Here is a 144,179-nt window from a genome sequence, read left to right as displayed (position 1 = left end):
CACTCTCCATTGTCAGGCACTGTGTTAAGTTCTGGGGATGCAAAGAAAGACAAGAAAAAAAAATTGCTGCTCCCACAAATCTCATAGTCTAATGAGGGAGACAACATTAAAACAATTATATACAAACAAGACATATACAGAATAAATGGGAAATAATCAACCATGGAAGGCACTAGAATTAAGGAGAATAAGGAGAGGCTTTCTGTAGAGGGTAGAATTTTAGCTAGGACTTGAGGAAGCCAAGGAAGTCAGGGGGGTGGATAAAAGATGGATGTAGGGCAAGTAACTGAAGATGAATTCAAAAAAGTTTAGGATACTAGTGTAAGAATTCTGCCAGTAGGGGCAGCTAGATGGCACAGTGGATAGAGCACCAGCCCTGAAGTCAGGAGTACCTGAGTTCAAATCTGGTCTCAGACACTTAACACTTACTGGCTGTGTGACCCTGGGCAAGTCACTTAACCCCAATTGCCTCACAAAACAAACAAACAAACAACAACAAAAAAAAAGAATTCTGCCAGTAGTTCTAAAACAGAATAAGCTTAGACAGGCTGGTAATAAATGTTAAGTATTAAGGTAAATGAAAAAAAAATAGTGTTTTTGTTTTTTTTTTTTTTTACTTTTGAGTTGTGTTAGGCATATGAAGAGAATTGAAGGCTAGCACCACTACTCAAAGTGGAAGGGGTGATTGTAATTGTAATCAATTCAATGACTAAACTATTCATAGTACCCATCCCAAAACAAAAACAAAAACAAAAAGGGGCAGCTAGGTGACTCAGTGGATAAAGCACCGGCCCTGGATTCAGGAGTACCTGAGTTCAAATCCGGCCTCAGACACTTGACGCTTACTAGCTGTGTGACCCTGGGTAAGTCACGTAACCCCAATTGCCCCACCAAAAAAAAAAAACCCACAAAAAAACAAACCCAAAAACATAGTACCCCTCCCCATCAACTCAGTCTGGACTCATTCTGACTTGGTTATCAAACTCCCATCCATTTTTATTTTCTAGTATCAGTGATACCACATCCTTGTTTCCCTAACAGTAAACTTTTCCCCAATGTTACTGTTCACTCCTGAATAGCCACCTACCTCCCTCCTACCCCTCCAGTGTCCCATTACAATTTTGACTACTAGGGGGCAGCTAGGTGGCACAATGGATAAAGCACTGGCCCTGAATTCAGGAGGACCTGAGTTCAAATCCAGCCTCAGATACTTGACACTAGCTGTGTAAACTTGGGCAAGTCACTTAACCCTCATTGCCCCACCCCCCAAAAAAATGACAACTTCTTCTGGTGTGCTTTGTGGAGCTCTCACTCCACAAGTAATATATTTCCCTGTATTTTAGAACTCTTCTTCACATGCTTCTTCTGCCACTCACAAAGGTCTGGCTCTCTAGATGACACTGCATCTAGCCATGCTTTGCAGGACAGATTGAATCTTTTCTCTTAAAACATCTAGGTGGCACAGTGGAATATCTGGAGTCAGGAAGACCTGAACTAAATCCAACCTCGAATATTTCTTGCTTGTGAGACTCTGATCAAGTCACTTAATCTCTGTCTGCCTCAGTTTCCTCATCTATAAAATAGGGACAATGATAGCACCCACTTCCCAGGCTTGTTAGTCTAAATGAGATCTTTTTAAAGTTTTCGCAAACCTTAAAGCAGTACGTAAATGCTAGCTATTATATCCTACAACCTGCCGTTTCTGGAAGGGAAGTCAGATTACTCCTAGTCATTTATCACCACTTCTAGACTCTCTATCACCACCATTCAGCAATTTCTCCTTCTTAGAGGTTCATTCTATCCAACCAACCCAGATCCTTGTGGCTGTTATCTAGAGGCTCCAAAACACTTTCTCACTCATTTCTTAATGGGTTCAATTACTTTCCATCTCAACTCCTAACATACATATTACTGCTCTCTCAAATATCCTAACTTCCTAGATTAACTCCCATGACCTATTACTTCATTCCACTTTAGATACTCACTGGTCAAAGCCTTTATGTTATCATCACTCATAATTATTCTACTCAATGATGCCAAATTATGAAATTCCTTTATCTGATCATTATCTCCTATCAGTCTGTATCTACCTATTTTTAACCTATTCTTTATCATTCAGTCCCAGTAACCTCTAATCAATCCCTCTCTTCCTTAATGCTTTCCCAGGTCACCATATCTGCTATAAGTTATATTCTTGTCCTTTTCTAATCTTCATCCCTTAGTTAACCATTTTAATGCTATACCAAGTTCTATTCTCAAGTCCTTTGATCTGTTGACCTATCACCACTCATGACCTGACTACCACTATTCTATTGTTCCACTCCCCTTCATGTGCTGAAGAATGGAGCTGAATTAAGTCAGACACTTTGTCCTTACTGTGTTTACCACAAATTTATCTTATCTAATTTCAACTGAAACATCATTGCAACAAGGCAATCCTTTTACTCTTTCCTAACTGATTTCCTATCCTAATCACTACCTTCATTCCTCTTAAGTTCTCCAGAAGCCTTCCACAAAAAACTTTCCCTCTTCTCACCAATAAGGACCTTACCTCAGATCTTACTGAGAAAAGTTGAGGCCCCCATTTTACTCATCTCACAATCATTTGAAATCTCCTACTATCTTTGTCTTTACTCAAGTCTCTGATATTGTCCTTTCTTACTCAAGACTAACCCCTCTGCATGTACCTTTGATAACATCTTCTGCAACTTGTTCCTATAATTATTCCCCTTGCCTCCCTGGCTCTCAACTTACCAATGTCTCCCAATGGCCAAATCTAATGGCCTTTTTTCTCAGTTCTCACTCTTCTTGACTTCTCTACTGTATTTGCTACTTTTGACTTCCCTCTTCTGCTGTACACTTTAATTCTCTTCCCACCTACCAAATATTACTTATTAGTCTCCTCTACTGTCATGCCATACCCACTAATTATGGGTATAACACCAAGCCTTTGCTATGCCCCACCCTTTTCTCTTTTCTCTCTCATTTGATTGACTTTTCAGTTCTCATAGGTTCAGTTATGATTTCTATGCTGATGACTCTTAAGACTGTATATGTTCCCAGCTCGTTGTTGAGTTCTTGTAAAACCAAATACAAACTGGTTTCTCATAAGCATCTAAAATTCAACATGTCCATTATTGTAGTCATTATCTGTACTTCTTCCAACCCCCAAAACCTACATCTCCTCTTAACTTCCACATTTTTGTCAAAGACCTCACTTTCCTTTGCTTTCACATATATCACATTATCAGTTGTGATATTTGATCACTACTATTTCCAAAATTTTTCTCAAATACAACTCTCCACTCACACTGCTACAGCCCTAGTTTAGACCCTTATTACCACCAATATAGACTAATATTATAGCCTTTTAACTAGTTTCCCTTACTTGTCTCCCTCTTCTCTATTTTATCTTCTATATAACCATTAACATAATTTATCTGAAATGTTAGCAGTTGCCATATAACACTGTTCCATCATATTGAATTTTGAGTCTTCTAAATTCCTTCACCATGCCTTTTCCCACATACTCAGTAAATTCCAGTGTCTCTTTATTACCTCATTTCCTAAAGATTAAATATAAGCTACTCTGTTTAGTATTTAAATTTCAACCTACTCCCATACTACCTTTCCAACTTGCTTATACATTACTCTTAATCCCCCCAATTCTATGATTTAATCATAATTATTTCATTGGTTTCCTGCCCTTCCCATGCCTAGAACAGTCTTCTTCCCTCTTCCTGATTCTTGGAATTCCTAGTTTCTTTTTAGACTTAACTTCAGCACAACAAACATTCATTATGCATTGTAAGGGGCTATTCTAGCTAGTCTGTCTAAAATATCTAATGAGTGGTTGCCAATATATTATAAGCTTTAGCAAGAGTATAGACTTTTAAGCATTTATTAAGGAGAATAAGAATTTGGTGAAGAGAGAGAAAGAGGCCTAGATGCCTACATCTATCTATCAAAGGGAGCCTGCATTTTTGCTCCACTCTCCATGAGAGTCCTGACAAAAGAGAGAGAATCACACCTGCTTCATCCCACAAGCCTCCTGTGAAAACTGGAAACATCCCATCCACATGCACACACATCTCCAAGCTAGTTGGCTGATAGCCTTGATTGACAGTACCTGCAAGCAAATGTCACTTCCTGACGCCAAGGAAAGGCCACATGGCTTGCCCTCAGGTGCCTTCTCCTCATGGCAGAGCTTTCCTACAGTAACTCTCCAGTAGGTGGCATCACTCCAATTGTTACAGTCCCCCTGTGCTTCAAGTGAAGAAACCTGGTTTCCTCACATGAAGCAATAACATTACAGATGCTTATGACTAACCAAATAAAGGGAATGAAAAGAGAGAAAAAGAAATTGAGTGACGCATTGACAAAGGCTAAAGGCAGCACACTCCCCTATTAGCAGGGAGGCATCACAAGCAGAAAAACTAGAGGAGGCACTCCCCTTTAGTAAGTGGACATTATAAATAGCGTATACAATGTGGAAAAGAAAAACAGGGAAATGTCCATTTAAGTCTTTGGAAGTCTTTTCTCAGATGATTCTTGGGATGTCCTCTGGGTATAGTCATGGAATGGAAGTCTTTTCAGGGGTTGATGTGTAGATGCTTGTAATCAGCCAGGAAATTTTCCTACAAAATTGAGCTTAACACAACTTTAAAATAGCTTTGTCAATAATCAAATCAAACAAAGAGAGTTCTCAAAAACATGCCTAAGGGAATTCAGAATCTTAGTTGTTATACATGAAACATAATAAAACAAAAGTCGAAACATTCTCTAAAACTTATTACTATACTCCTCTAAAACTTAGCATTACTAAAGTCCCCCCTGTTGAGGTTAAATTGAGAAGACTATTGCGATATTAATTTAAAAAAATAATTTTTATCTTTGTTTCATCACTTTTTGCATCATCTGCCTAATTATCCTCATGCCATTATGAGAAATTAAAGAATCTCATATAATTAGTAACAGATGTCAAGGCCAAATCCAACACTGTATTTATCATGACACCTGAGATAATTATGGGGGTTACCATAAAAGAACAGAGAAATGATGGGATATGAGCATTCCCACACTTGAGCAATATATACTGCCCATGCAGTATGCCAGGCTTAAAATAGGTGGATGGCATATACGTCCATGCCACTGAACATATTGGAGGAAACTGAGTCAGACTTAATCAGATGCATGGGATTGAGATGTCCATTGAATCAGGCATATAGGAAGGGTGTATGGAAGCCAGGTATAGAATGAGATGGGTGGGATGAAAAGTTCCAGCCATCTGTACAATATTGTGGGGAAAAATTAAACCAAGAGAAACTAACCTCAACATTTGTCAAAAGCTGTTCCTTCGGTTGTACCTTGACTTAATGCATGTCTCCCCTCATGTGAGAGTTCAATGTCTGCTCTTGCATGTATTCCTCTTGTGATCAGATGGCATCCTAGTCAAATGGCATCTGATAATTCAGAATGAAGGCAATTAATGTCTTAAATGATAAATTCCCATAATCCAAGTCTCATATGGATTTAAAAATTGAGGATAATAATGATCGCAAAAAATGTGAATGTACCTTGACTCAGAATATAATATACAATTATGCAATAATTTCAAATAATACCTCTTTTTTTTAATAAGTATGCAATTACTTTTGTGAAAAATCAGAACATATTTAAATACAAGTTAAAACGCAACACAATCTTAAAAGAATAAAAATCTTTACAAAAATAAGCCCATACTACTGAGTTCAAAATGTAGTTGCAATAGCATTAAAAAAAAACCCTTATGTAACATTTAGACTGCCTTTTTTTTTAATTTAAAAAAAAATTTTAAATAATATCTAAAATACCCAAATAGCCTTGATTGACAGTACCCATCAGCAAACATCACTTTCTGACGCCAAGGAAAGGCTTGCTCTCAGATGCCTTCTCATGGCGGAGCTTTCCTACAGTAACTCTCCAGCAGGTGGCGTCATTCCAATTGTTACAGCATGTACTATGTGCTAGGAACCATACTAAGTGTTTGAGATACAAGGAAAGGAAAAAAAAAATACAAGGTCTGTGACCCTAAGGAGCTCACATTCTAATGGGAGAGGCAATTTATAACTATACACTTTGGTTGTTGTTATTGTTGTTTAGTCATATCTCAGTCATGTCCAATTCTTTGTGACCCTATTTGGAGTTTTCTTGGCAAAGGTACTTGAGCAGTTTGCTATTTCCTTCTCCAGCTTATTTTTAAAATGAGGAACTGAGGCAAACAGGGTTAAGTGGATTGTCCAGGGTCATGCAGCTGAAACTGAATTTGAACTCTGGAAGAGAGGTATTTCTTTTTTTTTTTTTTTTTTTTGCAGGGCAATGAGGATTAAGTGACTTGCCCAGGGTCACACAGCTAGTAAGTGTCAAGTGTCTGAGGCTGGCTTTGAAGTCAGGTTCTCCTGAATCCAAGGCCAGTGCTTTATCCACTGTGCCACCTAGCTGCCCCCAAGAGGCGTATTTCTTAATCCAGGTTCAGTGCTCTATCCACTAAACCACCTAGCTGCATATACCCAAGGGATATAAAGAATATGTAGTGTGGAAATTTATTTTGATTTGGGGACCCTACCTTTAGGCTGAGATTAGAAAGCCTTAGGCCCTCAGGGTCTCTTCTGTGTGGGAGGTGTTGGTGCTCTTCCCCCTCTGCTTCAGCTGAGCCAAAAAGCCCCATGGGCTATACAAGATGCCAGGTCAGACAGCTGGGGGGAGGGAGCACTAGCTCCCTCCACCCTGAACAGAGCTATCCAAGAGATCCTGGGCTCATCCAGGCCGGGCTCTGGCATAGCCTGTGCTGAGGCACGTGATGCTCGAGTGTCCCCCCAGCCCCAGCCACTGCTCTGGCTGGCAGATTAGCTTGGTTTGTGGGGAAGAGGAAGATATAAATAGACCTGGGAGTTAGAATAGGGGGGAAACTGACAAGATTAGGAGAAAAGGAAGCTGAAGGGCAAGATTAGGAGACAGGAGGCTAACAGGAGGACTGGAGGCTGGTTGACAAGATTAGTGGGGCAGACGAGAGACAGGCTACAAGGACACAAGAGAAGGCTAAAGGACTAGGACTGACAAGAGGAGGAGGCCGGCGGACAAAACTCAGAGGGGGGAAGAACAAGATAGAGAGACTGGGCAGACAAGATTAGAAGTTCCAGGTGCAGCAGGTGGGAAGGAGACACAGTGGAAAGAGACGCACCACAATGCAGTCAGGTTGTGCATTTTATTTCCCTGTATTCTTAATTTTAAATTGTATCTCATAAATAAACTCTGCTTTGATTATTTAGTTAAGAGGCTTCTTAATCCTTTGCTTATCAATTTGGGGAGTGGAGCAGTGTGGTGGAACATAGCCATAAACGGCCCATGCTAAACTGATAGACAGATAGCCAAATCGTCAAAAATCCCCAGATTAGTCATCCAGTCAGATTAGCCCCCCAAATTAGGCTAGTAAGTCAAAATATTTCTACAGTAGGAAGTATTCTTAGAGGGAAGGCAGGAAGGAGAACTTCTCCTAAAGAAGATAGGATTTTAAATGAATCTTGAAGGAAACCAGGGAAGTCAGGAGGCAGAGGTGGGGAAAGAATGAATTCCATACAGGAGGAATAAGCACTGAAGAGGTATAGAGTTGGGATATGGAGTATCATGCAAAGAACACCAAGCAGGCCAAGGTAAAAGGACCATAGAATTTCTGGAGGGGAATGAAGTATAAAAATATCAAAAATAAGGAAAGTAGAAAGAGGCAACTATGTGAGTGAAGAAAAAGAGACTTATATGAGAGATAATATATAGGTAAAAATGATGTAATTTGACAACAGGATGGAAATATGTGGTGAGTCTGAGTGAGGGCACTGAGGCTGTGAACCTGCATGACAATAATAAAGTTTGGATGAGGGGAGGGTTTGAGTAGAAAGATAATGACTTTGTTTTGGGGGATGTTGAGTTAGAGATGCCCATGAAACGTCCAATTCTAGATGTCAAAAAGACAGTTGGCAATGCTAGCTTGAAGTTCAGGAAGGCTTATAGATTTGAGAAAAATCTGTTTAAAGATTATAATTGAACCAAAGGGAGCTCATGACATCATCAAGTAAAATAGTATAAAGGGAAAAGAGAAGAGAGCAAATGACAGAATCTTAGGAGATACCCATAGTTAGTGGCCATATAAAGATTCGTTAAAGGAGACCAAGAAAGATGGGTAGAATATGTAGGAGGAAAACCAGGAAAGAACATTGTCATGAAAACTTTGAGAGGAGAGAATATCCAGGAAAAGACAATTGATAAAGCCAAGGACTAGAGAGAAGTCAAGAAGGATGAAGATTGAGAAAAAGGTCATTAGATCGGGCAGATAAGAAATCATTTACATCTTTAGAGAGAGCAGTTGAAGGATGAGTTCATAAACCAGATTGCAAAAGGGTTAGACTCAGTAAGAAGAGAGCAAATAGAGGCACCTAATATTTAGATGATTTTCCTAAGGAGTTTAGCAAAAAGCAAAGAAGATGATAGCTAGTGGGGATAGTTACATTACATGAGGGTTTGGGGTTTTTTTTAAGTATAAAGAAAATAAGGATAAATTTGTATTCAGCAAGGGAGGAGGCTGTAGGAGCATATGTCTAGTGACATACATACGAATACACACACACATACACACATACATACATGTGTATACATAGACACATACATACATACATACATACATGCATGCATGCATACAGAGAGTTTTGAGATGCTGATTAAGGGAGGAAAGGGAATCTCAAAATAACCTTTATTTTCTCTCTCAAGTAAGAAGCAACATTATTTGCTGAGAGTGAGGTTGACTTGGGAAGTTGAGGAATGACTAGAAATTTTAGACCATAAGAGAAACCAAAGGAATACAGCAGTAAAGGATCAGTTAAGATAAAATAAGAATTTGTATTGAAGTGATTCAGCATCATCCAACTCAATTCAAAAGGCATTTATTAAGTGACTTCCATGTCCCAATAAGACAGATAGGTGGCACAGCAGATAGTGTCAGCCCTGGACTGAGGAGGATCTATGTTCAAATCTGGCCTTAGACACTTAATAGCTGGGTGACCCTGAGCAAGTCACTTAACTACTCTTGTATCTGCCAAGAAAACCACAAATGGAGTCAAAAGAGTCAGACATGACTGAAATGACAACAACGAAATGACAATTCTTGTAACTATACTAGGTGTTATGGATAAAAAACAAAATGAAAAGTGTTTCTGCCTTGAAGGGGTTTACATTCTACTGTGGGGGAAACAAAATATACAGAGATTAATAAAGACAACCTAGTCACAAAATACAGGGTTTTTTTGGTTTTTTTTTTGTTTTTTAGTGAGGCAATTGGGGTTAAGTGACTTGCCCAGGGTCACACAGCTAGTAAATGTTAAGTCTCTGAGGCCGGATTTGAACTCAGGTACTCCTGAATCCAGGGCCGGTGCTCTATCCACTGCGCCACCTAGCTGCCCCCAATACAGTTATTTTTGTGTATGTCTGGAGGAGGGAAAGTGGGTTGGTTACTTTGTATAATGTCATTCAGAGTGTTTAGCATCTCTGGAGTAAAAGTGCAGAGAGTATATGTTGGATATCCCAGAATTGAAGACTGGAATATTTAGTACCTTTTTTTTTTTAGAATTCAGATTTTTTTCCTCCAAATTACATGTAATAACAATTTTTAATGTCATTTTAAAATTTTGTGTTCCAAATTCTCTTCCTCCCTCCCTCCCCACCCCCCTTAAGAACACAAGAAATTCAATATAAGTTATACATGTATAGTCATGCAAAATATTTCCACATTAGTCAGGTTGTGAAAGAAAAGAGGCAAAAAAACCCAACCCTTAAGAATCTGTATTCAGACACCATCAATTCTTTCTCTGGATATGGAATGTGTTTTTCATAAGTTCTTCAGAGTTGTCTTAGATCATTGTATTGCTGAAAATAGCTAAGTCATTCATAGTTTACAATATTATATCTTTATTTGGTATATATTTGAACTGATTTATGTATCAGTTGAGTTCACTGAATTTTAGAGAAAATCTATCTCAGCAGCTCAAGATCTGAAAAAAGGTCCTTATTACATCATATTCAATCACCTCAAACTATCCAAAGACTTCCAAAGAGGGAAAACCCTCTATATTCCCAGACAGCCTACTTGACATATGGTCATATGTAATTGTTATATTTGCCTTGGACAAAGCCTGAGTTTGACTTTTTGTAACTTCTGATTCCTCCTGGCTCTTCCCTTTGTGGCCAAGTAGTATAGATCTAATGTTTTTTCCACATGATAAACTTTCACATGAACACAGTTATCATTATCCCTCCAAGTCTTCTCTAGGCCAAACATACCCAGTTTCTTCAACCAGTTCTCTTGTACAAAATGGGCTAAAAGGTCTTTACCATCCAAAATGTACTCCTCTGGTTATTCTCTACCTAATTTGATTTTTTAATTTAGATGTAACAAAGATTTATTAAGCACCTACTATGTGCCAGACACATGCTAAGTGCTATACAAATATTATGTCATTTGATCCTTTCAGCCACCCTGGCCAGTAGGTGCTATTATTAGCCCCAATTTAGAGATGAGGAATTGAGGCAAACTTAGGTTAAGTAAGTTGCCCACTGTTCAGAACTAGTAATTGTCTGAGGTCCAGGCTCTTCTCCACTGTGCCACCTAGCAGTCTCAATGTCCTTCCTAAACTGTACTGAACATGTAACTGACATTCTGTTATAACTTGTGTTTCAAAAACTCAAATTCGCTCCAAAATGATTGGTATATTAGGCAACATTTTGAGCATAACACAAATTTCAAGGTTGCTTCTACTCAATTTCTTCCTTGAGAAAAAAGGATGCAGAAAACATCATCACTTCACAATAACTCCAAAGTTGCAATGTTCAGATGCTCCCTTTCACAAGCAAACTTTAGATCTTTGCTAAGCTAAAGCACCATATTTATTTTCTACTTTCTGTTGCAGTAGGAGCTGTAAGAGGAGAAGGGCTGATCCATACCACTCCCTTCCCTTTCCACCATGGCCAATGTTAATTGTAGTATTTATGCATTTTTTAATCATTTAATATGTATAAAACTGTGCAACCATTTTTAGTGGGTTCCTGTCTTCATTGTTATGTGTCACTGATGATGTTTTTGACTATTGTCCCTCAACCCTATTTTCCCCATAAGCTCTGTGGTTTTTATTGTATGATTCTGCGTAGTGCATTGAGAACAGGTTTGTCAGTTATAGCAGAACTAACCACATTCCAGACATAGTGAGTAGTTAGAATACCAGCTTCTTATTCCTGGAAACCATGACTCTCTTAAGGTAGGCCAAAATTACATTAGGTTTTTTTTTTTAACTGACATACCAAACTGGCTATTTCCTTTCTTTTTAAAAATTTATTTTATTTTTAATGTATGGAATAAAAAATAATTTCCATAACATAATATAATAAAAAGAGGATTGCTACTTTCATTGAGTTCACTGTTCACTAAAACCCCCAGACCTTTTTCTAACTGATCACCCCTCCCTCATTTCCTACTTGTGAATGATTAGATGAGCAAACAACAACAAAAATTATTAAACACCAGATGCTGAGCTCTATGCTAAGTGATAGAGATACAAAAATCAAAATGGACATACACACTTCTCAAAGTGGTTACATTCTTACAGGAAAGATAATACATATAGGCAATGGGGGACCACCGAGGGGTATTTTAGTTTGAAAAGTGACAGTAGTGGTTAAGAGGAATCATAGAAGAGTAGATTGACACACCCTTTCTAGTTACAATGACAGTATGAAGTTGATTATAATTCTAGACCTGAAAAGTGGTGGTGGGGGCCAAAGGTATGAGTGAAATGGTAAGACAGCTGGAGAGAAGATGGTAGGAGAGGAAAATGAAACACATCTGGAACAGTTATCTTAATGTAGTGGGCCAAATGAGTCATTTTCCAATTAGGACCCTGGGATCCCCAAGGAAGGAGATCCAGAGCTTAAAGGATTAATGCCTCCTCTAGTTCAGGAGACAAGATGTATAAAGACAAATATTCTGCTGTTCCTCCTTTTAAGTTGGTTCAGAATTTATCCTTCTTTAGTCCTCTTTCTGTTCATGTCTTTAGCAGCCTTTTTTAAATAAATATTTTCATTTAAAGTTTTGAGTTCCAAATTCTATCCCTCCTTCTCTTTCTCCCCTCCCCCTCCCTGAGGCAGTAAGCAATCAGATATAGGTTATACATGTGCAGTTATGTAAAACATTTCCATATTAGTCATTTTGTGTAAGAAGACTCCAATAAAAGAAAAAAATGAAAGAAAGAAATTGAAAAAGAGCATAATTCAGCCTGTGTTCAATCAATATCAGTTCTTTCTCTGGAGGTCGATAGTATACTTCTTCATTAGTCCTTTGGGATTGTCTTAGATCATTGTATTGCTGAGAATAGCTAAGTCATTCAAAGTTCTTCATTAAGCAATATTGCTGTCACTGTGCACAGTGTTCTCCTAGTTCTGCTCACTTCACTATACATCAGTTCATATAAGTCTTCCCAGGCCAGCTTGTCATTTCTTATAGCATAATAATATTTTATCACCATCATATACCACAGCTCTCTTAGCCATTCCCCAATTGATAAGCATTCCTTTAGGCAGATACATTCTTTAAAAATAAATAAATTAAAGCATTTTATTATTTTCCAGTTACATGTAGAGATAGTTTTCAACATTTGTTTATATAAGATTTCCAATTTCAAATTTTCCTCCCTCGCCTCCTCCCCTAGACAGCAGGTAATCTGATATAGGTTATATATATGTAATAACATCAAACATATTTCTGCATTAGTCATGTTATAAGAAAAGAATCAGAGCAAAAATGAAAACCTCAGAAAAGAAAAACAACAGCACCAAAAACAAAAGAAATAGAATGGTCCAATCAGCATCCATATTCCACAGTTCCTTTTTTTTTTTTTTCTGGATTTAGAGGGCCTTTTCCATCATGAGTCCTTTGGAACTTTCTTGTACTGTTGGATTGGTGAGAAGAATCTAGTCTATCACAGTTGATCAACAGACAATGTTGATAATGCTGTGTACAATGTTCTTCTGGTTCTGCTCATCTCACTCATCATCAGTTCATGCACATCCTTCCAGGTTTCTCTGAACTCCTCCTGCTCATTGTTTCTTACAGCACAATAGAATTCTATTACATTCATATGCCACAACTTGTTCAGCCATTCCCCAATTGATGGGCATCCCCTCAATTTCCAATTCCTTGCCACCACAAAAAGAGCAGCTCTAAATATTTTTGTTCATGTGGGTCCTTTTCCCTTGGCATCTTAGATACATTCTTTGTTTGTTTGTTTTTTAGTGAGGCAATTGGAGTTAAGTGACTTGCCTAGGGTCACACAGCTAGTAAGTATTAAGTGTCTGAGGCCGGGATTTGAACTCAGGTCCTCCTGACTCCAGAGCTGGTGCTCTATCCACTGTGCCACTTAGCTTCCCCCCATGCAGATACATTCTTAATGAATGACCTTTGTTAAATATTCTCCATCCCTAGCCAGATACCTGACATTCTTATGTTTTAAGTTTTGTGAGATTAAAATTGGATATTATATCATAAATCTCCCCTACTTAACCATTCCCTTAATTTATCTCCCAGACTAGTAAATGGAAGAAGCTTCTGGTTTTCTAGATAGAGCCTTTTTTGTATGGTAGTCACAAGGTGATGTTGATTAGAAGGACAGGAAAGTAGAAATACAATACAAATCGTCTTAAGTCTAGGCTTAGTCTATATTCTGTATAAAACTCACCAAAACCCAAGGCCACTTTTGGGGAGAGAGACCGAGTCAAGTGCGTGCTGTTAACCGAGAGCCGGGCCGAGTCAAACTCCAGTCCGCGTCTGTCTGTGCAGCGCAGCCAGGATACCAGCGGAGCAGGAAAAAGCTCCCACTTCCGTTCTCTCCTTGCCTTTTAAGCTCACACCCTGGAAGTCAGAAGTCGAGTGCTCAGCAGGCAATGCTGTTGGTCTCCTCCCCAAAAGGGTGGTCCTAAAAAAACCCAAAAACTGGCGTCTCTACCTTATCTAACTGACTGTTAAAACTTTTTACCACAGTTTTGATCCAGAAATAAATCTCATTCACAAACATCATCTGTCTTGAAAATTATTCACTTCCCAAATTCTCTTTTGCTTTCTCTTCTGTATTCTATGACTTGAATAGATATGCCAAGAAGATAACAGACTGACAAATAGCTGTCTCAGGGTCATTTTCCTTGGAAAATCATGTTTTCTTTCTGTCCTTTCACATCTCTTTTTGCTTCACTGAAGCCTTACTTTTTTTCTTCTTTTTCAAAATTTTATTTTATTTTTAATTTATAGAATAAAACAATCATTTCTATAATATACTATAATAAAAAAGATGATTGAACATGAAATTGCAAATCTACCATGTATAACTTGCTATTCCCTTCAAATATACAACAAAGTTATCATCTAAATTTCTTTTTCTCCTTTTTTCTTCTCTCCCTTTAGACCTATAGTACTTGTCCACAAAGGGGAAAAATAAATAACTTTATTTCAAAGTCCATAAAGCACACTTTTATTTTTATTTTTAAAGAACATTAATCCATCCCTGATAACGTGGAATGTCAAGAAGTGTTCCTTGCTACTAGGGAGGCGGAGAGACAAAATGCATATCCAAGCACATACACACATATAGCATAAATACATACCAAACACAAAATATTAAACCCAAAATAATTTGGGAGAAGGGCACTACCAGCTTGGGGGGAGGGGGGATCAAGAAAGGCTTCATGTAAAAGGTGATGCTTGGGTTAAGTCCTGAAGGAAACAATGGATTCTATGAGGCTAAAGTAAGGGAGAAGGGAAATCCAGGCACAGAGAACAGAAAATGAAAAGACATGGGAACAGGAGATGAAGTGCTATGCATATGGAACAGAGGACCAGTTTGGATAGATTAAGGATTAATGTCTAAAGAGGCTGGAAAGACAAGTTGGGCACTTTCTGAAAAGCTTGAAAAAACAGAGGAGTTTATATTTGAACCTAGAAATAGCAGGAAGCCAATGGAGTTTACTGAAAAGGGAATTACATGATACTACAACTTAGGAAAATAATTCTGGCAACTATCTAGAGGATGAATTGGAATAAATAGTAAGAGACCTGATCCATTAGGAGGCCATTATAATACTTGTTGTGAGAAGTGATGAGGGCTTGAACTAATATAGTTGTTGAGTGGTTGGTGAGAAAGTGATAGAAATATTGTGGAGGTTAAAATGGTAAAAAGTAGCAATTGAATAGATATATGGAATGAAAGAGACTCAGAAGTTCAGATTAATATTCAGGTTCAAAACTGGGGGAGCTGGAAAGTTGGTAGTTACTTTCCATAATGTATGTCAAATTACTTATGGTCATAACATATTATGTAAATATGATAAAGCTCATGCTGGTATGATCAAGAGTTTGGGAGACACTATAGTATGTGTCACTCTGCCTCTGGCCTAGGGTAAATCTGAGTAAAAGAAAACTCAAGTGAGAGAGGAAGGTCCTTCTTTTTGTTCTGTGCATGAAGGTGAGACTTGACTTGTTTCTTTGAATGAAAAGCAAGCCCCAGTATTCAAGTCACATGCTGTCTTTAGTTGTAGTCATTCTCACATCCAGGGACAGCTACATAGCTTAGAAATGACTTCTCTCTGTTTTAGTCATGAGGTAGTTTTTCCATTTTAAGTTTATTCCAAAGTCTATAAAACAAACCAATTCCTAGGGTTCTATTTATTTCTAATGTTCTGCCAATGAACATCCTGCTAAGAACAATCAGTATGAAATGAATTCTCATACTTTTCAGAGGGAATTAGTCTCTTACCAGACCTGGCTAAGGCAGGGGAAATTAAACCTAGACAGCCAACTTTTGATTGCACATGTTATAGTACAGATTATCCATTTAGAATATCCAGGCAGAACACAGATACACAAAATCACTGGATAATCTGAAACCTCACTGTAGTCCCTGATTTTGACCTTTTTTGGTAGTGGCTGAGCTGCAGCACAGTGTCCCTGAGATGAGAGCTACACTAAGTCCACTGTTGATTTCAACTTGGTAGACAGCTTCAGACATAGTCAAGTCTTACAGTCAATAATATATTGCCAAAGTTAGAAGGATAAAGAAGGGGGCAGCTAGGTGGCACAATGGATAAAGCACTGGCCCTGGATTCAGAAGGACCTGAGTTCAAATCTGGCTTCAGACACTTGACACTTACTAGCTGTGTAACCTTGGCAAGTCACTTAACCCTCATTGCCCTACCAAAAAAAAAAAAAAAAAGAAGAAGGATAAAGAAAAGTGACTACTTTTTTTTTTTTTAGTTTTTTAAAAGAAAATGAAAATGTTTATGTCCTGTGAAGGCTCAGATTGGGATAGCTGATATTTGCACAATGGAACCTCAGACACTTATAGTTGGGTTTGCTGTTGTTCTTCAGTTGTTTCAGTCATGTCTGACTCTTCATGACCCCTTCTGGGGTTTTCTTGGCAAAGATCCTGAAGTGATTTGCCATTTCCTTCTCCAGCTCATTTTACAGATAGGGAAACTGAGGCAAATAGGGTTAAGTGACTTGCCCAATGTCACACAATTAGTGAATGTATGAGGCCAGGTTTGAGCTAAGGTCTTCCTGACTCCAGTCCCAATGCTCTATTCACTGCCATACCTAGCTGCCCTCTCTGCCAGCTAGTTGCCCTAACACATGAATCTGAACTATGTTAATATATTGTTGTTCAGTCATTTCAGTCATTTCTGATTCTTTGTGACCCCATTTGGGGATTTCTTGGCAAAGATACTGGAGTGGTTCTCCATCTCATTCTCAAGATTATTTTACAAATGAGGAAACTAAGGCAAACAGGGTTAAATGACTTTCCCAGGGTCACACAGCTAATAAATGTCTGAGGCCAGATTTGAACTCAGGAAGATGAGTCTTCCTGATTCCAGGCCCAAAACTGTGACACCTACCTGCCCCATAAGAATTGGGAAGAAACTTAAAGGACATGAGTTCACTTTCCTTTCTAATGTAGGAATCGCATCTACAATATCTTTGACAGAAAGCCTTCCAGTTTCTGTTTGGACACTTTCAGTAATGAGGAGTTCATTACTTTACAATGTAGGCTATTCCATTGTTGCACACATCTAATTTTAAGGATGTCCATCTTAATACAGAACCAAAATCTTCCCTTTGACTTCTCCCAGCTAGTACAAAGTTCACTCTCTGAAGCATCCCAGAACAAGTCTACTCCTTCCACATGCCAACACTATAAATAGTTGGAGACATCAGGATTTCTCTTCTTCACCAAGATTAATAAACCTGCTTCTCTCAGTCCTTGCAACCATCTCTGGGTACCCCCTAGTCTGTCATTGTTCCTACTTAAAAGTGTAGAGCCAGAACTGAAACAACTACTCTAGAAGTGGTCTGCCCAGCAAAGAGTACAAAGGGACCGTTAGCCTTTCTTGTTATGGATGTTATACTCCTACTGAGGCAACCAAATAGCTCCAGATAGAATTACCAGATGGAGCCTTCAGCAGTATAATTCTAAAAAGTTGCTTTGATTTGGAGATTAGGCTGCAAATGATATGATTGTTTAGAGGGTCCATTTTGATTTCTGTGTATAGTCATAACGTGCTTTTTGAATTACAGAAACATACATTTTTGATAGTCATTCAATTTCTGTACATATTCTGAGTACTAAGTCATTATTAGTACCCAACCCCATGTTGCCTAAAGTTATACTTCTATAATTATGTAACCCTTCTATTATTTCATTAAAATCTCTCATAATACTGTTTATTGTTTTTTTTTAACTCAAGCATAACACATTTAATGATTAACACAGAACCACATCATATCTTGTGTAAGGACACTTTATCATGGCACATCAAATCTTTAGAGGATAGGTTAAGCTGATTTATATTTACTTGGATACAATAGGGAGCAAAAAAAAAAGATAAAAGAAACGGATACCAACAGAGACCATTTCCTAAGCAAGTTTAACTAATGGAACTCAAACATAACATGAAGATGACAAAAGTGGAAATCCCTGGAGGCAAGATATGGCTAGGCAGGACAATACCTATTTATAATTCAAATTCATTTGCAAAATATTATGGAGAAATATGATAGAAGATGATGCTCATTTTCACCCCATAAAACAATAAGAAGTAATGGAGGGAAAAAGAAAGCTTACAAAAAGCATGGTTAGAATTTAAGATCATTTGGAGTACAAGAGGTAATCTTATCTTTAAGCCCTATTAGATTCTTCTACTATGCCTTGGGTATCCCTGCTTCCTCCCAAATGTGGGGTAATTTCCCTGAGGTTCAGACCTATGCCTTATATTATATATAAGGGAATCTGACCCAAGAGAATGCTGAGCCGCATATTTTGAAAGAAGGCCTTCCGGCAGTCTGTTGGAATAATAGTTCCTGTAAGGGGAGAAAGAGGCAGGGGTATACTTTTGAATGGTTTTGGGGAGCCCCCAGAACTGCAGAATGGTGGGGGCCAACACTGATCATGTCCCTTAAATCCTACCTCTTGAGACTCTAGATTTGCTGAGAGCAGACTACACCTTAGTGAGATCATTCCCTTTCTCCATGGTTAAGCAGAGGTGTTTCATCTCCCTCAAAACGACTACTATTTTGTTTTCTTGAGTCTATTCTAATCTGAATATTCTAATCTAATTCTTGGGTCTATCTGAATTCTGTTGCTTTCTGTGATAAAGAGGTTTACTAGATATTTATAATGGTCTTTTATTTAACCAGTTTTTTATGGAAGGAACTATGCTGTAGAGTATGATCTAAGGGATCACTCTTCTGAGTGATCAAGGAAGTAGCTTTCATTCTAAAGCTAGACTGGGACCATTAGACTAGAGATATTTGAGGGATAGGAAATGGTTATAATTCTAGTCTAATGCCCTTCTTCAAAACTGGAAGAAAAAGCACCTATTCTGGTAGTCCTGGACCTTTCCTGTATTTTCTCACTGTTAGAGGCAGGCTAGTAGTGTCATCAAAAAACTCCTGGTATTCTCTGAAAGGCAGGCCGGAGCACAGATCATATCTAGTCACTCCATTCATGTCAAAATATACAGCTACCATCCACCTCTAATATTAAACTTATTTTCCCACATTTCTATATTATTTGATATGGCAAATAAATTATATGACCATTAACAGTGATTTTTGTATATGACTGCATTCACAGTTTGCGATTGAGAAGCTAGACCAAAGGGAGAAGAGATTTCCCCAGTTTAACTTCAGGGTGTGAGCAAGTCAAATGTAGAGAGAGTTTTACAATTAATAAGAATATTATAATACACAGCCATTGCTAGATGGCTTGGTGGATAGAGAACTGAGACTGGAGTCAGGAACACCTGAATTCAAATCCAGCCTCAGGCACTTACTTGCTGTGTGTCCCTGGGCAAATCACTTAACGCTGTTTACCTCGGTTTCCTCATCTGTAAAATAAGCTGGAGAAGAAAATGGCAAACCATTCCAATATCTTTACCAAAAAAAATAATAACAATCCATAGACAGTATGGTTCATGGGTCACAAAAAGTCAGACATGATTGAATAACCACAAGAATATACCTTAAACACATCTGAGAACCACTGTTCATACCCCATTAGCAGATAGAAAAGTATTTGTTAAGTGCTCACTATCTATTAGCCTTAAATACTCTACTAAGTACTGAGGATATAAAAAAAGACAAAAAACAATCCTTGCTCTCAAGGAACTTGGAGTCTAATGGGAGAGAAAATAGGCAAACAAATATAGACAAATGATTAAATTAATACATCTTAAACAAAAAATTAAAATAATAGCAAGATTTTTCATATGGTGCCTTAATGTTGGCAAAACACTTCACAAATATTATCTCATTTTGTTCTAGCAACAACTCAGGGCAGGAGATTTTATTATTATCCCCATTTTTCAAAAGAGAAAACTGAGGTAAACAGAAGTCCAATGACTTTGCTTAAGGTCAAGGAGCCAGTAAAGTATCTAAGGCTTGATTTGATCTCAGGTCTTCTTCTTGACTCCAGGTGCAGAACTTTATCCAGTGTGGATAAACAATAGAGGGAAGACTCTAGTATTGAAGAGGATTATGAATGGCTTCCTATAGGAGGTGAAATTTTACCTGGGACTTGAAGGAAGCCAAAGAAGGCAAGAGATAGAAGTGAAGAGGGAGAAAATTCCAGGCATGGGAGACACGAGCCATGAAATGGAATGTCTTGGGTGAGGAACAGTGAGGAGACCAGTGTCACTGAATTATCGAATATGTGGGGAGTCAGAGTGAATAGGAGTATAAGAAGACTTGAAAGGTAGAAAGGAGACATCTTATTAAAGATTTTGAATGACAAACAGAGGGTTTTATACTTAATCTTGAAGGCGAAAGGGAATCAATGGAGTTTACTGAAAACAGGCTGAAGTGGTATGACCTGTACTTTAGGATAATCAGCCTGACAGCTTAGCACATCATAGAAGTTGGGCAAAATTTGAGGCAGGAAAACAAAGCAGCAGGCTATTGCAATAGTTCAGTTGTGAGGTAATAAAGGCTTGGACAAAAGATGGTTGCAGTGTTAAAGAAGAGAAGCGGGTATATAGTAGAAATGTTACAAAGGTAAAATTGGGGGGCAGCTAGGTGGCACAGTGGATAAAGCACCAGCCCTGGATTCAGGAGTACCTGAGTTGAAATCCAGCCTCAGACACTTGACACTTACTAGCTTTGTGACCCTGGGCAAGTCACTTAACCCCCATTGCCCCACAAAAAAACAAAACAAAACAAAACAAACAAACAAAAACCCAAAGGTTAAATTGACAGGTAAAATTGACAACACATTGGAATTGGATATTGGGAGGTGAGAATGATGAGTTGAAGATGACACCTAGTTTATAAACCTCACTGCCTGGAGAATGATGGTGCCCTTGACAATAAGAGGAAAATTAGGAAGAGGGAGAAGTTGGGAGGAAAGATAATGTTCACTTTGGAACATGTTGCATGTAAGATACATACAGAACATCCAGGACAAGATATCCAATAGGCAATTGGAAATGGAAGACAGGAATTCAGCATAGAGGCACCACAACATGAGTTAGGCCCAATCATCCTCCTTCTTGTGACATGGATTAGTTTTTTCTAAAAGGTGACAAAATGGTCCTGGAATCAGATTGGCTCCCATTTCCCCAATGTAGCTTCCTTGTCACTTAAAGGTATAAAGGTCCCATTCATGTGCAGTTGAGGACCCTCTGATTGGGTGAATTTCTGAAGACCATTCAAGTCACCATGTTTTTCACCATATTCTGCCAAAGTGACCAGACTCTATTTCCATATACAGACAAAGGAGGTGAAGGAGGTAGAAGCTGCATCTAGAAAACTAAATGACACTGTATCCACTTTGCTTATCCTTGATTGGTTAAGGCAAATTAAATCTCTTTTTGTAAAGTATTCAATGATTTTCAAGAGCAGTATTTAATTCCAATAATGAAACTGAACTAAGAGAGTACTGGCATTAAAATTTCCTCCAACACTATTCAAAGTCAAGATCTCTAGAGGAAAGACCCTAGCATATTTCTTGAACTTTCATGAAATATTTATGGAAAGGAAAGGAAAAGGGATTTCAGAAGATGACAAGGCATGGATGGGTTGGGAAATCCACAATTATAAGGAGTACCTACTTGGATAAATTACAGCTCTATAAAAGCAATGAAGCAATTAAAGAGCTACCTTACCTAGCTTCAATTGCCCAGAAAACCCAGGATTTTAAAATCCTGTGAGACATGTACTGGCATTCAGGTGCAGAATATGTTGGAGGGGTGTTCATGGGAGATATCATTATAGGATGAGATGAGGAGAGCAGCAACCCAGAGTTTGCTTCTTACCAAGTGAAAAAACAGCAACAAAGTAAACAAAAAAGGAGCTTAGAGGCAGAGGCAACTTGTTATAAATGGCAATGAATTTTGTGTACAGTAAGTAGAAGGAAGAGGGAATGTGTTTGTAACACTATCTTGGCATCTCTGAAACCAAAAGTTTTGTCACCAACCTTCATAATTTCTGAAACTGGAGCTAATGACATGGTGGACTTGAGACACATTGGCAGATCTCCATACTAGGTATCAAGACCAAGCTGAGAATAAATGAGGAAATGATTTATTTATTCTTTACCTGGACTGCTCAAGCACACAATGAACAGTTTTCCTACACGTGAATTAGTATCCCTGAGAGTTTCACTTGCACCATATGCTTTGCAGGTTGGAATAGGAGTGGAGGGAGGATATAAAATACTAGGTAAATCTATAGAAATAAAAATGGGGCAGGCACCACATTTCCAGATTCCAAATGAAATGACTGATGAGGGGGATACTTAGAAATATAAAACCAAATTGTTCTTGCCTAATAAGAATTAAAGCCAGTGAGAGTAGGATGAACTGAGGATGACATAAAAGCCTATAGAGGGGAAGAGCTGAGATAGATGGGGGCTAGTCTTCAATGGGGAGAGGTGAGTATTAGCCAAAACCTTAATATGTTCAATGAAAGTAATTTTCAGGGAGATATCCTTGACTATCAAGAGAAGAACCCTTCAAATTCTGGAAAGGAAAAGCTACAAAACTGAAGCCAGAAGGGCAGCTCATAGGAAGACAGAGTACAGTGCTCACAGATAGCATTGAAGAACACTTCATCTTAGAGATAGAGAATTTTGACTTTGGAGACTCTCCAAATGTCTGAGGAATAGAAGGCTTACCTGAGGAATAAATCTATGCGTTTTCTTTGCATGTGGAGTGTACCTGTGGAGAAATGCAGAACAAATAAATTCACTGACTCCTGACCTTGTTGAGAGCAGGCTAAGAAAATTGCCCTTTTAGGGTTGGATGACCTCAAGAACCTAAGGAACATGTTAGCCAATGGCATCAGCAGAGTTCTACAGATTATAGTGGTAGAACAGAAGAAATTACAATGATCCCTATGCATTGGAATAGCTAATGTGGGTCAGTACATGATACTAAGAACTTGTGATGCCCTGGCTAGTCTTCAGGGCAGTTGGTATTTTTTTTTTTATGTATAGTGAACAAGAACAAAAACAAATATACAGTGAATTCTATCAAATCCTCAAGGTAGAGGAAAAGAAAAAGGCCCCCTTCAAATGTCAGTAGTGTTCTATTAATTTGAATATGTGCCCCCAAGGGATTTGGTTGGGGGTGTTCACATTTTAGATTAAAGACTACTAACTACTAAGGTGCTATTGTGTCTAAATGATCTCATCATATGTGTGAAGAGGCTGAAAGAGTATCTGAAGATATTCTTCTTGAAGATACTTGAAGAAAGAGTATTAGAAGAGCTATCAATTAGAAGAGCAATCAAACTACCAAAAAATCATTTTAGAGAGCTAGAAAAAATAATAACAAATTTCATCTGGAAGAAGCAAAGGCAAAGAATATCAAGAGAATCAATGAAAAAATGTGAAGGAAAGCAGCCTAAATATACCAGATTTTAAGCTATATTACAAAACAATAATCATCAAAACAGTCTGGTACTGGCTTAGAAATAAAGTGGTGGATTAGTGGAATCGATTAGGTACACATTGACACAGCAATAAATACAGTAATTTACTACTGTCTTGTATACCTAATTTAGTATTTCATAAACTCAAAGACTAGTTTTTGGTCTGCTGCTTTTTTTGCCTGCTCATCTTGCCGAACTATTTTTTGGCTTTTAACTCCTTCTTAATGTGTAGCACAGCTTCCAAGATGCACTGTCCCAAGCTACAGAGGGTCCCAGGGGTATGATTTAATGAGAGGCTTGTTCTCAGCCTGCCTGACCTGTAAGTAACCACGGGCCACTTACTCTTTAACCCAGAAGCAGAAATCTGATTGAAATCTGATTTTCTATGGTCAGAAACTTTGCGTGCCTATGCCCCTACCCCACTGGGCCACTGCCATTCCAGTCTGCTTACTGGTTCAGAATATGGCTGGTCTGCCTTAGCTCCAGCAGAGAACACAGCTATTTCCCCCCTGCCAACCACTGGACCCCTCACCAGTCTATGATCTGAGTTTCAGAAGTAGCGACTGATACTGATGTTCCTAGGCTCTGGAGGCATGGCCTCCCTGGGGCTGGATCTGCACCACATGCTGCACCCCTCTCTCAGGCTGGTTCCACAGACCTTCCCTGTCACCCTTTTAAGAAGTCTTTGGCTGGAAAATGGTTTCCCTCTGTTCTTTTGTGGGTTCTGCTGCTCCAAGAATTGTCTTATGGCATTATTTTGAAGGTATGTCGACAGTTCGTGTTGAGAGCACCAGAGGTAACAGCCTTTCCTCTGCCATCTTGGCTCCGCCCCCTATTTGTTTTTCCACTCTAGCTTTTGGGGAAAAAATTAATTAGTGGACAAAAATCACTGGGAAAGAGGGGTGGCTAGGTGGCGCAGTGGATAGAGCACTGGCCCTGGAGTCAGGAGTACCTGAGTTCAAATCTGGCCTCAGACACTTAAAACTTACTAGCTGTGTGACCCTGGGCAAGTCACTTAACCCCAATTGCCTTACTACAAGAAAAAAAATCACTGGGAAAACTGAAAAGCAGTTTGGTAGAAACTAGTCATAGAACAATGTCTCAGACTGTAAGGTCTAAAATACTAGCTGTGATGTCTAAAATCTAATAAGTGGTTGCCTTAAATTAGAAGCTTTAGCAAGAGTTTATCCTTTTAAGTATTTATTAAAGTGAATTAGAAGTTAGTGAAGAGAGAAAGAGAGAGATAAAACAACCTTTGTCTAGCTATCTAAGAGCCAGCCTCCATCCTCCCGCCAAGTCCCAAGTCTGGAACCGAAAAGACCTTCCCTTATCCCTTGCTTCTCCCAGAAGCCTCCTGTGAAACAGGAAACAGGGCCATCCACACACACACACACAGCTCCAAGATAATTGGCTGGCAGCTCTGATTGACATGACCCACAGGTGGCAGACATCACTTCCTGTGGCCAATCTGACCTTTGAAACCTCCACAATCACCTCACACTTTCTCCTAATGGCAGAGTTTCCCTGCAATGTCTTTCTCAGCAGTTTGGTAGTGCTCTGCTGTCTACCACAATAAGGTAAAAATGGATACATGATTTAGACATAAAGAGTGTTATCATAAGCAAATTAGGGGAGCATGGAAAAATTTAGATCAAATCAATGTCAGATCAATGGATAAGGTAAAAGTTTATGATCAAACCAGAAATAGAGAGGATCACAAGAAGTAAAATGGATAATTTTAATTACAAGAAATTTTAAAAAATAATTTTCCACAAGCAAAAACAATGCCAACAAAATTAGAAGGAAAACTAGGAAAGTGGGGAGAAAAATGTAGAAGTTTCTCTGATGCAAATGAGGCCCTACCTCACACCTATCAACTTGGAGAACATGACAAAAAAAGAAAACAACAAATACTGGAGAGGATGTGGGAAAATAGGGATACCAATGTGGCATTGTTGGAATTGTGAAATGCTCCAACCATTCTGAAGAACAATTCAAAACTATGCCCAAAGGGCTATTAAATTGCGCGTACCCTTTGACCTGGCAATATCACTACTAGGTCTATATCCAAAGAGATCAAAGAAAAGGGAAAAGGACCTATATGAACACAAATATTTATAGTAGCTCTTTTTTGTGGTGGCAAAAATATTGGAAGTTGAAGGTATACCCATCAATTAATGAATAGACAAACAAGTTGTGGTAAATGATTGTGATGCAATACTATTATACCATAAGAAATGATGAACAGGATACTTTCAGAAAAATCTAGGAAGAGTTATATGAACTGTTGCAAAGTGAAATAAGCAGAATCAGGAGAACATTGTACAGAGTAACATCAATATTATAATAATGAGTAATGTGAAAGACTTAGCTACTTTAATCAATACAATGATCCAAAACAATTTCAAAAGATGCATGATGAAATGTACCATCAGCTTCTAAAGAGAAAATTAATAAACAGATTGCAGCATGTTTTTTTTTTTTACTTTATTTCTTTTTCTTGTTTTGTTTTGTTTTTTCGCAACATGACTAATAGGGAAATATATTTTGCATGGCTTCATATGTACAATTGAGATCATATTGCTTGTCTTCTAAATAAGTGGGGGAGGGACCTGAGGGAGGGTGAGAATTTGGAACTAAAGATTTTTTAAAAGATTTATGTATATGTATATGTTGTTAAGGGCTAAAATTCTAGCTAAACTGTCTAAAATATCTAATGAGTGGTTGCCAATAAATCATAAGCTTTAGCAAGAGTTAGACTTTTAAGCATTATTTAAAGAGAATAAGAATTTGGTAAAGAGAGAGAGAAAGGCCTAGATTCTTATCTATTAAAGGGAGAGCACATTTCTAGCTCCCTTCTCTGCCAGAGTCCAGAGGAAAGACCCCAGAGTGAGCGCCAGTCTCTTCCTTCCTCCTCCCACTAGTCCGCGTCACTTCCTGATGCCAAAGAAAAGACTCCTGGTCTTGCCCTCAAAGACCTTCACTTCATGGGCAGAACTCTTCTACAGTAAGTATCCAGCAGGTGGCGTTATTCCAATCGTTACAGTCCTCCCTGTTGTTCCTCAAGAAACAAAATATTTCCTTGACGGAACAGTAAAAAGAATATAATAACTATTGCTAACTAATAATATGATAATATCAATATAGAAAAGGGAGAAAGGAAAGTTTTGTCCAGAGGGGTGATTTTTTTGTCCTCATGAACCGACGCTTTGACATTGGTCTTGCAAAGGGAGGGCCTCTGCAGAGAGTACATATTACAGATGGTGTATATTATAACAGAAAGAGAAAAAGGAAAAAACAACAAAAACAAAACTTTTCATTTAAAGTCTCTGAAAGTCTTTTCTCAGATGTCCTCTAGGTGTAGTCGTGGAACGGAAGTCTTTTCAGGGGTTGATGTGTGGATGCTGGTAATAAGCCAGGAAAATTTCCTACAAAATTGAGCTTAACACAACTTTAAAATAGCTTTGTCAATAATCAAATCAAACAATGAAAGTTCTCAAAAACATGTCTAAGGGATTTCAGAATCTTGGTTGTTACACATGAAACATATAAAACAAAAATCGAAACATTCTTTAAAATTATAATATTACTATAGTCCTCCCTTATGGAGGGTAATTGAGAAGACAATTGCTACAATATTAATTAATAAAAATAATTTTTATCTGTTTCATCACTTTTTGCATCATCTGCCTAATTATCCTCATGCCATTATGAGAAATTAGAAAATCTAATATAATTGGTAACAGGTGTCAAGGCCAAATTCAACACTGTTATTTATCATGACACCTGAGATAATTATGGGGGTTACCATAAAAGAACAGAGAAATGATGGGATATGAGCATTCCCACACTTGAGCAATATGTACTGTCCATGCAGCATGCCAGGCTTAAAATAGGTGGATGGAATATATGTCCATGCCACCGAACATATTGGAGGAAACTGAGTCAGACTTAATCAGATGCATGGGATTGAGATGTCCATGGCATCAGGAATATAAGAGGGAGCATAGAAGCCAGGTGTAGAAGTGAGATGGGTGGGATGAATACTTCCAGCCATCTGTATAATATTGTGGGGAAAAATAAAATAAAATATTAAACCAAGAGAATCCAACCTCAACACTTGTCAAAAGCTGTTCCCTCGGCCATACCTTGACTTCATGCATGTCTCCCTCCCCTCATGTGACAGTTCAGTGTCTGCTCTTGCATGTATTCCTCTTGTGATTGGATGGCATCTTGGCCAACTGGCATCTGATAACTCAGAATAAAGGCAATTAATGTCTTAAATGATAAGTTCCCATAATCCAAGTCTCATATGGATTTAAAAATTGAGGATAATAAATGATTGCAAAAAATGTGAATATATCTTGACTTGACACATCTTGACTTGACTTGACACAATATATATTTATGCAACAATTTCAAATAATAACCCTTTTTTTTACTTAGTATACAATCACTTTTGTGAAAAATCAGAACATATTTAAATATAAGTTAAAACACAACAGAATCTCAGAGAAAACTTTTTTTTTGAAAAAAGAAAACTTTTACAAATGTTCCCCTCTTTTTTTTTTTGGAATATGCTTATCAAAAATAATACTTCTAGAATCAATTTACACTTGCCATGGCAACCAATTTGCCAGGGAGATGCTTTAAAGAGTTTGATCAAACAATCAGTTGAGGAAAAAAAATAACAAAAACAAACAACTCAGAATATGGGAGCACAATACTCCTAGAATTAACATTGTATTATGAAATCAAAACCATCTTGCAATTTTTCAAAATTAGATAGATAAACGAATAGAAGAAAATACACATGGAACAATAAAAGACAATGAAATTCAAACTAAGAAAATCTAAATGAATATGAACTTAATATTAATGAGTATTATAAAATATAAACTTGATCACATGACTATAAAAAACTTTTACAAATGTTCTCCTTGTTTTAAAAACTAAGTATAAAACACAATCTCAAAAGCATGAAAATCTCTATGAAAATAAACCCATACCATTAATTTCAAAATGTAGATGTAATAGCATAGAAATCCTATGTAACCTCTGAACTGACATTAATACTCTGAGTGAATTCAGAACACTTCTGATTTCGTTATCTAAAATCCCCAATACTCATATCAATACCTTGCTGCTTACTTCTACATTTCTGTAAAATATGTACCCTTCCATGGCAAAAGAAGTGGAGTCTTGAACTATGGTGATGATTGTCATTCTTATTCAGCTTAAGTTTTTCTTCTTTAACCCTTCTATATTGTCTGTCAGTCTTTTCACCATACAAATGCTTTATAAGATTACTAATTAAAGACAAAAGCAGGTTAGCAAAATTATGAACAAAACGAGCATATCTGGAATTTAAAGGGTTTTCTAAGGTTGTCTCAGAAGCACAGCCAGGCTGGGGAAGGGCTGAGCCTGAAGCTGCAAATGCAGGTAGAGAAAATTGAACATGAGCATTAGATCTCTGGACTTCCAAGGCAGGGGAAGCAATGGGCTTGGTCATGGGAGGAGTAGAGGGTGGGGTCTGGAGAGGAGGGGAGGGACCAGAGCAATTTGAATCAGACTTGATTTTGAACTCAGGCCCTACCCCCACTCCTAGGGGATAAAAAGCTTCTAGAGGTTGGGTCATTGCCTCTAGGCATGCAAAATTAGAGAATCTCTCAGCATTAGAATTTGAAAAAAATACCAGAGTGCAAGGGTTCTCAGAAAAAGCATGGCTGGGAGAGACAGGGATATTTATATTCCCTTGTGTAAGTACCTTGCTGGCTCCTCCAACAAAAATAAAAAGAAAAATAGAAAATCCACAAAAACAAAGCATTAACATGATCTTATCCCCCATTTGTCTGGTTAAACAGACTAAAATAAAAAAATAGGGTAATTAAGGAGTTTAAAAGGTCCATTTGAAATAATTTAAAGGGAAAACACTGGGCAATTCAGCAGTACTTCAGATTTAAAGGGTGAGGGTAGGGGAAATTTCTTACCCAACCGAAAGATCAGAAGGAGGTTCAGCTTTCCTCTTCGTGGTCAGCCATCTGTTAAGGGCTAAAATATCTAATGAGTGGTCGCCAATAAATCATAAGCTTTAGCAAGAGTTAGACTTTTAAGCATTATTTAAAGAGAATAAGAATTTGGTAAAGAGAGAGAGAAAGGCCTAGATTCTTATCTATTAAAGGGAGAGCGCATTTCTAGCTCCCTTCTCCGCCAGAGTCCAGAGGAAAGACCCCAGAGTGAGCGCCAGTCTCTTCCTTCCTCCTCCCACTAGTCCGCGTCACTTCCTGATGCCAAAGAAAAGACTCCTGGTCTTGCCCTCAAAGACCTTCACTTCATGGGCAGAACTCTTCTACAGTAAGTATCCAGCAGGTGGCGTTATTCCAATCATTACAATGTATATGTATATGTGTATGTGTATGTGTGTATATATATATATATGTATGTGTGTGTGTGCGTGTATATGAACACATATATATTATATTTAAAATAAAAATACATTAAAATAAAACATGCCACCTCAGAAAATCTTTCTTTAAGCTTCAGTACCACCTTCTACCTGAAGCCTTTCCTGATCCCTTCAAATGTTAGTGCCCTCCATTCATTTCTTCCTAACTACCCTCTATTTAGTCACCTTATATTTATTTATACATGCTTGTATGTGACATGTTGTCTTCCCATTATAATATAAGCCCTTTAAGAGTAGGGATTGTTCGGGCAGCTAGGTGGAATATTATATAAAGCACCAGCCCTGGATTCACAGTACCTGAGTTCAAATCCAGCCTCAGACACTTGACACTTAATTAGCTGTGTGACCCTGGGCAAGTTACTTAACTCTCATTGCCCTGCAAAACAAAAAAACCCCAAAAAAACTTAAAAAAAAAAAGAGTAGGGATTGTTTTATTCTTTGTTGTTGTCTCCTAAGAGTTAATTGATCAATTGATTGCTGGTTAAGAAAAACTACAAGCAGAAGAGCAAAAGGTATGATTTGTTCTGAACTCTCTGGAACCATTAGGAATCATTGAAATAAATATAAATGATACTTAAGGATTTGATTAAGTGCCCCACATGTTCACCAATTTGGGCCTTTTAGATAGAAGCAAGACCTTGTGTTATACATGAACACCAGACTGGAAGCTTCAGAGCATTCTTTATTATACCAAGAAAGGCATGTGTACCAAAAGTTTGTGTCACGTGCCCTTGAAGGACTCCTAACAAATAAGATTTATTATCCTATCCTATCCTATCCTATCCATAAATTATAGCGATTGGTTTTGAAATGGGTGTCACCAATAAGCTCTGAAATAATATATGGAGTTCTATTCCTAGTAACTCTGGACAATGATTCATTATCTTCTATTCTGACAAGCGCTAAGTTGGATGCTGACAGCCAAAGATGGATAATGACACTGGCCAAAGATGAGTTCAGCATTCATTACCATGGAATACCAATGTGGATGCATGTGTCCTTCCATAGGCCCCATGCATTGGAAACAATTGTAATCCCCATGGTGAAGGGCATGGCTATGTAAACATTTCATAATAATATTTGATAGTTTGGTCCAAGGAAGAACTCTAAAGCTGGAATGAAGTGGATTATACTGTTGATAGATATATGTAGGAACTGTGAAATATGTGAATTGCTTATCTATAGAGCATAAGCAGCAATAAACTTTTAGTGTATATGTGCATAAATTTCTTATTAAAATAAATGGGGAAGAACATAAACAACATCTTAAGCTGTTCAAGGAAGTGGTGGCATTGTCAGGAACAAAGGAATCTACAATTAGACTATCCATCTATCTATCTCTATCTCTATCTTTATCTCTATCTCCCTCTATCTCTATCTCAATCTTGATCTCGATCTCTAGCCTCTATTTCTATCTTGATCTCCATCTCAATCTCAAACTCTATCTCTATCAATAGCTTGCATTTATACAGTGCCTTACTGTTTGCAAAATGCTTTACATAAGTCATTTTATTTAATCCTCACAACACTATTGTAGTGCTATTATTATCCCTATCTTATGGATGAGGGAAATTAAAACTGAGAGACATTAAGTTAGGTTTTCACAGCTCATAAGTATCTGAACTGCGGATTACAAAGTAATATTTACTTCAAAGACAGAACAAGAACAAACATGAAAATATCCCCCCAAAAAACAAAATTCTGCAGTGATATTTGCTTCCTGACCACTTCACTCTGGTGGAGGGAGGTATGAATGAGGCTCACAGTTCCTTTTAGCATTGGTCCCACCATATTAAAGTCCAAAGCTTCTGCTGTGCTGGATTCTTGGATTGCCAAATCCTTGTGACTCCTGGCCCAGATGAGAAACTCCACTCCCTGCTTCTAGAACTGAGAGTAACACAGTGAAAAGAACAAAGACCCAAGACTCAGGGTGCCATGGAACTAGATGGCCCTCAGGCTGCTCCTATTTTACCACTTGATTGTATTATCTTTAAATAAGTCATTTTCTTCCTCAGCTGTGTATTAAACGAGATCCTAGGTCTGTGCTCTCAGGTTACAAAGATGTCAGTAGTTTGGATCATACAGTCAATGGAACGAAGCTGCTCCTGAACAAATGGTAGGACAATACATGCTCATAACTCCTAGAAGCAAGTCCCTAGTGTTCTCCACTTTGATGAAGCTACCTTACGTGGTCTACACATGAACCAAATCCCTATTATATTAGTATTTCCCTCAGTATTCTTGTTTTTTTAACTTTAAAACAAATTATTTTTTAACATTAATTTTTTAAATTGAGTTTCAAATTCTCTCCTTCCCTCCCATTCTTACCTCACCCATTGAGAAGGCAAACAATATATCAATTATACATGTGAAGTCATGCAAAATATATTTCCATATTATCCATCTTGCAAAAGAAAATACAGACAGACATACACATACATACATGAAGAAAAAGAAAGAATGCTTGATCTGCACTCAGAGTTCATCAGTTCTCTCTCTGGAGATGGATAGTATTTTCCATCATGGGTCCATTGGAATTGTATTGAATCATTGAATTGATCAGAGTAGTTAATTATTCCACAGCTGATCATTCTTACAATATTGTTGTTACTTTGTACAATATTCTACTGGTTCTGCTCACTGCACTTTGCATGAATTCCAGGTTTTTCTGAAACCTTCCTGCTCATCATTTCTTATAACACAATAGTATTCCATCACAATTATATACCAAGGCTTGTCCAGCCATTCCACAATTGATGGACATTCCCTCAATTTCCAATTCTTTGCTAACAAAAAGAGCTGCTATAAATGTTTTTGTACAAGTAGGTTCTTTTCCCTTTTCTTTGATCTTTTTGAGATCAAAGGATATGCATAGTTTTATAGCCCTTTGGGAATAGTACCAAATTGCTTTCCAGAATGGTTGGATCAGTTCACAATTCCACCAACAACTAATTAATGTTCCCTTAGCATTCTTTTTACCATTCTTTACCTCAGCTCATTCTAAGCTTTAACCCTCCCATTCATTCTCAATTACCACACCTTGCTTCTACTAATCCTGTATAAGGAAGTTTAAAGCCACATTCACTTGTCAAAGTCAGGAATTTAGAACAAAAGGGCAAGCAATTTGCCTTTCAGAGGTTCCACCTAGTAATTTTTGCTTTGTCTCCCCCACCCATTAATTTGTATGATAAGACCCAAAGCATCTCTGATATGGTAGGAGGGAGGGGTAGAGAAAAATGAGGAAAACAGACCCATATGGTGTGGGGAGGGGACTACAGGAGGGTGTATTCTTAATTTGTTAGAAAAATCCCTAGAAACAGTTTGAAAGGGATTTAGTCTTCACTGGGAATTAAATTGGGAGTCAAGAGAACTTTCTAATCACAAATCAGATAGAGGCTCCGGTTCAGAGATCTTTAAGGCTAGCTTGAGGAAATGGGTGCACAAAATAAATTTAATCTTAGCTGGGGGGCACTTTAACTGAATTTGGAGACACTCAGTCCTGGATCAGTGTCTCTTAACTAAAGAATCTGCAGCCTGCTCTTATCGGAGTATGCTTTTTTTAGGAGAGGCAGCCTGGTATAAGGACAGCTAGGTGGCACAGTGGACAGTACCCCAGGCCTGGGGTCAGGAAGATCTGAGTTCAAATCTGATCTCATATACTTTCTAGCTGTGTGAACCTGGGCAAGTCACCTAACCCTGTTTGCCTTGGTTTTCTCATCTGTAAAAGGAGCTGGAAAAGGAAATGGCAAACCTCCAATATCTTTCCCAGAAAAAACTCCAAAAAGGGCCATGAAGAGTCATACACAACTGAAAAATAATTGAACAACATTGCACACATTAGGGCAGCTAGGCGGTGCCAGAGTCAGGAAGACTTATCTTCCTGAGTTCAAATCTGGCCTCAGACACTACTGTATGACCCTAAGCAAGTCATTTGACCCAGTTAGGCTCAGTTTACTCATCTGTAAAAATGAACTGGAGAAGGAAATGGCAAACAACTCCAGTATTTTTGCCAAGAAAACCCCCAATGGAGTCATAAAGAGCTGTGCATGACTGAACAACAACAGCAACAACAAAGCATGGTATAAAGGAAAGAGCCCTGGCTCTGTATACATCAAGGCAAAGATAACACAGAGATAACAATACTGGACCTCAGTTTCCTCACAAATGAAATGAGTAAGATGGGCTAGATGGACTCTAGGATTGCCTCCCATTCTAAATTGCTAAAAGCAATTGTGTTTTGTTCAGTTCTTTTCAGTCTACGGATTTGGGCCCACAGAGAAGGGGATATAACACATGCTACAAATGTCATTTAAAAATCTAAAATGGTCAGTCAGTTAATTCAATATGCACTAATGTCTTTTTCTTCCTCACTGGAAAACTGCTTCTTTATGTCTCAGTCATACTTATTTTGAGAACGTCCTATCTAGAAAGCAAATGAACTAAAATATGCAGGGGGAAAAACACAGTTATCAAAATGTTTCTGAATCTTGTTAGTTTCTTTAAAAAATGATTAGGATACAAAGCTTCCATTTTAGTATACTTACTGCTTATCAGAAACATGTGTTTCCTTTACTGAATTCCTACTCCAATGCTTAATAATAATAATAATAGCTAACATTTATATCATGCTTACTATGTTGCAGGCACTATACTGTCTTTATAATTATTATCTCATTTGGTCCTCAAAACAACCTTGGGAGGTAGGTGTTATTTTTATCCCCATTTAAGGAATCCTCCACTAAAGCAATCAGAGGTTAACAGACTTGCCCCATGGTCATGAAGCTAGTAACTATCTGAGGTTGAATTTGAACTCAGATCTTTCTGATTCCAGGCCCAGTGTGCTCTATCCACTGTCCCAACTAGCTTCTTCATCGTAGGGTCCAAGGGGCTCAGGATTCCTGAAAATGGTATCACTAAAGTATAAGATATTGAATATCCTGCAAAGTTGGGAAAGCTTCAAATATGGCAGTGGCAATTCAATTTGTTATCCAAACAAAAGTCCAATTACCTGTGGAGGAGTTCATTTCCCAAGTATTGGATACCATAGGATGAAGTTGGTAGGCTCAACTCATTAAAAACAAACCAACAAGGGGGCAGCTAGGTGGCACAGTGGATAAAGCACCAGCCCTGGATTCAAGAGGACCTGAGTTCAGACCTCAGATACTTGACACTTACTAGCTGTGTGACCCTGGGCAAGTCACTTAATCCTCATTGCCTCACAAAAACAAACAAAAACCTGTTAACTAAGGTGGGAGTGGGGAAGGAGAATCTAATGGGTCATTGGATATAATATTCTCACCAAAGAAATTATGGTCTTTTGGAAATTTTGAAGTTTGGGGCAGCTAGGTAGCAAAGGGGATAAAGCACTGGCCCTGTATTCAGGAGGACCTGAGTTCAAATCTGGCCTCAGACACTTGACACTTACTAGCTGTATGACCCTGTGCAAGTCACTTAACCCTCATTGCCCCAAGAAAGAAAGAAAGAAAGAAAGAAAGAAAGAAAGAAAGAAAGAAAGAAAGAAAGAAAGAAAGAAAGAAAGAAAGAAAGAAAGAAAGAAAGAAAGAAAGAAAGAAAGAAAGAAAGAAAGAAAGAAAGGAAAGAAGGAAAGAAAGAAAGAAAGAAAGGAAAGAAGGAAAGAAAGAAATATTGAAGTTCATCCTTCTTTAAAGTCAACATGTCCAAAATCTCCCTAGATAAACCCTCCCTTCTTCTGAACTTCATTTAGAACATTATTACTATTCATTCATTAACCTTTAGGTTCACAATCTTAGCATTATACTCAAGTATTCACTCTCATTTCATATATCAACTTAGTTGCCACATCTTATTGTTTTTATCTTTATGACATCTCTCACGTTACCCCTATTTTCCTACCTCTAGAAACTTCGGACTCTGTGCCTAACTCCCTTAGCTTCCAGAGGTGAGCTTTCACTTCTTTAACCTAGGACTAAGCCTTTGCACAACTTTTAGGCCATCTCCCCACCTTGCTATGGTTCATAATCCTGCCCAGACAGACACACACACATTTTTGACCCTCCTACTTTTGTGTTATCTCCTCCCATTTAAATATAAGTTCCTTGAAGGCAGGGTGGCTTGCTAGCACATATTTGGCACTTAGCTCGCATTTACTAAAGGTTTTACTTACTATATATCTATCATCTATTTCTTTCTATTCATCTATATATCTATCCCTATGCATCTTCTTTTCTCTATTTGTTCCTCACCACATTATTTCTGGTCTCATCATCTCTCAACTAAACTATTTCAATAGCCTCCTAATTGATTTTCCTGCCTCAAGTATTTTCTCTAACATCTTCCACACAGCTGCTAAAGTGAGTTTCTTGAAGCACTGATTTGGCCATTTCATTTCCCGACTCAAAAAAAGCTCCAGTGTCTTCCTTTAGGACCAAATATAAACTCTCTTTTGACATTTAAAGTCAAATACAATCTGGTCATATTACCACCACTACCACCACCATTACTACTACTAACTACTACTAATCTCATATATCCATATGAGATTTTATAGATAGATATAGATATATAGATATACATGAACAAATCATACATATACACTAATCATATATATATATATATATATATATATAATATACACACACACACATATATGTGTGTGTATATACACATACCTGGGTGTATTTATATATAATATCCAGAATAAAATTCAGCACATTAAAGGTTTACAAATATTTTGTGCACATTATCTCAATAATCTCAAAGTTCATCTTTAGATGTATTTCTTAGTGCTCCCACTAGAAATTTGACATATTCAGTGTCTCTGGATGCCATATTCTTTTCTAACAGTTTCTTCCTTCCCTGCCCCCCCCCCTCCGAGTCTGAAGAAGTGGCCCCTTGGCTGGCATTTTCGCTCACTGTTATTGTATTGTTTGCATGGTTCCTTAGTCAGATACCACAGTGCTTTTCACAAAACAAAACATAGCAAGACTGTTCGCGTGTAGACTCACAGGCTGCAGCTCAAGCTGTTGACAATTACCACTGAGGTTCCTTTTTTTTCAATTTTTAAAAAAAATGATGAGTAAGATTTTAAATACCTCTGGTTGACCCAGAAGAGACAGAAACACTTAAAAAACAATGAGGGAGCCTGATTCAGACAAGCTTTTCACTCATATGGAGTTGAGTGAGTTCTTTCCTCCCTGCTCCCCCATGATGCCAACACTGCATATTAGAATCCCTCACCCCCTAATAGAATCCATGCCCTGAAAGAACATTTTCCCTCTCTTCTGATTGTCTCTTTTTTTTTTTTCCTTCCTGTAGGTTCTCAATAAATTTATAAACTGAAGAGTTTCACAGAATCTCTAATTTGGTATACTACAAGGTTATTTTGGTGGTGGAGGGAAAGGGTATATACAAATAAGTGATCCTTTAACTAGAATAAAAGAAAGTCCTACCAGGATCTATAGTAACATAGTTGTCCAATATGCACACATGAACATATATGCAAACAGAGTTACATATGATTACAAATGTAAGTATTCTTTGTTTATTAAGAGGCATGCTGATATATAGGCCAGTATGCCAAACTTAGAGTCAGAGACTCTACCTCTGACTTCTTAGCTGTGGGATCATGAGTAAATTTCTTAATCTCTTTGATTCTCAGTTTCCTCACTTATAAAATGAGCAAAATAAAACTTATATTACATACTTGAAAGGTTACTGTGAAACTCAAATGAGGTAATGAATGTAAATTATATTGGAAACTTTTAAGTACTAATTAACTGGAACAAAGACAATTAAAGTCTGACATAGAACAAAGTTTATGACTCTTACATTGTTGAATTTCTCAGTATAAAATTCGTCTTCCTTTTGTTACATTCACTTTTTTACACAATTGTGCATTGAGTCCAGAAGATGCTGATATATATTCTTTAATTCATCATCATGAAACCATACTTTTATTACATTAGAGTCCTTACTTTTCAATTCTAGGTTTGATTATAGCCTATATGTTTTCAATGGTTTTTTGGTTTGTTTGTTTTTGGGGTTTTTTTGCGGGGCAATGGGGGTTAAGTGACTTGCCCAGGGTCGCACAGCTAATAAGTGTCAAGTGTCTGAGGCCGGATTTGAACTCAGGTACTCCTGAATCCAGGGCTGGTGCTTAATCCACTGTGCCACCTAGCCGCCCCCTTCAGTGGGGTTTTAAATAAGGTGTTTCAGGCCACTGAGGTACGTTTATCACCATCTATTGCATAAATTTCTTAACCTCTCATGATAGGTGACATGGTGTAAGGTTTTTGTTGCATTACATTTCAATTTGGGAATTTCTATAATTCCAGAATAATTTTACTTAGCATATGAATGTTTATCATAGTTCATCATTTTCCCAATGGGGACAAAACTTCCAGGCCAACTGGAAATTTAAAGAAAAAAAGACACCTTCCCAAATATATATTTTTGGATAGATGGTTTATAGATATCCAGATCATACACACTCACCTGGAATTCTTCTTAAAATTATTTTGGCATGGTATTAAAAAGTGAATTTCATTAGTAAAGATGATCTTTTCTCAATTATCAGCATTCTATTTTTGTATTGTCTTGCCAATGACATGCATTCCTTTTTCCTGCCTAGCAACAGTTAGCTGCTATTTAAAAAAAAAAAATTGTCTCATTGTTTTTTCAACTTCATTAAGGAAATGCTACACTGTAGAGGAATCAATAATGACCCCTACAGCTTCCAAATCCCTTGGAAGATTTTTGTTTGTTTTATGAGATTTAATCTAGCTTTTTTACAGCAATACTTTGTCAATTCTTGCCATTATTTTTCTTTTTCAACTACGCTTCTATTTGTTCTTCAGTGTCACTGATCCTTATTCATTGTGGGCTTGAAATGCTCCACACCAACAGCCAGTGAAATATCTCTAACAGTCATTCAAGTATACTCTTTAAAAATCTATAACTTTTGTATACTTCTTTGGAGTAATATTCACTTTTTAAAACCACAAAATGCAAAACACAATGAGAGAGAACAATGAAACACATGCACATGGCATGAAATCCAAAACTCAACTGACTAAGAATTAACTAAAAGTTGAAGAAACCGGGTCAATCCAGTTTCATTGGGTAAGAGTCAAACATTCTAAGTCAGCCTTGTGTCAGTAGAAACATATGAGCATTATTGTCATAAAATTAAATCATATCAAAATTATTGTTCATCCCAAGTGATTTGCATACATCTGCATTTCTTATATGAAAGTTAGTAGTATTATCTTCTTGTAATGACATAAGAAATTGAATTATTTTGTTTAATAGTGCTTTAGTATTGATCTAGCCAGTCTCAAATCCTAATGAGCAGTGAATTGTATGTGCGAGAATTCTGGTTAGGTAAAGGGTAGAATCATAGGATGATAGATTTAGCCTTTGTTGGTAACTTAGAGTCCAATCCAACCCCTTCATTTTATAGATGTAAGGAATCTGAGGTACAAAAGTTTTAAGTGACTTGCTCAGGGTCACACAACTAGTAAGTGTTCAATATGAGATTTGAATCAAAGTCTTCTTAACTCCAGGTCTAGAGCCCTTGTCAAAATTTCACGTTGGACTATGGGTATGGAACAGAGAAAAAAGCTACCTGGCCTGTGTGGATATCACAACCTCTGATATTGGAATAATTAAGAGTAACTAATAAGTTAATAAGTTAACTAGCCAGAAGCAAAGATAAAATATACTAAGAAAGCACAATATCTTTAAATCAGCTTTGTATTTCTCAGTTGTTTTTTTAGGTGGTATAGTAATATGATTGAAATGATTTTAAATAAATGAAAAGAAAGCCTTTGTTCACTTATGAAAAGGAAAGGCAGTGAAGGAAGAAGAGAAATATTTCCCCAAATCTGAAAGAATCCCCAGTGGGAACCAGATTTTTGGAATTGTGCTATATCCTAATTCACTTTATACCTATGCTTTGAGAAAAATGGAAAATAAATATTTATAAATATGTGAAATTTAGAAATCCATATTTACATGGCAGGAATCATGCATTATGAGCACTAGCAAGTCTTATTATTTAAAGAAAATTGATGTGTCTGTCTGCGGAATGCAAATAATTACTTTGCAAAATATAAATTAATGATATTTCACAAATCCAGATGTCTATATGTTTTCTGCTTAGAATAAGGTAAACCTGAGTGTTCAAATCCTGAAGCATAGTTAAATACATGATAATTTAAGAACATTGACCATACTAAGTTTGCCTAACTCACCCCTTATTTGAGGAGTTGCCAGAGGGATGTGATATCCAACATCCAACTACCTAAGGGACTCCGACTCCTGATTTTTCCTCGGGGTTAACTCCTGAAGCCTTTCCCATATATGGATATAGCTGCAAGGCAGAGGAGGTTTAAAATCAGGGTTTTCTTCCCCTAGGCAGGTTGCCTGCCAAGGCTAAGGAGCCTCGCCTGCCCAAAACGACTGGTTTTAAGGCACCAGTGACTCACCTTTGCCCCTTCTCCTATTAGTGGAAACAGTTCCGCCATGAGAAGACCAGGAGTTGGGCTTCATACATATAATAAAAACAAAAATAAAAACATTTCCCTAATTACTTGAGGCCTATTCTTCCATATAATGTTGCCATCTCTGGGAGTACAGTTTCAAAACTTAACTCCATTCCTACATAGTACCATCCTCAAGTTTATGTCCAGATATGGTAAAACTGATAGATGAATTCTTCTGCTGGGCTAGAGTCCTGACTGTCACTGATTGTTCCTTTCTCCTCAGGACTTCCATGCTGTGCTGGTCATAAAACCTGTGCTGGATCGTAATTCCAGGTTTCCTGTAGTTCTCCAAATCAAGGGCAAACACTCTCTTTTGGACAAACAAAAAAGACCAAAGCAGTCCTATTTCTCATGAGGCACATAGCCTCGACAGGGAGAAGGAGACCTGATTGCCTTTCCCCTCACATCATAGCCTCTCCACCTGATGTTGTCACAGTACCAGGGCACAGAGCTGAAGACAAAGGAGAAACAGTGAAGTTGATAGGCCTTTTTGAATGCCTCCAAAGCTCATCAAAAAGCTTTCCCTTCACCACATGGTTGGCTGACCAGAACCAGTTGCCAGATGTTTCATGTATGTTTCAATCTCTTCAAGGCACTTTCCTTATACGATTCCCACAAAGTATCCTCCACTTGGGGATACCGTCTGAAACACTGCACGTTTGCCAGACACTCCCTCCCCAAATTTCACATTTTGTTACACAATTTGCTTAATAATTCCCTAACTGATGGACACCGCTTTAGGTCCTAGTTCTTTTCTGTTTTCTCCCTTCTAATCCCCTCTTCAGGATCAGGATATTTGTTTTGCTTGCAACTATTCCCTCCCTCTCTCTATTTTTTTTTTCAGGAAAAACCTGCAAAGAATAACATCTCAATTAACCCTTTCTTTCTAAGCCAGCTTTTCTCTCTTAGCTGCCCAGTCACCCTCTCATTTATCTTTCTAGCCTCAATTCAAGGCAATATTCCTATATAAACTAAATGAAATAGTAAAAACATTTTAAAAAGCAATGAGAACAGAAATGAGAAGCAGCCTCAATGTAGTCAATAGAGATTCAGCTTTGAAGTCAAAAAGACCTGGGTTCAAGTCCTGCCTATGATATAGTCTAGTTGTATGAATATAAGCCAGTAACTTAACCTGTTAGAACCTCAGTATCCAAGACTGCTAATTACAGATAGTTGAGTTGTGGATTTGCATTGGCAGAAGTTTCCACAATAGGAATTTGAGGGAACCCTCAAATGAGGAAATCACAAGTCCAGACCACTGTTACCTCTACCCTACCACAGGAAAAGAGCGGAAGAAGTAAAAGGAAGAAAAAAAGATTTTAACATACTTCTTAGAAAATGTACATTCACCAAATATTTTAGTAAAATACATTTAGTTCTACCTCATGAGACAGCATGTAATGCTAAGGCATTGAGTTGGAAGATGGGGCATTGCATAAGTGGAGCAGTGAACTAATCCAACCATTTTGGAGAACAATCTGGAATTATGACCAGAGAGTTAATAAATTGCCTATATTCTTTGACCCAACATTTCCACAAGATGATTTGGGGGAAAATGTTCTAAAATGTTTATAGCAGCTCTCTTTGTGGTGTCAAAGAACTGGAAATTTTGGCATGCCTGTCAATTGGGAAATGGCTAAACAAGTTGTGGTATATGATTGTGATGGAATACAACTGTGCTATAAAGAAATAATGAGCTCAATGGTCTTAGGAAAACAAGGATAGACTTGCATGAAATAATGAAGAGCAAACAGCAAAACCAAGAGAATGTTGTATATAGTAATAGCAATATTGTTTTAAGAATAACTTTGAGCAAATAAGTCATTTTGACTATTATAAGTACCCAAATTAACTACAAAGGATATATGAAGGAAGATGTTATCTGTATAGAGAAAGAACTGATAAATAGAAGTATAAAATTACATGTATATACATATTTCTGTCTACTGGTAGCCATCTTTAGGGCAGGGGACAGGGAGGGAAAAAAGGGATAGAAAAGAAATTTACGTGATAACTTTATTACATATTTAAAAGGAATAGCAAAGTGTACATAATAGGCTTGCAGTTTCATGTACAGTCATCTTTTTATTATACTGTTATAGAAACACTTGGTTTATTTCATAAATTAAAATTAAACTAAGAAAAAAATAAGTAGAACAGCATGTATGGCAGGGAAACTGATTTGTAGAGGAGAGTGAAGTGTAAGAAGGCTGAATAGGGAGGAAGGGCACAAGTTGCAAAATGCTTTAACAGTCAAGCAGGGGATTTTATATTTGATATAAATTTTAGGGTGGGAGCAACTAACAACTAGGGGAATGAGGAGATTTGAAGAAGTTGGCAATTAGGTTGAGATCTAAAGGGAGCTATGAGTTCTAATATGGCACAGGTATGTAGGGAAAGCATTTCCAGCATGACAACCAGGCTTTCTGAAAGGCACAGAGTCAGGAGATGGAAAGGCAAGTACAGGAAACAGCAAATAGCCTAGCTTTACTGTAATAGTGTGTGTGTGTGTGTGTGTGTGTGTGTGTGTGTGCATGTGTGAGTGTGTGCAGGCGTGTGCATGCAACAAAGAGTATACTGTGTCATCATCATCATTCTGTGTCATCATCCTGGAAAGACAGCTGGATCTTGATTGTCAACTTTTAAATGAAGACATTGAATTTGGGAAATTTCCAGGTATGACCTTCTATATCTCTTCACATAGCCTTCTAAAGCCAGGAAAATTAAATAGGATGTTTTGTTGTTGTTGTTTTTTGTTTGTTTGTTTGTTTACAAAATTGACCCATAAAGCAAATCAGTGAGGAGTATATGGTGGTATTCTCTTTGCCAGCTTTTCAATACACCTACAAAATAGTTCCCTAGACATATTTATGAAAGGATGCCTTTCTTCCTTGAAAAAGAAACACTCTCCAAAAAGAGCTGCACAAGAACCACAGACTCCCCATGCTCATCAGTCTCATCCTTAACCCCTCATTTTCCCATATAAACACACTGATAGCATGTGGGTTAAGTTTGTCCAAAGAAAATTTCTATTATTTAGACAATTCTATAGTCCACTCTAATTATTGGTTCATTGAAAAGAATATTTATAACTAAAAGTTATCTTTAACTCTTGGGAAAAAAAAATTCCCCCAAATGAACACAGGAAAGAGAACTTGGGAAAAAGGTTTACTATATTTCTCCTCAGCCCTTCATTGTCCCTTTAATGTAAGTAAAAGACATGAGTCTTCTGGCCAACTAGGCCAGTGATTGGGATCCTTCTCTTGGTGATTGTCTTCTCTAATGCAAAAACTCCCCTGCATTCCAGTCAGGTCTAACTAAAGGACTCAGGACCTCCATAACTTTCAAAATTACAAGTCCACCTCCAAGCTTGGACACATTCAAATCAAGGTTAAATGTTCGGTCACCTATATTCAGGAAATGAACACAGAAGAGAAGAAGCAGTAAGGGCTCTTAGATCCAGTCTCACACTTGCCTGGGGAGGACATATTAAAACTGCCATATGTTCAATGTATCATGGTAGTTGGTGTGGGGGAAAGGGTAAACTATTCTCTACCCCTCATGGGAAGTTTCATAATTTTATGATGCCCCTATGAGAGCTGAAAGGGATAGAGTATCAGGGGATAGAACAGCTATTTTTCAAAAAGTCCACTAAATCATCAATTCTTTTTGTTCAGTGAACAATGATGTATCAAATTTCTCTGATAAGGATTTGGTATCAAATATATATAAACAATTTATGTATGTATGTGTGAATGATATATGTGTGTGTATATATATAATATATATATGTTATATATATACACATACACACATGTATACATAGATAATGAAAAGTCATTCTCAATAGACAAAGGGTCAAAGGATATGAACAAATAATTCTCAAAAAAAATATTACAAATTGTTAATAACCACTTGAAAGTATGTTCCAAATCACTAATAACAAGGGAAATGAAAATTTCAACACAACCCTATTATTTAAACTTATACCTTGAAAATTGGGAAAGATGACAAAAGATGACATTAGTCAACATTGGGTAGATCGGGGAAAGATAGACATACATTGGTATTGACATATATTAGTATTGACAGAGCTATGAATTACTATTAACATTTTAGTAAGCAATTTGCAATTAAGGTAATAAAGTGACTAAAATGCCCATACCCTTTTACCTGAGCTAATACTCCAAAGGGGTAATTGATAAGAAGAGAGTCTCTGTAAAAAACAAAATATTGATAGTATTTTTTGTACTAGTAGAGAATCAAGTGGAAAAAAGTAAATGTCCATCAATTGGGAAATGGCTACCCAAATTATGGTGCATGACAATAATGGAATATTACTAACAAATGTGATCAATACAGAAAAACATCTATATGTTAAGATCTACATGAACTGATCAAGAATGAAATAAACAAAATCAAGAAAACCTTATACACAATGACTACATCAATATAAATAGAACCACACAGAGTAACTATTGTAAAATTATAAAGAACAAATGTGAGTCAAAAGAAGAGACATACATAGAGATTCATACCTACCCTTTTGTAGAGGTGTACAAGTATTACACATTGCACATATTTCAGACTAAAAAGGTATTGGCCAGTCATACTTATTTTCCCACTACTTTTTTTTTGTCTTAAAAATAAATACTATTTGTTCTATGAGAGGGCTCTCTGGAAGGGAGGAGAGAGATAGTGGGGGAAAGATATGGAGGAAAACTTATTAAATATCAAAGTGTGTGTTACGTTGCAACATCAGATATCATGAGACAAATTCCGTTTCCCCTGAAATTTTATGTGAGGAAATAGACTTAAAGAAGGAAAGTGTTCTGTTAAAAGTTAGAGCTAGCTCATTTATAAAATAAGGTAAATTCCTAAGTTACTTGTTAAGTAAGATTTATTGCTTATGAAAAATGATTTGATTCTTAAGAAAAAAAATTCCACCTTACAGGCTTTTTTACAATAAAGGTTCTGCCATACACTTATCAAAATGATTCAAGATTCTCAGAAATACTTAAGAATAGAAACAGCCCTATTTAATGATGCTCTGATATTAAACATCACATAAGACATAAAAAAGGGAGATGCAGTCTCACCAAAGGTATTAGCTGCTGTGATGAAGGAAATCCAGTGTGACATGTAAGAGGGATTCCTGGAAGACGGTGTCAACTTCCAGATGCTGCTGTTTATGGATGGCATTATGCTGATTTCATTGAGCCCTGGAATGTTTCAGAGCTCTCTCCCCCCTCCCCCCCCCCCATCTATAATCACACAAAGGAATTTGTCTTGTCCATCTATACAAGAAAGACCAAGTGGATAAAGAATATCTATTGTCTAAATTTCATCATGCATTTGGATGGAAAACTTACACAGTCTATCCAACAGTATGTAAATCTGACACAGGCAAATATATATGAGTTGGGCACAGAGTTGAGCTGGAAGAGGAAAGTGAACTGGATTGTTTTTAGGAAATGGCAAAGCTCCTTTTCTGACCCCCAAGTTTCCCATAAAATACTAATATTCCACTGGTGGTGTTATCTAGACTCGAGACATGGAATACAATTGCCTCTGAAGAAGTAAAAAATTAATATCAACGGGAGGGCAATACAGAGGGGAGATGGTGAATGTGAGCAAGCTGCTTCATTTAGCCAACGCTGAACTCTGAAGAGCAGGAGTACATGATATGATAGAGTACTATGCAATTGGTCCTTTGAGCCAAGGGTCACAATAAGAAATAAGATGGACTGGTCTATTGGCAAGAAACAGGGATGACAGATGGATAGCCAGAGTGTTCCCACTAACACCCTTCTAACGGAAGGAGAAAGTGAGGAAAGCTTCCAGCAAGTTGGGTGGACCCCATGTGGACAGCTTTGAGCAGGATGGGAAGGCATGGAAGGATTGCAATCTGTATCTTTGGAGGAAACTACCAAATAAATGAGATCACAGATCCATCTTAGTATTTGAGCATACGACAATAATGTTGCCCGAATGAGACCCCCCCCCCATTTCCATTTAAAGGGTTTCGAGCTCCTTGGAAATAGAGAGCATATTAACTTGTAAAGTGGTTTTAATCAACTGTTCCTGCTCTATTGCTCTATAGTGCATTGCCTGAAAAGCCAGAAAAGTTGATTTCCCACAAGCATGCCAGATCGTGAGGTTGTAAAATTAAAATGGAAATTGCGCACAGAATAGTACATAGCATTCTGGACTTGTTCATACTTGAAGGCATGTTAACTTTCACTTTGGGGTATTGAGTGTGGGCTTTAATCCTTGTTTATAGTGAACCTCCTCTAACTTACCTCTGGAGATCTTTTCATCTGTTTGGCCCTCTCCTTTGGGTTATACTCGCTGAGATATTCAGCATACCAATCAGGTGAAAGAAGGCGATCCCCAAACCTGGCCGCCAGGTGCAGCGCCCTTCCACTAGGCGTGCGTGCGAGAACCAGAGAATGCAAGAAGGTACACAGACTCTCACGCACCGTGCCTCCCACCCAGTCCCTTCCCTCCCTTCCTCCCACTGACTTTCCTCCAGGGAAAAATAGGAGCGGGCTTTCCAACTTTGCTCCAATCAGAGCAGCGGCCCCTCCTCTGGGGTCCCCCTGCTGGATGATATGCGGCCGCCCTGGAGGCAGTTGGAGAAACTTTTCCGTCGCTCCCCTCCCTACCCGGAGGAGGCGAACATACCCCAACTCCAACGCTCCCTCCCCCCTCCTCCCCCGCCTCCTCACCCTCTTTTTCTCCCCGCCCCTAGGCATTCCCCAGTTCTTGCCCAGCCCCAGGAGCTAGCGATAGGCCGAGCGCTGGGCACTCATTGTGTATATGCAAATGAGAACCTCTCCTCGCCGGGCGCAGCCTGGACCCCGGCTGCTGTTGCCGCCTCTGCCACAGCTGCTGCCTCCGCTCCTACCTTCGCTGGGGAGTTGGGTGCTGTCATGCGGTGGCAGCTGACCCACCGGACCGCTCTATAAGTATGAGAGAGAACGACCCGGAAGGGGGCTAAAGATGAAGGTGTCCATGCACGGACCACGGTTCATTGCCAAATCAGTGCAAGCCAGAGTCCAGCGCAGCAGAGGCTGGGAAGCGCCCGTCTTAGCAGCCGCGGGAGCAGCCACTAAGGAAGCAGCCACTGAGGAAGCGGCTGTGGCTGCGGCGGCGGCAGCAGCTGCGGCGGCGGCGCCAACTGCAACGGGAGCACCAGCTCTGTGGCCGCTGCTGCCACAGTTGCCATGAGTTGTGCGGAGGTGATGTATCACCCTCAGCCATATGGAGCAACCCAGTATTTGCCCAACTCGGTGGCAGCAGCATCCTGCCCCACAGCTTATTACCATACCGCTCCCCAGTCCGGCCAGCAGGTGAGTCGTTGTCCTGGGGTAACTGGGATGGAGAGTCTGGAGTCTGCTATCTGTTCTGATCTTGCGGAGTACTGACAGGGCGCTCTCGGGACAGCTAGCCAGGGGATGGGGAGTTTGTGGAGCCCGGCAGGATGCTGAGGGCTTCACAGTGGCCACACATCCAGAAGAAGAAGGGAACAGGTGGGGGGAGAGGTGAGCCAGATTTTGAAAGCGTGGAAAAACACCTGAGGTCTATTACTGGGAATTATCTAGCTGGAATCTGCTTGAAATTGTCCGGGGGAACTGCGGACCACTTCCAAAATCGCCTTTAGTTCTTAGCGTGCAATTCTTTGAAACTCAGCAGGTGATGAATCTGTTTTAGAGTCTATAAAAAACAAGACACACAAAACGAACTTCTTGTAAACCAAATACTTTGTTTTCTTTGGTAGGGAAAGGAGGTTTAAGCATACAGGTATTATTATAATGACACTGTCAAATTCAGATGTCAGGAAGAATAAGGAAAGTAAGACAGTGAGGTGAAAGTAAAAATGGGCCCCTGGGCTGTGTGTGTGTTCCAGGGCCTGGTCTCCACTTCCCTTGAAAATAGGACATTAAGGCTGGGCAGAACAGTTCCAGGAGAGTAGAGAAAGCTATGTGGCCAAGTTATTCTAAGGAATGGCCACATAGTGTAGACCAAGATGTCCATCCAGTCTCAAGGAAGACTCACATGAGAAGCCCTGGTCTCAGGTATGGCAGGGCATAAATCAAAGATTAGAAAGCCAGCAGGAAGAAAGAAATGTGAGATTAAGCCAGAGGAATGGAGTTCATTTGGAGGAAATGCACTCTGCATAAATAGCATTGGCTACCCTCCTCCCATGCAACCACTGGGTGTGGATATTTCATAACCTAGGTAGCACATAGAAAAAGGACATGTTGCAAGAGGTTACACCAAGACAGTGATCATATCTTTAGCTTTGGGGGGCCTGAATAAGCAATATTTTATGCAGAGAACTCTCCCAAGATATGAAATGGGGTTAGGGAATACCCATCCCCAAAACATTTCTGCTTCATCATTGAAGATTAAATTGTGTCTCTACTTTTTTATCAAACTGGCTTTTTTTTTAAACTGCTATGCGGCTCTAGTACTAGTCCTTGGTAGATGGACTAGTGGGATTAGATAGGAATCGCTAAATTTCACTGATTGGCAGGGGACGATTAGTGGTAGTATTTCATCTAATAACCAGTATGAGGCTGGCCAAAGCCTTGATAGGGTGAAAGAGGAAGGATCTCCACTTTTGCTCTATTACTTCTTTTTTATATAATAAACATTTTAATTTAAAGTTTTGATTTCAAAATTCTATCACTTTCCCTCCCTCTCCTCCCCCTTCCCTGAGGCTATAATACTTACCTTTATCTCTGAACCTCTGAAGGCTATATACCTGAGACTTGAGGGGGAAAAAAATTTGGACAAAGGGTGGGGGATTTTGATTATTCTGTTTGTTTTTCTTTTTCTCTTTCAAAACATAAAAGAGTTCAAGAAAATTGTAGCTAAGCATAGAGTAGGGTAGAGGAAGAATGGGAAAAGGATGCTTACCATGAATTCTGTGTTTCATTTCAAGACCCTGTACCAGGAAATAGAAGACAGATTTTTTCCCCCCTCAACAAGCTAGACACTATAGTTGCAATGAGTTGTTTGTTAGTTAAAAACAAACAAAAAGAAACATAGGACATCAGAAATTGATAAATACTTAGGTATTCTTACCTCCCCATATATATGTATATATGTGTATGTATGTATATATGTACAAGAAGATGGCATCTTTTACTTTCTTCCAAAACTATCAATAATTTCCCTTTAGAGATTATAGGAAATTATCTTTGGCATGTCAAACATACACTTTTATAATGTTAACTAGTAATTAACTATTAGTAAAACTAATGGTTTTATTTATAGAAGATGAAGTTTAGAACCAGAATTATAACATCAAATTTAGGATGTCATCAGAAATGACCTGGAAACTAAATCTACATTACTGTATCTCTATGTCCAGAAAAATCATACTATAAATATTAGTTTGTGCATAAACTACCCAAATGATGACAACCACAAAAACAAACAAACAACAACAAAAGAAACTACAACTAAAATCAAGCTGAATTCCTGTACTTGACCTAAATTATCCCTGTCTGAAGGTTACTTACAGGTCAATTAACCTTCCTCCTTTACTTTGTGTTTATGTAGACTTGTTAGTACTTGACTGATTGATTTGAGCTTGAGATTTTAATATATAACTGAACTTTGCAGTTCTAATTTTGATTCCCCAAATGTGGTAGGATGATCATATTTTCAACCATGTAACTATTTGTCACTACCTAGTTGAAATGAAGAAAATCTTCCTTTGCACTATGAGCTAGTAAGAGTTTTATACTTTAGTTTGATGACCTATATTTTTAATGCAAGAAAAAAAGCAAATCAGGACATTCTTATCAGACTGACAGCATTTTTAGACTATGTGGTGCGTGGGTGAAGTGGGACTAATATTGACTTGGCCCTAAAGTAGTCATCTGAGAATACATTTTTTTGTTGTTGTTGCATTCCATAAGGTTTTATCATTATTATCCATGAAGATTGTTTTCTCCGTACATGGGAAGTGACCCCTAATAGCATCTTGACTGGGAGACAAAAAAAAGAGAGCTACAACTCTCAAATTCCTACTACATTTCAAAAACTTATTTATGGAAAAACAAGAGAGGAAGGGAAGCAGAAAAAGTGACAGAGTCCAAGAGGCAGAGAGACCATTAATATCCCATCTGATGAAATGATAGAAAAGAGAAGCAAAGTTTGGTATGGCTACTTTTTTTTTAGAGGTAGCAATATGCTCCTCTAAATTGATTTTTCCGTAAATCTATACTGAATTGGTGTCTTTAGAAACCAGTAGATTAACACTGACCAATATTCTATATTTTCTGTTTATATATTTTCCTTTCAGGGTAGTAGGAGGTCAGATAGCTTTTTAAAATGATTAAAAAATAACAAGCTGTCTTGCCCCTCTTCTATTCCCCAAAGGGGAAATATCTAAGTTTAAAAATGAAGCTTGGGGGCAGCTAGGTGGCACAGTGGATAAAACACCGGCCCTGGATTCAGGAGGACCTGAGTTCAAATCCAGCTTCAGACACTTAACACTAGCTGTGTGAGCCTGGGCAAGTCACTCAACCCTCATTGCCCGCCCCCCTCCAAAAAATGAAGCTTTCCTTTTCTTAATTATGACAATACACAACATTACAGACTGTGGATGGGTCAATGCATAGATACATTTAAATGTCTTCAGCATGGTGTAATAATAGTCATAAAACTGGAAGGGACCTTAGAGATTATCTCTAGTCCAATTTCCACATTTTATAGATGAAAGCACTGAGGCTAAGCCACTGATACTACACTGATAGTAATACAGCAGAATGGTGATTCAAAACCAAGTCTATTGACTTCAAATCTAGAAATCTCTCCATTGCACTGTGCTCTAAAATGTCTTACAGCAGGAAATTCATTAACAAGTTGTTAGTGCTTTTGTAATAGTTCCTGTCCACAGTGGATTTCTTTAAAAAAAACACCAATAAAGGTTTCCTTTTTCCTGAAGGACTCTCTAGTTGAAATGTTCAGTCACAGAAACATCACTCTAAGTTGTAAATATCATGAAGGTGTCTCAAATGTAGTGAGAAAGGCTATTCCCGTGAGATCTGCTGTGCTTCTCAGGCACACCCAAGACTCCAATCTGGAAAGAATTCATTGGTTCTGTCAATGTGCATGAATTATAAATCCAACATTTTTATGCCAGTCCTCAGAATGTCTCTAGAAGTGGGGGGAAGATTTTCCTCTGTCTTGTAGGAAGATCTGGGGCTTTCCTGATAGATATCATGCCACCTCTGCTTCACCCCTTCTTATTGCTTTCACTTCCCACTCCCATATCCACCTACTTCAAGGACTGAACTTCCTCCCCTTTAGCTTAGCACTACCCACCCATGCCCCCAAAAAAGAAAAGGAAAGAAAAGACAATACACTTCCACACATTATGGCTTACTAGACTGCAATAACATATGAATCAACGTAGGATTTTGAAATAAGCATAGGGGAAACCTGAGAAACTTAAGTCATGGGTAAAGGAACTCCATTCTCGTCTAAGGAACTTCCCATCTAAATGCAGCCCGGTTCATTTTCAAAATTCCCCTTTATTTGAATGATAGGTTTAGACAGGAAGTTTTCTAAAATTGCACCACTGTGTTTTGCAATTTACAGAATAGGTATTTATAATACTACCATACTGTGGTAAAATTCTGTAGTTATTGATTCTGACTCTGCTTTAAGGGAGATAACTGAGTTAATATGTCTTCAAACATTCCTTTAAAATAACTGACTCTTTTGTTGAAGTTCAATTACAAATCTGAAAAAATCTTTCAAAGTTAAACTTCCTTTTGACGTTGCACAAGAGTTGTGTACATATGCAGATGTGGAACACCCCCAAATTGATTTTTTGATAATGAAAATTCACATGTAGTATGCTCTTTGACCAGAAGTCCTTAGTAGTATACTTCTTTAAAACTTTTGCAAGGAACAAAATTGCTCTGATTTTTTTCCATCAGTATTTCATCCTGGTTTGTTTGTTTGTTTTTTGTTTTTTACAAGACACTGAATCCACTTAGCAAAGGAACAGTCATTTATATTTTCATGAAGATTTAGGAAGCAATATTAATAAAAACTATTAAGTCCCAGTATATCACTGAGTCAAGCCCACATTTTACCTCAGAGGGGGGAAAGAATAGAATTATACACTAAGTAGATTGAGCATACAGTTAGCTTATTTATACCAGAGGATCTAATTTTCTTGCAACTGTAAGCAAGGACTTAAGTAGATTTGTAGGAATTCATGCAGGCCCACTTTGAGAAAGAGCAGTCCCTATAATTCTGTTCTGCTCAAATTAACTTGACACAGAGACTTAGGAACTTAAAAAGTGTTTCATAGTTCCATGCACCTAATAATTTTCCAGGCAGAAAATCCAAACCTGGATGAAAATTAAACCTCGAAGTAACCAAATGAAATCATGATCTCTGATAGTGAACCAGAATGATCTATACTACAAAGTGATGGGGACATGAAAACCTTCTGACAAGGGTGTATATACCTTTTGAAACTTGAGTGAGATAAGGTTAGGATAAGTGCCATGTAGTACTTTTTCACAAAATACCTTATCAACTTCTGGAACTCTATAAACTTACATTTGCACAGACCTAGAAGATTGAAAAGAGCCTTTAATTTCCTTACAATGGGTAGATAGGAAAAACATTTCTATTTTACAAATGAGGAATCTGAGATTTAGAAAGACTTGTGCTGCTAGATTAAGGTGAATAACAGGAATTTGAACCCTTGTTTCTTACCCTCAGGTCCAGCACTCTTGTGCTGCCATTACTATAAGAGGTGGTACAAGAAAGAAATACAAATTAGTTCCAGAGAGGTTTGAACAGTTTCATGGGTCATACAGCCTATAAAAGGCTACTAAGAAAAACTGGGATACAACTAAATCATTCTCTTTACTTGCTTTTAACTAATTCTTTTTGTTAGCTGATTATAGCTCAAGGTCTTACTATGCCAGGAGTTTTTGCTCCTTGTTGTTTGTCCTTCATTCCCAAAGAGGACCATGACATCAGGAAGGTGATTTCATGACTTGTACTGAATTGTATTTAAATGAGGGAGGTCTGTGCAAAGTCACAAGCCTCACTCTCTCCTCCAGAACCATCTGGGTCCTGTGGCAAGAGATACATATACATATACATATACATATACATATACATATACATATACATATACATATACATATACATATACATATACATATACATATACATACACATACACATACACATATATATGCATATACACATACATATACACATACAAATACAAATACATATACATATACATTTATGCATATATATATATATATATGTATATCTATCAGGACAACTGGAGATGACCCCAAATGTTTAAGGCAATTGGGGTTAAGTGACTTGCCCAGTGCCATGCACCTAGTAAGTGTCTGAGCTGAGATTTGAACTCAGGTCCTCCCAACTTCAGGGCCAGTGCTCTATCCACTGCACCATCTAGCTGCCCCATTGCTTGTTCATGGGAGACTCCTGACGATGAACTGTCTCCGAGATTGAAAGGAATAAAGCTGAAATAGCGGAATTCCAAGCACTGTGAGGGGAATGGGAGAGATATTGGGGGCAGTGGTTCCTGCTTCAAAATATATCACACGAACTATTTTCTGCTTCACTTACTCATAATTAACTTTCTTCATTCTACTGTATTATCCAACACAGCACATTTACTTTAAAAAAAAATGAGATGATAAAGAATTGAATTTTAGAACTAGATGGGCATTTAGATATTATTTTACCCAGTCCTCTTATTTTCCAGATGAGAAATCTGAGGATCAGAAAGTCAAGTGACTTTTCAAATTATCATAGTTGGCTAGGGGCAGAGCTAACTAGAAACCAGGTCTCTTTACTCTCATTTTCTGGTTCTATTTCCCCTACACCATGATGTTATCCATGTTATACAAATTCTTGATAAGCATAACAAATGCTGGGTGACTAAAACTTTTGTCAAATTGTTCCTATGTCTAAAAGGGAGAAAACCCAAAATGAATAACTAAGGCTAAGCAGATAACCCCTTATAACTATGTCGTATCATATTGTTTCCGCCAAAAGTCTAATTTAGGATTATAGAATTTTAGAGCTGAAAATTACTTCTGTTTCCTCATCTGCAAAATGAAGGAATTGGGCTCTACAATTAGTAAAGGCTGTTCCACAATTCTATGGACCTAAGATCTAATCTAACTCATCATTTAACAAATCAGTAAAGTGAAGCAGCTAAATTGAGCAGTAAATAGGGGCAGCTATGTGGCACAGTGTATAGAACACTGGCCCTGAAGTTGGGAGGACCTAAATTCTAATCTCACCTTATTCACTTACTAGTTGTGTGATTCTGGGCAAGTCACTTAATCCCAATTGACTTAAAAAACATCCAGGGTCATCTCCAGTTGTCCTGTTGTATATGTTGCCACTGAACCCAAATGGCTGGGGAGGAGATAATGAGGCTGGTGACTTTGCACAGCCCTCCCTCACTTAAATCCAATTCAGTGCAAGTCATGAAATCACCTTCCTGATGTCATGGTCCTCTTTGAAAACGAAGGACAAACAAACACTACAAATTGAGGCACAGAGAGATTAAGACTTGTCTAAGGCCACATAGCTTTGCAAATAATTTATCTTCTCCTAAGAATTCAAGATGGAAATGAGCATCCTGATACACCCCTAAAGATTCTTAGAAACAAGTAAAGATACCTATCATCACTCACTACTTCATCTTTCTTTCCATTCTTTCATCATCATCATCATCATTTATTTAATGCTTAAAATTTGTAAAATACTATAACTAGTAACTCATTTGATCTTCATGACAACCCTGGGTGGTAGGTTCTATTACTATCCCCATTCTAAAAATGAGGAAACCAAAACAAATAGCAGTTAGGTGACTTGCTACGCCAGCAAGTGTCTGAGACAGGATTCACACTCGGATCTTCCTTACTCAAAGTCCAGTTCTCCATACACCATACCACCTAGTTGCTATGAATATCGGCTATATGGAGAAAATAGCAAAGTTGGTCAAATGCCTGTTAAGGGCTAAAATTCTAGCTAAACTGTCTAAAATATCTAATGAGTGCTTGCCAATAAATTATAAGCTTTAGCAAGAGTTAGACTTTTAAGCATTTATTAAGGAGAATAAGAATTTGGTAAAGAGAAAGAGAAAGGCCTAGATTCCTATCTATTAAAGGGAGAGCACATTTCTAGCTCCGCTCTCCACCAGAGTCCAAAGGAAAGAGAGTGAGACCGAGCCGCCATTCTCTTCCTTCTTCCTCCCACTAGCCCGCGTCACTTCCTGACGCCAAAGAAAAGACTCCTGGTCTTGCCCTCAAAGACCTTCACTTCATGGGCGGAACTCTTCTACAGTAAGTCTCCAGCAGGTGGCGTCATTCCAATCGTTACATGCCATAACAACTTTTATACATCTTACTATGTAAAAACATACTTATATTATTCTATTGCTTTATTATAAGATAGTAAATTTTATAATAATGTGACTAATTTTTAAACAAGAACAGCAGAACTTATACATCCAAATGAATACTATTCCCTTTAAGCCATTTCCACTGGTAGGGGACCAAATAAACAAATGTCAAGGCTGATGTTTGGAATTCTTTAAGAATTACTTTCGCGGGCAGCTAGGTAGCACAGTGGATAGAGCACTGGCCCTGGAGTCGGGAGGACCTGAGTTCAAATCCAGCCTCAGACACTTAATACTTACTAGCTGTGTGACCCTGGGCAAGTCACTTAACCCTAATTGCCTCACTAAAAAAAAATAATAATAATAATTACTTTCAAAGCCTTTTGAAATATTCTTTCACATATTCACAGTAATGGCAAATCATTGTCCCTTGAGGGTTAATCTGATGTTTGGAAGCAGACAGAAGTCATTCTGAAACAAGCAGAGTGAATGATATGAACAATCAGGGTAGTTTGTACCATTTCTTGAATTTTAAAAAACAATATATATAAATATGACAGCCTGTTACTCAGTTGTGTGAAAGTGGTTCTGAAGACATTTGCAAAAGCAGAATTTTGTTTATTGGTAACTTTGCTGGAATAAATCTATCATTTCGGGGCAGCTAGGTGGCGCGGTGGATAAAGCACCGGCCCTGGATTCAGGAGGACCTGAGTTCAAATCCAGACTCAGACACTTAACACTTACTAACTGTGTGACCCTGGGCAAGTCACTTAACCCCCAATGCCCTGCAAAAAAATAAAAAAAATAAAAATAAATAAATCTATCATTTCCATAAATGACAACTTTAGTCACTGATAGTAATCTGGAGCTATGATTTTTTTTTAAATGGGTTTAATGAAGATACCAGTCTTAGTATTTTATATTCTTATATTCTTACTTCTTCAAAAAAAAATTCCAATTTTAAAAATTTTATAATGAAATGGTCATGATCTAGGTGAGAAACTGGCTAAATACAGACCTCGACTCAGAATTAAACACTTTGAGTGGTCTCAATGTGAGTTTGATTTTTCAAAAATATATTTTCTCCTATCATTAAGCAGAAGTAGTGCTACATAGTGTCAGTGTTTTTAAGTTTTTCATTTTTGGCAAACCTGATAAGCAGTTAAATGAAGAATGATGTGACATAGCAATAGAATTCTGGCAATAGTTTAAGAAGCATTATCTTCTGAAAGTCTTCTCCCTGGGAGGAGTCCTGCAATAGTCCAGTCATGTTTCTTAAAATAAAAGCATCACTGTGTTGAGAAATGAAGAATGTTCAGTAAGGATGACAATTAACCTGGGCAACAGTATCAAATGATTCATTTAAAGACATTTTTAACCTCAGAAAAAAGTTTCAACATATGTATGATAATCATTTGGTATTTGTCACCCTGGTCTTCCGGGAAGCAAAGGTATTTGGCTTCTGACTGAGAATACATTCTCTTGTTCATAGAAATGTTCTAAACTTTGTTTGCAATTGTCTGGAATGGGAATATTCAGTACAAACAAACCATATTCTGGTTCTGATGATTGTAATTGCACAACCTGGGAAAAAAAGGCATGTGAACTAGCCTTGTGGCCATTAGCTGGTAATTCTTTTCACATAACTCAGCCCTTTTACTGGCGGATAATTAGGCACGATTAGAAACACAGAAATGGACTTTTTGATTTAAAAATGAACTTTAAAAAATGTTTGAGCATTTTTGCTTGTTATCCTCTTTATTTCTTTATTTCAATTGCATTTCTCATAGCAAAGCTGAGAGATACCTCTCAAAATGGGGTCTTTTTAAAGGTTGCATTTGAAAACAGGTTGTAGGGATAACCTTGATAAATTGCTAATTTGACAAAACATTGTATGGATGTGACAATTTAAGCTTTTACCTCAAAATTTAAGCTTTGAATGTTGGCATTTTTTTAAAAGAAAAATTAGGTTCGTGATAATATGTACTTGAGGTGACGCACTCAGATACAATGTGATAAAATGGAAAGTCTGCTGTGTTTGAAATGTTGAAAGTAAACAGAAATTAGATGTGTACCCCCAAAATTAAGCAAGAAATGGGACTGTAGTCATAGAGTACAGAACTCAGAAAATAATTGGGGATCACAATCATTTGGGAAGAAAATATAAGAAATATGGTTGATTATGAGTGTATCAGTAAGGAACATTTAAGAGGAACAATCAGGATCAAGGCCTAGCATTTACCTTTGTTTTTGATTTTGACACTTAAAGGCAAAATTCTGAAGCCCAAGATGTTGAGTTAAATCAGATAGGCAAATGATAGGTAAATGATAGTCTATAGCTGTTTAAATTCTTTTCTTTATGAGATTTAATTTGTTGCAATGGACCCAAATTTATCTCATCAGGTATTACTCTATCATTTCAGCTATCATGTTTTTTTCTGTTGTCCTAGAACAGTGACTTCTCCTCTTTCTCCTTTGTTTCCTCTGGAATTTTAGCAAGCTTTAGATGCTCCTCTCTGTTGGAGGCAGGGGTGTGCTGGAGTCAGCTCAGAGGCATTGATTATTAACTTTTCTGTGTGAACTTTTACACTTTTTAAATGGTAAACTCCAAATTAGGTCTTGATTTTTAATTGTTTTGTTGATTCTCTACATTTAAGAAAGTAATAGAGAAAATGTTAATAATATAGATTAAATTTAAAAGTGTATCCTGAGTGTATACCCTTTTCTCCTCCCTCCAACAAAAGCTGGTTGTTAAACATTTACGAACAGACCTCTTATTGGAAGAGTCAGTAAAAAAAAATAGTTAAGATGTTGAATCCATGCCACAGAAAGCAAATAGGCAAAGATCTTGACTAGCAAAGAAGGAAAAAAGAAACTGGTTTTACAATTTAAAAAATTCTTAAATATTGGAGTTTAGATATATGTGTTTTGGGGAGGCTAGATAGCACAGTGGATAAAGCACCGGCCCTGGATTCAGGAGTACCTGAGTTCAAATCCGGCCTCGGACCCTTGACACTTACTAGCTGTGTGACCCTGGGCAAGTCACTTAACCCCCATTGCCCCATAAAAAAAAAAAAAGATATGTGTCTTTTTAGACAGAATAAGAATATGATATCACAAAGCAACATAATACATTTAAAAATGCAACAGATCATTGCTTAAATTATCAGGAAATGATCTATAAGAACTGGAAAGAGCAAGCCTCTTTTTTTTGAGGTACCCTTCATTTAAATTGAAAAAAAATTGGTATATACTAGAAAAAAGGTGTACTTTTAGTTATTAGTACTGCCTATACAATTTTTTATAAAGGATGTCAATATGGTTTAAAAGGTTAAAAAATTTAACAAAAAGAAAAATTAAAAAGAATATGTAATGATAAGTGATCATTTTCTCAAATCTATACTAAGGGAGAAGTAAAATGAAGAATCAGTTTCATATACTGGAAAGAACATTCCTATACAGAGAACCAATTCTGGAGATCTATTTTTCTGTATTCTTATATTTTTCTTTCTCTCTCTCTGTCCTAGAATAATACTATCTTTCTAATATGCCTGCGTATGTGTGTAGAATGTTACAGGCATTGATGTCAGCAATAAGAAACCAGAGGGAAAAGAGGAATTAAATTTTATTTGTTGTATTATGTTTGTGTTGTATTATTTTTTAGAATTCTAGACTTTCAAAGCTCAGAACGACCTTAGAAGTTATATATTTTAATTTTTTTCATTTTACACATGAGGAAATTGATACCCAGAAAATGTGGTAGAGTGGAAAATAACCCTGGATTTGGGATATTGGGCCAGGGAGGGTGGGGACAAAGGACCTTGACATGAATCTCAGCTCTACTGCTAGTACCTCTGCCCCCTAGACTGTCAAGTCCTCTAGGTCTCAATTTTTTCATCTGTGAAGTGAGGTGGGTGGAGTTGGTCAGAATGGCTAACAGGTTTTCCTATTGTGCTGGGATAACTTCTGCTTTAGACTAGAATACCTCTTATGTTCTCTTCCAGTTTTAAATTGGTGACATATTTCTTTGAAGTGACTTGTCCAAGGTCACAGAGATAGTAAATAGCAGTCAGGATTGGCTGTAGGTCTTCTGATTATAAGACAATCTTCTTTCTGAAGTTTTGTAGTGATTCAAATGAAACATAAGCAAAGGCTTTACATTTTCCATCTATGGAAAAGTGAAAATATATTCATGTTATCATTGCAACATCCTATAGAGTAGCAACAAGGATTAAATTTAATGATAAGTCTTTGAGATAGATATGTACCCCATACTGCTACAAAGTTTGAATGCAAAGCACTTTCTTTATTAATCAGAGTCCTTAAATCATCATCAGCTCATATGTAAACACTTCAGGAACTATATTCAACAAGAATAAACTACCCATAAGGATACTACTAATTGAATGAGGAAAATTCAATTCAAAGGTTAGAGCTTTTCCTGTTCATAACTACCAGAATCTTAGAATTCCAGTTTATATATATTAGCAATATTCACATGTATATGTATGCATATGTTAATATATGTATATATTTACATGTGATATATATATTTTACTGGGTACAATATACTGATATATTTTTTTCTTTTTAAAAAATCAATTTGGATACAAAAAAAAAATCAATTTGGGACAGCTAGGTGGTGAAGTGAATAAAGCACTAGCCCTGGATTCAGGAGGACCTGAGTTCAAATGTGGCCTCGGACACTTGACATTTACTAGCTGTGTGACCTTGGGCAAGTCACTTAACCCTCATTGCCCTTCGCACCCCCCCCCCAATCAATTGTTTTAAATTAAAGAAAACAGAATCAATGAATCATTTAGAAATCATAATTGTTCATTGGATATACAAGTTTCATGAGATTTTAAATGATCCAAACTTTGCTGCCTTTTTATGGCAAATGAATTACCCCTTTACCCCTTTACCCTGACCCCACTGGCCAGTGAGAATTATTTTCATTTACCCTTGGTGGTAGCTTTTTATTTATGATAACAATGGTAACTGGAACATCTGAAAAATATGTTCTTTATAAAATGGATCTTCACACACACTCATTCCGACATTTTAATTTGATTTTAAAGAAAGGAGTCCAGTGCATCTGCCAAATCCTTTTATAAGATGCTAGATTCCTTGCATTTTAACAAAACATTCCTTCTCTTCTCCCTTCCACACCAACTCTCCTGTACTCTGCAACTCATAATTAGAATGTTGCATTGTACTATCTTTAAAACATAGACAAAGAAGAGAAATGGGAAGATAGGCTGACTTTGAGATGAACAAAAGGAAAACTATGTTCTCTTATGTCTTGTTATATTGTGGCAGATGTATGTGTGTGCATGTGTATAAAATTTAATCCAAATAGAATTGTGGCATTTAAAAGAGTTTGACATAACAAGGACCAAACTTTTTAGTGAGGAAGATGAGCAGGGAGTAGGAAAAAGAAGATCATTCCATGCTGTGAAGCTACTTTTATTATTTTTTTAAAAGTAATCTACATAATGCTCTTTTATAAACTGCCTTTGATACTGTGTTTTGTTTATTCCATACCAGAAGAAGTTAGCGGTATACAGCAAGATGCAGGAGTCTCTGGAAATGACCCTTCCCAGCAAACAAGAGGAGGAGGAGGAGGAGGAGGAGGATGAGGAGGAGGAGGAGGAGGAGAAAGACCAGCCTGCCGAGATGGAGTACCTTAACTCTCGATGTGTCCTTTTCACTTATTTCCAGGGAGACATTGGTTCAGTAGTGGATGAACACTTCTCAAGAGCTTTGGGCCAAGCCAGCAGCTTCCATACAGAATCTGCCATTTCAAAAAGCAAGATGGGGCTAACCCCCCTATGGAGAGGTAAGAATTAAAAAATCATATGCTCTCCAGCTCACTGTATTTGTTTCGCAACGGCTCTGACCAGGATCCAGCTGGAAACGTGCCTCTGGAGGACAAATATCCACTTGCTTTTTAATTTTTAAGGACAGCAAGGAATTTCTTTCAGACAAACAGCTGGATCAGTTTTGTCACATGTGGAATGCAGGGTTGGAAAGGATGCAGTCACACCCCTTAAATTCTTTATGGAAAGTAATGATGCAACTGGTATGAGTTTATAGTGGCAGGATAGAGCTGCAAAGCACCATTTCTGAAGCCCCGATGGCCCAATTTGGATCTCTTAATAATAGGCGTGCCTAAATCAGCTTTTAAGAAATTAGCCATTGGTTATTCCACTAGGTGTTACTGTGGTGACATAACTGAGATCTGAGTCTGAACTTCCCAGGGCAAACATTGGAAATGTTTTTCTCATCTTGAAATAGCTTTCTGTCTCTTGTCCCTTGACTCATCTGCTTGTGAATTGGGGGTCCTGGCATTAATTTTGAATTTGATTTTAGGTCCTATCACAGAGATTTCTTAGGTACTAACAGCAAAAAAAAAATGTTCATGGTAAGAAATCCTATTCATGATGTGAGCAAAGTGTTAAACCGTTGAGGGGAAGACATGTTACCACATCGAATCCCCTTACAGCAGTCCAAAGATATGTCTGGAATGTTCATTTTCCTCTTTATAAAAATTGAGTATAGGACACCAGAACAAACTATTGCTTGTTGATTTACTAACACACGCAAAAAAGAGAAAATCTAGTTAGAATGGGAGAAGATTGTATAAGACAAAAGATGTGAAATATTTTGTGTTTGTATGTTAATTATGTAAGCACGGAATTTCTACTGATACTTAGAAATGCAGACCCTTATACTTGGGGGACAGGAAGCATACTAATAGAGATTTTAGAAGTTGGATATTGAGGGTGGAGTAGATAATTTCCTTTTAACAACTAGCTTAAGGAAGTCCGTGGCTCTTTCAGCCTCAGTGGCTCTGCCTACATCTTGCAGATACTCACTCGACTCTTAGTATCTCCCTTGGCACACACAGTGGTATGAATGCATGAGTCAAACCAAACCAAAGTTGGAAACCCTAGTACCATTTAGAATAGGATCAGAATTCAAAGTGATAAGCAGTGGTCAAAGGTAGGTAAGAAGTGGAAGAATAGAAAGGAAATGTGAAAAGAAAACAAGACAGGGGCAGCTAGGTAGCTCAGTGGATAGAGCACCAGCCCTGGAGTCAGGAGGACCTGAGTTCAAATGCGACCTCAGACACTTGACAGTTACTAGCTGTGTGACCCTGGGAAAGTCACTTAACCCCAATTGCCTCACCAAAAACAAATAAACACCAAAAAAAAAAAAGAAAGAAAGAAAGAAAATAAGACAAGGAAGACAGACTGCAAAAATATAGTAAGGGATGTGCCTGACTCATCAAATTATAGAATGTTAAAAATCAGAATTAATCTAATGTAACTCTCTTCCCTAATAGATAAGGGATATCTAAAACTCAGAAGGTTGAAATGGCCTGCCCAAGATTAAGCAGCTAATTAGTACTATAGCTGGGACTGGAGCACGGGTCTTCTGACACCTAGGGTTTTAAAACAAAATTCTTTTTTTTATTATGAAATTAAGAAACAGTATCACACATGGATATTGTAATATATGAATAAAAATAGAAGAGAGGAATCTGTTTGCAATTATTCACTTCTGTTACAGAGACTTTCTTAAAACTGCATATTCAGTTTACAATAGCACTGACATAACTACCCTGCCTACCTGGGTCCCCTTTTGCTTTTTTCTGTGTATTTTAAAAATGCTTCATTGATGCACTTTTCTTTCTTCCCTTTTGTTAAATCACTATCACTACCCATCAACTCTTCCTCCTTTCAGACAAGCCACTTATTGTAACAATTAAGTATTGTCCAGTGAAATAAATCAACATGGCCAAGTCTAAAATATGTATAGTTTCATTGTATATCTCTAGTACATCAAATACCTACCAAGAGGGACTTGTGTTTGGGTTTCTTTGTTTGTTTGTTTGTTTTTTCCATGATAAGATACTTCATGAGGGAAGGGGCACCAAAAGATTATGGGGTAAGATGCAGTTAAATAACAAAATGAATATGAGTCAGCCTACAGTGTTCTTAAAATAGCAAGCACCCTACTGGGGTGTGTGAATAGGAGTATAATGTGGGAGGAAAAAAAAACCAAAAACATAATTCAGTCATTTCATTCTCTTTAACAGTAGTCTTCTTTCAAAGCTCTGTATTCAGGTATACGTTTTCTGGCTTAAGAAATTTATAGAGAGGGGCAGCTAGGTGGCACAGTGGATAGAGCACTGACCCTGGAGTCAGGAGTACCTGAGTTCAAATCGGGCTGCAGACACTTGACACTTACTAGCTGTGAGATCCTGGACAAGTCACTTAAACCCAATTGCCTCACCCAAAAAGAAAGAAAGAAAGAAAGAAAGAAAGAAAGAAAGAAAGAAAGAAAGAAAGAAAGAAAGAAAGAAAGAAAGAAAGAAAGAAAGAAAGAAAGAAAGAAAGAAAGAAAGAAAGAAAGAGAAAGAAAAGAAAAGAGAAATTTATAGAGAATTTAGATCAGGTTTTCAGAAGAGTCCAAAGATAAGTAAAGCTCTGCAAAACAAGAAGAACTTGGAACATAGAGATCATTTTGTGAGGTGAACTAGTTAATGGACAATTTCATATTCATCAATCCCATTGGCATTTTTCCATACCATGCAGTCCCTAGAATTCAATAATACACCTCTTGCTTGGCTCACCCTTTTAGCAGTTTACCTATGAGAACATGTGCGTGCTCTCTCTCTCTCTCTCTCTCTCTCTCTCTCTCTCTCTCTCTCTCTCTCTCTCTCTCTCTCTCTCTCTCCCTCTCTCTCTCTCTCTCACACACACACACACCCCCAAGGTGGAATAGCACTGGGGAACAAGACAGGTCAAGCAGAAAATCACCCTTCCTGAAAGGAACCTCTCTGCAAATTAGGGAAACTTCTTTCCTTGAGTAGTTGGGGACTTCTTGGAAACTTATTCCTCATCTGGTGTATGCCTTTCCTTTCAAACTCAAGTTGCACTGCCTTTCAAGGGAAGGAAAATCACTAGCCACTTTCTTTGCTCCCTCTGACTTGGTCCCGTACAAACTTACATTACTAAGTATAACTTCCAAGAGATTGATTCTCATTCTCTTTCTCTCTCTGTCTCTCTCTTCTTCCCTCCCTCCCTCTAATAAAATGGCCTGATGAACCCATTCCTATTGAATATGTCATTCTCAAACCTCACTCAAACTCTGAATTGAATTTATGGCACCTAAAGTAATTTAGATCATCATCCTTTCTGTGTTGTATAAGTAATCAAGGAGTGTCAAAATGACTGGTGAGTGCATTTTATGATAGGTACATTTTAAAAAAAAAATAGAAATTGAAAGTAACAAGTAAGATATATTCAACTTTATACACATCTGGTTACTTTCACTGGTACCCAATAAAGAGATAAGTGGCTTTCTATGAGAAAGAGAAGAGATTATTGGCTCCTGGAAGATTGATTTTTCCCAGGGGAAAGAAAGAAGGGGAAACAGACAAACACCATTAACACCAAGTGAATGTCTCTCTCCTCATCTCAGAATTTTCACACCGTAACCTTATGGACTCTATTGAAACAGTATTCTAAAAGATGGCTGATAATATAAATGCCAAATCACAATATTTAGAAATGGTAAGATAAGGTTCATTTTAGCCAACATCTTCATTTTAAACATGAAGAAACTAAGACTCAGAGGTATTAAGTGGTTTACCACTAAGGACAGAGGTAACAGAGAATCAGGTCTGGTGACTCCAAACTGTCTATTGAAAATCTCTCCCTTGTACCTCTAATGGGTAAAAATTAAATCAACATCTCAGCGCAGTTAGGTGACACAGTGGAGAGGGCACTAGGGCTAGATTCAGGAAATCTAAATCTGGCCTCAGACATGAGTTTTGTGACCCTGAAGAAGTGTCTTAACCTCTATTTGCCTTAATTTCCCCATCTGTAAAATGGGAATGATAACAGCACTCACTTCACAGAGTTATAATGAGGATAAAATGAGATAATATTTGTAAAGTGCTTAGCACAGACCAGGCACTATGTAAATATATACTCTCCCCTCCTCCTCTACCTCCTCAAACTAGCTTTTTCACCTGACTTTCCTATTCGTGCTAAAATCTCTAGAATTTTGCCAATTTTCCAAAATTAAAGACCAGGCATCATTTTTAACTCCCCTATTTTCCAAAATGACCCTATACAGTCCAGTGTGAGGTGCTCTCAATTCTCAGTCCAGAGTGTCTTTGGGCTTTTACTGCTGCTACTAAAGTCTTAAGTCTATTACTTCTTGCCTGTAGTGTTGCAATAGCTTTCTAATTCTGATCTTCCATCTTCACTCTTTCCCACCTCCCACCATTGCCAGTTATGATCCCATCACTTCCTAGCTCAAAAGAATCTCCAGAAATTTCCCATTGCCTACTGAAATTCCAGACTCTTCAGCCCTTCTAAATAAGACCCTGACTTCCTTGTGGAAAAAAAAAAACATATACAAAACACCTTGCTGACAAACATCTGGGTGTTTAAAGAAAAAAAAAACCTCAATGATAGCTTTGGTTTTTATATTAACATCCTTCCCAAATATATCCTTTCCCTTCCCCTACTTTCCCCTTGAAGGTAGGGATAGTCTTTTGCCCTTTTTTTTTTTTTTTTTTGCATCCCCAGTGCTTAGCACAGCATCTAACATATAGTAGACAGTTCTCTTCTTCAGAAAACTTGATCCTTATAATTACGCAGTGTTCACTTAGGGTTTTTTGGATTGTTCTTTCCATTTAGATTGCAGTTATCATGTATATTAATTTCCTGGTTCTGTTTATTTCACTTTGCATCAATTTACTTGTCTTTTCATACTTTTCTAAAGTTTTCATATTCAGGTTTTTTGGTGTTTTGGTTTTTTTTACAATGTAGTAATATTCCATTACATTCATGGATTACAATTTATTTAGACTATTCTTGTGTGTGTGTGTGTGTGTGTGTGTGTGTGTGTGTGTGTGTGCGCGTGTGGCAGGGCAATGAGGATTAAGTGACTTAACCAGGGTCACACAGCTAGTGTCAAGTGTCTGAGGCTGGATTTGAACTCAGGTCTTTCTGAATCCAGGGCCAGTGCTTTACCCACTGCACCACCTAGCTGCCCCTAGCCTATTCTTTAAGTCTTACCTCTTTCTGCTGAATTCTAAGCAAATGTGAAACTGCTCATTGTGGTTCAATACTTCTTGCAATTTTGTTCCTCATTTTCTTTATATGAAATATCCTTAGCTCATTTTAGTTCTGGCTCTTGAAATTCTATATATCCTTCTAGTCTCATATAGGCAACAAGGCAGTGAAGTAGATGAGTGCTGAGCCTGAAGTCAGGAAGATCTGAATTCAAATCCTTGTACAAGTCACTTAACCTCTATCTCAGGTTCCTCAACTACAAAATGGAGACAGTAATAGCACTTTCACAAAGTTGTTATGGGGCTGAAATGAGATAATTTATCAAGTGCCTGGTACATAGTAGGAACTTGTTGTTCCCTTCTTTGTCCTCTCCCCACCATCACCACCCATCTCTATTTTTTAAAAATAAAAGTGTTTTATTTTTTTCCTATTACATGTAGAAATAGTTTTCAACATTTGTTTATATAAGATTTCCAATTCCAAATTTTTCATATAGGTTATATATATATATATACATATATATATATATATAAAACATTAACCATATTTCTGCATTAGTCATGTTATAAGAGAAGAATCAGAACACAAAGGAAAAACCTCAAAACAGAAAACCAACAGCACCAAAAGCAAAAGAAATAGTATGGCCCAATCAGCATCCATATTCCACAGTTCCTTTTTTTCTTTCTTTCTGGATTTAGAGAGTCTTTTCCATCATGAGTCCTTTGGATCTTTCTTGTACCATTGGATTGGTGAGAAGAATCTAGTCTATCACAGTTTGATCAACACATAATGTTAATGATACTGTATATAACGTTCTTCTGGTTCTGCTCATCTCACTCATCATCAGTTCATGCAAGTCCTTCCAGGTTTCTCTGAACTCCTGCTCATCATTTCTTACAGCACAATAGAATTCCATTACATTCATATACCACAACTTGTTCAGCCATTCCCCAATTGATGGACATCCCCTCAATTTCCAATTCCTTGCCACCACAAAAAGAGCATCTATAAATATTTTTGTACATGTGGGTCCTTTTCCTTTTTTCATGATCTCTTTGGGAAAAAGACCCAAAAGCACGACCCATCTCTTAAGGTCATATAGAAGGTTCCTTTAAGATCATCTAGTTCAGCTAGGAAACTGAGACCCAGAGAGGTTAAGTGACTTGCCCAAGTCATTTTGGTTTTCTGACTCGAGATTTGGGGCTCCTTCCAGTATACCACACTAACACCTTGTTCATGAATTGTTTTCTGATCCTCCAACAACTAAAGGTAATGTCTTATGCACCTCAACTGGTATAGCCCTCTGTTGTTCCTCTTTTAAAGAAAGCATTTACATTTTGGAGACAGTTAGGTAGCTCAGTGGATAAAGCATTGGCCTTGGATTCAGGAGGACCTGAGTTCAAATCCAGCGTCAGATACTTGACAGTAGCTATGTGACCCTGGGCAAGTCACTTAACCCTCATTTCACTGCAGGAAAAACAAAAAAAGCATTTACATTTTTCCTTTTCTAGTTTATAGGTTCCATGAGGGCCAGGGTTATAATATTTTAATCATATTTGTATTTTTTAAAGCTCACAGATGCTAATTACTAGCATCTAGTAGTCTCTTCACATATATTTGTTAAATTACATTCAATTCAAAACGTTCAATATATGTGTGTGGATTATGATGGTCTATGAAATACTATAAAGAAGATACTGACCATCTGTTGAGTTGGGCTATAGAATTAATTTACTTTTAAGGTTTTTTTGTTTTTGTTTTTTGCAGGGCAATGAAGGTTAAGTGACTTGCCCAGAGTCACACAACTAGTGTGTCAAGTGTCTGAGGCTGGTTTTGAACTCAGGTCCTCCTGAATCCAGGGCTGGTGTTTTATCCACTGAACCACCTAGGTGTCCCCTACTTTTAAGTTTTAAAAAATGGGATAGATCCTCCTATAATGAGGGTATAGATGTATTCTCAAGTGAAGATATGCCTTAACATCAGTCAAGATTCATTGGCCTCTTTGGGTTCTTGTAGCCATATATTTCTTTGGTTTATAATTGAAAAATTTTCTACCTTGGGAATTTTTTCATAGTTTTTTTTTCTTTTAATACTTCAAGCATTGAACCATATTCTTCCCTTAAGAAACTAATGACCATTCCCTTGATGAATTAAACATCTCCCTAAAATAATCTCCCCAATGTGGTCATGGAATAGTAATTATTAGACTTGTTTGTATTTTGCCAAAAACTATTCTTCTCACCTCCACCTACCACCTCAGCTCTTCTTTATACTGGCTCAACTACTACTCTAAGACAAGGACAGACCAGGCCAGCAGTAGTTAGGGTACCAGATGAATTGCTGTAGATAATCGATTGATTTGGGAGCCCAAAGAGGCATTCCCAAGGGTAGTTACTAAATTAAATGGAGCAGGAGATGGTCATAGCAAGAAAGGATTTACCCCCAGAACACTTAAATACCTGTGAGACCTGGACAACACTCCTTTTGTTGAATATGTGGAGTGAATATATCGGGTTATCACTCCCTGCATACAATAGATTTTTAGGGATCACACTTTACATTTTAAAAACACTTAGTGTACAATAATGAGAAAGAGACCTTAATGTGTAAGGGAAGGCTAGGGTACAAATGAAGGCTAGGGTACAAATGATATCACTTTTGGTACCGAAAATAATTTTCATTGAAAACCTACCATGAAGTAATAGGATTAAAATGCAGTGTTGGCAACATATTTGAGTCATTAGGAAGAACTTGACTAAAAGGTTTGAGTATGGTAAAAACTGTCCTAAAGCAGGGTGTTTAAAATGTACATATTAAAATCATACAATATTCTTTTACAAGTCGTACCAAAGAAATCATTTTATTCAACTCAACAGATTCAGTATTGATGTGAAAAGAAGTATAGGGGCAGCTAGATGGAGCAGTGAATAGAGCACCGGCCCTGGAGTCAGGAGAACCTGAGTTCAAATCCGGCCTCAGACACTTAAAACTTACTAGCTGTGTGACCCTAGGCAAGTCACTTAACCCCAATTGCCTCACCAAAAAAAAAAAAAAAAAAAAGAAGAAGAAGAAGCATAAAACTTAAGACTTTCATCAGCTTCAAGGAACATGTTTTATAATTTCCAAATAGAAGGATTCCTTATGAATGGCAGGATTCTCCAATGGCATTACACCTGCTGAATTAGGTTCTAAAATCAACCTAAAAAATAGATACTGGAAAACCAAGGTGGATAAAACAATGCAGACTGCCTAGATTTGGGTATGCAGTTAGATAGACAGTCCATTAGTGCTAAAATTTCCTAGGAAGAGGAGACAAGGTTGAATCTCATCTGAGAAACTACATAGTTTTCAATAATCCCAAGCTACCTACTGTAGCAAAAACTCTTTTATCACAAGTATTCTCATATTGATGCTATGTCACTTTAAATCATGGAATGCCATCATCTCAGAAAAACTAGAATTGCAAATGCCAGTATGTTCATGGTGGATATGACAAGGAGCCTAAAGCATATTAGCAATGATGGCTTGCATGCAAGCAGTCCCTGCCCCCCCCTCAAAAAAAAGACACCATTAAGGATATTCAGGACAGGAAATAGGGGTAGGTCAGTCATGTATCCAGAGTAGGGCACAACAGACCACCAAAATTCTATTCACCAGTTCCCATAAAATAATAAAAGAATTTGAGGAAGGTGTCCAGGGTATTGGGCAGATCCTTTGTAGTAGATACTGAGATATACTTAGATAAGAATCATGGAGGCTGTGAAAGCATGGAGTTGTTGAAATTTGCATCAGTGAAAAGAGGCCACGTTGCAGTGAGACCATGGACTCATCAAAGTATTGCAGCAAATTGAGAATATTTCTGAGATTCTAAAGAAGTATATTTATGGTTGGAACTTTGGCTAGGACTTTTCAGTATCCCTTCTATGCCTTGGGCCAGAATTTTTAACTAGTGGAAACTTTATGTTTTTAGAGCTGTTTCTTCTGTTAAAACATCTGCTTTCAAAAACTGTCTTTGCAACCCAGAGTAAATTTGGTCCTTTTTTAAAATAAGGGGACATTAAAGATTAAGCTAAAAAGTTCCTCAACAGATATGGAATTAGGCACCCTGATTGTTATTTCATGTCAGCTGCCTGTCATATCTCAGATGGATTTCTGTAGTAGATATGACACTGAAATGACTAGATGAGCTTTGTAGTGAAGGTGGTTGGTATCAAATTTATCATGTTTAAATTTTATTTAGAGCAAAAGTGGACCTAGTTATTATCCCTGCTTAGAGATCTCTTAACACAAACATCTCATTTTGAAGATTAGAAAACTGCAAACGCTCCAGAAAGCCTAAATAACTTATTTAAGGTCACACAGCTAGTTTCATAAACAACCAAGAGTACCTTTTGTCAAATGCAAACCAACCAAACCAAACATGACATTCAAATTGGGGTTATAGGATTTTAAAGGTTTTGAAATATTTTAGTAACATTAAAGCCAAAACCTAATATGGAGTGTCCATGTTAGCAGGCCTTGACATGCCATCTCTAAAATCAAAAGTAATTCTGTACAGAAATCACTTCTTTTATGCCTTTTTGGGGTAACATTTTTCATTCAACAAATGTGGCTGTGATTAAGAGCATATAAGCAAAATGCATGTAATAAAAATATTTACATACATATGAAATAAGCACACTGATTCTCAGGCAAGAAACAAAGTACTCCATCTGTTTCTTTGTATCACTATAATTTATGTATTTTCTTAAGCAAACAGAATCACAAGTAATGGTTTTTGAAGCATAGATTTGTTCTTAAATAGACTTGTTTTCCAAGGTTGGTTTTTTTTGTTTCATTATAAAGTACATCAGCATTTTTGAAAAAAGATTGCATATATTTCTACAACTTTATATTAGGCTCAAGAGACATACTGACTGTGCAAACTTTAAATTACACCTAATTTCATTTTTCCCTGAGGCATTTTTCAGGTTCTCTTCTATCTTCACAGAATGACTATTTTTTAAAAAAAGAGATTTCTGTTCTTCATGTCATTTTGTTCAGTAATCAAAATGTAAGATCTTAAGATTAGAGAGGGCAATAAAATTTTAGTTTAGCACACTGTCTCAGTGAGGCCATTTCTCTGACTACTCAACAAGCTCTGGGCATGTTAAATGTTAGACCTAAAAGTAAGCCTACTTCCATATACATAAAACCTAAAAATCAAGGTAGACATATATGGAAAACAAGCAAAATAATGTATGTTGTCTGTGTTTTTGACTTACTTAATATCAGGTTTTTATGAGATACATAATATGTACGTATTTATATATATATATGTATATATACATATGAGGGAGGTATATATTCATGTTTATATGCCTATATACACATGTTTCTTGCATACCCATGTATGCATGTGCCTATATACATATACATGTATATATATTACATATATTATGTATGTATATATGCACCTGCAGATGTATACACACCTATAGGATGTTATAAAAATTTAAGGCTTAAATAATTTGTAATTCATGAGTGCTATGTACTAAACACTACTTTGGGTTTGATAACTCAAATCTGTATGAATACCTAGTAATTCTTATGATAGCCCTTGATGGTCCTAAGTCTCAAGCTAAATCCATTGACTGAAATAAGATAGATGGATGGATGATGGATACAGGGTGGGCCAAAAGTCACAAAGGGTTTTCAATATTTAATAACTCCTTTAGTTTTTGTTTTTAATTTACAGTACCATAGCATCATATACAGTACATATAGGAAATTATTTTTCACCATTTGATTTTTGTAAATAATGTAAATTCAAGAAAAAAAATTTTCTAAAAGTTATTAAAACATTGTGATAGGGCAGCTAGATGGCATAGTGGATAGAGCACCAGCCCTCGATTCAGGAGGACCTGAGTTCAAATCTGACCTCAGACCCTTGACACTTACTAGCTGTGTGAACCTGAGCAAGTCACTTAACCCCAATTGCCTCACTTTAAAACAAACAAACAAACAAAAAACATTGTGACTTTGGGCCAACCCTGTAGATAGACAAAAATTAGATGTTTCATAGAAATACCAGAAGCAATATGGAATTGTCATTTAAAAGCAAGTTTTTGTCAACATACATGTATCAAATGCCTACTGTGGGACAGGCACTGTACTAAGTGGTAGGGAAATAAAAGCTGGCCCTACATAGTCCAGGCTCCCAAGGAGTTCACAGTTTAAAAGAAGAGGTAACATATGAACAACTATGTACAAACAAAATATATATGTGATAAATTGGAAATAATTAACAAGGAGAAGACAGGAACATTAAGGGGAATTATGTCCTTGGAATAACTTTCATCCCCCCTTTGGCTTCTCTGACTTCCTTCAAAACTCATCTCAAATCCCCCCTTTCCAATAGACTCTTCAAGTCAAGTCAACAAGCATTTATTAAACACCTACTGTTTGTCAGGCACTATACTAAACACTGAGAATACAAAGACTGACCAGAAATAGTCATTGCTCTCAAGGAGCTCACAGTAAATTTGTATTTCAACTCTATTAAATATGGGACACGGGTTGCCTTCTAAAACATATACCATTTTTGTGCTAGAATTGTAAAATAGGGGAAAAGTTGTAAATAATTGTGTAGAATTGTATGCTGTGGTTATCCCTCGATTGGAATATACCTGATATTAAATTCTATTTACTAATGCTCTTGTTCATACCTACAGCACAAGCTTAATTTTGAATTTGAGATTTTCCCAAGTAATATGCACTCAGTTTAAAAATCATCATGGTAAAATATCTTTGGATATTTTATCTTGGAGGGTTAGTGTTTGATTTAGTGTTTATTTTTCCCGCAGCTCTTAGAATAGTGTTTTTCACATAATGATAAAACTAGCATTTATGTAACATTTGAATGCTTACAAAAGACTTTGCATTTATTATCTTATGACAGTTCTAAGTAGGTATAACAGGCAGACTTATCCCATTTTACAGATGTAGAAACTGAGGCACAGAGAAATGAAATTAACTTGTTGATGGTCATATAGATAGTAATTGTCAGAGGTAGGATTTGAACACAGATTTTACTGATTGCAAATTCACTGCCTCTAGAGTCAGTCTCTGGAACTTTGTGTTGGCTGTACCTCATATCTGAAATATCTACCTCTTCTCCTCTATCTCAGGGAATACCTCTTTTTTCTTAAAGTGAAGCTCTTAAAATCTGTGATCCTCTCAAGTGTTACTGTCCATCCTTTCAAACAACCTTGAACTTAACCACTTCATATCTATTCTATCTATCTATATATGTGTGTATGTGTTTATATATAGTATGTGTGTATATGTATGTGTGTATCATCTATGTCTACATTTCTTTTTATGTATCCTTGGTGTCTCCCATTAGAATATAAATTTCTTGTAACTAGAGATTGTTTTATGAATTTTATTTGTAAGTCTGATATCTATAATAATACTTATCACATACTATATGCTTAATAAAGACTTATTGATTAATGGATTGATAGTAGTAATTTAATGTGTCTCTTGACTCTTTAGACTGCACATAAATGGAGGTAGTTTCTGCTGTTTCTTGAAGCCTTTCAAATCCAAGCATAACTTTTTTTTTTTTTGGTGAGGCAATTGGGTTTAAGTGACTTGCCCAGGGTCACACAGCTAGTGAGTGGTAAGTGTCTGAGGTCGGATATGAACTCAGGTCCTCCTGACTCCAGGGCTGGTGCTCTATCCATTGCGCCACCTAGCTGCCCCTCAAGCATAACTTTTAAGATATATGTATAGTAATGCTGAGAGGAAAGAAAAGACTAGAACTGTGAAATGATACACATTTGTCTGTCTACATGATGAATGAGAACACTTTTTTTTCTTTTTAATATATAGGTCTAACCTTGGGAGAGTTGAGTAGAAGCAGAGAAGCCCTTAGGGAAGTTAGGGAATGAAAAAGTTTGAGAACTACTGTCCCAGACTAATTCTTTTAGTCAAATAATATATGTAAAGTATATGATTAATGGTCCCAGTTTCGTAAATTTCCTTGAGGCCAGAAACCTATATCCTAGAAATTCAAGGTCTGAGAATGTGGAAATAGTAGAGGTTCACATGATTCCATTTCAGATAATACTCTCTTGCCCAATGTGGAGATATAGTTCAGTACTTTGATGGGGACACTGCAGTGTGAGAACATTTCTTTACTGTTCTAGTAAAGATGACAATCTTGAATTTTGTTATCAACCACACATAGAAATTCCTTGGCCACTAGTCCACTTAAATCACAAAATATATTAGAGGTAGAGAGCATCTTTAAAAATATCTAGCTCAACCCCACCTTCACATTTCAATAGATGAAGTAAGTGGCCCAGAAAAGTCAAAATATTCCTTTCCTGGACTATAGTCCAGTTCTCTTTCTTATATACCACACAATCTTCCTAAAAGAGAAAAATACCTTTGTTGAAAATAGATCCTTGGGGGCAGCTAGGTGGTGCAGTGGATAGAGCACTGGCCCTGGAGTCAGGAGGACCTGAGTTCAAATTCGGCCTCAGACACTTGACACTTAACAGCTGTGTGACCCTGGGCAAGTCACTTAACCCCAATTGCCTCACAAAAAAAAAAAAAGAAAGAAAATAGATCCTTGAACCTTCTACAATCTTATTATTTGAAAATGGGTATAATCAGTCAATTTCATATATTCATTCAACTTACCACTTTAAAGTTGAAGAGACAGTATGGTGTAATAGATAGAGCTGACCTAAGAATCAGAACTCTTGGGGTCCAAGTCCTTCCTCTGAAACACTTTGACTTTGTGACCCTAGGTAAGTCATTTAACCTCTTAGTACCTTCAGATCAGACACTTAAGATTAGTGTTTCTCAACCTGTGCTCTCAGGATCTCTGAAATACTCCAAATTCTTTTTTTTTTTTTTAATGAACCTTATGTTGTTAGTAACCGTTAAAATAATCATTCTAGAGAATTTTACTACAAGGGTTCTATTAAAGTCATTTGAACCAAAGGATTCTACTACTATGGACAAAATTGACAACTGTTCTAAAGCTATCAAGGTCTTGGTCTTTACTGGGAGGGGAAGTTACTAACTGGAAGCTTTGTACATAGTTAAAATCACAGGTCCAGTTTAAAGAAAAGTGTTTAGCTGTTTGAATAAATAATTATCTTATATATATATATATATATATATATATGTGTGTGTGTGTGTGTGTGTGTGTGTGTGTGTGTGTGTATGTGTGTGTGTGTTGAAGGAAAGTAGACCTTGCTCACTATTCAAGGCACAAAGCCATGACCTAAGTACCATAGCTCACTTCTAGGCAGCAGAGAGTAACCAAGGGAATAGAAATACTATTTCAAGTGCAGGACTTACAAACCTCATCATATAACATAACAGTGGATGTCATAAGTCCAGAGAAGAAAAAATAAGACAACTACTTGAATCTTCAAATAGCAGTGGCTTTGGAGCCCTTGAGATATATTTAGTTTTAATCCACCCTTGAGTGCAAAGGGGAAAAGGAGTACATACTAATAGCTACTTGTAAAATAGTATTGGAAAAACATTAAGAAACAACAAATAAATAGCTAGACAGATAAATAAATAAATAGGTGAATGAATGGATAAGTTTTAGGACTGTTTAAAATATATTATTAGACAAGTATAGTATCAAGGACTGAAACTTATGTAAACTTTTCCCCGCTTGCTCTCAGACAGCTCGACTCTTTCAAGTCAGAGGAGTAGTTTCCCAACTTCATTTTGGACCAGCTCTTACCAGCCCCCACCTCGGCCCTGTTTAAGTGGAGTTCACCCTGACTTCTCAGTCACTGCACCAGGCACCTTTGCAACGGCTGATCCTGGTCCCTGGCCAGGACACAACTTGCATCAGACTGCCCCTCCCTCCGCCCCTCCTGTGTCAGAGTCTTGGCACTATCCACTGACATCTCAGGTGAGCCCGTCGTACACACATATGCATGATGTGTACATGCATCACCATCATCCCCATCCGCACATGCACCACCGCCACCATCACCACCCTTCCGCCAGTTCCCACTTGGATCCTCGGTATGGCTCTTTGCTGATGCCTTCAGTTCGTACAGCCAGGATTCCTGCTCCCCAGTGTGACATCACAAAGACAGATCCCACTACTGTCACCACTGCTACCTCAGCATGGGCTGGAGCCTTTCATGGAACAGTGGACATTGTGCCAAGTTTTGGGTTTGATTCAGGTAAGACAATTTTCCTCCTTCTTGGCAAGAAGTGTGTAAAGAGAAAAAAAAAAACAATTTAAAAGAATATTCTGAATTACTTCTTGCTCAACATATGTTCCAAAAGTGTGTGTTAAATTATGCCAAAGTGTTTTTAAATATCTACACTCCCCCCACCCCCCAAAGAATTTTTTGTATTCCTCAAGGAATTTATATTGTGAGTGAGCTTATGGTGATATGATTTAAAAAAGATAATGTAAGTTTGCTGCCATTCCTTTATCCAAATAATCTGACTCTGGATCTCTGGTGCTGTGCTGGAATTTCTAGATGGCTTATGTTTATATAGTATTGAAAATCTTTCTGTCTTCATATTATTCTGTACCTGGTGCTTTCAAAAATTGCACAAGTTGTTCAGAGGTGATAATGGATACAGTATGTTGAACATTCAGCAATCGTTAGATGCCAGTGATTCTTCTTTCTTGTGAGTTCTGTATTCATTTCAGTATGTGGAGACCTTATTCATTATATGTAATCGTGATGTTTGTATAACACAGTCTCCTATTCTATAAAGGGACAAAAAACACATTTGAGAAGGAGTGAATTTGTTTTCAACTTTCATTTTCTCTGCTACTCCTCACCCCTCCATTTCTGCCCATCCTTCCTTTTCTACCTCCTCACCTTCATTTTTTCTAAGAACAGGCACCAGGAAGGTAATTCTTGTTGTTGTTGAGTCATTTCAGTCATGTCTGACTCTTCATAACCCCATATGAGGTTTTCCTGGCAAAAGTACTAGATTAGATTGCCATTTCCTTCTACAGCTCATTTTTATAGATGAGGAACTGAGACAAACAGGGTGAAGTGACTTGCCCAGGGTCACACAACTAGTAAGTGTCTGAGGCCAGATTTGAACTTAGGAAGATAAATCTTTCTGACTTCAGGTCCAACACTCTACCACTGTGCCACCTGGAAGGGTACAATGAGCTTTACAACTAACACTTAGAAAAAACTAAACACTTTTTCACATAATGTTAGTTTTTTATTTATTTTTTTAATTAATTTTTTTTTTTTTTAGTGAGGCAATTGGGGTTAAGTGACTTGCCCAGGGTCACACAGCTAGTAAGTGTTAAGTGTCTGAGGCCGGATTTGAACTCAGGTATTCTTGACTCCAGGGCCGGTGCTCTATCCACTGCGCCACCTAGCTGCCCCATAATGTTAGTTTTTAATTTTGTGAACTTGGAATTGCAGCTCACAGAGGCTGAGGAGCTATATCAAGGTAGTAGGTCCTCCTCTGGGTCTATATTCTAGTGTTTTCTTGAGGTTGCTTTTTCAGCAAGCATTTATTAAATGTCTATGATGTTCCAAGCAGTATGCTAAGTAATGAGGATGCAAAAAAAAAAAGTCCCTTCTCTATGATTTTACATCCTAATAAAGAATATGCAAATAAATATGTATATACAAGATTAAAAGATACACACACACACACACATGACCAGAAAAGGCTTCTAACAGAAGATGAGATTTTTAGCTGAGACTTGAAGAATAAGCCAGGAGGCAGAGGTAAGATGCGAAAACATTCCAGGCATGAGGGACAGCTAATTATAACATAGGGAGTCAGGAGATGAAGAGTTTTGTACAAAGAATATCAAAGAGGTCAGTGATATCACTTATCACTATAAGGGAGGATGAAAGTATAAGAAGATTAGAAAGGTAGGTAGGGACCATGCTGTTCAGGGCTTTAAAAGGCAAATGGAATTTTATATTTGATATTGGACATAATTGTTTCTTTTGTATTATAAATTTATTTTCAGAATGTAAAAAACCTTTCCACTTTTCAAACTATCCTTTACTACTCTTAATTTTTCTGCTACTTGGTTAGGCAGTTCATCAAACCCATCACTGGTTCTCCAATTACATATTTCCTGACAAGTTGTTTTCATTATTACAATGTGCATTTGCTAACTTCATCAAATGAGTCTCTAATGTCCTGTACCACAGTTGGGCAGGTTTTAGTTTCCTATCGACTATGTGACCTTCACTGAACTTTCCCAAGAGAAATATGACCGGCATTGATTGTCTCTACTGAGAGGGAGAAGAGTAGGAATGGGAAGGAGGGCTAAGATGGTTTGTATGAGTTGATGAGGTGACTGCCAGTCCTATTGATTCTTATGGCTAGAAGCATAAGGACCAGCTCTGAATGAATTCTGTGTTATGCTTGCAACCATCACAAACATCCCTGCTTTAACAATTTGCTGAGACAGGCTTTCCCAGTGAGTTTTTGGCTTACTTCAAAGAAGGAAATCTCTTAACAAATCAAGGTTTTAGATAAAACAGAGTAAAGTTAGGCATGAGTAATTTCCTTTTTTCCTGTGCTCTATGATACAAGGCATAAAATAAAATCAAGCATATACTTTTTTCTTTATTTCCTTCCTTCCTTCCTTCCTTCCTTCCTTCCTTCCTTCCTTCCTTCCTTCCTTCCTTCCTTCCTTCCTTCCTTCCTTCCTTCCTTCCTTCCTTCCTCCCTCTCTCCTTCCCTTCCTTCTTCCCACCCTTCCTCCCTTCCTTCCTCAGGGTCACACTTCTGTTTAAGGCCAGATTTGAATTTAGGAAGATGAGTCGGCTCCACCTAGATCACATTAACATAGTACTTTAATGTTTATATTATTACTAGTTTGCATAATATTATTCATAGTTTACATTATTATTCCATTTTACAGGGCAAACTATGTTCTAGAGAGATTAAATCAACTGTTCATGGTCACACAATCAGGAAGTTTTAAAGACAGTACTCAAATGAGGAGCGTTTGTGCACCCAAATCTGTAGATTGTTTGACCCTAACATGTCACCTCATATGTTTCACATTTCCTGTATAGAGACAGCCTAACATGGTGGCAAAATAGTAATGGTTTTCTGGGAAGATTCATTGCTCTGTGCTATCAACTTCCTGCACACAAAATTCTTCCTGTCGAGTCACATCCCTTTAGTTTGAAAATTTGATCCTTATTAAAATTACAGAGAACTCTTGTAGGAATAACCATTTATGTTCATCACTCATTCATACCTTGGTGCAAATGATGAATCTAAAAGCCAATTTAGAGAAGAGCAAAGAGGTAATGGGCAGGGGTGGTAAAGAGCAGAGATGGTGCAAAAGACTTTCATAGACTTTCATCTTTTCACAAGATGAAAAATTTAGAACTGGAAGGGAAATTATTGGGGATCTACTCCAACCTTTTCATTTTACATATTAAGAACTGGGATCCAGATAGGGTAGGTCAACTGCCTAAAATCAAACTGGTAATAGCTTTAAAAGCAGGTTCTTAAATTCAAGTATTTTGCCTCCAAACCTAACTACCTTTTCCATTGTACCAAACTGCTTCTTAGTTTAGCATAACACACTAAACTTTCTGAGTATTATGTAATATGCATTATAAGGAGAATAGAACTGAATATACATCTTCCAAATTATGAATAAAGATATTTAATAAATAAACCTGACCTGCACTCAACCTTTAGGAGACTTGAATAGACAGTTTTCTTCAGTGAAATGAAATGACATTCTTAGTGACTTATTGCCATTCCATTACATAGTAATAAGCTCTGTGGTGGCTCATATCCAAGCCAATTTTAATGAATTTTTCAAGATTTTTAATGAAGTTTCTAACTTCTAAAATGCAAACTATATTTCTTTTACATCTTCCCCTTCCTCCACTTCTTTTAATTATGAACCAAGAGCAAAGGCAGTCATGTTTCATTATATGATTTTTTTCTTTGTAAACACAAGCTGTTCATTGCTCAAGATTCCATTTTCATCTAGAAAGCTACAGGCTTATTTTTCTTATGTTATTTTAGCAACAGTCAGGTTATTCATCCCCCTCCCCCATATTTGAGGAATGCCTTCATCCCTCAGTAAAAGAAAGGATGAAAAACATTGTCTAAATGGCAAGTCATATTTCAACTTATACACCATTGTTGCTAAGACATTTCCTATGTAGGGCACCCATACCAAGAAATAGCTATATTGTCATCTACTATCAAGTTAAAGAGCTATGAATTTAAAGGGCTAGAGATAAAAGAGAATGTATTTCTATTTCTGCTGACTCTTCATGAATCACATCTTCAGATTATTAGCAAATGTTTTCTAGCTGATAGCTACATAAAGATTCTTAGAGGAAGGTATCATTAGTGGTGTCTTGTATAGAGAACTGGACTTGCATTCAAGAAGAAATGAGTTTGAATCCTGTCTCACACTATTTAAGTGACTCTGGGAAGTCACTTAATTTCTTTCAGACTCAGTTTTCTCTTATATAAAATGCGATAATAGTAGCTCCCTCTTAGAGATGTTATGAAGATTGCCTTAAAAATCTCAAATGCCAGTTACAGAAATATGCAAAGGAAGAATTGATAAAATACTAGAATCCTTAATACAAAAGTTGATAATGGTTATGAAGAAGTGCATATGACTTTTATGATAAATTCCTGGCATATTTATTTCTGTAGAATACCTTTTAGACATTTTAAGCCAAGAGTCATGCTTAATGGAGAACTTAACACTATTGCTAAAAACTGATCCAGAAGATTATTTGCTGGTTTAATGTTTCAGAATAACCCAATCCAAACAAAACTACACCAATTTAAACTACCATGTACTGGCTCATTTTCTTATTTTGAATTACTTTGGAGTTAAGGAAACATTCTCAATCATAGTTTTCTTTGTTTTTGTTTTTGTTTTACAGGGCAATGAGGGTTAAGTGACTTGCCCAGGGTCACACAGCTAGTAAGTGTCAAGTGTCTGAGGTCAGATTTGAACTTCAGGTCCTCCTGAATCCAAGGCCAGAGCTTTATCCACTGTGCCACCTTGCTGCCCCCAATCATAGTGTTTAAATAGTAAAGTTAAATTTCTTTCAGAGATCACTACTGCCTGCCATAAGTTATATATCTTGAAGGCTCTGATGATAATGGCCCACTGACCTCTGCCACTAATGAGTAATACAGAAAGCTTTTAGAGAATTCATAAGGGAGACATAAAGATAATTAAGAATTGAATGATAGAACCTAAGCAGAATATTTAAGGCATCTTTCTAGTTTAGATATGGCTAGTGTGACACTACTATTACATGGAAGATGTTATTGAATGATAGAACCTAAGCAGAATATTTAAAGCATCTTTCTAGTTTAGATATGGCTAGTGTGACACTACTATTACATGGAAGATGTTACCTGGGTATGCCTGTATGTTGCCTGTGAAGGATGTTGATGCTAGAAGCAAATGTAATCTTGACAAGGAAAACCAGCAAACATTAGGATATATTATTATCAGATATGATGGAATCTTCTTTACTGTTATTTAAAAAAAATCAAATGAATGCTTATCTGGCTGGGATAGCTTAAGTATGCTCCTGGTAGAGTGGAGTTTTGCATTTGAAATCAAGACTTTGGAATGTTAGCTCTGTGACTTAGTACTATGCAAGCTTTCGCCAGTCACTTAAAACTTCTCTGTAAAATGTTCAGTTTTTCATCTGTAAAATGAGAGGGCTGGACTGGATGAAATCTCAGGTCCTAGAAACACATTTATGATCCTATGAAGTCAGAGAGGAGAAACAGAAACAGAGAGAGACCGAGAGAGACAGGCAGAAAATGGATCTGTCAAGGTTCCTATCAGATTTAAATATGTGTGATTATATAATGATTAGTGTTCTAATGGATATATCTGGGGAAATCACTGATAAACAAAAAAAGTCAATAAAAACAATGTATTCCAAGAGCTAGGAGCCTTATAAATTAATGGAAATGGTATTCTCTTCAAATAGTGTTTCCATTATTCCTTTTTTTGGTCTTAGTTGATCTGGATCTGATGCCAATGAAGACTAATGATAATCATCCTAAGGCCTTAAATATTTTGTACATACTTTTCCTGGCTTGCATCATAAGTCCATTTTCCACTGGGGGAAAAACCCATCAAAGATGTATAAGAAAACTTACACACTTTTGCTCTGAGTTAACAGTACAGGGCACATGTCCAGAAAGACATTTTCATGACCAGAAGGGTAATGGAAACCATCTCCAAGATTCATGAAAAAAACTAAAGGAGATCCTATCCAAATAGTGAGAAATGTGTGCATAGTCACTAGACAGTGAATCAGATTTAAGAAATGCATTCCTAAGCACTGCTGTCAGTTGTAGGTATACAACGGCCACATTCTGCATGACCTTGTCAGAAGCATATGCTAATAAAATTCTCCAGCTTTTCTAGAGCCATGTTGAGATCATATATATGAGTTGTCCTTTGAGCCTTAGCTCCCTAGATCTCTTGCTACAGTGACATGGTCTTAGTGACTCTATTTCTGCCAAAAAGATATCTTCAATAAATAATGGTGTCATCATTTTTTAAATGTCACTTTTCTATTGAAGCACAAAAATATATGTTTCTGTATATAAATAATGAATGCTAATTTTAAAAGATGTCATGTATTTAGAAAGAAAGAAATTAAAATAATAAAAAAATCAGCTTATATCATAGATAAAACAAGATTGACATGGAATTAGAAATATTCTTCCAGTGGATCTGAGAAGGGAGATAAGGAAAAGTTTCATGGAGGAGGTGGTGGCTAATTGGAGTCAAGATGGGAACTTGAAGAAGGAAAAAAAAAGATTGCAGCAGACAGCTGTGTAGGGAGTTTGGCTAGGCATTGTGGAGGGAAGTCATAAATTCACAGAAAAGGGAGACTCTAGAACAAGACTGGAAATTCTACAATAATCCAAGTAGCTGAGATGTATAATTAGATGAAAGAAAACAGCATGAAATAAACCTAAAAAGTTAGGCTATAAAGATATTTGAAGGACCGAAAGGATTTTGCTTCAACAGGAATCCTTTCATGCACATATTAAGATTGTTCATGATTCCTTGATAAATGAAACCATAATAAATACATTTTATTCAACAACTTTCTGTTTATGTGCATTATAATTGATATGAAAGAGGGATCTGGCTGCTTGCCAAAGCTTTTTACTACTCTCATAGAGAATGTCTTCCACAGAGGTAAAAATCAAAAAAGGATTCCATATTATGAGGCTCTCCAAATACCTTCTTTCACTGATGACATATTTATTAATGCACCAAGCCCTAGAATATAGAAGAGAGTCCTTGATGAGAGCCATAATTTACTGAAAAATTATAAGCATAATAATCCATACATGAAAGACTAAATGGATGGAAATGTCTACTGCCAAGATTATGATATACAGTTGGGAGATCAATCCACTAGTTAATATGGTGGTATATACATTTTAGGGCAGGTACTACAAATAGACAGTGAGTTGATTTCAGAATTGCATAGGAGAAGACTGGGTTGAAAGGCCTTAACTGCTTAATTACTTATTTTTAGGATTGTCATTAATATTATGGAGCTTAAAAAATTAAGAGTTCTAAATAGTGGTTTTGGTGTTCCTTCAATATGTCAGTTTCAGTCATTCTATTCTTAATTATTTGTTATTAATAATTAAATAGTCATTAAATATATCTGAGGCACTGTCTTTGGTACTCAGGATACAGAAACAAAAAAAGTAAACAGTCCATGCTCTCAAGTAGTTGACATTCTGTTTTATTGGAGAGATAACAGATAAATAAGTAGATAGATTTTTAAGAAGGTATATAAAGAGACAAAGAATAAATACATACAGAATACATGAAAAATAAATAAATATCAAGTAATTAACTTCAAGGTAGTTAGTGAGGCAAGCCATTAAGAGTAGGTGGTAGTGGGGGAGGGGGGAAAGGGAACCAAGAAAGGCTTAATCTAAAAGATAGTACTTGAGTTGTCTTTTTGAAAAAATTTTATTGATTAAATTTTCTTTTACATCACTAACTTGTTCCTAGTATACCTTCTCTTTCAAGAGAGGGAGAGACAAATAAGAAACATATATTTTAAAAGGCAAAAAATGAAAATGAGAAAAAATAAAATTGATTAAATACAAGACAAAAGTAGGAAAATATGTACAATTTACCACATTTATGGGACACCCACCTCTGCAAAGAGGTGGATATGATGTCCTATTATCTTTTTTTTTTTTTGAGTCAGGCTTGTTCATTGTAATTTTCCAATGGTCACTTTTTAAATAGTTGTCTTTTCCACTTTCATTGTTATGATCATCATTGAATATATTGATACGGTCTTCTAGGCTCTGTTCTATTTGCTCTGTATAAGTTCATATAGCTCTTTCCATTTCTCTCTTTTAATCATATTCATTATATCTCACAGCATGGTAATACTCTGTTCTGTTCATGTACCACATTTTGCTATGCATTCCCCAACTGATGGCATTAACTTTGTTCCCAGTTATTTGATATCACCAATAGTGATGCTATAAATATTTTGTTATATATGGGGGCTTTCTTTTCAATGTCCTTCATGGGGGTATAAACCTAATAGTGGATTCTCTGGGTCAAAGGGTATGGACATTTTAGTCACTTTATTTGCATAGTTCCAAAATGCTTTCCAAAATGGTTCACAATTAAACTTGCTTACTTTTAAAGAAAGAAAGAGGTTCTATGTAGTGCCAGTGCATGGAATAGAGTAATAGAGTAATGGCTGGGCTTAGAGAACAAGGAAAATGAGTAATACATAATGGGACTGGAAGGATAGATTGAAGCCAAGTTGTGAACGACTTTAAAATCAAACAAAGAAAGTTATATTTGACCCTAAAGGCAATAGGAAGTGCCCTGGAGTTTATTGAGTGGGGGTGTGACATAGTCTAATTAGAGGTTAAGGAAAATTACTTTTGCAGCTATGTAGAGAATATATTGGAATTGAGAGAGATGACATAGGGAGAACAATTAGGAAGCCATTGAAATAATCTAGGCAAAAGGTGATGAAGGCCTGAATTGAGGCGGTATCTATATAAATAGAATGAAGGAGTCAAATATGAGATGTGTAATAGAGGTAGAAATGATAAGATTATCCAACTGAGTGGGTATGTTAAGGCAAGTGAGTAAAGGGTAATGATAAATTTACAAACCTGGGAGACTGTACACATCGTGATACACTTGACAGCAAAAGGGACATTTAAAAGAGAAGAGAGATTTGGGGGAAAATATAATGCATCTTATATTGAATATGTTGAGTTGGAAATGCCATTACCTCATCAGGGTAGTTATTCTCTCATTGAATATTACAACACATCCATGACCTGCTCTCCTGTACAGTGTTTGCACTTGTGACCATTAATCTTTCATTGTCCACCCATTGTGCTAGGAGCCTTCTTCAGCTCTTGATATTACTAAGATAATGTAACAATTGGAATGATGCCATCTGCTGGAGATTTACTGTAGGAAAGCTCCAACATGAGGAGAGGACCTCTGAGGGCAGGATGTTTGGTGTCAGGAAGTGACATTTGCTTGTGGGAGGAAGAAGGGGGAGGTTGGTGTGCTGACTCACTCTCTTTCATGTGGACTCTGGTGGAGAGTGGTGCTAGGAATGCTCTCTCCCTTTAATAGATAGATGAATCAAGGCCTTTCTCTTTCTCTTCACCAAATTGTTATTCTCCTTAATAAATGCTTAAAAGTCTAACTCTTGCTAAAGCTTATAATTTATTGGCGACCACTCATTAGGTATTTTAGACAGTATAGCTAAAATTTCAGCCCTTACAATAACAACACAGCACAGGGACTGTTCTGTTGGGCATGGTTTTTTGCTAATTTAGTTTATATTGGGTTTTTTTTTTTTAGACTTTTTTTTTTTTTTTTTTTAGTGAGGCAATTGGGGTTAAGTGACTTGCCCAGGGTCACACAGCTAGTGTTAAGTGTCTGAGGCCGGATTTGAACTCAGGTACTCCTGACTCCAGGGCCGGTGCTTTATCCACTGCGCCACCTAGCTGCCCCTAGTTTATATTGTATTGTGCATAATTTCATCATTTGTAACATTTTGTAGCCTACTTACACCCATTTACTGGTAAGGAGAAAACATTGTTAAAAGATAACATTATTTCAAGGAGAAGCTTGGATTATTTGAAAGAATTTGTCATTTTCTATTCAGTTCTAAGTCCAACTCATTGTCTAATTGTAGTTTCCATCCAAAGATGTATGAAATTCAAAGGCAGATAAAGATATTGACAGGTATGGGGTTTGGCTTATGCAAATGTGTGGAATTGTATGAGCTGTTCATCCTACTGCATGGCCGAGTTTGAAAAATAATCATTTTTGTCTATTTGTTTTTCCTGCATGGATAGTATATAGTCTTTTGAGTGATTTTGGATAACATTTAGGAGAGTTTGCAATGTTCCCAAGTTTAGTGCAATCACAATGATCTCATTTACAAACAGGAGGGTTGGGAAGACTCACCATTGGTATAGAATTCTTCTTCCATTGGACTTAGTCCTGGACATGCTGTATGATAGTGACATGTGCCTTTGGCAAAAATGGTTTCATGGGGTTTTTTTTGTTTTGTTTTGTTTTTTAGTGAGGCAATTGGGGTTAAGTGACTTGCCCAGGGTCACACAGCTAGTAAGTGTTAAGTGTCTGAGGCCGGATTTGAACTCAGGTACTCCTGACTCCAGGGCCGGTCCTCTATCCACTGAGCCACCTAGCTGCCCCATGCTCTCATGTTTTATGTCTCATTTTATATCAATCATTAAATGATCATCAAAATTTAACATATGTGTATGTGTGTGCATATACATGTATATGTATATGTATATACAAGTGAAAAATACTGTTTGATCTTATCACATCTGTGGAAAACACATTGGAGGAGGGACTTTATTACAAGATCAACTGAATCAATTTTCTTTGATAGTTAACAACTAAAAATAATAAGATTTTGTATGCCATTCATTGTTCATTCAATTTTGTCATTGCAAAGATATAGTCTGCTACAGAATACTGTTTGTGAAAACCTTATATATATATATATTTATATTTTTTTTGTGGGGCAATGAGGGTTAAGTGACTTGTCCAGGGTCACACAGCTAGTAAGTGTCAAGTGTCTGAGGCCAGATTTGAACTCAGGTCTTCCTGAATCCAGGGCCAGTGCTTTATCTACTGCACCACTTAGCTGTACTCACCTTCTTATATTTTCATCAAGGATGGTTCTAATAAAGAACACTAATTTGAGCGTCAGAGGACCTGGGCTCAGAGTCAATCCAGGGCATCACTGAACCTATCTGGACTTCAATGTCATGCACTGTAAAATGAAAGGGTTGAACTCGATCGCCTCTGAGGTTCTTTCCAACTCTAGGTCTGTGATCCTATAATCTTAAATTATTCCAATAAAATGTTTATAGTGATGAGAAGGTAGGCATATGGCTTAACAAATTTTACTCTCTACACAATCTCCCCTTTGTGGGGCAATCATTATAGTCATGATTTTTCTAATTCTTTGATATTCAAGTAAATATTAATTAAACACCTAGTATATGCAAAGCACTATATTAGAACTGAGGAGTACAAAGACACAAAATAACTTCCCCTCTTCCTTTTAAAAATTATTTTGAATAATGACCCTTCAGTGCTCTCAAAACCCTCTCACCTCCAGCTGGTGCCTGTTTAGTATATAGTATTCTCTTTATTTTGTTTATTGCCAATTCTACTCCCTCATGAAGCACATCAGAGATCCATGATGCTAGAATCCAAATATAGTTGTTCCACTAACCCTAATGGAGAAAAATGTTATAGAAATTTCAGGCTGTTAATACATGTATCTTGGCTGGATATTGTAGATTTGACAATTAACTGGTCCCAGAATGAAAATCGATGAACACTGAAGTCTGGGCTACATTTGAGAAACTGCACAGAACTTTTAATTATCTCAAATTTGATTACGAATGAACACCACAAAAAAAAAAAACTTTTTAAAAAACCACCAATATTCTTCTTGTAGTGCTGTTTCCATGATTTTTGATTAATGAAAATTGCATATGAGCCTAAAGTCATTGCAAAGATTCACACTGTGTAGACTATAGTGGTTTGTTGGAGCCAGTTTAAAATGGCTTGTAAGAGTTGATTGTTTAATTTTCAGTGTGAGAATTTACATCTTGGAAATTGGCAAATGCTACAAATCAGGACTTGTTTTACTGTTCTGTTGATTGTCTAGACTTAAGAAAGTGATGGAGACTATATAAATATTTCATATTAAGCAAAAAAAATTATGGGAGAATCTATGAATAATGCAGATTAAAAGTGTGTCCTCTGGGTTTTGTTTTTTTTTTCTTTTCAGAGAGCCAGTAGTTAAACATTTACCAGCACACTTCTTGTTGTAATATATTATCAGTGATGACTTGCCAACAAGAAATGTTATTAAACATAACATCCAAAAATACCTGAACAGTAAAAGAAGTTATTGTGGGGCAGCTAGATGGCACAGTGGATAGAGCACCGGCCCTGGAATCAGGAGTACCTGAGTTCAAATCCGACCTCAGACACATAACACTTAATAGCTGTGTGACCCTGGGCAAGTCACTTAACCCCAATTGCCTCACTAAAAAAAAAAAAAAAAGAAGTTATTGTTCCTTCATTCTCAAAGAGGACCATGACATCTGAGTGATGTCATGATTTACAGTGAATTGGATTTAAGTGATGGAGGGCTGTGCAAGGTCACCCAACTTCTCTCCTTCAGAGCCATCTGGGTCCAGGACAACTGGAGATGGCCTTGGATGTTTAAGGCATTTGGATTTGTGACTTGCCCAGGGTAACACAGCTAGTAAATGTTTGAGGTGAGATTTGAATTCAGGTCCTCCCAACTTCAGAACCAGTGTTCTATGTACTGCACCACCTAGCTACCCCTAGTAAAAGAAGAGGGCTGGTCATGTAAGAGTGAAGGCTAATGGATGGACTTTATAAATATGGAACTTGTATCTACAGAGTATTTTTAAATCTAATCTTCTATGGAGGCCTTCTGGGGGTATATGGACAAGAGTAACCAAGAAAAAGAAGATTCCAAATGAGTTGGAATCTGCATAATTAAAGGGAATGTCCACATCTTAGAAATCACATATTCTTTGTGGTTACCTATGTCCCTTATTATATTCTTCATAAATAGGATGGAGTCCTTGGTTTCCAGAATTGAAATTGGCTTTGAAAATGAAGGTATAAAATACCAATATTATCACTTTTTTGTGTTTAATGACTTAATTGATAGAGTTCAAGGTCTTCATATATTAGCCCATGTGAGCCAAGGCTTTTGTGCTATTACATCTTGAATTTTTCCTTGAATCTATTTTGTGTTTTCATTATTATGTGGGAGGAGACAGGAAAGAAAAAAGAAATCCGACCTCAGACACTTGACACTTACTAACTGTGTGACCCTGGGTAAGTCATTTAACCCTCATTGCCCTGCAAATGTGTGTGTGTGTGTGTGTGTGTGTGTGTGTGTGTGTGTGTGTGTGTGTGTGTGTGGCTGAGTAAGATCTCAAAGCTTCTAACACAATCACTCCAAAAACCTCCAAATAATGCCATAAGTGAGTATTCTTTCCATGAGAACAGATTCTTACCAATCTATGTTGGGTTTTTTTGTAATCCTTCACTATTCTTATTCATGAATCCACATAGGATCTTTCCCAGTTGCTAGAGTCCTCCTTCTGGGATGGACACTCTCCCAGTACTTTGAGAAGGTTATATTTTGCTCTATTGAATCAAATGTTGTTGTTCATTCAACAAACAATAAACACAGCAGCAGCATGGGCTCTTGAAACTTACTGGTGTGTTAGCAAATATTTAACAACAAACTTTCTGGAAAAGTAATGCACACAGCACACTTTTAAGTTTAATCTGTATTACTAACATCACCACTTTTTTTTTTTTTAAGTCTAGACAGTCTGATTTTTAGCTTTTGCTGATTTCCAAGTTATGAATGTTCCTACTGAACATTTAATCATCAGTTTTCATGAGCTGGTGCAAACTAGCTATAGCACACTTTTTTATCTACAATCTGTTATGCCTGGCTTCTCTTCTCCATCTCAGTCAAATTCCTTGAAAACGTTAGTTATCTAAACTCATGGTCTCTACTTCCTTTCTTCTCACTGGCTTCTGGGCTCTGACATGATCAAAGTCGTCAATAATCTTGTAATTATGCAAACTGGTCTTTTCTCATTCTCATCCTTTCTTACATTTCGGCAATACTTGAAATTGTTGAACAACAATCCTCCTCCCACCTCCAGTACCCTTGTCTGAGATGCTCTAAAATGTTCTTTGAAACATATTTTGTTTTCATGACACTGTAATCTCTTGGTCCACCTGACTGTGGAGTACTCAAGCCTCCATCCTAGGCACTCCTTTCTCTTTCTTTTCTTTTTCTTTTTTTTTTTTTTAATTCTCAGGTACTTCATCTACCCACAGAGTTTTAATAATCTCTATACTCAGATCTATATTTCCCGCTCTCATCTCCCTTTTTGAGCTCCAGTTTTTATTTCCAAGTGCCTAGTAGAAATTTTGAACTGGAAAGCTCATAGATATCAGTAACTCAATGCATCCCAAACTAATTATCTATTCCCTAAAATGCATCCCTCTTCTAAACTTCCCTATTTTTGTTGTGGGTACTCCCACCCTTTAGTCCTTGAGTTTTTCAACCTTTGTGTTAATCTCAATTTTTCACCCCAATATTATGTTTCCCCTAAAACTCATTTTATTCCATTTTATAGATAAAGGCACTAAGAGCTTCCAAATCACCCAGGGTTATTATCTCTATTTACTATTATCTCCGGATTTGCAACTCCATTGTCATTCTCTATTCCTCCCTCTCACTTACCCCATATATCTTGTCTTCAAATCTCATTCTTGCCTCCACCACACCCTATTGGTTTTTGTTTGTTTGTTTGTTTGTTTTTTGTACTTTCACATAATCCCCAACCTTACTTTAGGCTTCATCTCTCCTCTTGTGGACCTGCCTCAAGTTTCTTACCACTCCAAGCAATGCTTTACATAGCTGAAAAACTGAGTTACCTGACCATATAACTCCTGCACTTGATAAATGCCAGTGGTGCCTTAAATATATGGGATAAAATATAAATTTTTCTCTTTGGGTATTCAAATCACCAACCTGGAACTAACCTACTTTCCAGTGTTATTCAGTGTTCCCCTCCAGTCAGATTGGCCTGGTTGATATTCCTCATGCTGGGTACTCTATCTACTATATCTGTGCCTTTGCACTGATTTTCCTCATATCTAGAATACACTCCCTTCTCACTTCTGTGTCTCAGGATCCCTGGTTTCCTTTGTAACTTGGCTCAAGTGCCACTTTCTATGGCAGGTCTTCACCGATCTCCAGCTGTTAGCCTTTATATCACTGGCCTCAAAATACTTGGTCTCTATTTTGTATATAGCTATATATTTAGATGTTATCTGCCCCAGTTAGATTATGAACTGTTTGAAGGCAGGGACTGTTTCCTTTTGTTTTTGTATCCCTGGAACCTAGCTTTGTCTTTTAGACTACTAAAATCACATTGTTTCCTCCATTTTTTTTTTAATCTCTTCATTTTGTAATGTCATTCTTACGGCTTTTAAGATCATCTCACCTCAGGTGATCTGTCCTAGATACTTTTTTCTAATTTCATTTTCTTAATTTCCATTTCTATTTCTCACTCCTCTCTCCCTCCAGCCTCCACTCCCCACCCCCCAGCATATTCTGGGTATTAACCAAGATGTAATCATTCAAATGGGGTAATTCTTCATCATTGATTATAGGAATAGATTATAATAGTAGCATTGGCAAATCTGTTTCATTTTGCATCAATTTGTTGTCTGCATGCCATTTTTCTATGAAACTTATACTGTGACTATTTGATTCTGACACCAAGCTTTCTATAGATATGTTTTCACTTTCACTGATTTTTATCATCTTCTTCATAATCCTTATACTTGTAATCCTTAACCATTTTTCTCTGAAATGTCTAGTAAGTGAATTTGCTTTCTAAATGTTTAGTAAATGGGTGTTGCTCTGTCTCTGGTGTTTCCTGCATAAAGTGTTTACTTTCCTCTATTAGTGTTTCCTTGACTTTTTCTTTGTGGCAACTGTTATGCATTGGTCAGAATTTTGCAAGAAATGCTGATGAAATAAATATTTTTGGTATTTTTTCACTTCATTTTTATAACATTAGTTGCTTTTTTGCATTGGTTAGTTTGAAGCTGTTGCAGTAATAGGCCCTCTTTTCATTTTTGTTCTTTCTGCTTTTTGCTGTTGATATTTTTGATCTTTGCTCTCCAACTAGTTGATGATTTTAAACATATAAGCTGATGTCAAAATTACACCCAAATCAGGTTTCAGTCATTTTCTTCCTGTTAGGTTATAATCATTTCATATTTATGTACAATTATTCTATGCTCACCATATCATGCATCTTTCAACTCTTTAAGAAGTTATTAATATATACAAAAGTTTGAGGTTTCTAAGTGTGTATCTCTTTGATCTCTTTCATTTCTGAAAGCTGAACCATTTATTTGAATTTAATAATTTATAGAGATAAATATGCTCAATTTGAAGAAACCATGCATTTGAATTATTGTAGTTTTGAAGTCTATTTTTTATTCAGGTGTCTTTTTATAGCTTCTACTTCCAGGTGTAAGGTTTCTTGTTTTCCTCTTGTGTTCTTAATTATATTTTTATGGACAAATGGTAGTTCCAGATTAACTCCTCTTTAGGTTGGATTATCTGTTTCCTGGATCATAAAGTGTCTCTGTATAACCTAGAAACCTCTTTAAAGATACATATTTGGCACTATTTGTTACTCAACAGATGTTTGGATAGTTATAATCTCCAGAGAGTACTATAACTTGTGGTTTCAGTTACATCAAGTTAATCCAGGAAATTTTTGGTTTTGCTCTTCTCCAATTCTAGGAGAAAATCTGTGGAAGTTTTATTAGGCTCCTCCCCTTCCCTCCCCTCTTTCCTTTTTCCTGTTCCCTCTTTCTTCTCTCTTTTCTCTCCTCTTTCCTTGAAGTTTTCCAAATTATCTTTAATTTTGTTAGTTCAATGAATTGATAGATACTATCGATCCATTTATTTATACTTGTTTCTGTCATCTAATGTGATCTCAACCATTTTGTGTTTTTTAAATATCAGAATGAAATCTTACTTTTAATGGTCATAAGCATTACTCATCTATGATTTCTGTCTTATATATCAGCATTTGAACATGAATGTTTTTTTTTTAAAAAAAAAAAGGAATGATTTAGCTTTGTGGTGAAACTTGATTCTAAAAACATTTCCTATTTAACCTTCCATTTAGAAATCTAGAAATATATGGAGGTTGATGGAACATGATGTGTATAATGTATGGTGATAGAGAGGGCAGCATGGTGGTCATATAGATGTAAAGCTGGAGGGGACTTTAGTAATCAATCCCAACACCCTCATTTTGTAGTTGAGGAATCGGGGACAGTGAAATTAAATCACACAGATACTAAGTGTGCAAGGAAGGGATCAAGGAAGGAAGGGAAATTGAGTATTTAACTATGTGGTAAGCATCGTGCTTATAGGAATAATAGCTAGTATTTATATTTGCATTGTAAGGTTTGCAAAACATTGTACTAGTCTTCTCATTGGATCCCCTCAACCCTGTGAGGTTGCTGCTATTATTATCCTCATTTTACAGATGAGAAGACTGAAACTCAGAAACGTTAAATGTCTTGCCTGGCATAAAGTAGCAAGTAAATATCTGAGGGAACATTTGAAGTCAGGTCCTGACTCCAAGTCCAGTGTTCTTGCCTATTGGACCACCTAGGTTCCTCAGTAGGGTAAAACACTGGGGTTTTCGATATAAACAAAAAGAAACATAGTCCAAAAAAGGGAACTGAAATGGGGGAGAGTTGAGGAAGGTGCCAGAATGAGAGAAAGTTTGAGAAGTACTCCAGGGAGTCACTGGGCTCAGCCAGTTTGGGAAGAAGCATGACGGTTTTGGGTGCTTCCTCAAATAGAGGTTCAGACTGAGGTCTTTCTGACTTCATTCAGTGTTTTACTATGCGGGTTATGTGACCTTAGGCAAATCTCTCAACTTCTCTGGGTCTCAATTTCCTCGTTTGTTAACTGAGGGGTTAGACTAGATCAGCTTTAAGGTGTCATCTAGCTCTAAATCCATGATCCCATGATTCTATATTGTTTGGTGGGATAGAAGTGTCTAAATGAATAGCTGATTCAAGGTGACTTGATATGTAAGGTTGAAAATACAATGTGAGAGAGGAAACACCTGGATCTTGAACGACTAGTTGCTTCAAAACTTCCCCCAGGTGTGCAGGTGCTACACTTTATACAATAACATAATAAATTAAACTATATTAGTGACATCAGCTCCAGTCATTCTTACTTTAAAAGTTAATGTTTTGTGTCCCACTTTAGATCAAAATTTAAAGTCTATTTAACAAGTTCAGACAGTTTTAAACACATTTTCTAACAGGGAGACTATTATTGTAATCCAAACAGAGACTATAGAAAGCTTTATTGCAATCTAGGGACCCAGAATTCTCCTCTGCCAATAAGTTATTTATCTGCCCAGCTATATGTGTGTGTGTGTGTGTGTGTGTGTGTGTGTGTGTGTGTGTGTGTGTGTGTAGAGAGAGTGTCTCTTAAAATCTTTACTCTGTGTTCTGTCTCAATAAAGGTAAAAAAAGTCTCATGGGTCATGATGGATGGACAGATGCCACTAGAATATATCTTAATATTTTGAGATAATTTTTAAAAACAATGCTTGGGGGCAGCTAGGTGGCACAGTGGATAAAGCACCAGCCCTAGAATCAGGAGGACCTGAGTTCGAATCTGGCCTCAGACACTTGACATTTACTAGCTGTGTGACCCTGGGCAAATCACCTAACCCTCATTGCCCTGAAAAACAAAACAAAACAACGCTTACTCAGCTCGGAAGCATTAAAAATGGAGGACCTGCAAAATTGTTAAATAGTGTCCATGACCTAATCATAAATCCATAAGGCATAGACTGAATATAACTTTATTTTTTCCTTTTCTTACCCCCCTATTTCTTACCCTCCCCTTATAGATCTTATTAAAAAATTATTAGCTAAATGGAGTTTATGTAATAGCTTTTGGTAGAAGGTCATTCTTATTACCATTAACAATAAGAGTTTTACAAAATAAAAATATTTAAGGGTGATTGATTCCAGGTATAAGAATAATCTAGTCTCTATCATGTCATTAGGAATATCGAGTATAAAACTAGAAGAGAACTATAATTTGAAGAGTAGATTCCCATAGGTATTGGTAGTTTTTTAAAAAAATATATAAGTATAAATAAATTTTAAATAAATATAATCTACTTTGATGTTTCTAACAAAAAAAAAAATTAAGCACCTCCTGAAACACAGGTCAGCCTTGGGTGTTGTACAGTAAGAGAGAGATGCAGATCTTCTTTACAATATGATTCGAGGGGTTATTTTTTGTTTGTTTTTTGGTTTTTTGTACGATATGGTTTGGAGGAAGATTGGTGGAGTGACAAGACTGGCTCTGTGTTAAAATCCTGACTCTGTTACAAGATACTAAGATGAAACACTATAGGTTACTTCACTTTTCTAGGTCTCAGTTTCTTCACCTGCATATGAAGGCATTAAGTTCTCTTCTACATTAAGTACCTACTATGTGCTTAGGCACTTTTGAGGGTACAAAAAGAGGCAAAAGATAAAAAGTCATCTCTTCCCCTCAAAGAGCTTATAATAAGTCAGAAAGTTATTTGCAGGAAAATAGAGGTTAGGCAAATTGCACATCACAAATGCTTAATAAATTTTGTTTGAGATGAATTCATCAGAGAAAAATTCTGGACAAATTATAGTGTTATACCTCTCACAGAGATGTTATAGTGGAGAATTACTGGGTTTAATGGAAGTGTCTGCATAGGCGCTGGGACATTTTCCCTAGAATCCTCCACGTTTCTAAGTGCTTTTGATCTTGGAAGAAACTTCCACTGTGAAGCCATATGGCTGAGATACAGAGAAGGTACACAGAGGGGATGGGAGAGAATGAGATCTGGATGCTGCTACTGTGACAGAAAGCAGGAAAACAAATGGAAATGAGAACTCAGGGCATGGTAGAAACTGTCTGAAGTCAAGGAAAAGCACAATCAGGTGAGACTGAAGGCAGGTTGAAATTCCAAGCTAACTGGAAACAGGCACTTGCAAGAGGTTGATGAGTCCACTGGAATAGATTCCATATCACCTTTCACTTCACATTTATCCTCTGATTAGTAAGAGGACATGTAAGGAGAAAGAGGTTCTTTCCCCACTTCTATCTCCCTTCCCCCCACCCCCATCACAGCCTGAAAGTGAGTGCAAGTCTGTTCCATTATATGCTTATTTGAGCTGTTGTGCTATTTGAAATTTTTATTAAAATGTGTGGCCATTTACAGCGATTCATGTCCAAACTAATAAATGCACAATTTGGGAATGAGAGAGGGTGAAGGCCACTGAAATTTGAAAGATGTTCCTCAACTTAGGCTGAGGTAGAATGAACTGGTTAGACAGAGACTACCTGAGATAATAAGGCAGCTAGTTGGTGTGGTAGATAGAGTATCAAGCTCGGAGTCAGGAAGACTCATCTTCCTGAATTCAAATCTGGACTCAGACACTTACTAGCTGTGTGAACATGGGCAAGTCACTTAACCCTGTTTGCCTAAGTTTCCTTATCTATAAAAATGACCTAGAGAAGTAAATAGCAAACCACTCCAGTATCCTTGGCAAGAAAACCTCCAAAGAGGTCACAAAGAGTTGGACATGACTGAAACAAATGAACAACAACAAAATCATCACTGAGAAGGTAGTCTCTGAGATATTCATATCCACTAGACTGTTTATGAACTTGGAGAAAGACTTGATAAGCAAATGAACTAGTAACAGTGCCATGTTTGTTCAGTTAGCCAACCCTTAAAAAGTTCCCAACTAGTTCTTTGAATATGCTATGATAGTTAATATATCATATAATAGGACACATTCATTTACTACATCTTAGTAGAGAACCACTATGTAATATAGGAATGGGGTGAGGCAAGCACATTTGACTTTTTGTTCCTAAGTAGTACTAAATAGCATGAGTATGTATACTTTTTTTTTTTTTTTAGTGAGGCAATTGGGGTTAAGTGACTTGCCACACAGTTAGTAAGGTCACACAGTTAGTAAGTATTAAGTGTCTGAGGCCAGACTTGAACTCAGGTACTCCTGACTCCAGGGCCAGTGCTCTATCTACTGTGCCACCTAGCTGCCCCATGTGTATACCTTTTTATTTGAATTGAACCAAAGTATCCCTAACCTCTCCTAATAAAAATTACCAGATGTGAAGATTTGGGGTCCATATCCCTTTGGTGGTGAGGAACTATCCCCCTTTTCTGCCTCCAAGCCTCAATTTTGATCATTATATGAAAAGACAGTTCTATGATGGAGGATTTTATGAAAGGAAGCTGTGGGGAAAGGGAAAGTCTCTATTAATACCTTATATTATTTCACATTTGGGATGACCTTATCACTTCTGAAGTGCCAATAATGCTAAAGGAAAGTAGTGTGGGGTGGGTTGTGGCTTGAGTTCCAGCATACTATCCCTAACTATCCCCAACTATCCCTAACATTGGGATCCATGTTGTATCCTCCTGGTCAGGTATAAAAAACATGGAAAACTAAATGTACTGGTTGATTTCTTTATATCATCTCATTACTGGTATTATAAAAAAATATTAATTATAACTAATCTAATCTGAAAAATTATATAATCGTTGACTATATGAAAAATTATAATTTTAGAAAAATTATAATTGGGCCATAAGTCCCATCTGGGTTGCCATTCAAATGTAAGAATATTTTAACTGATTAGGCCTAATTTGGGGGGACTAATCTGACTGCGGAGCTAATCTATCTGTGTGACTAATCTGGGGACTTTTGACTGGCTAGCTATCTGACTGCTATTAATTTAATATGGGCTGTTTACAAAATTTCTCCACACGGTTCCCAAATTGATATTAAGAAGCCTCTTAGGGGCAGCTAGGTGGCACAGTGGATAGAGCACCGGCCCTGGAGTCAGGAGTACCTGAGTCCGGATCTGGCCTCAGACACTTAACACTTGCTAACTGTGTGACCCTGGACAACCCAATTGCCTCACTAAAAAAAAAAATAATTAAAAATATAATACAACCTGTCTGCTTTTAATACAATAAGGGCTATTGCTGCCCCTTGCCTTAGGGTATGCTCCAGCTTTCTCCAACTTTCACTCTTACTCCCCTGCTTCACTTTCACTTTTCAACTGCTTTCTTCTAACTCCAAGCCCCTTTCACTTTGTTCACCCCCCTTACCATCTAACTTTCCTCTCCGTACTGCTGTACTCAACCCCTGTGTTTCTCTCTCACAAACCTGCTTCTCCTTGCATTCTCTTAGTGCTCCAGCATCCTCCAGCCTCCTTGCTCTTAGCCTTTTCTCCGTCTCCATCAGCCCCTCTTTACACAGCCTCAGTCTCCTTAGCGTCCTTGTAGCAGCCCCCCTTCTGACTGTCCTCTTAATCTTCCAGCCTCATTGTGTCCTCCTAGTCCTCCAGCGTACCCCCTTCACTGTCTATATGTTCCTTCTCTCCCCTCAAACCTTGGGCTCTCTGTGCCCCCACACAAGCCAAGCTAATCCAACTGCTGCACTAGGGCTGTGCCCAGAGGGGTTCGAGGGGCCTGTGCCCCCTGCTGTGCACCTGGGACCTCGGCACCAGCTATGCTAGGGCCTGGCAGGACAAGCCTGGGATCTCAGGGGCAGCTCCCCTCAGGGTGTAGGCAGCTGGGGCTTCCCCCCGCCCCCTAGCTGTCTGACCTGGTGTCCTGAAAAGCCCAAGGGGCTTTTTTGGCTTAGCTGAAGTGGAGGGAGAGGGGCACCAGCCCCTCACACAGAAAAAACCCCTGAGAGCCTAAGACTTTTTAATCTCAGCCCAAAGGCAGGGTCCCCAAATCAAAATAAATTTCCACAGTATATAGCAATAGAATACAAATTTCATCATGCTTTCCTATTGAGACTCTGTCTTTATATAGGGAACATTGTTGAATATTGCTCATTTTATAGACAAAGGAAGTAAAATACTCTTGGCCATATAAAACACAGATCTAATTCAGAGCACCCACAGCCAAAGAGAAATAAAATAGAAAACATTAAGGATCTGATGAGGACAATTCAAGCCCTGGTGTGAATTGCTTTTCTATGTGTTGGTGAAGAGAAAGAAGTACAAAGAATTTGTAGTAATGAGGCATGATGGGGAAGTAGATTCTATCAGGCAAATTTTGAGGTGTTTGTAAATAAATATTGCCTTCCTATGTCTAACATTTGCGATGTTAATTCATACGTGTATTGATTTTTAATGATTCTTTATCTTTAAATTACATTTGTTTTTTAATATACTTTCACCTTTCTTAAATAAGCCATTTAATATAACAAAGAAAAGAACAAAAAACAAAAAAAACACAGTTCATCTAAACTTAACAATATATTGAACTTGTATGATAGCAGATGCAATTCCCACAATTAGTATCTCAACTAAAATTGAAAAGCTTTTGCATGAACAAATATCCATAAAACAAGATAAGAAAGGAAATCATTGATTGGGGGAAAAATCTTTGCATCAAATGTCTCTGATGAATTATAGATAGAATTAACAGTTTCATTTTAAAGCTATATGACAACAGTAATTATTAAGTAATAAATCTTAGCTACTATTGCCTACCCAGACTGATTTGCCAGTATGGTCATAATTGAATAAGAATTACAGATGGATCCTTATAAAACAAACCAACTAACAAGCAGGCAGTTGCTTTTCTTTAATGGGATTAAAGAGAGGGAAAAATCTTTAACAAAACTACCTGGTATTATCAACAGCATTCCTGAATTGTATTTCTAGTGCTGCATAAATTGATGTAGTCTTCAAATATGGAAACACTAAGCCATTCAGAAGACATTTCGATAATGAGAAAAATATTTATGCACTCAGCAAACTGTCAGTGAAGGTAGTTCAGATTGGATAGGTTATTCAATTGGGATAGTTTCAAGGCTGCAAATTATTTTTGCCATGAAATGATTTTAAAGTGAATACAGGAAACTTAGATTGATATGCACAACATCCATTATTTGGGAAGAGGAGAGAACAAATTGTTTCTGTTATCCATATGTGGCAGCAGACTCCCTGAAAGACAATCCTGATGTTTTCTTCATTCAGGCAGTGCTGATTTTAACAAAGGCCAATGCCATGGTCCATAGATGGTGTTCATAATTACCTCAAATGCCTCTACATCTCACCTTTTCCATTGTCTATTTCCTAGTCCCATAGTGTGCTTTTTAGATCACCTTAAGCTCTCCATTACACTTACTAATCATGTGTGTTTTTGTAATGACTCCTGTTGTCTTACTTTGACAAGTTTAAGGTAAGAAAAGGATTTGTTGTAAGCTGTTTGGGGAACATGTAAGTTAAAGCAACCATTTAAACAGTGAATAGTGACATGAAAAAAATCTGCCACTCACATCCCAAACTATATACTGGAACAGCAAGGCAAATTGTCTTAATCAGCAAAGTAACAACATAGCATCCATCAAAAACAATACAGCAGGCTCGATTTCTACCCGCCCCTGTATGGTATTTAGGGTTTGGATTATAAGAGCCACAGACCACAGAAGAATCTGCCACAGAATCTAAACAGGTCTGAGCCAGTCACACCTTAGTTACAAAGATTAACAGATAGTGACTTCAAGTAGCACTTAATCTATAGGTATCATTCCTATTTCCTGTATGTAGCAAACACATGGCCCGTGACACTCCTTAGTGTGGCCCACATTAGATTTCACAAATGTTTTCTTTAATATTAGATGTTGGATATGAATATACAGGTAGACACATAGACCCTTTTTGTTTAAGGTGTCAGTGTGCAGTAGAAATCCAATAGATGGGAGCATGCATTTTTGAGGCATTTTACACAACAAATCTGATAGCTCCATTGTTAGTTCCATGTAATAAAGACAACTCTAGTTTGCATGCTGAAGTTCTAGATTCTCGCTGATTGTTGCTTGAATGTCCAGCAATTATCAGCAACAATTCTTTTGGAAAGTATTTCAAAAGTAGAAATGATACTGTTTTGTACATTTCTTTTTCCATTATTGATCCATTCTCTAAGAAAGCAAAACCTTTCTCAATTTGCCAAAGGATAAAAATCTTACCAGTGAAGAAAGTCCAAAGGGCTGGTATGTTTCCAGAGCTTCCTGGTCAATGATAAGAGCTCATAATGTATAGTGCTTTAAAGTTTGCAAAGTATTTTACAAATATTATCCTATTTGATCCTTACAATAACCCTTGGGGGGAGATAGATGCTATTATTATCCCCATTTTACAATTGAAGAAACAGAGGCAGAGGTTAATTGACTTCTTCAGGTTCGCACAGCTAGTATGTGTCTGAGGTCAGATTTGAACAGGTCTTGCAGACTCCAAGTCCAGTTCCTTTCTTATTTCACCACCTAATTTTCTTAAAACAGCTTCAGCCTTATGCCAAGTACATTATCTTTTTGAAAATTATGGCATATCTTCTCCCCTTAGGAGAATAAATGTTTTGGGGTATTAGAAGGCATAATCACAGTAACTGGCATAAAAAATAACATGTACAACAGCATGGGATTGTGGAAACAGGGCTGGCCTCAGAATTGGGAAGACCTGTGTTTTAAGTCCCTCCTCTGACACATATTGGGTCAGTGTGACCCTTGACAGGTTTCTTAATGTCTCGGTGCCCCCAGGTAACTTTCTATGACTACAAATGGCAGAGTAGGAGCTGACCTGCTTTGGTAGATGGGGATTTGTCATAAAGAACTCTATTTTCCAATGACTAGACTAGGCCACAGGTCCAGTCCAAAAAAAAAAAGTATATGTGTGTATGTGTTCGTATCACTTTAAGGGCAGCTAGGTGGTACAGTGGATAGAGCACTGGGCTTGGAGTCAGGAAGACCTTGAGTTCAAAAGTGATCTCAGACACTTACCAGCTGTGTGACCCTGGAAGTCACTTGACTCTGTTTGCCTCAGTTTCTTTATCTGTAAAATGAGCTGGAGAAAGAAATGTTAAACCACTTCAATATCTTGGCCAAGAAAACCTCAAGTGGGATCACAAAAAGTTGCAGATGACTGATACAACTGAATGGCAACAACATTGTCACTTTAAAGTTTACAAAGTACTTTATTTCATTTTAGGCCCACAGCACTCCTGTGAGATAGGTAATAACAGATATTATTTCCCTCAATTTAAAGAAGGAAATAATCAGAAATTAGGTGACTTTGAGGGCAGCTAGGTGGCACAGTAGATAAAGCACTGGCCTTGGATTCAGGAAGACCTGAGTTCAAATCCAGTGACCCTGGGCAAGTCACTTAACCCTCATTGCCCCTCAAAACAAAACAAAACAAAAAACAAAATAGAAATTAGGTGACTTTGGTAGAGTCACACAACTATGAAGTAGAGGCAGGATTATCATCCAGGTTTCCCTGATTCAGAAATTCCACAGAAGAATGACTGATGCCCGTCCCTTTTAATTGATTAATTAATTATTATTATTATTATTATTATTATTATTTACATTTCCAGATCAATATAGTGTATGTCCACTTCTGAGAACAACTTGTTTTAACTGTTTTGCCTCTTCCTTTGTCTCTCTACCCATCTAGGTCTGCAGCACCAGGACAAGAACAAGGAGTCTCCTTGGTTCTGAAGCACACAGTATTAGCAAGTAAAGCTGGACTTGAGACCCCAGGACAGTGGGCATGGAGCTCTCACCAGTGTTTCCTTCTTTGTGCATGAGGACAGAATATATATACACGGAAGAAGAAGAAGAAGATGAAAAGTCAGCCATTTTGGTTTTGGAGCCTGTACTTGAGAAGGCTTAATGGGACCTAGAACATTGAAAAAAAGTCTTTGTTTGTTTGATTCTTCCCCTACCTGAGCCTGTGCAACTCTCCTCCTCTTTGCTCTTTTCAACAGCATGGTTTATTTTCCATTTAATTTTGATTTTTTTTTTCCTTTTAAACAAACAAACCAGCTTGTTTGTCAGGAAAAGCCAAGCCACAATGGCAATGCTCATCCTTTCAGGAATACAATTTTGTAGCTCTCTGTGCATCTATTTTTGTAGAAATACAGAAAGTGTGGTCTAGCATCGATGGGCTATTTTAGAGGGATGTATTTTTTTTAAAAAAATTGTAAAAATTGTTAAGTTCTGTTTAAAGAACTTGCTCTCAGAGAAGCACTGGCAACAATGTATAAAAATGCTTAATTGTAGATATCTGTGATGTGATGTGTCTCTATGTTTTTCAGGTTACCTCAAGTGTTTGATATTTTTCATTTTAAAGACGGTAGCACCATCGCCAAGCCAGTCTGGTATTGTTTTCACGTGACAGTGCTTTTAAGGGTTGAAATGTTCAAACCCTTGCCCCTAGCTTGTGTAGCTATTAGGTACAGATATGGTTTCAGAGGGAAATTCTTCAATGCTCATGGTAAAGCAGAAAATGAATGTTTCATTTCTTTGGCATCATCTGAAGAGTTTTCCTCTAGTAACATGATCATATTCCCGGCTCATCCAGTCTTCATAACTGTATCCAGAATTCATACAGGCCCACTAGAGAACTGGTAACCCATTAGTGCCAGTGAATCAGGTTCATTCTGTCTAATTTTCTGTCCTTGGTAACATAAAGTCCCATTGTTTTTCCTGGTGAGAGATTTGGAGAGGGAATAGGCAAGTTTTGTAAGCAAGGTGCTCTACAAATCACAAAGCCTATGAGCTTAATAGTTATATCATAAGCGTACTCCAAAATCTGCATACTTGTTTTTTCTCCCTCTGCTATCTGACAATAAGAGATAGCAGTGGTATAGTAGATTGAAAGCTTGCCTTGGAATCTAGAAGCCTGGGTTCAAGAACCATGACTGACATATACTGTTTCTGGGACTTTGGATAAGTCCCTTAACCAATGCCTCATCGCTCTAAGGAACTTCCTAAAACTCAGTTTTTGAAGAGAAGGCATTGACTTGCATTTGTAGAAGGATTGTCTTCACTTTGGAGTTTCCTATGTCAGTGAAATCACAGGTCCAGTTCCTAGCCATGCCATCGAAAGAGAATACATATAATCTGTAATATTTCCAGCATAAATTTTGCAGTTCTTGAAATGTACTGTTTTCTTTCTTTTTTAAGTGAATATTTCTAAGGAAATCCTATGGGTATTATCTGAAGCAAGGAAGAATTTGATTTGGGTTATTAATCAGTATGATTTAGAATTTGCTAACAAATTGAAAATTTGAGGATTCTGAAGGGAAAGGTACAGATCAGATCAGATCAGATGAAATATCACATTTATGGTATTGATTTGTATAGATATGGACTGACATCAAGAATCAACCAACAGGGTGATATCTTCAGAGTTTGCAAAAGGAAAATAAGCATTAGTATTTCTTATTGTTTTCAGTGGTTAAAAAATGTAAGACTTGTTACTTTCTTTGGTGACTTTCAGAGATGAGCAAAGTTCAAAAATTAGCTCCAAGAACTTCTAAGTTTTGTTTGCTGAGATGATTTTTCATTTTCCCCTCCCTTATGAAATTCAAAGTACAATAAATTACCATTTTAAAGCTTGAAGCATATATTTCTGTGTATGTATATGTATAAATATATATGTGTGTGTGTGTGTGTGTTAAACAACACCATAAACTTAGCTAGGCTGGGTTTTCATAACTGATTTTCAGATCTATGGTTATATTTTATGGATATCTTCTTTTCTTCTTATAATCTTTGTATTCTTTCCTATGTATCCTTTGGGTTCTAGGTATTTACCTCCCCTCTGTTTTACTATGTCTCTGTTTCATGATTTTCTTCTTCTCAACTGGACACAACTTTAACACAATATGCCCCTGTGAATTGTCTTCATTTATTTCTGGTGTATAGTCCAAAGTTAGGGTATCTTGCATATACGGGTGATAGGCATGAATAATAATAGCTAGGATTTACATAGCACTTTTAAGTTTTGCAAAGTGCTGTACATATGTTAACTCCATTAATTATTGTGCTCATTTTACATATAAAGAAACTGAGACTGAGGTTAAGGGATGCTAGTGTATGAAGTGGGATTTGAATGCCCTCCAAGGTCAGTGCTTCCCCCCTCAGCCACTTAGCTGTCTCCCATTCAATAGGATGTGGACTTGCCCTTTCGGGAATTATAGCCTGGCTAACTGTATTGACTCTGTTATTCAGAATGGCAGGTGGAAGCTATGTTCTGAAGAAACTACACTTTAACCATTTGCACATGTCCTTGCATTTTTCAGCATCCATTTTAACATCATTTCTACTCAGCAATGGGAAACTCAAAGATTTACACTAGAACCTTGATTACAATATATTACTAATTAATCATCGGACTATCATTTGGGCAAAGCAGGCCATAAACCAGTGTTCCTTGAATGACCCCTCTCCATTTCTACCATAAAATACAGACGTTATTATATAGTTAAACAGGAAGTCCTTGGTTCAGGTAACCCTGGGCAAATTATTTACTCTCTCCATATTCTAAGCAACTCTCTAAGGCTATAGGTTGCAGAAAAGGTGCCAATCTGCAGTGGTTGAAGGAGGTTCCTCACCTTGGCAATCACAGTCCATATCCTTGTTGTCTGGTTATTTTTCACAAGTCAAGCTTTCAGAACTCCTTGAATTTCCCATCTTTCACTAGGTGAGGGAAATAAAACCTCTGGTTTCTGAAATATACCAATTTATAAAGAAAAAATTAACCCTTGCATGGTGGATGATCCTACAGATTTTAATGGCATTTACTTTAATTCATCAGGGACTCCAAAGTTCTGCCTCAAGTAGCTAATACAATCAGTATCAAAATTATCAAGAATATCAAGATTTGAGATTCTTTCTCCATTGTGTTTTAGGTTTTCTTGGCAGCTGAACTAAAAAAAAAATTGCGTTTAAAGTTGGCTATTACTTTGCCTACCTGCAAGCTTGAAGAAAAGTAGTAAGATCTGATAGAAAAAAAATCTCCATATGAGAGGGAGGGAAATTCTTTATAAATAGTCTCAGTCAGCAGATTTACTCAAGTTTTAGGAAAAAAAGAAACTATTAGAAGCAGATGTGTACAATGTGTCTGTTACTGAGGATGGAAAGAGTTCACTACTACCATTCCAGTTACAAAGGGGTATTGATAGCAATTAAAAATACTGTGATTGATCGCCTTTTTTAGGCAGAAAGGAGAGAGCAAAGGCTTTTAAAAGCATTACTGAAAGTACCTTAGCAATTTTAATGCATAGTATAAGCAAGTGCCCAACCCTTTTATTTTACAGGGCTAGAGATGTTCACATCTTTCTAAAAGAGTAAGTTCCTCTTATATGTTACTTACATTGATATTGGTCACTGGATAAGTGACCTTAAAGCACTTTTGGGCCCATGATGAAAACATGTCTTATTATTGATGTGAGATTAACATTCACACAACAATGGAAATTTCAGAATCTTTTGATAGGCTTTTTCTATACCAAAGGCAGTCTTTCCAGTATGATAGAATTACTATTGATCTTTATGGGAAGGTATTGACATTCTTTTGTCTTTTATCTTCCATAGTACTAAGTTTTTGTGCATATTTCTTCGGTGTTTTATCTTAAAGTGTCAAAAAGTTGCATCCACTAATTTTCTCCTTATACTGTCAGTGAAAATGATATTCTCCAATAATTCAATATGGCTCCTTGCTTCCTAATGGTTCCAAAAGCAATAGCCCTAGACACACAAATGAAGTTATTTAGAGGACCAAGGACTATTTAGTAGCAAATTGCATTCTTTGAAAAAATTCAGGTAAGATATCTTTTGTGGATGGCCAGTCTTTTAGAAGGAGAATTCCTTACATTTTGTAGAACATAATCAAGATCAGAACCTTTCTTTGGCCTCTGGATCAATAGAGTACATATCTTTATGTGATGGTTAGGGCAATAATCACTAATTTTGATTTCTGAAAATCATTAGAACCTTTAAAAAATTAAATCTGATTCAGAAATGATAATCCACACATGCAATTTTTAAAAGCTACAAAAGTTGGATTTTTCTTTGTATTCTCAAAAATGTTCAATAGATTCTTTTTTTTTTAATTCTTAAATACTAGAGTAGGAGAACTGCAATTGGAAAAAGGAATTGCCACCTAGAAATGGGGATTTTATAATTTACACCACTGAATTTGGAAGCTGCAAACTAATATAGAAAACCTATTTAGCAATATTTTCAGGCAAAGTAACTCTAAGTTAGTTAGATCTATAAGCAGTTTTCATACTAGTTGGAGTTTGCATTTCTAGGGTGGAAGATTTGGACATCTCAGCAGCACTAAATGTCTATGAAATCACACCAACAGGACTTTTGGTCTTGAAAGTTGAATTACAAATGATAGTATTTTCTCAAACAAACATATAAAAACAACTACCCTACTCCTCCCACCCAGCCCTGGGCCCTACCAATTCTGATCACCCCTTCAATGGAACTGCCATTAGTATATGTGTAAATGATATGAAATGATGAAGAACTTTGTATTAAAAAGTGTCATTGTTTAATAAATAATTTAATGTGAATTTTTAATGATTATATTTTAATGTAGCAATTTTGTTTTGTTCTGTATTTCTTGACAATTAGTTAATGCGTTCTTGTTTCCTTCATATTCAACAAAGGAACTCATAAATATCTTTGTAAATTGCAGTGTCTTGTTCTTTTCTTTTTTAATAAGGTTAATTCCAGAACCATGTAGTTTATATGATTCAGTAAAGGAGCAGGTTATAAAATAAGAAGTACAAGTGAAGTTCAATTATATAAACCACCTATGTAGCCTTGTAAACTAACATTTTTCCTTGAAGTTTCTTCCAAAGTTATCAGCTGACTAATTAGGAGGTATTTTTGCATTTGTTAAATGGAATGCTCACTGTGGCCACAGTACCTCACCCCCAATGTGTCACTCTTCCATTCCTATAACTTAGTGACAGAAAAGAAGAAAATTGGGGTTATAAAGGAGTAAACTAAAACTTCAGGGAATCTGGTTTCCAAGAATAATAGCATGTTGAGCTGGCAGGGGACTTGAAGAGATTCCAAACCAATGCCCCACTTTTACAGATGAAGACATTGAGGCCCAGAGAAGCTATAGGACTTGCCTAAGGTCACACAAATTGCAGAACTCAAACTACTTACATGGAAGTACCCAGATCCTCATAATGTCAATATTTAATCGTTTGAATCTGTATGTTGAAAAAGTTAGGAAATACAGCTTAGACAAATCTAGACTCTCCAGCATTTTTGATGAGTGGTTTTCATAATTCCCCTTATTTAGATTATACTAATGTAGGATTTTTATCCTGTTTCCATCTATCACTAATCAGAGAATCACCCATTTAAAGCCAAAGGGGACTTTGGAAGTCCTCTAGTTCAAATCATTTTACAGATGAGAGAATCTGGGGCCAGGGAGATTAAGAGGTAAACTTAACAAAGCCCATATTGGCAATCCTGTGGTGGAATTAGGATTGAAACCTACATCTTTTGAGTATAAATTTGGTGTTCTTTTCACTATACCATGAGGAGTCAGCATTTCAAAAGTGTGAATATTCAGACACTAGTGGAAGATGATGATCACAAAAAAATGGGGAGGACATTTTGTTGCTTTTATCTTCATTCTGTTTGATGGTCCCAGTTGAAGAAAACCCTTGGTTCCATTTCTGTTTCCAATGGTCTCTGAGGGATGTCTCAGAATCCAAAGGGTTACAACTGTATTTATGTGAGACAGGCGCTAAGTAGGGTGGAGACCAAGACATCTGTTGAGAATTCTTCATAGCTGAAGTGTGTTTTCTCAAGGGACAACCAACTACTATTTAATTGTTTTGCTTCCTTTTTTGGAAATGTATGCCCATTCTGCAATGTTCTAAATTTCCAAACATCCCTTTTGACCTTCTCATAAACAATTGATAAAATTGATAAGAAAGCTGTAAAGCTTTGCACTTTTACCCAAGCTGAATCAGTACATCTGCTATGAGTTAGCCAGTAGAGGGGAAAAAATAAATTTTAAAGAAAAGCAAAGAAAACATTTTGATCCACTTAATGTGTAAAGCAGGTATCCATGCCTTGGAATTTTGCTAATCAATACATAATCTGTGTGTCTGAGTTAGCATGAACTAGTGAAATACAAATATTTGATTTTCCATACCAAGTTTGGCTATGGCTGAATGAAGGGCACTGGCATTGATCTTTCTCTTTACACTTATATAAGAAAGAGACTATTTGTAGAGAGCCAAATATAGCAACAGAGGATTTTGTATCTTGCCAAAAAATACAAAATCTGTTCCCCTTTAAGCATGACATTCTATCCTTTTCTTGTGGATCAAGCTAAAAGGAAAATATAGCTTTAAATGACCCCACTCCTTCTGTTGGAAGCTTCCTAATCTTTTTCAAATGGGCCATCTGTGGTTTTGTGGGTTATGTGTTTCAAAAAGGAATATGGCAACATGAGAAATCCATCCAGTTCTGTCATTTTCCTCATCAGAAATTACAACCAAATCACAGATTTCGGACAGTAATAAGGTCAATCACCTTTAAATGAATGGGGTGACCCCTCCCAGACCATCACCACCACCATCACCATAAACAACAACAGCAATAGCTAAAGCACTGACAATAATTACAAACTGATCATGTTTTATTTAATTTGAACAACTACTATTAATTGATTGCATGATTGATTATATCAGTCTTAAAGCTCAGTTCTGTTTTTACTTTATAAAGTACTTCCCTGGGTTTGGAACTCATATCATGCTTTAAGCAAGGAATGACTCTTCTGCTCTGCACATGATGGGAAGTATATTGAAAACAGTTCTGTACACGTCACCAAGCAAAGAGATTTCCACTGTGACTGCTTTACCAGACATCTCAGTGTGGGATTTTAAAACAAACACCAGGCTGTTTGGAAATACTTGATGTATGTAAATATGCAAAACATGCAGGACAATTCTAACAGCTGTAGGGTGTATTCTCTCATCCATGAGTGGAATATTTTGGTGGCAGTAGTGGTTATTTTTTCCATCTTTGTTTGTCATTTTTGTTTTCCCTTTTTCCTCTCTCCCTTCTTCCAACACCATACACATAATGCCTCCCCTCCCCTTCTTTTCCCTCCAACAAACCTTTCCCAAAAGAATCATTTTACCAGATTCCCACTGGAAAAGGTGGGTGGTGCCTGGAAGGAATTTTTCTGAGTTACATGATGTTGTAAAGACAGTCTGAACTTCAGGGAACTTGCTTGGACTTGTGCTAAAACCAGGCTTCTGCATAACCCAGATGCTTTGGAGGCCAGATTCCATTGAAGCTTGTCATTAGAACGGGAAGGAAAGTCTTGGAAATGTGATGACCCCCAACCAGCGAGGAATCATCATTCTAGGATTGTTTTTATCTTGTACCATAAAATCAGGGAACTCATCCTGTCTTGAAAATCAGCATGTGCTCCTCAACCTAGAGGAAGAGAAAAATGAGAGAAGACCTGAGATAATATGATAAGAGCTCTAACAAAAACCAGACACCTGGTATTAGGTCTAAGCAATTGAATCTAATTATACGGGTCTCTTTGAATTTGGTTTTCATGATGTGTTCTGGGGCTGAAGGTCGGGAGGGGAAATTTTAAAGAATCATAGAATTTGAGAGTTGAAAGGGTCTTTAGCATCCATCTTTTCAAGCCCATACTAAAATAGGAATATCCATTAAACCATGTATGACAAGTGAGCATCCAGACTCTATTTGAAGATGTCCAGAATCAAATGAGATCCTATTTTTGAAAGGTGCTTAGCACAGTGCCTGGCACATAGTAGAGGCTATATAAATGCTTATTCATTTCCTCTTTCCTGCCCTTCTGGTGAAAGGAGCCCACCGCCTCTCCAGGTAGCCCATTCCATTTTTGGACAATTCTTATTGAAAGGAATTTTATTTCCTGACATCAAGCCACATATTTTCCTCTTGGCAGCTTGTACCCATTGCTCCTGTTTCTGCTCAAATGTGCCAAATAGAGGAAGTCTAATCTTTCTTCCACATGACAACTTTTCAAATACTTGGATAGAACTATGATTTCCACCCTCCCCACCCTCTCCCTGACTTCTTTTATCCAGGCTAAACATCCTTACTTCCTTTTTTTTTCTGCCACTGGACTATGGAAGTCGGGTTTGTAAGAAGCCCTGGGTTCTAGTCCTATTTTAGCTACTAACTGTCTACCTGTCTTTACCTCTTCTGGTAAAAAAATTTTTTTTTTAAATAAAAAGGATTATAATAGTTGCCTTCTCAGACTCACAGACAGGGTTATGGAGATGATTGAATAGTAAGTGCTTTGGGAAGAGCTTTAAATGCTATGGTTGTGTAAATTATTTTTACATTTGGAGATAATTGCTACATATCCATATTATTGATATCTATCTAATAAAGGAAGATGGAGTTAGTGGGACTAGCTAAAAAGAGGAAAGTTGGCTTTGGGAATTGTGGGAACAGTTAATGAATGTGTGGTAGATAAAAAAAATATTCTGGCAGGCTTGAAAATATTAGAAAACATTTCAAGACAAAGCTGCAGTTCTCCCAGTTTATGGTATCATCCTCTTAATGGTTGTACTTTTAAAAGGGAAATTATCAGTTATTATTTACAGTATTTTAAACAATTTTAAGTTCCAAATCCATTTTTGGCAGGCAATTCTAGTAAACCATTCATATAGGAATAATTCATTAGCCTAGATAGAAGTCAAGTTAGCAAGCATTTATTTAGTGCCTACTAAGTGAAAGGCACTGTGTTTAGTCACAGTCAAAACAGTTACTGCCCTCAAAGAGCTTATGATCTAATGAGGATGGGGAGACAACATGTAAACAACATTATAAAAAGATATATACAGGATAAATTGGAAACAATCCCAGAGAGAAGACACCAACATTAAGCAAAATCAAGAAAGACTTTTTGCAAATGGTCGGATTTGAGGTGAGATTTAAAAGAAGGCTGAGAAGTCAGGAGGAAGAGATGAGGAAACTGAATTCAGGGCATGGGAGACAGCCAGTGTGCTAATTAGGGAGACTGAGAGTTGTTTTGTTTTTTTCACCCTGAAAAATAGTAAGAAAGCCAATCAATGAATTATAAATTACTGGTAAGAGAATAAGATGTAAAAAGACAGGAAAAAAAGGAATAAAATAGGTTAGGAAGGATTCAGAAGTCAAAGGATTTTCCATATGATGCTGGACATTATAGGAAGCCACTGGAATTTGTTGAATATGGAAGTGGCATGTTTAGACCTACACATTAGGAAGACTGGGCAGCCAAGTGGTACAGTGGATAGAGCATTGTCCCTGAAGTTGGGAAGACCTGAGTTCAAATCTCACCTCAGACACTTACTAGCTGTGTGACCCTGGGCAAGTCACTTAATCCCAATTGCCTTAAACATCCAGGGCCATCTCCAGTCATTGTGATGATCTTACAACTGGACCCAGGTGGCTCTGGAGGAGACAGTCAAGTTGGTGACTTACACAGCCCTCCTCACTTAAATCCAATTCACTGCAAGTCATGACATCACCCCAATGTAATGGTCCTCTTCAGGAAAGAAGGACAAACTACAAGGACAACCACTTAGTTAAGTGGAAGATGAATGGGAGTGGGGGGAGATTTGAGGCAGCAAGGCCAAGAAATCTATGAAAAAAGTTCAGTTACTAGGTGATGATCTGCACCAGAATGATGGCAATTTTTAAAAGAGAGGAGATATTTGAGTAATGTACTGAAGGGTAGTAATAACAGGACCTGGAATTAGATTGAATAGAGGGAGTGAGAGAGAATGAGAAGTCAAGGATGTCTTTTAGTTTATGAGCCTGGATGTCCAGAAGTATGGTGTTGCCCTTGAGAGCAACAAAGAAATTGTAAAGGTCAAAGGGTTTTGGAGGAAAGAGAATGAGCTTAGGTTTAGACATATTATATTTAAGATGTGTATGGGACATTCAGTTCAAGATATCTAACAGACTCTTGGAAATAGGAGCCTGGAAATCAGGAGAGGAGAAAGGGCTAGATAATATGAAGATCATATTCACAGAGATAATCACTGAATACATGGTGGCTGATGAGATCACTAAGCAAAATAATATAGAGGAAGAAGAATAGTGAGCCTGAAGCAAAGCCTTAAGGTCAATCAGGATTAGTAGGTGCAACTTGGACAGATATAAAACAAAGGATACCGGGAAGGAGACAGCTAGTTGGGAGGAGAACCAGGAGAGACATGAAGACCTAGAGAGAAAAGAGTATAGCATCTAGGAGAAGAGGGTGAACAGCAATGTTAAAGGCTATAGAGAGGTCAAGAAGGATAAGGCCTGAGAAAATCCATTAAATATGATCATTACAAGATCATTAAAAGAGGTGGTGCAGTGGATAAAGCACTGACCTTGGATTCAGGAGGACCTGAGTTCAAATCTAGCCTCCAACACTTGACACTTACTAGCTGTGTGACCCTGGGCAAGTCATTTAACCCTCATTGGCCTGTAAAAAAAAATCACTTAAATTTGGAAAGAGCAGCTTAAATGATGAGGTTGAATGCCAGACTGTAGAGAGTTAAGAAAAGGCAGAAGAAGGGAAGTAGAGTCACTTCTTGTAGAGAAGCTTCTCAAGGAGTTTAGCCACTAAAGGAGAGGAGAGATGTAGAACAATTGCTATTGGGGATGACCAGATTAAGCAAGAGGGTTTTTTTTTTTTGAGGATAGAAGACAATAAATGCATTAGTAGTAATGCAGCCAGTAGATAGGAAAAGATTAAATATTAATAATTATAAGTATTGTTATTATAGTGATTATAATTGTTTAGCATTTATATAACATTTCAAGAGTTGCAAAGTGTTTTACATATTTATCTGTTGATTCTCACAATAATCCTGAGAGATAGGTGCTATTATTAACCCCATTCTACAAATGAGGAAACTGAGATTGAGAGGTTAGTTACATGACTAGTGAGGAAGGACTTGAACTTAGAACTTAGTTCTTCCTGACTCCAAGTTCAGCATCCTATCTACTGTATCACCTGTCTATCTTCTAGAGAAGATGAGATAGAATGGGATTGGTTGTGAAGATAGAACAATATACCTTGTTGAGAAGAATAAGTTTGAAGCATATCTGTTTAAATTTAATAAGTTTGGTAGAGGTAATGGGTGATGTAAGATAACTAAGAGGGGGGAAGGCCTCAATTTTTTCAGTGAAATATGGAGCAAGATTTTCAAAGGCAGGGGCAAGCTTGAGGGGGATGTAAAGGCTTGGAAAAACTGCTGTGTTAAGTGTGATAGTGCATAAATTAGGGAAATGTAAAAGGATTACCATGCCACAGTGAGAACCCAGTTGAGGTGATAAAACAAATTTATAGTGAACCCAGTCGATGAAGTTTGGTGATTTTATCCAGCTTTATTCAGCAGCACATGAACAGAAGGGAAGGCAGTGGTTAATGGGAGGCTGGAGCCTGGCAGGCCAAGATATTCGATGGGGTAAGAGGAGTAATAGAATCCAAAGAAGATGATGTAGAATTGAACTGGTTCACTAAGTAGTCAAGATGGGGAAGAAGGAAGAATGTAGTTCGGTGTTGTTGAAAAGGACTAAGGGTTGAGATCAATGGAAATCATGGTGAGGATGAAGAAAAAGTTTAAGGGTTGAAAGGCAGAGGTAAAATAAAAGCAGAATGAGACAGTGATATGACCAGATAAAGGAATTTCAGAGTTCATGAACATGGAAGTGGAACACTTGTAGATGATGGCAAGATCAAGGATATGACCATTTCTGTGTATCATCTCTGCATGTCGCTGAGGTGGAATGGAGGAATAAATAATGGGAAATGAGGTTATTGAGGTTCTAGGGAGTTAGGGTATTTGAAGGAGTATCATAATCTGAGGGAGTATTGTATTATGACAGTCTCTTGATACAGAAGGAGAGAAAGACTGAATCAGTCACTGGACTCATTGAAGAAGGAAAAAGGCTGTCCTAGAGTTTGGTAAATAACAGCTACCAGAATCCTAATTGAAGGAGCAGGCAGGGGTCAGCTAGGTGGCCCAGTGGATAGAGCACCCACCCTGGATTCAAGAGGACCTGAGTTCAAATACAGCCTCAGACACTTGACACTTACTAGCTGGGCAAGTCACTTAACCTTCATTGCCACCCCCCCCAAAAAAAAAGAAAGAAAAAGCAGGCATCTGGGCTTCTGACATAATGGGTTTTTGACTCTGTGCAAGTCAGAAAACCTAATAGTGTTCTAGCAATCTCTCCAAGGCTGTATGTTACAGAGAAATTGCCCATCTACATTGGTAGAAAAAGTTTCCTTATCCCGGAGATCCTTTTACCAATAAAAATACTGTGTCTAATACCTATCCCTATCTTCCCTCAATCCTAATTCATTGCCTAATAGGTGTTAAGTAAACTGAACCAGAGCCAAACTTTGATTTCATGTCTTCTTATCTACCCACCTATTCTTTGTAGGAATCATAGATTCCAACTCCCTCATTTTAAATATATAAAAAAATTAAGACCCTGAGAAATTACATAATTTTGCCCAAACTCTCAAGTGGCAGAATGTATGTAAATGGAATTGAGATTCAAACCCATGTCCTCAATTCTTAAATCTAGCACTCTTTCTACTGTACCATTAATCCTGTAAACTAATTAATTCAATTCAGCAATCACTAATTAAGTAACTACTGGGTGCTGAGCAATGTGTTAGACAAGATACAAAATTTGGAAAGATGTCATAGTTTTAAAATAATCCCTTTTAGTAATTAATTCTTAGTCTTTTCTTCTAAAGATTAAGGCTAGCTTTTGATCAAAATTGTTTATTTTTAATGTCACATTATTAATGATGTGTAAAGGGAGATTATCAGTTACATGGGTATTTCTTTTTCACATTCTGGAATTTTAACCATAGAAGTGGTATTGGCATAGGACGTGGAGTTGATGATGCAGATGCAAATGAAATATTTACCTGGTGTCTGGTAAATGTTAGGATTGTCAAGTCAATTACTGAATCAGGAATTTATTGGCACTCTACTATTCATATAGTCTTGAATTCATCCCACAAATTGCAAAACCCATTAACTTAGTAGAAAGTTAGTAGAAAGTATTAATCTATATATTTAAAAAGTTAATTTATTCATCTGAATCTTTCTTATGCTGACTGTGCCCTCTGAACCAAAGCACTTGGCTCTTTATCTGAAGATTGGATTCAATACTACATGAAACATAGCAATATGACCAAAACATCCATCAAGTCAATCTTTGGATCAAAGCTGAACTGTCATAAACTTATGAAGGAGGCCCCTATGGTTTTTAGCAAGAGTGGAAGGGATCATCTCTATTTCTCCCTATATCCATTCCAGGAGCAGCACAGAGGTTTTTCTGCCTTCCATGACTTTAGATATAAAGTATCATGTTGCTCTACTTGTCATGAAAGACAAGCGGACTCTGGATTTAATATACATGAAGTGATCTTTAGAAGTCAGCATATTAAGGGAAGATAGTATAATTTTCTATTAAGCATTATTTTGATGATATACTATTACATCTAGACCCTTGTGTATTATATTCTCTTTGGTTCTTATTTTTTTAAAACGTGCTACACAATTTTGTTGAAGGCTGTTCCTGAAAATAATTTAAAATCATTTGATTGCCTTTTTTCAACCAAATCAATTTGAATCTTTCTTATGCCTCAATCTATGCCCACTGAGTGAACTCAATTCCCACCAATTAACTAAAGCTTTATGCAATTTGAGAGAGCCAAATTTAGGCAGGGAGAATAATTTGACTTTAAAAATACAACAGACAATAATATGGTAAGAAGTAATCTTTCCAGCTGAAATTCCAACTATGTTTTATTTGAGGGCTTTTTTTTTTCTTTTTAATTTCCAGCAGTTTTATTTTTATAGAGTCAGGTACAGATAAAGACAATGTTAAAGACAAGAAATTGGAATTACTTCAGTACCTTGAGGACTTGGATTGTCTTAGAACTATTATCATCAAGGCTTTTAATTATAGTGATTAAAATATTAAGAGGTATTTTGGCCTAGGATAAGAAACTGCTTATACCTGAAGGAATTGATTTATGATTTCCAGTGTTTTAATCTTCTGGTTTTACCAAACTTCTGATAATAAATAATGAGTAAGCATTATTGTTACCAAATTCTTAACTCTGCCTCCATGCCAAAACTATGAGATACACATTTTCCAATAGTCAGAAAACCTTCCTGGGGTTGAGGGTTCGCTAGTAATTAACTTCAAAGTTTTCACTTTGGTCATATACAAATAGACATGTGGTGAAGGAAGCACTAAATCAGACTTTTCATTGGATAAATACATTATTTCTAAAAGCTGTCAACTTGGTATTTTTCATAACCAAGTCATATTTGTTTTTATCTTTGCCCCTTTCAATCTAATTAATTCACAAAAAGCTAAAAGGAATATATTTTAAGAGATATGTAGTGAAGACAAATATGCAGCTGTGATTGTGATTGGGTTATTCACAATGAGATTTCTGTCATATGATGCTCTCTCCCTTGCCCCCACTTAACACAATCACTCATAATCCTGTGAAAAGCATACCACCAGAACTCCCTCATCTAGTTGAAGCAGTGAGTCCTGGACTCAGGAGATCTGAACTATATAGTCTGCCACCTGCTTAAAATTATGGTATCTTGATAGTGTTCACATGACTGAAAATGGCATCTGATAATTCCTTCATGTGCAAAAAAATAAAAACAAAAGCAAAACCACCACATCATAAGGTAGTAGATCATACATATTATATACAAACCATCTATTATGGTAGGCAGTTTCTGTGTGTGTGTGTGTGTGTGTGTGTGTGTGTGTGTGTGTTTGAGGGGAAGTAGGACAAAGTTTACTATCCTTTTCTTTCTGTCTTCTCCAATCAACACAGCTTTTGGTATCTGCAGATCTTGAAGGTGGTAGTGATAGTAAAAGGAATCTTGATGGTGGTGATAGTAAAAGGAATTTCTTAGCTTGTTTTCACTCAACTCCTATTTCATTTAAGTAACTAAAATCCTGGGACCACTTGCCCTCAAAGGGGATATGATAAGAAATATATCAGATAAAAGTTGAACTAAAGGTGTCTGGAGGAACAGGAGGAGTTATGAGTTAAGAAAAGTAGACATGATCATATGTTGGACATCTACACCATCTGTGGTAAAAAAAAAAATTTTAGGATAAGTGGTTCATAGTCACTGGCTGAAAAAGGTGTGGGCTTTTTCTTTAGGAACCCTATTACCCACCCACTGGATGGTAAGAAGAGTTTGAAAAGGTTGACTGAGTATGTGAATAAAAGATAATATGATGAGAGAAAAGGGGAGAGAGAAGACAGACAGAGACAGATGAGTTCAGATCCAACCCTGACACTTACTAGTTGTATGATCAAGGGCAAGTTATTTAACTTCTCAGTTTTTCCATCTCTAAAATGCATTAATTGGGTATCTTACCCAATGTATGGAGTTCTAAGGAAAAAGAATCTTATAAACAGTATAGAATGACATACATATAAATTATTATCAATTATAACAGTGATAAGAACAACATTAACCAAAGACATGTTGGAATCTGTGTGTATATATAGATTGTGTGTGTGTGTGTGTGTGTCACTCTCTCTCTCTCTCTTTTTTTTGGTGAGGCAATTGGGGTTAAGTGACTTGCATGGGGTCACACAGCTAGCAAGTGTTAAGTGTCTGAGGCCAGATTTGAACTCAGGTCCTCCTGAATCCAGGGCCAGTGCTCTATCCACTGTGCCACCTAGCTGCCCTGTGTGTGTGTGTGTGTGTGTGTGTGTGTGTGTGTGTGTGTGTGTGTATCTCCTCCTATAAGCTTCCTAAGCCAGGAATAGAGATCCCTGTAGGAAGGGAAGTTGAAATCAATTTATATGTGTCTTCAGATGAGAACATGTGATCTAGAAGCACAGAGAACTTGGGTAGAAGAGGATCTTCAGTTGAAAGCCAGCTTAGCCTAGATAGAAGTTCCAACCATGGTGGTGGAGACCAGGAGGCAGGACAAAGAATGTTCAATGAAGTAGAAAGCAACCAGGCTTTGTCTGGCATGTCCAACATCATCATTCACAACAATCAGAGGAGACCATAGCAATTTGATTGAAGGAAGGAACCTGATCAATTTAAAACTCATTCCTCAGCTACAAACAACAATGGCTGAGAGATGCCATTCTCCTCTCTTCTTCTCTCCTCTATCCATCTATTTAGGAGGAGTTGGGAAAAAAAAACAACTGCATCTTCTTCTTTACTTGACCACTGCTGATTGTTTTTCATAAGTCAAATTATCTTTTGATAAATTATTTGATTTATAATTTATTCATGACATGTTGTTATTTAAGATCAGAGTGCACATGAGAAGATGACCCTGAGGATTATGTGTTTCTTAGGCTAAGCTCCCCAAGGTTCTGCAATAGGAGGCTAAAAGACTCCCAGCAGGGTGAGGAAGGAGATTATCAAGTCACAGTTTAGTTTTATAAATGATCTTTTAATTCTCTCGAGCAGAACCCTAAAACAAAGTTGGGTTTCACTTAGATTTCCCTTAAAACAAAAAAGTCTTTGGAGCAATGGCACTGTTATGGGTGAGTTTAAGCCTCTGAAGCTAAATTCTGCCCCTTCTACTTGAAGGGAGGGAAAAACTGGAAAGAAATTGAGAGAAAAGCCCCACCTTGGGATCAGCTCAGTAGATGTGGTCCGGAATGATTTCAATTGTTCCCTTCTGATTGTGAGTTACCAGGATCATTTGTAATACTACTCTATGTCTGCCATATATACATTCATATACATACATACAACACATATATACATGTACACATACATATACACATGCGCATACATCTATACATGTGTGTATACATATATGCACATAGGTATACACATAGATATGTATGTGTATACACACACACACACATATATATATACATACATATATACACACCCAAATATACGTGTGTGTGTATATATATGTATATACTCACACCCAAAGTCACTAATCATTTAGGGAATATACTTCTTATGATCTTTATTTTTAAAAAATAATTTCTAAATAATTTCTTTAAATAGTTCCTATCACAATCTTATATTATCTGTTTTGGGTTACTTTGGTGCTGGAAATTTTTTTTTAATGTAGACTTTTCAAAAATTCAAATTCATTCCAGTACTAATTAATGTATTTTACAGTACATGTACATTCATAGAAAACATATCATGACAAACAAAACAGAACTTCTCCAAACCAGCATGGTCCTGCTTCTGTTTATAATATACCATTCTGGTGATTTGTCTAGTCTAATTTTAAACTGCTCATGTTATCTGGCTTCTATCACTTCCTCTGGGAATAGTCTTCTTGATGTCGACGTCAAAAAACTTACATGATAGTTTAAATTTCTCCTGCCTACATCCCATGTCATTACATTCCTTTCTCTCCAACCTTTTACCAGGACCACCACCACCACCACCATCATCATCATCAAAAAGCATTTATCAGGGCAACTAGGTGGCACAGTGGATAGAGCACCAGCCCTGGAGTCAGGAGGACCTGAGTTCAAATCCAGCCTCAGACACTTAACACTTACTAGCTGTGTGACCCTAGGCAAGCCACTTAACCCCAACTGCCTCACTAAAAAAAAAAAAGCATTTATCAAGTGTCTACCTACCACTCCCCATGCTTCACGTGGTGCTGTCCAAAAGAAGCTAAATGATTAAAGTCCTCATGTCATAAAATATTCTTCATCATCTTTTGTCTGGTTCTTTCATGTGTTTGTGGATTCCTAGCATAGTTTTCTCTATTAATAATTTTGCCAAATGGGTCATATTTTATTACCTTCATTTCTCATAAGCTGATTTCTTTTTCTTCTCAAAATGTATTGTTGTTTTTTCCAGTGTCTCCATTTATGTTTAATCTTTTCATAGACATGGGAAGACTAGTATAGTCTGAATGGAATGGGGCTGTTTTCCCCACCTCTTCTCCAAAAATGCCACTAAATTGGCTATGGGAGATATTATGCATAAAGACCTGATAAGCAGATCGATGTAGCTGTTTCCCACTCTCAGTGGAGCAAGGTTTTGCTGTAGAATCATATATTCTTATGTCCTCCCTCAAGCCCATCATCCTGAAAGTTGATAGAGATAAGGCAGGTGGGCATCAAAGGCAGAATGGGCAGCTGTGTAAGTAATTCCTTTGTTATGGCAGCAGTCAATTTTCCTTCCAACTACCCTGCAGGGATTTTACTACTTACTATGTTTATGAAAATGAATAATAAAAAGTCTCTGCTTGTGGCCTTGTAAGCGGTCATCAGCTAAAGAATAAAGCAAGCATTTGTTAGAGATACCTACTCATTGTAAGGCACTGTGGTAGGTATGGAGGATATGCAGACAAAAATGAATCAGGCTTTGTCCTGTGGGACCTTACATTCTACTAATGTTTGTTATGATTAATCCCTTCAGGCTGGTGTTTAGAGTCTGAATGAAGGGGAGAAGCACGGAATAGAATTCAATTCAGTGGATTCTAGATCTAGAACTGAAAGGCACCTCAGAGGCCAACTGCTCTAACCCTCTCATTGCAAATCTAGCCTCAGAGTGGGACCCTTGGCAAGTCACTTAACCTCTGCCTGCCTCAGTTTCCTCATCTGTAAAATGAGAGTAATAATAGCCCTACCTCCTAGGGTTGTTGTAATGATAAAAATAATATTTGTAAAAAAAAAAGTGATTTACAAATCTTAGTGCTGACTGTTATTTTGTAGCTGTTGCTGCTGCTGCTGCTATGGTGATTCATTGCTATAGATGAGGAAACTGATAGGTAAGTGACTTGTCCTAAGCTACACAGAAAATGAGTGTAAAAGGAGGAATTTGATCTCATTCCAATGGAAAGAGGGCTCTCTTCTCTCCTTCAAGAGAATATCTTAATAGGGCTGTCCCAAAGCTCAAGGGAAAGAAATCCTACAGAGATAGACAGAAAAATTCTTAATGACTATCTAGTCAAAAGCTTCTTTATACAAATAAGGAAACAAATGCAGAGAACTTAAATGATTCGCCCTAAATTACATAACTTCCTCATGCCCAGGCCAGTATATTATCTGATCCCAGTCTTCTAGATAAGCTTTTCAGGATCATATAAATAATTGGTGTCATCACCTCAATTTCTATGACATTAATATATTTAAGAATTTATTAGGGGCAGCTAGGTGGTGCAGTGGATAGAGCACCGGCCCTGGATTCAGTAGTACCTGAGTTCAAATCCGGCCTCAGACACTTAACACTTACTAGCTGTGTGACCCTGGGCAAGTCACTTAACCCCAATTGCCACACACACACACACACACACACACACACACACACACGAAGAATTTATTAGTCTCTGGTTTGGTTTTTTTTTTTTTTGGTGGAATTTTATCTTACCTTTGTTTTGTTTGTTTGTTTGTTTTTAGTGAGGCAATGGGGATTAAGTGACTTGCCAAGGGTCACACAGCTAGTAAGTGTTAAGAGTCTGAGGCTGGATTTGAACCCAGGTACTCCTGACTCCAGGGCCGGTGCTCTATCCACTGCACCACCTAGCTGCCCCGTCCCTGTTCTTTTGTACTCTTTACAGAGTACCTCAAATTTAGCAAACCACCCAGGCCAAAGTATCATTTACTCAAACTATTTCTCAGCATTTATAATAGGATTTAAGATCCTTTTAGTTCCATTAATAAATATTACATTAATTATCATAGAAATCAATTTTCCCGTTCACTTCTCAATTTGGTCAACTTCTATTTATTACCTATTACAATTAGGATGAGTAAGAGCTTTACTGATATTTAGGAAGGAGTCTCAGGGTGATCCTTCTTGATAGTGATACCATGGGTCCAAGGTTTGAATTTGAAAACTTAGAAATTCAGGTTTTATTATTGCTCTTTTTAAAATTCACACAGAATTGATAAGGCTCTGAGGGAACTGATTCATAAACCAGAATAACTACTTTATAAATTCACAATAGGTAAGATATCTTTCTGTTGACTAGAATACATGAACCTGCTATCCAGGTACCTAATCGAATAATAATATTCAAAATATGATTTCTATTTTCTAAAGCACCTCTAAATATATTATCCTATTTTTGTCTCAAACAACCAAATAAGTCAGGCAAGGTAAGTCATATTGTTCCCATTTTCTTACCTAAAAATGTAATAGGAGGAAGTTTCTTTCATTGAATCTTTCCATCAAGGCTTTAGGTGCCACAGTGAAGACAAAGAGTAGCTGCTGTAGATAAATGGAGAAAGCTCCAGGGAATCATTCTGGGGGGGTGGGGAAATAAGGGTTTATATCTAAGTACAGGAATTGTATCAGGTGACATGCACATAGAAATGAAAGGAAGAGTGTATTTAATACCTCTTGTATGCCAGACACTGTGCTAAGTGCTTTACAAATATTTCATTTGATCCTCACAACAACTCTGGGAGGGAGTTGCTGTTATTATTTCTATTTTGCAGAAAAGGAAAGTGAAGTAGAGAGAAATGAATCTATTTGCCTAGTATCACATGGCTAGTAAGTGTCTGAGGCTAGAATTGAACTCCGGTCTTCATTACTCCAAGCCCAGAACTCTATGCACTGTATCACATAGTTTCCCATATGACAGGTTGGTTTTTTTAGTATGCATTATAAGAGGTTGATTTTTCTTCCTGCACTGTTTCAGAATTCGAAGTATAATCTATTTAGAGCCTGTCCCCTCACATATTTTTGCTCTCTTCCTTTAAAATCTCACTCCCCCCTTTCACTAGTTCCCATAATAAAAATCTTTTCATCACTATCAACCAGCTATCTCTTTTCAAACAATATTTGAAAATACTGTCTTTGCTCATGTCTCAAATGATTCCCCCCTCCACTTATCATTGATCTCTGAGTTCCATTATTGATCTATAGAATTTTGAGATAGTATTTGTGTGAAAAAGTCATTGCTATAAAACTTTACTGCTTTGTTCATTTAGCAGTGTTGTTCAAGATGTTGTCATATACTAAGTTGGCACAGTATCATTATTAATAAGGGCAGCTATTGTTGAACATAACAAGCTGAGATCAGCTAGACCACTAAGAGTCAAAGCTAATAAATTGCTGTGACTATTTCCTCACTAAAATCTAGCATGTATCTTATTTCCCTTTTTATATTATTACTGAAACTCATGAAAAAGATAAAGAATGAAGCTAGTCTCTTACATTTTTCTTTATTATCCAATGTACTCTGATCTAAACATTTTAAAAGAAATGTCCTCAAAACTTAAGAATTACATATTTTCAGTTGGTCAACTGCTTAGGGAAGTATCATTATACAAGATGTGAATAAGTTAAAGTTATGCAGACCTCTCCTCATTCAGGTGTAGAATTCTATCCATCTATACTTAGAAAATTGTCTATCAGAGTGTCCTCAGCAGTTTAAAAATATTCATTGCATCTCTTTCTAGGGCAATTTTAATAACAAATCACTTCCTTAAAATAGCTAGATTCCACTGCAAAAATGTAGAGAATGTGTTTACACAGATCAAGTACAGTGGAGGATGAAGACAATTTTCTGGGTACATCAAACAAAAAAGGACATTGGACATTTTATTTTGGTCTTTGTATTTTAGTACCTTACAAGTAGTAAACACAATGTCAAATTGATCTGAATTTTCACACACCTAAGAGAATGACAATGATAATAGCAAAAATAACTTTTAAATTTACAGAAGTTATTTTAAACTGAGTAATCCATATTTTTTTCTCTACTGAGCCACATGAAGTAAGTTAACTTATCTCTCCCCTTGATACAGCTGTGGTTTGATATTACTTCTACAATGGAGGATTTTTGCAGATTAAAAATAATGAAATGATGGGCTGGTCATTTTATATTATGACCTCCAATTATATTTTTAGTGTCTACCATGCTTAGGATTGTGAAGAAAAGGTTTAAGACATAGTTCTATTCCTCAGGGGCCTTACAATCAGGGATGTTGTGCTCATATTTTAAAAGTCTGTCATGGTATCCTATTCATGAAAGTCATTATTTATAATTTGATTAATTATCCAATAAACAAAAATTTCAAAAAAAGGCACAATAATATTATCCAACTCTTACCTATATGACTTTGTTGTACATTTCTAAAACAAATGAACAAATAAAAAAAGTAACAAAGCAACTAGGTTTTAGAGTTCAAGTATGAATAAATTCCATGTTTCAGCAGAACATTCGACAAACAGATTAAGACTGTGTCAATTTACTGGATTATGTAAGTAATGCAGGAAATAAACTAAGATAGCGTTGGAAAATTATGACTTCAAGGAATCTCTTAGCTCAGAAATATATATCAGCTATATATAGAATAGTCTTATGCTACATATAAGAATGTGGTTGAACCCATGTATTTTCTTCACTAAACCTTAAATTATTGCCTTAAAAAACCCAGCAAATGATCATACAAAGTCCTACAGAGCATCACCCAGAAATAAATGGATAAGGATAAGGACATCCCTTTGTTCTCCCCAAAGTCAAATGATTTTACTATTTTGTGAAAATTAGCATTTTATTTTTTCCAATTACATATAAAGATTGTTTTCAACATTCATTTTTATGACTTTGAGTCCAAATTTTTCTCCTTCCTCTTGACAGCAAGCAATCTGATATAGGTTATACATGTGCAATAATGTTAAATATATTTCCAAATTAGTCATGTTGTGAAAAAAGAAATAGAATAAATGGGGAAAACCACCAAGAAAAACACATCATAAAACTAACAAAAAAAAAGAGAATAGTATGCTTTGATCTGCATTTAATTCCATATTACTTTCTCTAAATATGGAGAATATTTTCCATCATGAGTCTCTTGGAATTGTTTTGGATAATTGTATTGCCGAGAAGAGTTATGTCATTATAGTTGATCTTCACACAGTGTAACAGCAGTGAAGAACGTTATCTTCATTCTGCTCATTTCACTCAGAATCAGTTAATGTAAGTCTTTCCAGGTTTTTTCTGAAATCTGCCAGCTCCTCATTTCTTATAGAACAATAGTATTCCATTGCATTCATATGCCACAACTTGTTCAGCCATTTCCCATTTGATAGGCATTCTTTCAATTTCCAATTCTTTGTCACCTCAAAAAAGAGCTGCTATAAATATTTTTGTACAAATAGGTGCTTTTTATGATCTCTTTAGAATACAAACCTAATAGTGGTATACCCTTTGAACATAATTCCGAATTGCTCTCCAGAATGGTTGGATCAGTTTACAAGTCCACTAATAATGCATTGGTGTCCCAATTTTCCCACCTCTTCTCCAACATTTATAATTTTCCTTTTCTGTCATATTAGACAATATAATAAGTATGAGGTAGTACCTCAGATTTATTTTAATTTGTATTTCTCTAATCAATAGTTACTTGGAATATTTTATATGAGTATAGATAGCTTTAATTTCTTCATCTGAAAACTACATATTCATATGTTTTGACCATTTATAAATTGGAGAATTATAACTTATAGTTTTAAAGAAGTTCAAGAGACTCGAAGAGTTTTATCCACAGTCATACAATGAATAAATGCCAGAGGCAGGATTTGAACTTAGGTTTTCCTTGGCAGGTAGGTTATAGTCCTAGGCCTGGAGCAAGGAAGACCAGAGTTCAAATCCAGTCTCAGATTCTTATAGCTGTGTGACCCTGGGTAAGTCATGTAACCTCTATTTGTATTAGTTTCCTCAACATAAAATAGAGATAATAATAACACCTACCTCCTAGGGTTGTTATGAAAATCAAGTGAGATAATATTTGTAAAGTTCTTAGCATAGTGCTTGGCAATTAGTGCTCAATAAATTCTTGCTCCACACCCCCTACGGCTATGCTTCCTGACTGCAATTCCATCACTCTGTCCACAAAATCATACTCCTCCTACATGCCAACTGAGAATTGAAACCAAGAGAAATTTATAGTACATATTGAGCAAATTAGCACTGAGGATTTCACTTAAACTATTTCTTGAATGTTTTGTTAGAAGGGAGTTCTAACACACACAGAGAGAGACATGCATGCATAAGTAATTTGTTGTAAATGAAGGAGATGTAACTATTTTCTTCTAGAAATGTTCTGGAGGCATACTCTTACTGGGCAGCATTGGAGCCTATTCTTGCCTTGCATTGATATCGTCTCCCCAGAGATTATGAGCTCTTTCAGGGTAGGAACTATGTCTTGTCATAGAACCTCAGGGTTAGAAGAGTTCTTAGAGGACATCTAGTCCAACCTATGCCTAAATTGGTGTTGTTCACCCTTCATTCTTGAAGAGGACTAATGAGATGATTAGGATGGTAGTGACTCCTCCATTAATTGGATTTAAATGAAGCAGAGGAGCAAAGTTGCCAGCCACACTCTCTCTTCCAGAGTCATCAAAGTCCAGTGGCCAGACAAAAGTTAAGACAACTGATGATGACCAGGGATGCAGTGGATGATCTTAGCACATTCAGTGTTTGTCCAAGTGTCCAAGCTCTAAGCTCTCCATAGCACCTGCTTCAGTCAACTTCATGGCCATTGGAACAAATTGTTCTCATTCACCCATTATGCAGGGGGAATTCTTCACATGCTTGGGGTAGACATACTCTTAACTCACCAAGGGGTTTGAGACTTGTCAGTTATCCTCAACCTGGTTTAGCCAATCAGCAGAAAACACTTTGCCAGGGTGTGGCCACTACACATGCTGAAGCTCCTTGGAACCACATTTAAGAGACAGAATGTGTTTCTAAATAAGAATCACCTCAGTATAACCCTTGAATGTCCAGGTTTTGCTTGAAGTAAGGACCCAATTTTTTTTTCTGAGGCACACCTGTTTAATTTTGAATATTTCTAAGTATTAGGCAGTTTGTTTTGTTTTTTTCCCTTGACATCAAGCCTTAATTTGCCTCTTTACAACTCCCACTGTTGTTCATTGTTCTACTCTTCTGCCCCAGTAAAATAAGACAAACCCTCTTCCACATGACAACCCTGCAAACACCTGAGGGTATGTACCTTTGAAGAAATTATATTTATTAGTGAATTTCATAGCTCCTACTATGGTATCCTGCACAAAATAGGAACTTGTAAGCAGATTGCTCCGACTGATTAATTCAGACTTGAAAGGAATTTCAAAGGCTTTCTAAACCAACTTATTTGAGCATCCCAACAACATATCCAATGAGTGGCTTTTGCTTAGACAGAATCAAATTTACTACCTTCCTGGATAGCCTCCTTTATAAGTCCTTTATTACTGCCTTATAGCTCCTTTAGAACTCTAGTTGATAGGATGGTGGTGGTGGTAGTGGTAGTGTCAGGAATGGTAGATTGTATAGATAATGACGATTCAGAATATAAGGATGAGGATGATAAGAATGAGGGTTAGGATGACTATGATGGCAGAGAAGTGTTGCCTGATGAAAACAGTACTGATTCTGGAGTCAGAGGACCTGGGTTCAAACGCTGCCTCTGACATCTACTACCTATATGATCTGAGACAATTCATTTAACTTCACTAGCTCTCAATTTCTTCATCTGTAAATGAGGGGGCTGGCCTATATGGTTCCTGAGGTCCATTTTAGTTCTGAATCTATGCTGATGATAAGATGATGTTAACAGAGAGAGTCCCAGATCTACAAGAGTCTGTAATCTAGTTGGGCAGATAAAATTGCATACATGCAACAACTGTAAAATCATTGCAAAATAGGAAAGTCTGTAATGGTTAATCCATTCCAGGAAGACTGTAGTGGAAGGAAAATTAGGTTAGGAATGTAATCCCATTCCCACAAAAGATTGGAATCCAATGTTCTAGGACCTGCTCAGTCACTAACAGGTTTCCTGGCCTTGGACTAATTCCTTAACTTCTCTAACACTCAGTTTTATCATCTTTAAAATGAGGTCTCAATTAGATCAAAGGTATCAAACACCCTTGACAGCAGCATGTGGCCAACACAAAAATCCTGAGTGAAACCTGAATGAGATTAATATTTAATTGGGAAATATTTAACAAAATAAATAAAAATGCAATAAAACATTTTGTTTGAAAGGGTTGAATTGATACCATTTTAGGTTACTTCCAGCATATAATCTATGAAGTTAAGATCACCTTGGAAGTTTCATGAAATACAGATTGAAGAGTTGTCTAGAATAGGAAGAAAAAATTAGGTTAAGAGTTCACATAAGTGATAAAGGCACGAAATAGGGTGGTGATTGTGTGAGTTGAAGAAAGAAGAAGGAATGGAAATTTTTTTTGTTGTTTAGTAGTTTTTAGTCATGCCCAACTCTTCATGACCCTTTTTAAGGTTTTCTTGGCAAAAATACTGGAGTAGTTTTCCATTTATTTCTCTAGTTCATTTTACAGATGAGGAAACTGAGGCAAATAGAGTTAAATGACTTGACCTGGGTGACATAGCTATTAAGTGTCTGAGGCTCTATTTAACTCAGGAGGATGAGTCTTCCTGACTGCAGGCCCAGTGCTCTATCCACTGGAAACCTCGCTCCCTGCACAGATTAAAACAAAAATGATGTTAATATGTGGTTTTCTGTAGGGATCCTTATGTGCAGTTTAGTGGCTCTTGTTTTTAATTTGAATTAAATGATTATTCACAACCTTTCTCTCATAATACTTTATTCTTGTATCTCCCATACTTTCACACTGTAGTTTGTATTATGCTCATTTGAATGCTTGTTTGTACTTGGATCTTTCTAGATTGTTAACCTCTTGAAATGAAGAATTATGTCCTCTTTATATTGCTGTCACCCAATAGTACAGTGCCTTGGAGGCAACTCAAAGCTTGTTTGTTGAACTAATGTAAATTAAAACTCTGTACTAATACTGTGGAGTCCTGTTTCCATTTGATTTCTACATTAGGTTGGTCATATTAGCTCACTGAGATAATCTCTTTAAAGTGTAATGATTATTGAGATAATCTCTTTAAAGTACTTTGCAATTCTCAAATGAAAGGTCCTCTAGACATGTGAATTATATAATTATTAAAGAAAATCCAGATGGCACTACAATAAACAGCAACATTCTGCCTTTGTATCATCCTGTTGTAGTTGAAAGATGTTTTGAAAAAGAAAAAAAAAGCAATATTTATAGCTTTGAAAGCAGTACATTCCTACAGCATTTAAAGCTGACATTTCTGAGTACTTTCTATGGGACTATGATTGACAGTTTGAATAAATCTAAAAGGAATATTAGCAACTCAGACCTAAAGAGTGTCAAAACCTCCATGTCCACCGAGAGTGTCAAAACCTCAACATAATCCACAATTATGAGGATTCTTCAGAAAATCACAAACCTGTCATTTTCTTTATGTGAAATCAACAATCGCTACAATTTCCTCATGGTAGGATTTTTTTTTTTTGGAGGGGGTCAAATTTAAACCATCTGCAGGCAGATGGAAGGGAAAGTGGGATTAGTGCTGTTACTGAAAACTTTTGCAGCTGTCGCGGTGTGTTTGAGACAAGGCTGGTGGTTCAGAAGCAAAAGGGAATACTGCATCCTGGGTGAAAAGCGTGAGGAAAGGGGGAGGTGACAGAAGAGGATGAGGGGATTGGAAATGTCTCCTTCCTGCTTGTTAGTTGGAGAGCTCATGGGTAAATGAAGTGATGGAATTGTCACTGCAGAATGTTCTTCTCATGGCCCCAGCTGCTGCTACTTCCTAGAAATGTTTGCTCTGAGGTTCATCAAACCCATTTGAGATTTCCATTGCCACAGAGGAATGAAACTGGAACTAGGTTTTGATTCTTCACAACTCCCACGCCCACATTCTTCCGGTAGTGATCATCACCCTTTCTTCTCCCTGATTTAACTCCCCCCCCCCCTCTCCCCGGGGATGTTGGTGGTGGAACAAAAGTAAAAGAGGTTGGGTAAGGGAGGAACAAAAGGAGAAGTTGAACAGTCCTTGACTTGGATCATTTTGCTTGAGATGATCTGGCAAAAAATGACATGGACAACATTAAAAGAAAGTCTCTGAAATGTGTCCTCTGGGGACAGAGATATGCATGTCTGACAAATGCCATTGTAAATTCCCAGTTTATGGCTTGTTCAGGTAACAATAATTCTAGATTCTTTTTATTTTCTTTCATCATGTAAGCAAGTGGAAGATACTTTTATTTTGCATCTCAGATCATTTATCAAAGTAAAATTGGATTCTTGGAATACTAAGTTCCCATTAAAAGTGGGGTGGGGGTAAAGAAAGAGAAAATGCAAAACAGGGATCTTTATGGTGATAAGTATGTGCAACTAGAATATAAATATCACTGCATAGTATCTTTTTTAAAAACTTCATATGCTCATTCGAGTTACTCTTTTGGAGAGATAATCACAAGAGATGACAAAATTCTGATTATATGAAATTGGAAAGCTTTTACACAACTAGGAAGAAAGGAATACAACTAGGCTATGAAGAGAACAGAATAACTAAATAAGTGTAGCTTTTTTGAGAACCAATGAATATAATGAGTACAGAGAAGTATGGGAAGATTTTTGTGAACTTTACTTGTCACGTATTACATATTTCATAAATTCTTGTTGTCTCAAACAAAGAAAAATAAACAGAACCAAGAAAACAATATATACAATAACTATAGATATAAAGAATAACCACAAATCAAACCCAAAAGCTATGAAATTATACTAATGAAAATGGTCCCCTATGAAAAGAAAGAAAAGAGAGTGAGATTCCCCTTCATCATTCCCTCCCTACCTCTGGTTTTTTTTTTTTTTTTGGTTTGGTTTTTGTTTTTTTTTGCAGGGCAATGAAGGTTAAGTGACCTGCTGAGGGTCACACAGTTAGTAAGTGTCAAGTGTCTGAGAGTGGACTTGAACTCAGGTCCATCCTGAATCTAAGGCAGGTGCTTTATCCACTGAGCCACCTAGCTGCCCCACCTCTCTCCCTACCTCTGTCTTTGCATAGGTAGAGGAATACAGCACATAATGCCACAACTTTTTGATGCGTTGGTTATTTTTATCAAACTGTATTATTTTCCTTTTTTATTCTTAACAAGCGATTGCTTTCAGGAAAGGAGATGTGGAGGGACATATTAGAAGTGTAGGTGATATAAAAAATAGATAAATAAAATTTTATTAAAATTAATTAATTGTGTGAGAAAATGCTCCACTAGGAAAGCTTGCATATTTATTCATTGATCCTCCTATGTACCTTCACCTATGCCTTCTCCTTTATTTAAAATACTTTTTATACTTCATATCTGAATCCTACCCATCTATCAAAGCAAAGCCAAGTTAAAGTCCTCTCTTTCCATGAAACCCTAGCTGACTCCAAGTCTCCAGGGAACTTTCTTTGATTCCTTGGAATTTTAAAGAAACTTATTCTGTAACACTCATCTGATGCTTGTCATATGTTGCCTTTTGTTTTTGCTTATTATTATTGTTGTTGTTGTTGTTATTTGCTCTTTATTTAAATGTCTTATCTTCTGATAAATTTTAAGTACCTTGTAGGAAATGTCCATCCATGTCTTTCACATTTTGTTCAGAGAATCTGCTGGTGTGGACTGTCTCATACAAAATTGTCAAGATAGAGATATTATCTTTTGATTTATATTTTGCCATTTATCACTGAATCTTATCAAAGTTATAGTCCAAAAATAATTTATTCTTAAACACATTGTAAAGAAACTAAATAGAATACTATAGTTTTAATTCTTAACCCCTATTTCACAGGGTTTTGGTAAAGGCTACATAAGATAACATATAGAAAGCACTTTACAAACATTATAATGCTACCTAAATACTAGTTATCCTTACCATTATTAAACATTTATTTTTCTCAAAGCAGTATTTCACTTGGGAAAAAAATCAGTGAAATTATAATTTTGGAATCCTAGTTCTAGGTCCCCAAATATTAAAAAAATAAGGCAGAAAAGTACTTTGATAAATTCAGATATCTTTTCCATCTTTCAGACTTTTTACCCCCTTCTCACTGTTTTTCTGAAACTTTTTAAATATCTCATCCTAATAGAGGGGAAAACATGCTGGAACTGGAATTAAAGAATTTTGATTTGATTGCCTTCTTCACTATATTACATCTATATAACTTACACAAATCTGGCAGCTTCCAGTCCCTCATCAATAAAGTGAGGGATTTGGACAAAAGTCTCCTTCTATCATTTTTTCTCCACCTACTTCCAATTATTTTCCCCCCCAATTGCTTTCTTCATCTGCCATTTGGATTTCAAGAAGCAGTTTTGAAAATTTCCTACATAGCTTACCATAGGGACAACAAAAACCTTCTTCCCATTACACTCTTCCCTCTGCCACCAGGATGGGTTTTATGGTCTCAGAAGAAAGTGGCAATGAGAAAATAGTCATTTCAATTCTCTTTGGCAATTCCTGCATTTGAATTTTCCATACCTGCTCCATAAAGCTTTTTCTATGTAGGAACAAACTATTCAGGCATATCCCAATAGTCCAGGTATAAATTTCCAAAGCAAATATCTTTCCATTCAATGCTTTCAAATGAAAGCAATTATTGCCATTGTGAAGTGAAATAAATGTTTACTTTTAGATGGAAAAAAGTATTGGATGTTTTCACAAGCTGGCTATTACTCACACCTACTCCTACATGTTTTCTCATTGTCCAGGAACTCTGGCAAGAATTTTGCTGATTGTCTGACAGAAATGTTTCCAAAACTATTTTGGCAGTTAAGATGGTCCAAACTTTTGTGTAAACAATTTTTAGGCAAATATGTGCTTGTAGTTAAGAAAGTTGCAAGTTTTTGAAACTATTTGCAGCTCCTGGCAATATTGGTTATTAAAGACTTTCTGAAAGCAAAGTGACCATGATTTCTCTTCAAATATTGCTTGTAAGTGTCTTCACTCAACTTCCCCATTCTTCCCCTTGCCTTTATACCTGAGGAATTTATTGAACTTATTCTTTAGATATTTTGTCCCTATTATATTAAATGTTTCTTATGACAATATTTCTCAAATAAAATTGTACTGGCTTTCTTATCTTGCTTGTTAAATGAAGTCAGAATAATTTCAAAAAGGCATTTCAGGGAGAAAAATATCTACCAGTCACAAAATGGACATGATGGAGGGCTGTAGCTTAGACGATAGTATAATTATTTGGGTTTAGAAGTAATTGAATGACCAGACCCAAAGAAGTAATCATTAATGACTCCATGTCAACTTAGAGGGACATTACTAGTGGGCCTCAAGTATTTGCCTTTGTTCCTATGCTATTTAACATTTTTTTAAGTCTCAGGTGGAGTTGGTGATCATCAATTTTAGAATGGTTAAACAAATTATGGTATATGGATATGACGGGATACAACTATATTAAAGAAAATATTGTAGAGGATGGCTTCAAGTGCATCTGGGAAAATTCATATGAACTGATACAAAGTGAATTGAACAGAACCAGAAGAACAATGTATAAAAGAATAATACGATACATGTTGGAAGACTTAAGAATGCTGATCAATATAACAAACCACTTGTAGAGGATGCATGAAAAAATACCTGAAGATAGAACAATGATGGAATTAGACCACAAACTGAGGTTTGGTCAATTTATATTGACATGGGTAATATGGGAATTTGCTTTGCTTGACTATACATATTTTAAGGGTTTTATTTTTCTTGATTTCTCAACAGGGAGGACAAAAGCAGAGATGAGAGGGAGAGAATTCTGAGCTGACAATAAAATAAAAATTCAACTAGAGACTTTTTTTTTCCAATTTTCAGATGGCACAAAGTAGAGATAAATTGATAGCATGCTAAATTAAATCTAAAACCATATCTGAGTAGGAGAGAACTATGTTTTAAATCTAACTAGAGTTTAATGGCAATCACAGAATTACAGAACTGGAGAGTTGGGAGCAGCCATCTGATCCAAATAATACCAGAAAAAATATACACCCTATAACATCTCAACAAGTGGTCATCCAGACTTTGCCTAAATGAACCCACCACTTTTTGAGGAAGCCCATTTCACTTCTAAAAACTCAATTTGTTGGGGGCAGTTAGGTGGTGCAGTGGATAAAGCTCTGGTCCTGGATTCAGGAGTACCTCAGTTCAAATCCGGCCTCAGACACTTGACAATTACTAGCTATGTGACCTTGGGCAAGTCACTTAACCCTCATTGCCCCACAAAAAAACAAAAACAAACTAAAAACTCAAATTGTTAAGGAAAAAAAATTTTTTTTCCTAACAGTGAACTTCTCTTTTTGCAACTTCTACCTCTTGCTCCCCATTATTTAATCTGGGTTTAAACATATCAAGTCTAATCTCTCCTCCAAATAATAACCCTTCAAATACTTGGAAACAGCTATCATGTTTCCCAAAATCTTTTCTCCAGATACAACATGCCCAGTTCTTTCATCCATTCCTCAGGTGACAGGACTAAAAATCCTTTGCCATCTTAGTTGTTCATCTTAAATTGTGGTGTCCAGAACTGAAGACAATACTCCAAATGAAGTTTGATAAGGGCAGAATACAGTGGGACTATTCCCTCCTTAACTCTTGGAAACAATATCCTTCTTAAATCAATACTGGTTTGATTTAGCATTTTGGGTTGTTCTACCACATTGCTGATTTACATTGAACCTGTAATCCTGAGGGCAGATCAATGGCAAAGGGGATAGAGGGATGACCCCTGAGTCAGGAAGATCTGTGTTAAAATCCAGTCTCAGACACTTACTAGATGTGTCGCCCTGGACAAGTCACTTAAGTCCAACTGCTTCTAAAAAAAATGGGGATGATAATAGCACTTACCTCTTGCAGATGTTGTGGAAATCAAATGAGATAGTATTTGTAAGTACTTATTACGGTTCCTGGCATATAGTAAATGCTTAATAAATGCTTCCTTCCTCTCCATCTTTGTACATCCTCTGAATCTTTCTCAGAACAACTCCAGTTTAACTACTATTTCCTCAAATTCGCTTGTTAAACTGTATTTTTATATCAAAATAAAAGACTTTACATTTATCCCTATTGAATTAAATCTAATTAGATTCAGCATGATTCTTCTAGTCAAGATCCTTTTGTATACTGATTCTATCATTCAGTGTGTTAGCTGCACAGCCCAACTTTGTGTTATTTGCAGATTTTTTGAGCATGTACTATTTGCATCCTTATTCTAGTCACTGATACAGTATTATTAAAGAATATTAAATGAAAGAGGGCCAAGAATAGATTCTTGCGGTATTGTACCAGAGACCACCTGTCTTATTGACAGTGAACCAATAACAATTACTCTTTCAGTCTGGCCTAAATCTTTTTGATTGTTTTATTGCTTAATCCATGCCTCTCCATCTATTCCAAAAGAATAATGATATATTTAAACAAGATATTTGGTTGGGTTTTTTTTTTCGGCTAGGCAACTGGAGTTAAGTGACTTGTCCAGAAAGTAAGTGTCAAGTGTCTGAGGCTAGGTTTGAACTCAGGTCCTTCTGACTCCAGAGCCTGTGCTCTATCCACTATAGCACCTGGCTGCCACTTAAACAAAAAATTCGCTAAAATAAATAGGAAAACTATATCCTTAGCATGCTAATTTAATAACCTTTTCAGAAAAGAAATGAGGTAAAAGTATACATGACTAGACCTTAATGTAACCATGCTGGCTCTTTATAATCTTTTCTCTTCCATCTTAAATATCTCCTGTCTTGTGGTACCTCACCTATTTTCCTTGACCTTTCAAATATCGAGTTACAGTGGTTGGGCAATCACATCTGCTAATTTTTTTTTTTTGAAGATCATAAGATGTAGTTTATCTGGATCAAATGACTCGAGTTCATTAAGCACAGCTAGGCACTTTCATAATATTTACTGTATGATACTGGGTCATATTTTCTCTCTCATTTTAGGATCAAGTTCATTCTTTGTAGAGAGAAGAGTTATATATGAAATCCCACATTTGGGATTTAAAAGAAAATCATCTTCATAAATACAATATAGGGCTGGGGACTGTATCTATCTCAATTGCTCTGAAAGAGATCTGAATGTTTTAGTAGGAATCCAAGGGTCAGGTGTTTTACATAGCAGATAAGAAAGAGCTAATACATGTTTATACTAGATTAAAAGAGTTATGCTATTCAGAACATAGAAAACAATAGCCCTGTTGTCCTATGATTTGTTCAGATCACATCTAGAAAGCTGTGTGTTTGACTCTTAGTGCCACATTTGAGGAAGGATGCTGACAACCTCGAACATGACCAGAGGAAAGTGATCAGGGTCTTCTGGCCATGCTTTATAAGGAGTGATTGAAGGAACTGGAAATGTTTAGCTTAAATAAGATTTAAGGAAAAGATGTTAGCTATATTGACACATCTTTGAGCATTTTAATTCTTATCAGGTAGAAAAGAAATTTGGCTTTTTGGTTTTGCCCTAACAGAGAGGACTAGGAACAATATTGTAGAGAGGCAAATTTCAGCTTAGGGTTAAAGACAAACTTCCTAATAATTGGATCTGTCCAAAAGTGTCATGGGTTGGGTGATTGGAATAATTTCTATGAGCATTTTTTGACCCCATCCCCCATCCCCAGTAGACATTAGTTTTCCTTAAAAGGTGACAAAGTCATCCTTTGGACCTGGCCCTTTCTTCTCTGTCTCTCTGTCTCTTTCATTCTTTCTTTTTTTTTGTTTTTTTTTGGGTGAGGCACTTGAGGTTAAGTGACTTGTCCAGGGTCACACAGCTAGTAAGTGTTAAATGTCTGAGGCTGGATTTGAACTCAGATACTCCTGAATCCAGGGCTGGTACTCTATCCACTGTGCCACCTAGCTGCCTCTTCTCTGTCTCTCTGTCTCTCTCTCTCTCTCTCTTTTTTTTTTTTTTTTAGTGAGGCAATTGGAGTTAAGTGACTTGCCCAGGGTCACACAGCTAGTATCTCTGTCTCTTTTTAAAAATCTTAATAGTATTTTTTTCAGTTACATATAAAGATAGTTTTCAACATTTGTTTTTATAAGATTTTGAGTTCCAAATTTTTCTTCCTCCCTCACTTCTCTCCCCCCTCCCCAAGACAACAACCAATCTGATATAGGTTATATATATGTACAATCATGTTAAACATATTTCCACATTAGTTATGTTGTGAAAGACAAAGCAGAACAAAAGGGGAAAACCTCAAAAAAGAAAAAAAACAAAAACAAAAAGCAAAAATATGCTTCAATCTGCATTCAGATTCCACAGTTCTTTTTCTGGATGTGTATAGCATTTTCCATCATTACTCTTTTGTAATTGTCTTGAGAAGATCTAAGTCTATCACAGCTGATCATTACACAATGTTGCTGTTACTCTGTACAATGTTCTTCTGGTTCTGCTCGCTTCATTCAGCATCAGTTCATGTAAGTCTTTCCAGGTTTTTCTGAAATCTGCCTGCTCATCATTTCTTATGGAACAATAGTGTTTCATTACAATCATATACCATGACTTGTTTGTCCATTCCCCAATTGATGGGCATGCCCTCAATTTCTAATTCTTCGCCACCACAAAGAGGGCTGCTAGAAATATTTGTATACATGTGGGTCCTTTTTCCTTTTTTAATGATCTCTTTGGGATATAGACCAAATAATGGTATAGCTGTGTCGAAAGGTATCCATGGTTTTATAGGCTTTTGGGCATAGTTCCAAATTGCTCTCCACAATGGTTGAATCATTTCACAACTCCACCAACAATGCATTAGTGTTCTAATTTTCCCACATCTTCTCCAACATTTATCATTTTCCTTTTTTTTTTGTCATTTTAGCCAATCTGATGGGTGTGAAGTGGTACCTGAGCTGTTTTAATTTACATTTCCCTAATCAATAGTGACTTAGAAAATTTTTTCATTTCTATTTTTTTTTTTTTAGTGAGGCAATTGGGGTTAAGTGACTTGCCCAGGGTCACACAGCTAGTAAGTGTTAAGTGTCTGAGGCCGGATTTGAACCCAGGTACTCCTGACTCCAGGGCCGGTGCTCTATCCACTGCGCCACCTAGCTGCCCCTTCATTTCTATTTTAAAGATAGCTTTAATTTTTTCATCTGAAAACTGCCTGTTCATATGTTTTGACCATTTCTCAATTGGGGAATGAGCACTTTCTTCTCTTGATGAAGCTTCCTAATTACCTATAGGTATAAAACACTCTTCCCCCCAATGTGACTTGGGGCCCCTTAGACTTGGTGGATTTCTGAAGAAAATACCCTGCAGCACTATCCAGATAGCATTTCCATGGAGAAGATTCATCTGTAGAAGACAAATACCACTGTATCCATGTTACATATCTTTGCTATGTTAGGGCTAAGTAAATCTAATTTTATTAGTTTTTCAGTGATTTATGAGTGCTTCATTTTGCCCCCAAATTGTATCAAAACTAGCAGGATGCAGGCTTCAGATTTACCCCCTAACAGTTCATTTAGGAGGTAGTAGGTTGCCCCTCATTGGAGATTTTTAGGTGGCGACCAACCACATGACCAATTTAAGCAGATTCTGGTATTCTGAGATGCTTTATAATCTGGTAATCCTCACATAATACTCTACTCATCTGATACTGCTACCACTATGGCACATGTCCTCATCAACTCACACCTGAACTATTACAATAGCCTGCTGGTTGGTTTTCCTGACACTCTGCTCCTACACCCTACTCTGTTCCATTACACACTCAGTAGTAAAAGTGAACTTCCTCAAGCATAGATCTCACTATGTCAATCTCCCTACTCAATAAACTCCAATGGCTCACTATCACCCCCAATGTCAAATATAAAATCCTCTGGCATTCAAAGCTCTTCATAATTTCCCTCATAATATTTTCATTCTTTTTATACCATATGCTTTTGCATGTACTCATTGACACTGGCTTCCCTTGCTGTTTTTGTTTTTATTTATTTTGTTTTTGTTTTTTTAATAAAATATTGAATTTCATGACTTTAAGCATTTTCCTAGCTGGCCAGCCACCACATCTGGAATACTCCCCCTCTTTCTTGCCGCCTACTCCTACCTTGGCTTCCCTAGCTTCCTACAAATCCTGGCTAAAAGCTCACATTCTACAAAAAAGAAGAAGAAAGAAGAAGAAGAAGAAGAAGAAGAAGAAGAAGAAGAAGAAGAGGAAGAAGAAGAAGAAGAAGAAGAAGAAGAAGAAGAAGAAGGAGAAGAAGAAGGAGAAGAAGAAGGAGAAGACGAAGAAGAAGAAGACGAAGAAGAAGAAAGAAGAAGAAGAAGAAGATGATGATGATGATAATGATGAAGAAGAAGAAGAAGAAGAAGAAGAAGAAGAAGAAGAAGAAGTTTCCCAGTCCCTCTTAATTTTAGTACCTTCACTCTGTTGATTATTTCCATGTTATCCTGGATATAGCTTGTTTTAAGAAAGTTGTTTATGTATGGTCTCTCCCATTAGACTATTGGCTTTTTCTTTGTATCCCCAGTACTTAGCATGATGTCTGGCACATACTAGATAATTAATAAATTACTATTGTCTGAATGATGGAGAGGTAATCAAACCATCTTCTCACTGTGCAGACAAAGGCTCTGAAACATAACTATAAATTCTGCAAATTGTAGTTCTGATGTAGGAGGCAAAAAGGGGTTAATAGAAAAACCTAAGGTCCAAGCTCTAATTCAGATATAAGCTCTAAGAGGGATTCAGACCCCAGTTAATGGATAACTTACAAATCAGGATGCTAGATTCTCATACTCACAGTAATCAATACCCATAATGGGAACATAAAGGGGCAGGTCATATAACAATGAAAAAATGACAGGTTATAAAAATTTCAACTAGAAATAAATGATAAATGAAGATGTTTTGAAATGAAACATGGAAATCAGAAAGAGACATGCCAGAAAAGGCCAAATTTGTCCCCAGATTCACCTTATGATGTGTAAACCCCCAAAACACACCTCCATGGAAAAAGGTACCCACCTTGGGGGTTGGCTTAGGACCCCAGGAATTCCAAATTAGGATAAACCCACTCCTGTACCTCCCTAAAGTGCAGATTATTATAATGAGACTGATAATCAATTAATCCATACTAAAAATATAACTGTCTTTTCTTTCACTATCAAGAGATACCTTTCCACTATTCTGTTCTCTCCCTGTGGTCACCCACAGTATTGCAATAAAACTTGGTAAACTGAGTCACTGAGTCTTAGAATTCTTTTGGCAGGACTCACAGTCAGTCTGACCGTAATTCCATCCCATATCAGTCCTAGATAGAGTGTTTCTTTCTCCCCACCCTTTTGCAATGAAAGTTCAGAAACTAGAGTCTGAATGTTTCAGGCTTAGATCCAGCAGCCACAGACTTGGTTAATTAGAAGGGGAAAAAAAATCTCTTATGGGTGTGGCTGGAATGAACTGAAGCCATTGAATATTGTCATTCCTTGAGATCTGTTTAAAGGTAGTGAAGATTTAACTTCCTCTTCTACCCACCATGGTTGCCAATGGCAAAGATTTCCAAAATTCTCAATTTCTTTGAGCTATTTCTAATTCCTAAATTTTTCCAATAAAACTATAACCCATCATAACTACTATGTGAGCCTCTAAAATACTGAAGGTTTTATTTATCCTTGCTTTGGGGAGTTGTCCTATAATCATGAATGAATTTTATAGCTTTAATTTTATTAGTAATATATAACTCTTTACTAGTGAAAGAGAAAAGAACTAATAAACTATACATTTTTTCCTAGACTTTTGTTGTTGTTCAGTTGTGCTCTTTGTGTCCCAATTTGGGATATTCCTGGCAAAGATAATGGAGTGGCTTGCCATTTCCTTCTCCAGTTCATCTTACAAATGAGGAAACTGAGACAAGCAGGTTAAGTGACTTAGCTAGGGTCACAAAGTGTGTGAGGACCATCTCACTATCCACTGTGTGACCTAGCTGATCCTAGGCTTTCTAGGTCTAGCATAAATGTGGGTGGTTCAAAGAGGGAGGCACCTCAGGCAAAATTTAATCTTTACAATTATCCATAACATTCAAAGGCTTCCCCCATCCACCCACAGGCCATTTCCTCAGGGACCTGAGTAGAGTAGAGGTGTGGTCCAAAGGGAAGGTTCTGCCCTGGAGGATAGATGGAGGGAATTATAGAAAGAATCTGACCAGCCAAAAAAAAAAAATTCCATAGTGGGGGTGGGGGTAGGAGGAATAAGGAGATAATTCCTCTTCCTTTCAGTTTTACTCTTCACTTTAAAGTCAAAACTTTGTGAAATAGATTTTTTAAAATTTTATATTTTAAATTTCAGTGCCAAATTCTCTTCTTTCCTCCACTTCTCCCCCATCCACTAAGAAGGCAAGAAATATGATATGCATTATACATATGAAGTTATAAAAACCATTTCCACATTAGCCACAGTACAGGTATAAAGAGCAGAAAAAGAAATATACTCAATCTGCACTGAGTCCATCAATTTTCTCTCTGAAGGTCAAAAGTATTTTTCATCATGAATCCTTTGGAATTGTTTTGGATCATTGTATCGATCAAGGTAGCTAAGTCTTTCACAGTTGATTATTGTTACAATTTTCGCCATCACTGTGTAAAATGTTATCCTAGGTCCACTTACTTCACTGTATCAGTTCATTTAAGTCTTCCCAGTTTATTTGTTTGTTTTTCTGAACCATCCACTTAATCATTTCTTGAAGCACAATAATATTCTGTCACAATCATATACCACAATTTCTTCTGGCTACCCCAATTGATAGGTATCGCCTGGCTTTCCAATTAGCTGCCACTACAAAAAGAGCTGTTATAAATATTTTGGGGCACATGTGTCCTTTTCCTTTTTCTTTGATCTCTTTGGGGCACAAAACTAGTAGCAGTGTTGCTAGGTCAAAAGGTATGCACAGTTTTACAGCCCCATGGGCATAAGTACTGTATTTTTAAATTTTTTTTTTTGGTGAGGCAATTGGGGTTAAATGACTTTACCAGGGTCACACAGCTAGTAAGTGTTAAGTGTCTGAGGCTGAATTTGAACTCAGGTAGT

The 144,179-nt window shown here is 37.0% G+C and overlaps 1 protein-coding gene across 3 annotated transcripts; it reads left to right on the top strand.

Moving 5' to 3' along the window:
* The first annotated feature begins 47,387 nt into the window (after positions 1-47,387).
* Positions 47,388-108,863, top strand: VGLL3 (vestigial like family member 3). 3 transcript variants are annotated; one of them, XM_043990851.1, is made up of 4 exons: positions 47,388-47,886; positions 61,707-61,824; positions 76,786-77,301; positions 103,897-108,863. In XM_043990851.1, exons 1-4 carry the CDS (start codon positions 47,761-47,763, stop codon positions 103,938-103,940), a joined length of 804 nt encoding a protein of 267 aa, XP_043846786.1. In that variant the 5' UTR covers positions 47,388-47,760; the 3' UTR covers positions 103,941-108,863. The 3 variants fall into 3 exon arrangements, with proteins under 3 accessions (XP_043846786.1, XP_043846785.1, XP_043846784.1); XM_043990850.1 differs by having other exon boundaries at positions 61,536-61,824; XM_043990849.1 differs by having other exon boundaries at positions 61,533-61,824.
* Positions 108,864-144,179: the final 35,316 nt, after the last annotated feature.

The sequence above is a fragment of the Dromiciops gliroides genome, chromosome 3 (genome assembly GCF_019393635.1).
Source record: "Dromiciops gliroides isolate mDroGli1 chromosome 3, mDroGli1.pri, whole genome shotgun sequence".
Taxonomy (NCBI): domain Eukaryota; kingdom Metazoa; phylum Chordata; class Mammalia; order Microbiotheria; family Microbiotheriidae; genus Dromiciops; species Dromiciops gliroides.
This window is presented reverse-complemented; position numbering and strand designations above follow the sequence as displayed.

What these genes read in the sequence shown, in the direction of transcription:
- VGLL3 (XM_043990849.1), top strand. Translation starts at nt 47,761, where the DNA reads ATGAGTTGTGCGGAGGTGATGTATCACCCTCAGCCATATGGAGCAACC. An exon ending in CTCCCCAGTCCGGCCAGCAG is followed by an intron (nt 47,887 to 61,532) that starts GTGAGTCGTTGT and finishes ATTCCATACCAG; the next exon opens with AAGAAGTTAGCGGTATACAG. An exon ending in AAGTTTTGGGTTTGATTCAG is followed by an intron (nt 77,302 to 103,896) that starts GTAAGACAATTT and finishes CTACCCATCTAG; the next exon opens with GTCTGCAGCACCAGGACAAG.